The sequence below is a fragment of the Chelonia mydas genome, chromosome 5 (genome assembly GCF_015237465.2).
Source record: "Chelonia mydas isolate rCheMyd1 chromosome 5, rCheMyd1.pri.v2, whole genome shotgun sequence".
Lineage (NCBI taxonomy): Eukaryota > Metazoa > Chordata > Testudines > Cheloniidae > Chelonia > Chelonia mydas.
In genome coordinates this window covers 116,370,249-116,513,131 of record NC_051245.2, presented here as the reverse complement: position 1 = coordinate 116,513,131, position 142,883 = coordinate 116,370,249, and the positions used below count along the sequence as shown (strand labels likewise).

Below are 142,883 nucleotides of genomic sequence, written 5' to 3'. Positions count from 1 at the left end.
ACTACAGTTAGTAGTTCTGCAATTTCACATTTGAGTTCCTTCAGAACTCTTGGGTGAATACCATCTGATCCTGGTAACTTATTACTGTTTAGTTTATCAGTTTGTTCCAAAACCTCCTCATATGACACCTCAGTCTGGGACAGTTCCTCAGATATGCCACCTAAAAAGAATGGCTCAGGTTTGGGAAGTTCCCTCACATCCTCAGCCGTGAAGACTGACACAAAGAATTAAGGCCATTGTGGAGAAACTTAATTATCGTCCTTGAGTGCTCCTTTTAGCATCGTCCACTGTCCCCACTGCTTTTTTAGCAGGCTTCCAATTTCTGATGTACTTTAAAAAAATTGCTATTACTTTTTTACTCTTTGGCTAGCTGTTCTTCAAATTGTTTTTTGGTCTTCCTAATTATAGTTTTACACTTCTTTTGCCAGAGTTTATGCTCCTTTCTGTTTTCCTCACTAGGATTTAACTTCCACTTTTTAAAGGAAGCTTTTTTTGTCTCTCACTGCTTCTTTTACATTGTTGTTTAGCCAAGGTGGCACTTTTTGGTTCTCTTACTATGTTTTTAAATTTGAGGTATACATTTAAGTTGAGCCTCTATTATGGTTTCTTTAAAAAGTTTCCATGCAGCTTGCAGGGATTTCACTTTTGGCACTGTACCTTTTAATTTCTGTTTAACTAACTTCCTCATTTTTATGTAGTCCCCCTTTCTGAAATTAAATGCTACAGTGTTGGGCTGTTTTCCCCACCACATGGATGTTACATTGAATTATATGATCATAGAATATCAGGGTTGGAAGCGACCTCAGGAGGTCATCTAGTCTAAACCCCTACTGAAAGCAAGACAATCCCCAATTTTTGCCCCAGATCCCTAAATGGCCCCCTCAAGGATTGAACTCACAACCCTGCATTTAGCAGGCCAACGCTCAAACCACTGAGCTATCCCTCCCCCCTATTAGTGGTGGTCACTATTACCAAGCAGTCCAGGTATATTCACTTCTTGGACCAGATCCTGTGTTCCATTTAGGACTAAATCAAATATTGGCCATCTTACAATGGAACTGGTTTTGGATTTGTTAATTGAGCTGTAGTACCATCGTCTGTCCGAATTTTGGGCACATTATGGTACGTTGCTCTTGTATCTCCATCTGAAGATCATCTGGACATGACCTCTCTCTGAAGATCTCAAAGCATTCTGCAAACATTATAGAACTAAGCCTAACAAAACTGTGAAGAAGCCATTCTACACATGTGGACACTGAGGCAGAGAGATTAAATATTTTATCTAGGGATACAGTGAGTCTGGAGCAGAATCAGGAACTCTTTTCGTCGTGACTCTCAGACCTGTGCTAGACCATGCTGCTTCCCATAAGACACAGGATGCATCTTTTATGTTTTGTTATCAAATAAATTAGTCTTTCATAAACTGCTCATTTAGTAAGTAATCATATCCACTTTGCTTCCGAAGCCACTGCATCATACAATAGAAATAGTTGTACTACAGCTTTACATGTACAGTGGAACATTATTCACAGCATTATTTCACAGTGTTTCAGTATTTTTCCTTTAGCCAGTGTTAAATCCCAGTTTTATTAGTTCTGCAAATGCTAAAATGACTTCTCTATTTCCCAGTACCTTCTCCCTACAATAATGGGCTTGATTCTCCATCCTATTGTGGCAGCATTTCACACCCACTTGGTGCTCAGGTGTAAATGGACACACAAGGTGCAAGGTGATGGAGAATCAGGCTTTTTAAATGCTTTCCAGCTCATTTCCCTTTTTTTAGTTTCAGAAACATTTAAGAGCGAAAAAGCCCAATGAAGCCAAACTCTTAAGTTTAACTGGATGAAAAGGTGGGCTTCCTGAGCCTGCTGAAAGGACTGGAATGGGGGCCCACAGTGCTAAGTCTGCCATTACAGACTAGCGAACGTGGGACCATATGTCGTATTTGCCACTCATTCTGATGCAGGATGGTTATCTCAAGAAAAGGCTTTTGCTAAGAGAACATAGCTCATATCCTCTGTCAATATCAGCTTGCTCTAATTTCTGGAGACTTCCATATTGCTCTCACAATTGCATCACCCAGTGTCTTGTATCCGGTTCAGAAATGACATTAAAGATAGCACTGTAACAAACCGTGACTTTCCAGGGAAAAGGACACAACTGAGGCTCAAGTGATCACCATGGTAACTCTTCTAGGGCTTGTGAGAGAGAGCAGATTTTACATTCTGTGGCTAAGTACAACGCACTCTGCGCTGCAGGGTACGTACGACAAGAAAAGTGGGTGGGGCTATGTCAGCGAAAGTGATACAGGTTGCAAGAAATCTCACAAAATAATTATAAGTTCTTTGCGTCAGGAAGAAACTTTCTGGTGTTTGTACAGCTCCCAGCACAATGGAGTCCTGGTTTGTGAGCAGAGCTCCTAGGTGCTACAGTAATACAAATAATTAATTACATTGCTAATAGCAAAACCATCCCAGACCATTAGGACCTTCAATAACAGGAGACTGAACTTCCCCAAGAGCAGGGGGGAGTGTGTGCTGCATGGACAGAGCTAACATGGTCTCCCCCAGCACTGATTCCCATCAAATGTTTACAATGTAAATGCAGCTGATTGCCACCTAACTTCCAGCCTTCCTGTTGGTGGCATTCCATGGAAAGCGTGAGCATGAGGACTCAGGTATTTTTACCTTTGCCAGCTGGAGGTGGATCAATGTCCCCTAGACCTTCTGCTTCTTAAATCCAAGTCACGTCCCAGAGTGCTCCAAAGAAACCATTCTTATATTGCTGTCTTCCTGGAGGGAAGGAATCTGGATGAGACCTGAAAGGCTGTGAGTCCTTTGCATTTACAGACTGATTCCTCCCTGTTGCTGGAACTGTAACAGTTTGTGAATAGGCTTTTATCTGACACATTCTGAATTTGGAATTTTTCATGTTCAGAGATTCATCTAACCTATTCCCTGGATGTTTGGAACAGGGCTGGAATCAGATAGGGTTTCTTTGGGAGAGAGTGACCATTTTCGTAGCATTAGCCATACAGTTTACTGTTAATCATTATGGGATGCTGAAATCAAAGTGCTATATGGCTACTATTTGCCTTTGAATTTTACAGTCGCAATCATTAACAGTGATAGCAACCAAACAGTGTTTTATTCTGTGCATACCATCTTATATAAAGCCAGAGAGCCTCAGAGCTGTACCGTCTCTCCACTCCCCATAGCAGGGATTTCACCTCCTCTACTGGAGAAGTTGACTGTCTTCTTAATATCATAGTAACATGTACTTATAATGGGCGGTTTATACTAGTGAGAGACCTAAGCATGCTGGTGAAATCCCCAGGCTCCTGCCCCATTCTGTACTTGCATAAAAGAAGGTTCAGGCTAGAAGGGTTACCTGCATGGAGGCAGATATCTTGATTATCTTCAGCTGCTGCAGAAGCTTGGCTAGCCCTGACAGTGCCATTAGGAGGATCCTGGAGTCTTATGCCTCATACAGGCAGTTCACAAAGACCTCCAGGATCTTGTCTACATGCGCTTTGACCTGAAGCCAACAAGAGATGCAAAACTCCTCTGTTAGCTGGTCCCTGGGGACTTTTTGTGTGTAGGTAAGCATGGTTACAGTAATGAAAAGAAAGAGTAACAAACAAAATGGTTGTATTAGGATTGAAATTAGAGATTTTTTTCCACATTAGTGTCTAGAAATGGAAGTACAAAAGGGGAATTGGGGCATTTCCTACCTAGAGATCCATGGCTGAAGTCATATCCCTTTTCTCCCCACAGGAGGCTATAAAGAAAAAAAGACTGAGGGGGGACCTGATAACTCTTCAAGGTGTTAAGGGCTGTTATAAAGAGGAGTTGGTCAATTGTTCTCCCTGTCCACTGAAGGTAGGATAGGAAATACTGGGCTTAATCTGCAGCAAGAGAAATTTGGTTAGTTATTAGGAAAACTTTCTAACTATAAGGATGGTGAGGTTGTGGAATAAGCTGCAAAGGGAAGTTATGGAATCCTCTTCACTGGAGGTTTTAAAGAACAGGTTAGACAAACAGCTGTCAGGGATGGTCTATGTTTACTTGGTCCTGCCTCAGTACAGGGGGCTGGACTTGATGACCTCTCATGGTCCCTTCCAGCCCTCCATTTCTATGACTCTATGAAATAGTAACCTGTTGCATGACCTCAATGGAAAAGAGGAATATTGTCTAAGCATATTATAATGTCGTGTAAGGGCACAGAGACAGTATGACTATACATGTGGGACAGCCCTAGGCCAGACACAGATAAACTTTGCAGTGTGAGAGCATACTCTCCCCCGCAAATCGCAGTGATGCCTGCCTGGTCCCAACAGGAGTGGGCTTCCTGTCAGAATCCAGTCATCCACCACTTACTGCATGAACTTGCTAATTGTTCCTCATTAAATTGTTCCACAGAAAGCCAGGCTGGGGGGACCATCCAGTGTGAAAGGTGTCTGCTGGTGGAGTCTCTTAGGAAGCAGGTAGAAGAACTACAGGAGGAGGTGGCTAGGCTGAGGAGCATCCATGCACATTAGAAATTCATTGAGAGTATTCATATGAAGACCTCTAAGGCCGAGAAAGCTATCCAGCTAGAGAGGATTGCTGTCTCACCACCGGGAAAGGAGGATATGGTTCTGTCACAGGGAGGATGCTGGCTGCTGTTTACTTCTGGCAGCAGGCAGTGCTCCACCCCTGCTCCCAACCCACCGACCATCATGATAAAGAACAGTTATGCTGCTCTGTCAATCAGTGATGAGGAACTGTCCCTGAAGGTGGAGGAGGAGAAGCCATGTACCTCCAAGGCTGGGGGGATCGCAGCCACCACTCCCAGAAGGAAACATAGGTTAGTTGTGGTTGGTGACTCTCTTCTGACATCTGTCAGCCTGACATGGCATCCCAAGAGGTATGCTGCCTGCCAGGGGCCCATATCTGAGATGTTGCAGAGGGACTGTTGAGGATCATTCAAGCCTCTAACTACTACCCCAGGCTGCTCATCCATGTGGCACTAATGATACTGTGAGGTGTGAACCTGAGCAGATCAAAAGTGACTAAAGGCTCTGGGAATAAAGGTGAAGGAACTGGGGCCACAGGTGCTATTCTCTTTGATCCTTCCAGTCAAGGGTAAGGGACCAGGCAGAGTCAGATGCATCCTGGAGGTGAATGCCTGGCTGCAAGGATGGTGTTACCAGGAGGGCTTCAGCTTCCTTGACCATGGGATGCCGTTTCAGAAAGAAGGACTGCTCAGCAGAGATGGGGTCCGCCTATCAAGGAAGGGGAAGAGCATCTTTGGATATAGACTGGCTAACCTAGTGATCAGGGCTTTGATGTGGGAGAAGAGTCAGAATCTGGGGGGAGCATGGGCTGTTATAGCAGGGATAAGGGAGAGACAAGACAGAATATAGAGTGAAAATCAAGTCAATATCTTAGATGTCTGTATACTAATGTGCGAAGTTTGGGGAATAAGCAGGAAGAACTAGAAATGCTAGTTAATAAACACAACTATGACATAGTTGGCATAGCAGAAACTTGGTAGGATACTCACATGACTGCATTATTGGTATAGAAGGGCTCAGCTTGCTCAGGAAGGCCAGGCAGGGGAAAAAGGGAGGAGGTGTACACTCGGAATGAGGTTGAGATGGAAATAGCAGACAGACGCTGTGCCTCAGCTCCCCATGTATAAAGTGCTGATATCGCTTCACCTCGGTTGGGTGTTGTGAAAATAAACCCATTAATGCTTGTAACAAACTACATATTACAGTGACACCACCACAGAAAAATCTATGAGGAAAGTAATTCTGCATTTGTTGTGGGGTTTGGATGGGCAGTAAATAATGCCTGGGGCAACACAAGGAATAATGAGGATAAAAAGAAATACTGAATGACTCCCCAGTCAGTGAGCACCATCTATGGTGTACACTGGATGGGGCAAGGGTCCTGTGTCAAACATAGCATGTGATGGTGCAATTAAAACCTGTACCATGATGCCCAAGGTGGCTGAATGAAGGTTACAAAGGTTTAACTATAGAATTGCTACACTGGTGAGTGCTTGATTTTGCAACCTTAACGTCCTTTTTGTGTAGGTTTCTGGGTGTGATGTTACATGGAGCACACTGTGTCCTGCTGCTTTGGCTGTTTCTGTTAACAGTTCAGGGAGATGAACTCAGGCCTGTTTCTGCACCAGATGCTCTGGTCTGCCCCAGATTTGGGGAGAAGTGAACAAATTCCTGCGAAACGTTTAGATTCTGCATCTTCCAAAGGGAAATGTTCTGTCTGGCATTCCCAGTTCTCACCAGCTCCCCCCTCCAACTCCCTCTCCACACACCAGCTGTTACCACCCCCTCCCACAGCTTCCCCTCCATCCCCACCCCACGTGCCAGGCTTTAACTGCCCCCAGTGCCCCCTCCATCTCTGTCTAGGGTGACCAGACCTCCTGTTTTTAAAGGGACTGTCCCGTATTTAAGCCCTCCTGCAGATGTCCTGACTTTCTTAAAAACGGGCAAATTGTCCCATATTTTCTGTCTCCCCCCCTCCCTCCCCAATCAATACTGGTGGGTCCTGTGCCGGCCAGATCCCTGCTCACCAGCTGCCCACCCACCAGTGGTGAGTCGGCGGTCCAGTGGCTGACGATGGGGGTGGGTGTGCACGGCTGGTGCTGGGCTGAAGCTGCAGCGCGCGGGGCAGGCCGCTCCTGCTGGTCCGGGAGTGGCGTGGGACCACGACATGCAGGCAGCCTGCCTGAGCCCTGCTGGACTTTCAGCGGCCCAGAGATCGCGATCGACTGGCAGAGGCTCCAGGATCAACCCGTCGATCGCGATCCACGGGTTGGTACCCCTGAATTGTATTTAATTATGGATTTATTTTTGTGGGGCCCCCTTAGCCCGAGGCCCTGGGCTGCAGCCCCGAGAGCCCCTGCGCTAATCCGGCCCTGCCCGTCGGGTGCAAATGAGTGAGGGTGGGGGAGAGGAGTGATGGAGGGAGGGGGCGTGGCCTCAGAAAAGGGGCAGGGCAGAGGCAGGGCAAGGGTGTTCAGTTTTCCGCAAATAGAAAGTTGGCAACTCTACAGCACCAGTCTTTAGCCTCCTTTTCCCCCCACACCCTCAGCCCCACTAGACCAAGCCTGGCCCAGCCTGCGCTCTGCGATGGGCATGCGCACGCAATGGCTCCACAGGGCCTTTGCGGATTCGGCCTCCCAGGAGCAGGGGGCGAGCCAGGCAACAGGGGCCGCCACGCGCCTGTGCCTGAGCTCGGGCAGCAGATGTGGCCTCCCACCAGCAGGGGGCGGAATACAGTTTATCCCTTCCGGATAGCGTCTGTGATTGACAACACAAGATAGCGGAAGCACTGAGTCGCGGCTTCCGGCGACGGTGAAGCGCATAGACGGCTCGTCTCCCTGAGCAGTAGGGAGCGCGTGTGGTGACGCCACCCGGGCGCGCCGCTTGCGGGGTGTCCTGTCCTCGAGAAGGTCGCGTTTCCGGTGCTGGGCCGTCTCGGGGCTCGGGATGTCTGGCTACACCCCCGACGAGAAGCTGCGGCTGCAGCAGCTGCGCGTCCTGCGGCGCCGCTGGCTCAAGGACCAGGAGCTGAGTCCGCGCGAGCCCGTCCTGCCCCCGCCGAAACTCGGGCCGGTGGCCAGGTTCTGGGAGCGTTTCCTGCAGCCGGGCTCCTTCTGGCGGCTGCAGGTCAGCGAGGCCCGGCTCCCCTTCCCCAGAGGGGTCCTCCAACCCTGCTCTGCTGAGGGGTTCCCACCCTGGGGCAGCCTTGACCCAGAGGGGTCCCCTAGCCCCCATTCCGACCCTGTTGCTGGGTTCTCCTGTGAATAAATAAGCCCAGAGATAAAACCTGTCAAGCCAGCACTTTTGAATGCTAAATTCAATTAAAAATTACTAGACATTTAAAAACAAAGCTGGTATTAAAGGTTGAAGTGGGGGCTTATATATAGTAAAAATTAAGGGAAAATAACATGAAATCGCATTTACTTTGTTTCCAGACTTTCAAGGTGTACAAAGCTGGTGTATTTACTGTAAGTTGGATACTTATTCCTGCCTGGGTTGTTCACTACTATGTCAAATACCATGTAATGGTAAGTATAGAAACCTGCATGTTGTATTTCGATGCAGAAGGTATATGCTTGACCCTACAAATACCATTTACTTCCCTGCCCTGTAAACACTTCCACTTTTTCTCCTTAAAATCCCCCATACTTCAAAAAACACACCATCTGTGATCTACCATGAAGTCAAAAGTTAAGGGTGACTGCATCTGAGAATTATTTTGCTTTATTTTTGTCTGGGTACACTTTAGTGGTGTTGAAAAGGTTTCTCTTGCAGGACTATAAAACTATTCAGTGCTTCTGCTTTTCCACTTCAATAGACAAGTGTCCTTTGTTGGCACACTTGATCTTGAAGTATGCAAAGAAACAAATTTCTGTACTACTTGAGATGAACAAAACTGTTTTCTGTTTCTTGCTGCTTAGTAACTGTTGATAAGGCTTACATTTTTTCTTTAAAAAAACAAAACAACCTATTTCAGTCCATTCAGTTGCTTGTTTCTTGACACAGTTTTCATCTATAGGCCCACTGAGCAATTATATGCACTGGGATTAAGCATTAAACATTCTAATCCCCTGCCTGCAGTATTGATTCTACAGTTAGAAGAAGAAAAAACACCTCATGAAATAGGCTTGGATTAAAGAATTTTGGGGCCCTGTATACTTGGGGAAATTGCCCCCCCTCCACCTCCGGTAAATTAGTCAGTAAAGCGCCCCCATCCATACATATCCCACCCCACACAACTCCCTGAATGCTCCTCACATCCCACATACATGCCAGCCACCATCCCCGAGCCTCAACAGACATGCCAGTAGCTCTGACGTACATCCCGTTCACTGTAGCCCCACAAGCCACAGCCCACAACATCCCCCACTCAGCTGCAACATTCTGGCTCCCATCAGTTTATAACTTGATCTACTCTGTCAAATATCCAGTGGCAGCTGATTTCCCTGAGTACCTGTGCCTCCCTTTAGTCACCAATGATTCCATTCATTGTCTTTCCCTTTTGGCTTTTAGACAGTTCTGTAACGTATGTCCTCTTACGTATAATGAGAATATCAAGGTTATTCATTTCCCGTTTAACTTTTCTAGAATAGTTAGGCTTGATTTTCAGCCTTGGAAAGCTAATATTTTTAGTATCAGAAAACTGGGAAACTCTTATGTAAATATTTCAAAGTGACCATAGAGAATGGAAAAATCCTTTAAGTTGCATTTAGTTTATCCTGGGGGAAACCAGGTTTTTCACAACCCACGTACTGAGAGCTACATGTTGTAATGAATGTTTGCTGAGTAGCCCCCTTATGTTTGGATAATTTTATGTTGCTTCCTCTATATGTTTGGTAAGACAAGGTTAGTTCAAACTGCATAAGCCTTGATGATTAAGAGGTTGTTTTATGTTTTGTTTGTAGCTTACTTGTAACCCTGGTCTTGCTCACTCTTGCTTCCTTTACTAGTCACTGACAGAACAAAGCTCACTAATTTCCTGAAGAAGTAATAACACTATCACTGAGCCACGATTCAGTGAACACCCTTATTAGGCCATTGCCTGTGGCTCTTTACCCTGGGAGAGCCTTTTCATTTATAAAGTATTTTGAAGACTTGTCCTGTTTGAGGTGTTTGTTCTCTATACTTCTGGTTTTAAACTAAGAGTAACCTAGTGGGGAGAAGCGGGTCTGCTTAATATTAATTGTAATCAATGCTTCACCTTTTTGGCAATATGGAAAACAGCTTTTTCTAATCAGCCATCTTTAAAAAAGCTTATCCTGACTAATCTGTTTTTTATTGCAGAAAATGCCATATGGTGTTATTACAGTGAAGCCCAAAGTATTCCCAGTGAGTTACAAGAAAATATTTATTTTAATTAACATGTCAGCCTCATAGATAAAGAAAACAAATGGGAAGGGAGAGGGCAACAGTGGTACAGGGAATAAAATTAAAATAACTATTCAGTACTTTGGGCACTTGGTACAAAGAAATGTTAAATGCTGACTAAGAAAAACAATGTGATATAGACCTTTAGAAGCATCAATATTTTCTTCAGAATGGATAATATTCCCTTGAAAACTTGTTTCATCAACCAAAGATGATCCAATTAAAAGATATTGCCTCACTCAATTGGCGCTCTCATAAAAATAATAGTACTTTTATACACCTGCATATTATATATTTTAGACAGTAATGTGACCCATGACAAAATATTCACCATAATCTTTCTGATTTCATTAGGGTGACAGAATTCTAGAGACAGGAGAAATAATCCTACCAATCGAAGAAGAGCCTACTGGTCATCACTGAAGGTTATAAACTCTAGCTTTGTTCCTATAAAAATGTGTTAAATATCTCCAGATATGTATATAAAACAATAAAGTCACTTTCAAGAGACTCTCATGTTATCTTATTTCCTTCTAGGTATAGCAGGAATAGCAAACCCAATCTCCAGACCTTTCTTTAGTGCAGAGAATAAATGGCTAGTTAAGGAAGTTACTCTCATAGTAGCAAACTGTTCATGATTGACTGTATGAAATGGACTCTAGAAGTAGGCTTTCAGTCCAATGTACTAGTAGTAATACAATCTTTTTGTCTTAATAGGCAACACATTATCTGTATTTTATCCATCGTAGCAACCAATTATGTGTCTCTACTCATGTAATTGTATTTAACCAAACAGGAAGACACAGCAAAAAAACAAGTCAGCTCAGCAGGTAATGCACAAGTGCAGTAAAATTTAGAAAGGATTTTGGAAAGTAACTGTCCCACTTTTAAGTCAGATATTATTGAGAAATAATTTTATTAAGATTATTTTACATAGCCTCTTTGTTTCATTCATTGTGGAAGTCCTACCTGAACTATGAACACTCAAGCAATATTGTAACGTTTATAAACTACAAAATCTTACAGATCATGTTGCAAAAAAAAATTGTATGAGAAGGGTTTGGTAAAACATGATAGCTTTAATTGTATGAATCAACAGCAAAATAAGATGAGTAAACAGAAACGAACTGTGACAAATAGTGATTTGTACTCACATTTCTATGAATACTTGTTCCTGTCAGGAACTAACCCTATTTCAAATACTCAATCCACTTCATTGACTAGCTGTATTCCAAAATTCCTCAGCCACCCTGGACCTGACTATTCCTGAAGGTCAGCACACCATATCACTAGAAGATAGTATGAGTTATGTCACTGTAACGTATGTGACTAGCACTTTACTAGGCATAGCCAAGATGCCAGACACATCTGTGGACCTCTAAACACAACTCGGTTGAGGCTGCTACAGTTACGCGTGCTTAATCCATCAATGAAAAACTTTACGACAATCAATTTTAATAGGAAAGAGTTGCTATGGATAAGTTGTTACTGACAATGGCTGAATAAAACTATTTTGAGGGCCAAATACTACTAATATGAACTGAAGGAAAATGTTGAATCACCCTTAAATGTTACTTACTGCCATATTGCTGGACATAGACATGTGTACCATATTTTAAACATTACAAAATCTTTAGCAAAGACATTGTCTGTAAAAGAGAAGACATTCTGCAAATGAACTGAACATACACTTGGTGTACAGTTCTTCCTTGGCTGCTGCTTAGTCTGGTGCTCATTTTCTATATTTGTTAAGAAAACTCAGTGTCACACAACATGCATTGCCTGTATTTCTGTTGATCCTTTTAATTGTGCAGGAAGCTTGATTTTTTTTTTTCTTGAAGCCTTAAATTTTGTGGTCAGGTCATAACTTAAACTGTTAATCTGGAAATCTTTTCTGTCCTCAAATTTGGTTTTACATGTGTTCAGGTTTGAAAATCCAGCTGCAGTCAATCTGTAATGTTTCCTTTAAAAATTCAACATTTGATCGGGGTAGTCCTTCTCAAGTTGCCACCGAGCTGCTATTCTTGTTGCATAAATAACATATCCCCATGAAAGTAATACAATGGTGAGAAGAATCTGTTAGAAGAAAATATATAATGTTTGGAAAGGTAGGTATTGTGCATTACCAATATAAATGTTTACCTCTATTGAATATTGGTCTGATATTTAAACTATTTGCAAAATGGTCATCATTTACCATCCCTGGCCTAAAAGTTTGAGGTGTACAGCCAGACACTAATGAAATACTGATTATATAGGGTAATGGGGGGGACAGGATTGGTATAGTACCTGCCTGCATTAGCACGGTCTTTTCTGGCTCTGAGCCCTGGCATTCAGAGCTTCAAAGGAAGGCAGGATCTCTGGCTTCCTCGGCCCTGGAACGGACGGCTTGATGGAATTAGGTTCAGTGCACGGTGCAGAGGGTAACGGCGCCCCGGGGTTGTCCCGTAGGAGGCGGGCCCCCAAGGGCAGCTGGAAGGGCAGAACCGTCCGTGCGGTACCTGCTGCCCACGCGGGGCTGCGCCCCGTTCCCCCAGCCAGCGGCCAGGGACCGCACGGAGCCGAGAGCGGAGGCTTTGCGGCACTCTCCTAACAGAGCGGGCCGGGCTCGCTCCGCGCCGCGGAGGGGGTGGCGCCGGCGCGTCCCTCCCCGCAAGGTGGGGTCGGCCGGCTCCGTGCGCTGGGCCGGGGGGTGGCGCGGGCACCTACCAGCGAGTAAAGCCAGTCCCGGGCGCTGCGGCCCAGCGCCGCCATGGTGCGGGCTGGGAGCGGCGCGTGCGTGGGGCAGGGCAAGGGGAGATCACCATGGAGACAGAGCTAGACGGGCGCGCGCTCCGAGCCGCCATCTTTGGTTGGGCCTGGAAGCGCCAACCCTGCGCAAAGCGAGCTGCATGAGCGGGTTGTGAAGCATCTCCGGGCGAAGCCGCCCGCAGCCAAGATGGCGGCCCGGAGCGGTCACGTGGCCGGCGTTCCGCCCACTTGGAGGCTGCGTCGGGGGCATTGCTGTAAGCCGTGGAGTTCCGACCGAGTCTTTTCCGGTCCCAGCAGCCCTTGCGGGGTGTCTGTCTGGCCCGCGGCCCGGCCGTCTCGTTGTGTAGCGGGCGGCTGGTCGCTGGTCACTCTCCGGGCCCGGCCGCCGGTAGGCGGCTTTCATGGGTGACCCACTGAATTACCTCACAGAGCGGGGGCGCCGCCGCCGCCTTCGTCACGGGGGAGAAGAGCCGCGCGCGGGCCCCGGCCCGGGCCCCGCCCGCTGCCGCCGCCGCCAGAGACTCAAAGCGGCGGACGCGGGGCAGCCCCGCGGGGAGGGCGAAGCGCCGGCACCGGACGGCGGCGCCGCTGTGAGTGAGCGGGCCGGGCGGGAGGGAGGCTGGACGCGGGAGCGGGCCGCGCCCTTGCCGGGGAAGGTCCCCCTTCCTTCTGCTCGCGCCGGGGCTGGGCGGGAAATGGCGGAGTGGGGGGTTGGGACTGAGAGCAGCGGGTCCGTGGAGAGTCAGGGCCGGGCGGGCAGGTCTGTGAGGCGGGAGGGCGCCTGGGCAGAGGCGGTGTCGTGCCCAGCCCTGTCGGGAATCTGTTCTTTAGCCTGGTTCAGGAAATTCTCCGCTCCCTCTTCCACCCCCCCTCGCCCCATATGGGTCAGATTTTGTTACCTTCCTGCGAGGTGCAGGTAAAGAGCCGGTAACTGAGTGGTGGGTGCCTTGTGCTTCCGCAGGTGAGTTGTCAGTAGCCCCTCCCCCCAGCTCATGAGCGCCCCCCCTCGTTCCCTAAACTCTTGCAGGGACGAGAATTGGGGCAGGAGTTCGGATCAGCAGAAGCTAGGGAGACTGAGCAAAGAGTACTTTGGCAACCCTGTTCCGCACTCCTGGCCCAGCTGGATTCTGCCTGATTTGTGGTAGATCTGTGTGTAGAGAGAGAGTGAACTTACAGGCACTTTGCAGCCCCCTGCCACTCAGTGCCTTTCTTAATGTTAGGAGGCTGAGCCAGTATGCCAGGCGAGTTGAACTGTTCCCATTAGGGCTATATGGAGAGTTTGACGGTAATGTACAGGGTTAGTTACCAGCTGTCCTCAAGTAGGCTTCCTATGGAGAGCAACAGAGTGCCCATCGCTTTCTGTTTTCAAAACGGGTCAAATAACGGTTCTAAGTAGAAACACCAAGCCCAACTGTACATGACCACAGTGAGACTTATCAAGTCAGTTGCCCAGGATTTCATATTTCTCATTCGCTTAAAGCCTGAAAATTTAGCAGGCCACACTCTAGTCCTTAACGTAACAATGATAGTCAAAATAGAAATACTTTGAATTTGAAATTCTCAGGCTGGGAGAGATACTTCAGTATTCAGAAATGAAGTTGGTGCACACAGCTTTGTATACACTTTGATTCTCAGCTTGTCTTGTTAAAAAGAAAAGTATCAATTCTTAATGTTTTTATAGTACATCTGTTCACGTGTTTGCAACAGCTGAATTGTATACAAATTGCTGCACATAACATATTAAAGTTATGGTCAGAAAACCAACTATTACAATGGTATCTTCATACTTAACAGTTCTGCCAGGGCTTTGGAGTGGAGCCTGGAGCTGGAGTGGGGCCGGAGCACAGCTCCAAAGCCCTGAGTTCTGCTGCCTTGGTCCTGTAATCATATTTGCTGAATTAGTGACAGATGGACACTACAGTTTACTCCTCTGAGCATTGCTGAGTCTGTACAACTGTGGATAAATAATCTGGATTATATGTCGTCTCATGTATCAATTGAGTTGTTAACTGAGTTCTTGTCCAGTTATATTACAGGTGTAGCTGGTAGAACCATCTATAATTATGGGTGCCTGATACATCATTTTTTTTTATTTTTATTTTTTTTCCCCGCTTATCACATTGCCAAATGTCAATTATTTGGGCTGAAATAATTTCAGCAAATAATGGTTCAGCTGTTTCTGAGAACAAGATTAGGGAAGACTTATTTTGCCTACATTAATAAAAATCTTTCTATTTTGTTGAGAAGCTCTAGTGCCTCCATTCTTTGCAATTTGGCAAGGGGATTGCCCTGGTTTTAGGTGTGGACCTGTTTCTGGGGAGAGAATGGGAAGGCTCAAATATGGACAAGTTATAAGCCCTTGAAAAATCTCTGTTCACACATGATCAGTAGAGACTTATGAATTTGGCAACTAAATACTGAAGCTGAAGATTGTTTGGAATATGCATACTGCAGTCAGGGCCACAGAGGCTGAGTAGGACTTCACTTGCAATTGCTACTGCTGGCTGTTGCAGCACCAGGCACTGAGAGCTGGGAGACTGTATCTCCTGTGCTGTCAATGCTCCCCCTGCTTGTGTCTAGGAATTTGGAGGAAGAGCAGCTTGACTCAAATGTGATCGGTTTGAAGAACCAGACCTGAGTGGGCAGAGAGAAGTAGGGTTGCCAAGCCCCTCCCGGTTTGGCCAGGAGTCTGCTGGAATTGGGCTCGATCTCCTGGAGACCACTGAAGCCAATCCGGGAGATTTTAGATGGTTAAAAGTCCGGCAGTGCAGCGGGGCTAAGGCAGGCTCCCTACCTGCCCTGACTCCGCGCCAGTCCTGGAAGAGGGCAGCATGTTGCGGCTCTTAGGTGGAGGTGTGGCCAAGGGGTCTCCATGTGCTGCCCCCACCCCGAGCACCGACTCTGCACCTCCCATTGGCTGTGAACGGGGAACCATGGCAAATGGGAGCTGCGGGGGCGGTGCCTTCAGGCAGGGGCAGTGTGCAGAGCTGCCGCCAGACATGCCACTGCTTCCAGGAGCCAACCGAGGTAAGTGCCACCCGCCCGGAGCCCTCACCCTCTCCTGCACCCAAACCCCTGCCCCAGGCTTAGCCCAGAGCCCCCTCCCACGCTCCAAACCCCTTGGCCCTACCTCCCAGCCCAGAGCCTGCACCCCAACCTCCTGCCCCATCCTGGTGAAAGTGAATGAGGGTGGGGGAGGGAGAGGTACTGGAGTGAGGCCTTGGAGAAGAGGCGGGACAGGGGCATGGCCTTGGGAAAAGGTCAGGGGGTGTGGCAAAGCTGTTTGGGTTTGTGTGATTAGACAGATGGCAACCCTAGGGAGAAGGTGTAGATTGGGTTAAGGAGCTCGGCGTGTGGTGAGTGGGACTGTTTGGCACTGTTTGGGCAAGCAGACTGTTTGGGGAAGGGTGGCAACTGAGGTAGGGTATGCTGTTGAGGGCGGTGGGGTGGATGGGAACTGTCTGGGCAAGCAGCCAGGGTGTAGATTGAAACAGACTAGGTAAGGAAATTGGAACAAGGAGTTGGTGTGAGACAAGGCAATTTAGACTGAGATCAAATGAGGATCCAGAAGCTGGTTGGAGGGGATGGGGAATTTGGACTGGTAATTAAAGACTGTATCAAAATGCATGTGCAAAAAGGGGCTAAATTAATTCAGTCATTTCCTAACTTTTGAGTGCTTGACTTTGCCACCTTAAAATTATTTTAACACATTTTTTGAGTGTGTAGTATTAGCTACATAAATAATACACTTTCGTTAGATCACAATTACTGGTGGTAGTATAGAGACCAAAAATAATAGTAGAATTAATAGGATAATCAGCTTAATCAGACACTAAAGAATTAACCACTTTTTAAAAAATACAAAAAATACACCATTATATGAAGTCTAACAACTATGAAAAACATCTTGATCTTTTGTGGAACTAGCCAGCTGATTATACCTCCCTAGTATAGAAAAGATCAACAACTATAATTATTTACCCTTTGCACTAAAATGTTATAATAATAATTTTAAAAATAAAAGCCTGTACCCAAAACAGGAAGCTTGGGAGGGTGGCAGCATCTCAGAATTTCTAGAGCTTATGTATGAAATTGTCTGCTTGGCTGGTGATGTCAGAGTGTTGGCAAAGGTTGTTCTAGGATGCCTGCAACTCTTAAATGGGTCTTAAAAAAAAAAAAAAACCCCTCAAAAACACCAACACAGGGCTTTTTTAAAGGCAAGAGCTCTTAAGTTCTTTGTTACTTTAAACAAATTTGCTATGTGTACACTTAATAGTTGGTAAGTCACAGCTTTCGTGAGCTTATGCTCAAATAAATTTGTTAGTCTCTAAGGTGCCACAAGTACTCCTTTTTGCGAATACAGACTAATACAGCTGTTACTCTGAAACCTATTTAATGTACCTATTTAAAAGTAATTGCCAAAAATAAATATATGTTGATGTCAACAGAAGTAGTTATCTGCTGAATTGTGTCACATGATGTAAAAATCAAGTGCAGAAGTGTTGCTGAAACAGTGATCTCCCCTGGCTACCCGTAGAAGAATTTGAGGCATCTTAGAATGATTGGTGGCCAATCACAAACCTAAATGCGTCTCCATACTTTCCCACCACTTGTCCCATTCATTCAGATGCACCTTGGCCTGTGAACAATTGGCCAACAAAGTAGTGTTTGAGCAAAGCAATACTGGCTGTGAGTAAAACTGGTTAGGGGAGAATTCAATCCTAGTCAATTGCCCATAGCAGCATTATGCAAAAGAAAATTGATTTTGTCTGCATCAATCCCAGAAGTTGCTTTATAGGTGGAAGGACTGGAGAGGGAAACTGGCTGCTGGCCTTGCAGAGGCTCCTGGAAAAAATATGGAAAATAAAAAATAGACGCTTACAAGGTGGGAAGAACAAACACTAAAATGAGGACAGGAGAAGTTGAAAGTCAGAAAGAATGGGAGTAACTCGAACATCAGTGATTTACATTTTTTCCAGTTATTGGAAATTGTGGCTCATCAAAGCTTAGAGATGAATAACCAAAATGTATATTTTGGTAATCCACCTAACAGACTGAAGGATAGTAAACCAACTTTCTCTTGTGTATTGATCTAAAATGTTTTGGGACACAGATGGTGAGCTACGCTTAAAAATAAAGACTTTTGGGCAATTCTCTGCCTAATAGGTTAGATTCTCAGATGGTGTAAATCAGGGTAGTTCCACTTCAATGAAGAATCTCTGGTTTACGTAACATGAGCATCTGGTTCCATATATCTTTCCAGTTATTCCTTTGCTCTGTTTGCATTAGGATGTTATTTAACCACCAATATTTCCTAAATTTCTGGGGGGAGAAACTGCAGGGGGAGCTTAATAACTTAAGCAGTTACATGTCAATTTCTTCTGGCCTAATGGGTTAGCAGCGCTTGCTGCTGTTCATTCTTTATTTTCGACTCTCAGAAAAAACTGTTACAAGCTTAGTTGTTTGTTTGGTTCACTTTCATATCGCTTTTTTTGATCAGGAAAAGTTTAGTGAAGCTTTTATTGATATTTGCCTCATTTTTCTTTTGTAGAACATGACATCAACAACTGAGGAGTTTACGGTGGATAGCAGCTTTTCACCTAAAGCTGGCACAAGCAAGCTGCATCAGACAATGCCAACAGATACATCTCCAGACTCTAAATGTCCAATCTGCTTGGACAGATTTGACAATGTGGCCTACTTAGATCGTTGCTTGCATAGGTTCTGCTTTCGTTGTGTACAGGAATGGTCAAAAAACAAAGCTGAATGTCCACTCTGCAAACAGCCTTTCCATTCTATCTTCCATACAGTGAGAGCTGAAGATGATTTCAAGGAGTATGTACTCAGGCCTTTGCAAAATGGTTCTTTTGCTAGTCCTGATGGGCGGAGATTTCGTTACCGTACTACGTTAACAAGGGAACGTCATACATCAGCTTATCCTCGAAGGAGTTCCTCTTCTCGAAGAACACTGTCACCTCCAGATAATGGGATATTATTTGAAGGATTATCCGGTCAACCAGTGGGGCAAAGAGATGGAGGAATTCATCAGATGATTAGACGGCTTGCATCAAGGAGACAAGCTAGTGCAGAGGGTAGATCATTGCGGCAAATTCAAGAACAAGATATAATTAATTTCCGAAGAGCTCTGTATCGTTCTGGTGTACGTGTTAGAAATATTCAAGATGGTGGTCGTTATAGAGACATTTCAGCTGAGTTTTTCCGCATGAACCCCGCTTGTCTTCACAGATTAGTTCCGTGGCTGAAGCGTGAGCTAACAGTCCTGTTTGGTGCTCATGGGTCTCTAGTCAATATTGTACAGCATATCATCATGAGTAATGTGACTAGATATGATTTGGAGAGTCAGGCCTTTTCTGATGACTTAAAGCCTTTTTTGCTCCATCGTACTAACCACTTTTTACATGAATTCATCAGCTTTGCCCGATGTCCTTTTAACATAGAGGCATACGATCAGCATGCCAATTATGATTGTCCTGCTCCTTCATATGAAGAAGGAAGCCAGTCGGAATCATCAGTTATTACAATATCTCCAGATGAGACAGATTCCCAAGAACCAGATCATAATGCATCTACAACTAGTGTTGATCGGGCACCTTGGGATGATGAAACTCCAGGGCCATCGTATTCCAGCTCAGAGCCGGTTCATGTTGCCATGGCTTCTCCTTTGGATACTTCGGAAACTTCTGATGAAGAACCTAGTAGAAATGGAACTGAACTGCAAGGGCAGTTACAAGATAATGCAGCCCCAGATGGTGACACTGATACTTCTTCAGACAACTGCGTCATTGTTGGGTATGTTAAGCCATTAGCTGAAAGAACACCAGAACTTGTTGAGCTGTCCTCCGACTCTGAGGAGTCAGTTGATGATGGGAAAAGCGAGGATGTGAAGAAACCACAGCCTATCCAGTTTCACGTTTTTAGCGTCAGTGATGCTAGTGGGTGCTCATCGCCATGCTCTCCTATATCTAAGGATGGTAAATACAGCCATAAAAGCAGCACCTCACCCTCACAAAAGATGAAGTCAAAAAAGAATGAGAAAGATACAACTAAAATAAAAGATTTGTCTACAAAGGACTCATTACAAAGTTCCTCTACAAGAAGGGATAGGGTGTGCTCTCCATGCAGCCACAGATTATCCAGGAGGAGGAGATCAAGGAGTTCAGAATCATATTCACAGCACTCTCGCAACAGAGACAGCCATGGCCAGAGAACCAGGAGGAAACATCACAGCAAAGAAAGGTTAAAAAGTAGACTATCAAGAAGCAGAGATAGTAGCAGACATAGGACCAAAAGAGACAAAAGGAGGTCAAAACCTCGAGACATAAGTTTATCTAGAAAAAGCCAGACAGTGTCTCTAAGTAGTGAGAGCACTATATCTAGAGATGTAAGCCGGTCAAGATCCCGGAGTAATGATCATAGCAGAAGAAGATCGAGGAGCAGAGACAGTGATCATTATTATGTAAGAGATAATTACCAAAGTAGATACCAGTGGGAATACACTTTTTACAGTAGAAACATGGACAGAGATGGCTATGAATCCTCATACAGGAGGAGAACTCAGGCCAGAGCTCATTATTCAAGGCAGTCGGCTAGTCCAGAGTACAGAATACAGTCTTTTTCTGAAAGGACAAATACTCGAAATCAGAGAGGTCACAATGAAAGCCGATATTACTACTATGAAAGACGCAGATCAAGGAGTCGATCCAGTAATAGATCTCGGACTACTTCTGATAGAATGCGATGTGAAAAGCCTGGTGGAAAAAGGAAATACAAAACTCGCCACTTGGAGAATGCACACAAGGAGAATGCAACAAGCCCTTGTGAAGGGAAAGGAAGTGACGTCCAGAAGTCTTTGTCAAAATACAGTGGTTGCTACAAAAATCAGGACAGCCTTTTAGACAACCAATCAAACGTTGGGACTAGACATAAAAAGAGGAAAAAAAATACAAGAAGTCCAAGCGTAGAGATTATTTACGAAGGAAAAGCTAGTGACACAACCAGACATCAGAAAAAGAAAAAGAAAAAGCACAAGAAGAAACACAGGAGACATCATACAAGTAACTCATCACATTCTTCTCCAGTTGTGATTACAATTGACAGTGATAGTGACAAGGAGACTGGAATACAAGAAAATACAGAGTGTGACAGTAGTATCTCTTGGACAACCACAACCCAGTTTAATGAGAGAGAAAATGAGACTCCATCCCCTGTCCTGGGAACAAGTGATTGTAAGGATGAGTACACAGTAGATGGTGAAAGTGGACTGTTGGACAAGGATTCCAGTATTACTACCACTAGGGGAGACTTAGGTGATGACTCTGGAAAGGTAGATCGCCAATTTCAGGAAACATCAAATGAGCAGACTCTTGCAGTGGCAGATGATAGTAGTGCATCTGACATGGGAACTCTACTGAGAAATGTTGAAACTATACAAACTCAATCATCCAGTCAGTTGCCATCTTCCAGAGCATCATTTGTAGAGAATTCAGAGAGACCACCTTTGATATTAAGACTGCCAAAGAGACTTATTGACAGATCCTATTGGCTTGACTCCCCAGAAAAAAAGATGTAACAAGTTTTACACTGAACTGTTTTAAATGATGAAATCCTGAAAACAAAACACCTGGTGTGGTTTGTGTATGTAAGACTGTTTAAAAAAAAAAAAAAGTCTGAGAAATGTGTAAAGTCCTTGAATTTATGCACTTTTAAGTCCAAGAAAACAGAACATTGCTAATAGTTCAACTTAAAAATTTTCTTTCAGAAGTGTGTAAACCTATAGAAGTTATAATTTCATAGACCCATACTGTATTCACATTGTATAAAATATATCCATGGAATCTTTCAGTTTTAAAAAAAACAAAACAAAACAAAATACCCTGAAGTCAGAATCTATTTTCTGATGGTTGCTCTTTTTATTTTACAAAAGAAAAATTGTATAATTCACAAAACAAATTCATGTTTAATTCTGCCATCATTTTAATCTGCATAGTTTAGCGTGACCTCTTCCAAAAAGGTGTCAATGCCTCTGTACAAACATTGAACCAGACTGCCATTGAAATAAACATGAATTCTGTAAGAGTCCCAATAAAGCAATAAGACATTTTTAAATCAGATTTTTAACCCAATGTAATATTTATTTTCCAGGCATGTCATTTGTCTTTAAGTCTGGTATAACTTAAAACTGCACATGGAAAACCATTAGGAAGAAGTCTGGATCTGAGCTGTCCATGTAAACTGACAAGTTTAGCAGACCAGATGCCTGTGCATCACCATATTTTTCCCCACATACCATCTTCAGTCTTTTAGGGTATGAACTGCAAAGAAAAACACCCGGCACAGAGTCTCAGCTGACTTGGGCTCAGGCTGTGGGGCTAAAAATAGCAGTGTAGACATTAGGGCTCAGGTTGGCACCTGGGCTCGGAGATCTTCCCCCCTGCCTCAACAGGTTTCAGCACCCGGGCTCTAGCCCAAGCCTGAATACCTATGCTGCAGTTTTTAGACCTGCAGCCAGAGAACTGTGAGACCAAGTCAATTGACCTGGCCTCTGAGACCTGGTGCCCGCAGATCTTTTACTGCAGTGTAGGCACATACCCTAAGAGTAAGATCAAATCCAGTAATGTCTTCCTAGTTTTGTTTTGTTTTCTCCTGCTTCTTCTGTACCTAAACTGCAGAATGCTAGAGGGCTATAATTTAATTGTATCATCACCTTTCTAAGATGATCAAAAGACAGTCTGGGTAAATAATTGAAGACAGCTACTTGATGTCATGCTTACTCAGATTTTTTTTCTGTTAACCCCTGCCATTGTTTAAATGGGTTTCTGACATAACTGAGGTATAACAAGAAATAGAAGCCCCACTGTAGGCAGTTTAATTACTTAGAACAGTGGTTCTCAAATGTTTTGTGGTGACAGTCCTTTTCACGCAGCAAGCCTCTGAGTGTGACCCCCTTATCAGTTAAAAACATTTTTGTATTTAACACTATTTTAAATGCTGAATTTATAACACTCTAGTTTTAAATAAATTTACCTTTTCTCACTGCTTTTAAATTAAGACTAAAACACATTTTATCAAATTATTGTTATAACCAGAAAAGTTATTTTTTTAAATAGTTACTGTTTAATACTGGGGGGGGGGGCACAAAGAACTTTGTCAGTATCACTTTTCACAGCAGACTGAGGGCATGTCTATACTACAAAACAAAGTTGACTTAAGTTATGTTGACGTGCAGCCACTGCAGTAACTAAATCAGTTTTGTATGACCACACTAGCTCCTTCTGTCAGTGATGTGCGTCCTCACTAGGAGTGGTTGCACTGGCTGTCGGTGTCTGGCACATACCCAGAGCCCTACTGCCTGGGACTGAGAGCCTGGAGCCCCGCCATGCACGGGGGCTGACAGCTTGCAACCCCCTTGTAATAATCTCATGACCCCGTTTGAGAACCCCAGACTTAGAAATATATATGTATTTCAAATAGGAGGGATCTTTCCCTTTTTCAATGATAAATGTTGAAAGTCTAAAGCCCAGTAACTGTCACTGTGTCTGTGGAAGAACAATTGTTTTGTTTTTTAAAAGTCCATTATTCTGTCCTCACAAAAGAAGAAAAAACCGCTACTCTAAGCTGTAGCCTGGAAAAAAACAGTAAGGGAAGTAGACTTGTAAATTTATCTCTCTCCCAGCTGATGAGTTTCTAAATTCTGTTATCCAGAAATTGCCTTTCAGTGTCTGAAACAATCTGTGTATGAAAGTTCTCTGTAAATTCCCGTAGGTCAGACTTTATTTTTTTGTTTTGTGAAAAATGAGCCAATTTCATTGTAGTGAAATTGCTCCGTTCGTGAGGGGTTTTTTTAAAATTTTTAGCCTGTTTTTTCTGGTTATTGTATTTCTCCTTTGTTGCTTTGTGAAACACGCACATAAATGTGAGGGATTGACTGACTACACAAAGTGCCAGCAAATACACAAAGTAAACAGCGTTTTCTTTTAGTTATAGTAATTTAGGTGCTGCCTGTAACAAGGTACAAACATTTCAGATGTAAATGTGATTAACACTTAAAAAAAAAAGTCAAACTATAATGCAGTCTCACTATAAATTCAGATCCTGATTACCCTTTGGCAGCATTTTTTTTAAAAGTGACAGTAGTCTTAATGACTTTTAGATCTAAAGTGACAGAATAATTCACTCTGTTTTGTCAATACCTCTGATTAAAAATGGTTTTAACTGCTTGTGATGGTAGCAATGAAGGTTTTGAGCTAATAATTTGACCTCATCATGGCTCCTAGGTGCATTGTACACGCTAAGAAATTGAGTGCTGCTGACCTTCACCAGCTGTATTAAGCAGGTGAACTACTGCATTTTGCACTGACAGTGGTTCTGGTGATCTCATTAATCAATCAGTGACAAGTGTGTATTTTAACTTATGGAGAAAGTGCCCAGAGCTTAGGAGGGGTGTGCCTATATGTGTTTTATAAATCTGATGAAATTAAATGGTAGATTTATTTACTGCTGTAAGTTACATAGGGCTTTAATAGGGAGTAAGATGCATTCCTCAGACAGGTTTCAGAGTAACAGCCGTGTTAGTCTGTATTCGCAAAAAGAAAAGGAGTACTTGTGGCACTTCTAAATTGGTACTTAGAGACTAACCAATTTATTTGAGCATGAGCTTTCGTGAGCTACAGCTCACTTCATCGGATGCATACTGTGGAAACTGCAGAAGACATTATATACACAGAGACCATGAAACAATACCTCCTCCCACCCCACTCTCCTGCTGGTACTAGCTTATCTAAAGTGATCATCAAGTTGGGCCATTTCCAGCACAAATCCAGGTTTTCTCGCCCTCCGCCCCCCCCCACACAAACTCACTCTCCTGCTGGTAATAGACCATCCAAAGTGACCACTCTCTTTACAATGTGTATGATGATCAAGGTGGGCCATTTCCAGCACAAATCCAGGTTTTCTCACCCCCCTCCAAAAACCACACACACAAACTCACTCTCCTGCTGGTAATAGCTTATCCAAAGTGACCACTCTCCTCACAATGTGTATGAAAATCAAGGTGGGCCATTTCCAGCACAAATACAGGTTTTCTCACCCCCCCCCCCTTCCCAAAAAAAACACACACACACACAAACTCACTCTCCTGCTGGTAATAGCTTATCCAAAGTGACCACTCTCCCTACAATGTGCATGATAATCAAGGTGGGCCTTCTCACCCCCCCACCCCCATACACACACAAACTCACTCTCCTGCTGGTAATAGCTCATCCAAAGTGACCACTCTCCCTACAATGTGCATGATATGGCCCACCTTGATTATCATGCACATTGTAAAGAGAGTGGTCACTTTGGATGGGCTATTACCAGCAGGAGAGTGAGTTGGGGGGGGGGGGGGCGCGGAGGGGAGAAAACCTGGATTTGTGCTGGAAATGGCCCACCTTGATTATCATGCACATTGTAGGGAGAGTGGTCACTTTGGATGAGCTATTACCAGTAGGAGAGTGAGTTTGTGTGTGTATGAGGGTGGGGGGGTGAGAAGGCCCACCTTGATTATCATGCACATTGTAGGGAGAGTGGTCACTTTGGATAAGCTATTACCAGCAGGAGAGTGAGTTTGTGTGTGTGTGTGTTTTTTTTGGAAAGGGGGGGGTGAGAAAACCTGTATTTGTGCTGGAAATGGCCCACCTTGATTTTCATACACATTGTGAGGAGAGTGGTCACTTTGGATAAGCTATTACCAGCAGGAGAGTGAGTTTGTGTGTGTGGTTTTTGGAGGGGGGTGAGAAAACCTGGATTTGTGCTGGAAATGGCCCACCTTGATCATCATACACATTGTAAAGAGAGTGGTCACTTTGGATGGGCTATTACCAGCAGGAGAGTGAGTTTGTGTGTGTGTGTTTTTTTTGGGAAGGGGGGGGGTGAGAAAACCTGTATTTGTGCTGGAAATGGCCCACCTTGATTTTCATACACATTGTGAGGAGAGTGGTCACTTTGGATAAGCTATTACCAGCAGGAGAGTGAGTTTGTGTGTGTGGTTTTTGGAGGGGGGTGAGAAAACCTGGATTTGTGCTGGAAATGGCCCACCTTGATTATCATACGCATTGTAAAGAGAGTGGTCACTTTGGATGGTCTATTACCAGCAGGAGAGTGAGTTTGTGTGTGGGGGGGTGGAGGGCGAGAAAACCTGGATTTGTGCTGGAAATGGCCCAACTTGATGATCACTTTAGATAAGCTAGTACCAGCAGGAGAGTGGGGTGGGAGGAGGTATTGTTTCATGGTCTCTGTGTATATAATGTCTTCTGCAGTTTCCACAGTATGCATCCGATGAAGTGAGCTGTAGCTCACGAAAGCTCATGCTCAAATAAATTGGTTAGTCTCTAAGGTGCCACAAGTACTCCTTTTCTTATTCCTCAGACAGTGGAGCTTAGGACAGTAAAAAGCAAGACACAGCAGTAGTAAGGGAGGATTTTGAGAAGTTGGGTTATTTTTTTTTTTTTTTTTAAATGGTGAAGTTTCCTGGAAGAAGCACTGACAGGATGAGCCAAAGGAGTGTATGATAGAGAGCAAGAGCTAAACAATTCCAAGGATAAGGGCAGTAAACTCAGCCAAGAGTAGGAGAGTAAGGGAGGGGGAGCAAGAAATAAGTACAAAGATGTAGGTGAGGATGAAGGGCTGGAGTTGGATGCAGTAGGAGAAGGAGGCTAATGAAGAGGGCAAGAAGGAAGCAGGGGAAGGAATAAGATGTCCGCAGCAATGGCATTTCAGTAGAGGGTCGGACTCAGAAGCAGACGGAAACATCAGTGGGATTATCTCTCTTACAGAGTAACTGTCATCTGGTGCGCAAGTGCTGAGATGTAAGGGGAATGCTTATTTTCTAAGAGGAAGCTATTTAAACCCTGTCAATGCTATCATTAAGTTTTCAGTTTTATTGAGAGATCTTATGGACGGCTATCCATGTATGGAAAGCTAATCGAGTGCATAAACTGTAACATGTGAACCCTATTGATTTCTTTAATATCATTTGGCTGTGAAGGGCAAATGAATTGAAAATATCTTTGCTTATGAACTTTCTAAATGAACATAATTCAGATTTTTTTTTTTTTTAGTTAAGACTGAAATCTTGTATTTACAGCTCTGGAAATGCACACCCTCTTAGAAATGCATTTCTTGGGTTACCCGGTGGTATTATTACACAAGTGATCTTGTGGCTTACCTTGGTAATTATGTAAACAGAGACACAAAGTGGGTGAGGTAATATCTCTTACTGGACCAACTTCTATTGCTGAGAGAGACAAGCTAGTCATTCTGAATGATCAGGAACAAATTATGGATGCTCTATGGGATGTCACAAAAGCCATGCTTCAAGATGAATAAAAGCAAGGATAAGACAACTTTTCTTTTAACACATGGTATTTAAAAGACTACTTTCAGATAAGCTCCAAAATTCAGGTAGGGCATGTCTGTAAAGAAAATGGGAAAACAGTAGTAGAAACATTTTAATGGTTTTTCAAAGAAAAGCTCAGTGAGAACAGTTGTTTGGATTTAAATATTTCAGTTGCTTGTTTAGGTTTCAGATATTCCACCGTTTTGCCAGTGCTTGAGAACTAGAAAGTTACAGGTGACAAGTCTCGGTGCATTTTCAGTGGCCCCTTGAAAATTCAACCTAGGGTGTAATTTATAGAATGTTTAATTTTTTGCAAATTGATTCTTTGCAGCTCAATACTACCCTTGGTGTAGGTCATATTCCCCCCAAAAGACGGACTACCCCTTACTGAACTTCAGCATTTGTATCTTCAGTATGCCTTCAATCTCCTTAATAGTTTCCAATAGCAGTGTGTTTAGGAAAAGTGTAATTGTATAAGTAGTGTTGGTGATTCTTTAGGTGGCACTCTGCCCGGTGAATCAGTACTGAACCAATGCACCATCATTGTGATTAGAGGCAATGTGCTGCTGGAGAGAGTGCATCTCACATGAAACATCATCAAACTGAAGTCCTGACCACTAAAAACCCCGCAGTTCATTTGGCAAGAGTGGGTATTACTCAGGGTTGAATTCTGGCATAGTATTTACTTTCTCCCTAAGGAGATGTATAACAAATTCAAAGGTATCTGTAGACCCCTTCTCATGCCCACTCCCATGTCTGCAGACATGACAACTCACAAGCTGCATAGTTTGGAGCCACTACTTCAAGTAGGGAATGTCATCCCATCCTGTCTGTGGAACTTAAGTGATATCAAACACAAAGGAGTTCAGCAGAACACAGTCAAGGTAATAATCTTGGTCTACATTTTGGTGCCCTCCTTTGGTGCCTCATCTTCAGAGAACTCATCCCTTTCTGATAATCAGGCTGCATGAAGGAGTCTGCAGATGAGCACCTGAAGGTTTCAGCACCCAAAATTGTTGGTCGCATGTGAAAACTTAGGTCCCAATATCTGAAAATAATTATGTGTGTGTGTATGTATAAATAAATCCTTTCATTATAATTTGATCTAAGACCATGTAAACTGGCAGATGAAGACTGACTGGCTTGCTTACTTTGGTGATGAGACTGGAAAGAGACTTTCACTTGTAGGTTGATGGTTCAAATTTTTGGCTAGGTCTGTAGTCTTTGGCTCTGGGGCAGTCTCTCTCTTTTTGTGTTTGTATATCACCTAGCACGTTGGTACAAATAATTTGTAGTAGTTATAGGTTTATGAAAGACTGTTGGCTGCTGTGAGCCTATATATAATTAGCTTGCTGGTCTGTTTTGTTCCATGAATATTTGTCCATGTCAGGACCACCACAATTGGCCCCAAATAGAAGCCTTGCTGCACGTTCAACAAAGACCAAGGACAGAATGGCCCATAAAGACTGAAGTATCCTGTTGCCAGGCCTGGGCTGGGTCACGGGCCATCTGCCTGGTTAGCAGATCCCTTAATGGAGCAACAGGAGCAGTCTGTAGGTTCACAGTGGTAGTTTCGATCTGCATTTAGTTTGCTTTTTCTGCTCCAAAGAGGAAGATGGAATGAGAGAGTTCACATCTCCCTCAGACTCAAGGCCTGGAGAAGGGAGTGGGAGACTGACTCGTGGTGGCCCTCCTCAAGGCCTGGGGGAGGAGATGAAGACCTCACAAGGACTAGATGACCTCCTGAGGTCCTTTCCAACCCTGATATTCTATGTCCCTTGCAGACCTGGTGGTAGTCTGTTAGTGCACCAATGAGTGAGAGCGTTTGGGGGGTGGGAAGGTGGGGGATTGAGTGAGGAAAGAAACATAGCATGTAATTACATTACAGGAACAAGCTGTCTGAACGATAAGTGTGTGTGTGTTTATACACACATGCAAACACAACCTTTTTCAAGTGAAATTGAGACCTGAGCTTGCAGTACTACCCTGCATACCCCTCCCCACCTTTACAGATGGCCCTTCCATAGTAGGTGTGAGGCATGGTGATGGAGTGCTGTGTGGAAGCCATTGTCCGTGGATGAACAGAGGATGGCAGTCTCCAGAGTTGTCAGTCTGTCACAGTTTGGTGGGTAGATCCATATGACTGGATAAAAGAAACCAGACTGGTAAGTTTCCCTTTCTCATGCACAAGTACAATGGTGCAGTGGCGGGCTTCCGACGCAGCAGCACGATGTTTCACACACACCTTAAAATAAAGACAATATTTTAAATCATGAAAACGTGCTTTTCAAATTTGGATGAGTAAAACCATGGTTCCCCACCTCAAGCTTAAAGTTTGTACTTTAAAAGTACTTGCCAGTATCTGAGATTAAGCTGTAAACTACATATTTCAGAGTTCTGTAGTCTTAAGAAAATACCAATGTACTACATTCATTGCTTGTGATTCCCATGCTGAATGTAAATTAACTTAGGACACCAAGAGACTAATTGAATGTAATGGTTATTACTTTGTCATTGGTCTTCATCAGAGATTTACAGTTATTTCCCACAGTACTTCTCCTTACTACAGTAGCTGGTGTAACTCTCCTAAGGAGTATGTCAGCACCAACCAGAGCTGGAGATGCTATGGGAGAACAAATCATTTTATCTTCTATTGGTTTCTCTCTGGTATGTATTGTACCGTACTGTTTTTTAACTTTTAGAAATGTTTTCCTTCATTATTGCAAAATTCATTTTCAGTGCAACTTGAATTCCCCATCTATTCAGTAGCATCGGATGAGTAAGAACAAATCGGACTTTAATATTTTGTCATAAATAAAAATCAGAGTGTTTGTAATTGTCTAACTTATACCTGGGATATGACAATGTCACCTGCCTTTTATAATGCAGGTGGATTGTGCAGTTAAGTGACAATTCTGAAGAACTGTAGATGGTGTCACTTTCTTCTGATGTTGAACCACGAGCTTTAGTAGAGTAAGGAAAGCAGTGTTATCCCTAAAGCTTCTCTGTCTCTCCTTCGCTGTAAGGCTTCTCAGAACCTCTTCCATCCCACTCCTGCCTGGCTTCTTACTAGCTTTAAGGAAACAGTACATGCCTCCTTATACTTGTGGTTTGGGTCATAGTGGTCTGTAACGTAACTGGAAGGGGATACAGCACTTCAAATAATTTATTTAAGGCTTGTCTACACACAGTTTTTGTACTGCTTTGACTACAGTAGAACCTCAGAGTTACGAACACCTCAGGAACGGAGGTTGTTCATAACTCTGAACAAAACATTATGGTTTTTCTTTTGAAAGTTTACAACTGAACATTGACTTAATACAGCTTTGAAACTTTACTATGGAGAAGAAAAATGCTGCTTTCCCTTTATTTTTTAGTAGTTTAACAGAGTACTGTACTGTATTGGGGGAGGGATAGCTCAGTGGTTTGAGCATTGGCCCGCTAAACCCAGGGTTGTGAGTTCAATCCTTGAGGGGGCCATTTAGGGATCTGGAGCGAAAATTGGGGATTGGTCCTGCTTTGAGCAGGGGGTTGGACTAGATGACCTCCTGAGGTCCCTTCCAACCCTCATATTCTATGATTTGCTCTGTTGCTGCCCCATTGTGTACTTCTGGTTCCAAATGAGGTGTGTGGTTGACTGGTTAGTTCGTAACTCTGAGGTTCTACTGTATGAGAAACTTTAACTCATTCCCCTTGTGCATGTGCATTATGATAGTCTTTAATTACGTGACCGCATTATCTTTTCCAAAGAACCCCTGCCTTATTAGGGCACAGGGTGGGGAGAGCAGAATTAAAGTTGTGTGCGCAACCTGCCAAGTGCTTGATGGTGCTTGTGTATCCTTGTGTGCACTCTAGCCTCCAAAAGGCTTTTCTAGCATACTACAGCGAAGGCCTGACCACGTGCTTCTGGAAGAAGGATGGTATTGGAGTGAAGGACTGGAAGTTGGGACTCTTGGGTCCAGTTCCCACCTTTGCAGGTTCCTAGCTTCAGGGCTGCCTGATTAAATACAAAATTAGGAAAATATGCTCAGATTCTCTAATGCAGCGGTTCTCAAACTGTGGGTCAGGACCTCAAAGTGCAGGTTGTGACCCCATTTTAATTGGGTCGCTAGGGCTGATGTTAGACTCACCGGGGCCTGGGGCTGAGGTCGAAGCCTGAGCCCTGCTGGCCTGCATTGAAGCCAAAGCCTGTGGCCTTCAGCCTGTGGCGGTGGGGCTCAGAGTCCAGCCCCACTACCTGCCTTGGGAGGCGGGGCTCTGCCCCCATCCCCGCCCAGGGTCATGTAGCAATTTTTGTTGTCAGAGAAGGGGGTTCCGCTACAACGAAGTTTGAGAACCACTGCTCTAATGCTATGGAAATGCAAAGCAGTGTTTTGTGTGTGGGTGCATGCACATAATCCAATTGCTAGGGGGAGCTGCCTCTCCACCTTCCTTCCACAGCCTCAACTCTTCAGCAATGAGGTGTGTGTTTGTTCTTGTTTTTTGGTTTTTTTTTTTAAATCTTGCTTTACTAACCTCTAGTTAACAGGACCTACTGGGCTTCTGCTTTTAAGTGCTACACCCCCCTTTTGTAGCTGTTTGTCCTGGGTTTACCACACCACCTGATGTAAAACTGAGGAAAATGCTAAAACAGTTCAGGCGCATGATGTAAGGGAAATATACGCACTGAAAATGTGTTGGGGTTCCAGAAGTATGACCCAGGCCCATCTCCTTCAGTCCTGCATCTCAGGATATAAGAAACTCTAGACCAGCTAGAAGCTGTACAAAGGGAGACTGTCTCTGCAATGTAAAACAGGTGAAGTGGTCTAAGACACACTTGCTTTTCTTGGGCAAGACCTCATAAGATCAGAGGACATGTCCTTCAATTTTGCTCAGTTTTGCTGTGTAAAAGAATGAAAACTAGCACCTCCTAGAGTAGAAAACCTCCCAAACATTTTAGAAACTAATCAGCCACTATATTAAGTCACACATGCTGCCCTCCCCTCTGTTTATATACCAAACCAGAATACAAGCAGAATAGCTGGACTGTGCTGAGAGCAGGGTAGGTGCTGGGACATCTCTATGCCCCTTGGGCTCTGTTGTGCCTTTCTTTGCAACAGAATGGAGGGCTGCGGGTGTAGCCACTAGACAGGTCTGTGCTGCAGTAGGTGACAACCAATGTATGAGGTGTACAGGAACCCCATTTGTCTCTACCACTAGAGCACCAGTGCAGCTATTCCATACCAACCCAGCAGGCTAAGGGGCAAAATACTCCACCCAAAGACAGATTTCTGAGCTTTGTTGAGAGGTGGCACCATTTGGCCCCATGTGTTCTGTATTTCTTGCCTAATTTTCTTGCTATGGATAGTTGCATACCATAATCTTCCCTTTTCTGTGACCTCATAACTGGATCTGGAAGAAGCACACCTGATTTTTGGATCTGTTTTCGATTCTTAACTATGGAGCAAAACACAGAATCTGGCCCAACATGAGAACAATGGGCCAGATCCTTAGCTCATGGAAGCTGGCTCATGGATCCTTAGCTCATGGCTGGCTCAATATCATGAGAAGAATCCAGATAATATCATGAGAAGAAGTCAGTCACAGTGATTGGTATAAGAGAGCCAGAGTCTGACAATAAAAGTCATGTATATATGGAGAGAGAGATTAGCACTCAGTGATCATCCAGAGCTCTGAGATGATAATAGAGAGCCCCTGCCTAAGCCAGCCCTGATTACAGAATGGGCCCCACCTGAGAGAAATTAGGTGATTCCAGGTTTAACTGCTGAGTGGGCCCAGCTGAGGAAGGGCTGGAGGCAAGAAAATGTAGGGAGTCAGAAGGTGCCTGCAGGGTCTTGAGTGAGCAGGGAGGCACCCGAAATGACCTGGGGACAGATTGAGAGACCTATAAGGGAAGTAAAGAGGTGAGGAAGGAAATGGCGCAGGGAAAACTGCACTATGGGTAGAGGATTTGATGTAGGTGCGCAGTACAGGGCCCTGGGCTGTAACCCAGAATTGAGGTTGGGACTGGATTTCCCTACCAGCCCCAAGGAAGTGGTGTGCAAGGGTAGCTGAGCCCAGTGAGGGGGCTGCAGGCTGAATGTGACTCCACTGAAGAAGAGCTGTGGAGAGGGTGGAAGCTTTTCATGTCTGTTAAGGTAGTTTTGAACTTTAGTTTGGATAGCTGACCCTGGAAGGAATGGGCTGAAGACTGTGCCCTGGCTGGAGAGATGAGTTATCTGAAAGAAACCACCACAGCCCCAGAGTGACTAGTGACAAGGGCTGCTACCCCACAAGGATATTGTGATGCCATGCCTGGCCATGAGGAAGTGCACAGTGGTGAGTAAACCCTGTTACAATGCTTTTTCTTACATTACTTAAAACTGCAGCATGTCTGAAACAACTACACTTTTGTAAAAAGAAAAGGAGTACTTGTGGCACCTTAGAGACTAACAAATTGATTCGAACATAAGCCTTTATGAGCTACAGCTCACTTCATCGGATGCATGCAGTGGAAAATACAGTGGGGAGATTTATATACATAGAGAACATGAAACAATGGGTGTTACCATACACCCTGTAATAAGAGTGATCAGGTAAGGTGAGCTATTACCAGCAGGAGAGCGGGGAGGGGCAGGAAAAACCTTTTGTAGTGTTAATCAAGGTGGGCCATTTCCAGCAGTTTGATGATCACTACAAAAGGTTTTTTTCTCCTGCTGGTAATAGCTCACCTTACCTGATCACTCTTGTTACAGTGTGTATGGTAACACCCATTGTTTCATGTTCTCTGTGTATGTAAATCTCCCCACTGTATTTTTCCACTGCATGCATCCGATGAAGTGAGCTGTAGCTCACAAAAGCTTATGCTCAAATAAATTTGTTAGTCTCTAAGGTGCCACAAGAACTCTTTTTTTCTTTTTGTGGATACAGACTAACACAGCTGCTACTCTGAAACCTACATTTTTGTAGTTTTCTTTGTCCACTCTCTTTTCCGACACCTTGTGGCACTGTATCTTAGCCCTCGTCTACATCCAGCTTCTACTTCCTTCAAAAGCAGTCTCCCTGATGATAGCACCTTTGGCAAACAGTAAATGACTGACTGCCCTTGACAGGTTTCAGAGTAACAGCCGTGTTAGTCTGTATTCGCAAAAAGAAAAGGAGTACTTGTGGCACCTTAGAGACTAACCAATTTATTTGAGCATAAGCTTTCGTGAGTGAGCTATAGCTCACGAAAGCTTATGCTCAAATAAATTGGTTAGTCTCTAAGGTGCCACAAGTACTCCTTTTCTGACTGCCCTTGACCACTTTTATATTGTGTGAGTGAGCACATGTGCTGCCAGACCCCTATCTGAGGTAGGGATTCTTTCAGCAGCAAATTAACATGAAGTGATTTACTTTGTCCATATTGGATACAGGGTTAAAAGGATGGAGGGAATCACTCCAGATTGCACCTCTGGAAGAAATTTCATACAAAATGAAATCAAAGACTACCTACTTGAAACTTCTGTTTTGGATGGGATAAGTATTGCTGGTAAGTCATATAAATAAATGTGCTGCTAAGATTTGAATTTACTAAGGTAATGGCCTAGCCCAAATTTGGTTGTGTGTGGTGTGTGTGTTTAGTTTGTTTGTTTTTATTTTTTTATTCTAAATAAACTGTGCTGTAAAATATTATGTCTTCTCTATAAGGTTCCCTGGGGGAAAAATCCACCAGTCTACCAAGTACTGTGTGTTACAATGGTCAGAGTTACCCAAAGGCACCATTACCACAAGACAGTAAAATCAGATAAGGCACATTATGTGCTGGTCTATATAAACTCCTGACTTAAACATCCATGGAAGTCTTTGGAGGAAGGGGATGGGTGGGATGACCTGCTTTTGTTTTGAGTTTTCTTGCTGGGTTGATTATTCTGCCCTTTGAATATGTTAATAGACGGTTTCCATTTGGTAGGAGGAACATGAAGGTGCTTAAAGGAGCTTGTGGTCTTGCTGAATTTGGAGGATTTGTTGTGTCTCTAGTGGATTTAGAAACACAGGAAGGGTCATACTGGACCAGACCTGAAGTCCCGCTAGTTCAGTATCCTCTCACTAACAGATGCTTTAGATGCACACTTTGCAGTAGGCAGATGTGGGATAATCTGCCCCCCCCCCCCCCCCCGCCCCATTAGTTCCGATCCTAATCTCTTATAGTTTGAGACTGGTTTAAATCCCAAAGCATGAGGTTTAATATCCCTCCCAAAACTTGTTCAGGTTAGTTATAACAGCGCTGGCTATTCTTATCAGACACGTGTGGCAGGGTATGTGTGCCCCCTTTTTGAAGGGCAGGCACTTGTGGAAAGCAGTCTCCTTAGCTGCCATGCTGTGGCTTGCTGCATCTACTGCTGTCCTTCATCGATGGTTATCCTGGCAGCCTGATTGGCTGCATCTAGCTCCTTCCCTCTGCCTGTGCTTTTGGTCTAAGTTTCAGTTTCCTTTCTGCTGCTCTGCTTAGTTTCTTTTCTCCTCCTCCTCCCCGGTGGCTTGGACGTTTTTCCTCTTCCCTCTGAGTCAGCTGATTTTCAGTAAGTCTCCGTCAGTGGTGAGCTTGCGCTGAGGCTGTCCCCCTCCTCTTGGAAAGGTCAGGGGGAACTTGCCTTCCCTGACTTCAGCCTGCAGCTCAGAGCAGGGGGCACCACCATCCACCTGCTGCAGCAACAGGGCGCGTTGTGCCGAAGGGTTTTTCTCTCCTTGGCAGGCGTGAAGCCAGGGCAAAGGATGAAAAGGAAAGCTGGGAACTAGTTCTACAGGAGTTCAATTAGCTCAAAAACTGGAGCACAGATGACTGCGGAGCAGAAAGCAGGCCTGCGGTGCTACCGGCAGTACATCGAGAAGACACTGAATCCTGCCTATGTGCTGGGCAACATGAAGGAATGGCTCTCTGATGGTGAGATGCTGGGCTTGCTGTGGGTCGGGGCTCTGGGCATGCTTTGGCCAGGACGTCCCTGGCTCGCCGTCCCTGCCCCTCTCATGAATGCTTCTCTCCTGGAGAGCAAGTGGTGGGTGACAGTTTTGCCACTTAGTGGGGTTTTCTGTTCTCTTCTCCCCTCTCACCATTTCTGTTTGCCCATTCTGTCTCCTCTTTAATTACATCCTGTCTAATGAAGATATTTCTATTGAGTATTGGTTTTTCAAAATGTTTTTGGCCAAGTACAGCGAGAGTTGATGGTTTGTCCCTTTAATCTGTTAAGATAATTAACCTCCGCTGTACCCTGCAACTCTCTACTAATTAACCTCCGCTGTACCCTGCTCCTAAAATGCTTGAATTATGATATAGCTTTAGTTTTCCTCACTTAGCACCCACTACTGAAGTCATTAGGAGCTTTGCCATTGACCTGAATGGATGCAGGGTCAGGTCTTTAATTCTTTCTGTGCTGTATTGCCCATAGGTCTAGGATTCAAATGGGAGAAAGGAAGCAGGAGACAGAGAGAATACCTTTTCCCTTGTTAAATTGATGGTATATGCATATAGTGAGGGGATTGCAAGGAAGGGGAAGTTTCCGTTCTGAAATTTTTGAGCTTTGTATATGACATACTGTACTCTGGGCTGAGTCTTTATATTTAGGTGCTTGGTTGCTCTGTCTATACCTGGCACTGTGTATCTGGGGAAATGAACGTTCATTGCTGCCTGATGTACGAGTTTGAAGTGCCAGTTCCTGCTTTTGGGTAGGGACTACCTTGATGTTTTCTCTATAGCACCTAGCACAATGAGTCCATTACTGGTGCTCCAGCGTGCTTCCGCAATACAAATAGATGATGATGGTGATGATGGAACACCCATGCATTAAGGGATGCTGCCGCTTTTTGCTGGTGCACGTAGACTTTGGCAGATGACAGCGGCAAATGGGTTAATGTGGTGGTACTCCTCTCAAAACACAGCTTTGGGATTAACAGAAAAGTATTCGTCTAATGCCCCAAAATATGGTAGGTGCCTTACAAATCATATGAAATGCAAGGCGTGTGATTTTCAAAGCCAGTTAGCAGATTTAGCCACACCGCTCAGTGACCGACTCCTTGGCAACGGGTCCCCTGTTCTTTGCAAACAACTCTTGCCTCAGACCTGACAAACTCATTACACCAAATACGTGTATTTATCCATAAAGAGTAACAAGTAAGGTATCTACAGAAAGCTCTAACTTGCAAAATACATGGTCTTTGTGTATATATGGGTTGTATTTAAGGAATATTTATATTGAATATATGCTTTATGGACATGGAGTAGAAATTAGTCACCAGGGGATAATGTGTGTCAGTGGTGGCCCTTTCAGGCAAGAGGGGAAGTGTCACCCTGCACTGTTTTAGTGAGGCAATGCAAGGCTCAGTTTAGCCTTGTGCAATACTAAGGCCTGTTCTACACTAAAAAATTAGGTTGGCATAACTACATCATTGAGGAGTGTGAAAAGTTCACACCCCTGAGCAGCGTAGTTAAGTCAACCGAAATCCCTGTGTAGACAACTTTAGGTCAACGGAACAATTCTTCCGTCAATTTAGCTATGGCCTTTCAGGGAAGTGGATTACCTTCGTTGATGGGAGAACCCCATCGCATTGGCATAGGAGTGCCTACGCTGAAGGGCTACAGCGGTGTACCTTCTGCATTTGAAGTCTAGACAAGTCTGAAGACTTTGAATGGAAACTATCAGAGGCAAATGCAAACAATTGAAACCAGTTAAAGGTAAAAAGGGAACTTTACAACAAGATGGGTTCACTGTCTGTGAAAAGAAACATAAAGGTGTTATACTGATAACACAGGAGGGAGAAGCACTCTGCATCCATTCACTGAGGGGAGCGGAACCTTTGGAGCGCAGGGGTGCTTTCCTCAACATTTGATTCCTGGTTTTTAAGAAACCAGCCAGTTTTGCAAAAGATGGAACTTTGGAGGGTTGTGGGGGTGGGGCGGGGGGGGGACTTCCTTTGGTAGACTCAGGTTCGCATTTTATTACTTTTGTTTTCTATCATAATCATTTGTTGCCATCACTCTCAGGTCTATCAGATATCCGTGAAATCTTTACTGTTTCTTCAACCTACTTTTGTTTTATTATAAGTGCTCACAAGTGCTGTGTGGTTTGCAGAAGCAGCAGTTTAAGATAAAACTGGTAAATTGGGGTACTGTGTACATTTGAGGGCAGAGGATCTGGGATATCAGGGACTAGCCAGCATCGGGCTGGATATCACATGGAAATGATTCAAAGGACCTCAGGGATTAGGGTGCATCTATTAACCTACAAACTGAAGTTGGTTGGCATAGCCTAGAGGACAGGGCTTGGGTGGCTGAAAGGCTGGTGGTACCAGGGAGCTGACACCCAGCTACCCCAAGACAGACTCCCTCTTGCTGGAGGCAGGGAGTAGGCTGACCAGATGTCCCGATTTTATAGGGACAGTCTGGATTTTGGGGCCTTTTCCTTATATAGGCTCCTATTTAGGCCTCCCACCTCCTGTCCCGATTTTTCACATTTGCTGTCTGGTCACCCTAGCAGGGGTAAACAGTGCCTCGCAGGCTTGGATTCCCCAAGGCTTGCATTAATTTCAGTGAGACTTGTGTGACCAAATCCCCCTTGGCAGCTTTCTCAATTTCAGCCAAGACCTTGCAGTGTGAATTTGGGTTTAATTTGTGCATCTCCAGAGATTGTTTCCCACTCATAAAATGTATATGCTTCCTCGCCTCTGGAAGTGCAGTATAAAGCAGATACCCATCGTGTAAATATACCCAGGAAATATTTGAGCACCTGCAGCATTCTGCACCAGGTGCAGTCCCCACGGCTGTCCACACACCAGATCTACAATTTTGACTTATTCGTATCTGATTTCACGCTAGTTGCCAAAGAGAGAATTCAGACTGAAGAACAGAAGGAGGGGCTGACTGCTGCTGCGGCACTCTTCGTTGACTCTCTACTGCAGCTCGAATCAGAAGGATGGTTTCGGGGATTTCTAGATGCACTGAATGCAGCAGGTTTGTTTTCGTTGGTAGAGCTGACGGTTTTCATTTCCCCTGCTTTTTCATGTCGTGTGTGTGTGTGAATTTATTGCTTGTGAAAGGTGCTTGATTGACCACCCTGGAAAGTGAACACCTTTTTAGTTCCATAGGTCAAGTCGTAGCAGTACAAGCTTCTCCACCAATCCATCTTGTAGCTCGATGGGTCAGCTTGGAGGTTGAGAGCAGAGGTTAAATTGGGCTGGCTCATGGCAGCTTGGTGAGATAGGGCATGTGCATGTGCCTGTACCATTCTGTGTCCCAGAATCTTCGTTTTTTTTAACTCAAAAAAGCCAGCCAACAAAAACCCAAATATTAGATCTCTAGCCCTTAGGGTTGCAAAGAAAACCTGCAAAATGTGAACCATGTAACTGATGCAGTGACATCTGCAGACAGCCTGAGACAGTAACTCTGAGAGGTATGAGCTGCACCAGTTCCTCAAAAGCCTAATTAGGACAACTTAAAAGTCATTATTGTTCTCTGTGCTGATCAAAGCAAGAAGTTTATGTTACAAGGATCTGGGCAATCTGCTTTGAGTGGCATCTTAGGAGAATAGCTCTAGAAAGAATACATGATTTTCATATCCCAGACTGTTTGCAAATATTGTCAGTAGGAAAAAATCTTTTTACTTGTGAATTGAGGAAATTTGATCCATGAAACATAATAAATGGGGAACCCCAAAATTATTAGTCTTTTTTCAGAGTAAAGTCCACACTCAAATGGTCAGGCACAAAATAAATACATAGACGTTTCCCTTCTCCCTTTGATGGATTTACCTATAAAGAGTAATATTGTTTACAAAATCTAAAATGACAGTTTAAATGTAACACTCTTCTTTTAATTTGTCAGCATTGTATTTCATTTCCATAGCACTGAGGTGTATACAATGCTATATAAAGGATGAGTTTGTGCCAAATAAGGAACAGATCCCTGCCTTGAAGAACTTATTTTCAAATGATCTCTAAATGCTCTGATATAAACACCAGCTGTCGTGTGTAGGGGGAAGGACCAGAGGTTTGCTATAAGGTAGCATTTAAAACCCTCTGACCTGAGAGAGGAGAGCTCCTCTGATCTTAATATGATGTAACTCTTGATTAACTCATAAATATACAATGTACTTTAAGTTAGCTTGCATGCAACTGTCCTGTTTGATTTTTGGAGATCAGTAATTCCACCTAAAATGTAATTGTTAAGCTGGCATGAAGGTAATTTAATTGTTTGCACAGGCAACTAAGTGAACTGCCAAAAATATGTATGCTCTTTGCAACTTCTGTATAATCTATACAGAGAGCCCCACATTGCACTTTCAATTTTTGCTGGAGGACTTCCATAGAAGTTAGAGATTGAAAAGGCCCCACTGGGTTTTCCTAAAGCAGGATTGTTGCCTACTCTGTGTGTGTAAATATTCTGACTTAAGCAGTTTCAAGCAATGAGGCTTCTACCCTTTCCCCTGGAAGACTATTCCACAGCCCATCTGGGATTAAAAAATACCATTAAATCTACATTGCCACTGTATAAATCAGTATGTCTGTAAGTATAACAATGTGTTCAGATCTTGTCTGATATCTTCAGAAATAGAACGGGTTCAGAGATTGACAGTGAAAGTGATTTGAGGCCTGGGGAGACTCCATAAGAGGAGAGAGTGGAAAGACTGGGGATATTTAGATTCAAGAGAAGATGAACAAGAGGATGTAGCAAAGGTATGCAAAATAAAGGCATAAAGAGTTGAATTGGGCATTCATAATTCTCATAAGGCCTGATTTAAAACCCATTCATATCAATGGGAGTCTTCTGTTGACTTTAGTGGCCTTTTTGGCCAGACCCCTGGGCTGGGATTTTTGAAAGTGCCTAAGGGAGTTAGGCACCTAAATCCTATTGAATTTGGATGGGAGTTATGTGCATATGCCTCCTTTAAAAAAATCTCAGTCTTAATGCAAGAATATGGGGACATCTAGTGAAACTGGAAAGCTACAAGCATATAAATGATTAAAGGAAACACTTTTCACAGCATGTATAATTAACCTATGGAACCCATTGTCACGAGATCGCTTTGAAGCCAAGGGCCTAATAGGATTCAAAAAAGGATTAGTCATTTATGTGGATAGTGAGAATATCTACAGGTAATTAACATTTGGATAATATATGTATAAGGGGTGTGAAGCCTCATGCTTCAAAATGTAAGCCAGCTATTCATTGCCTAGGGATGGGAATAAAGTTCCCATATGGGCAGGTTATTAAATGATCCTCCATTATGGAGGTTTAGTGCCGCTTTCTCTGAAGCATCTGAGAGATTGCAATAATATAAGTATAGTACCTTCAGGGTGTGCCAGCTTTCTTCCACACTAATGGATTTTAACTCTTCCTCTCATTGGCACTCTTACTTACTAGGCTTCTTAACTTCTGAAAACTTACTTTCATGAAAGCTATTGCTGCATTCTTTGAACTCATTTTTTATTATGCAGTAGTGCAGTTCCTTGTCAATTGCTCCAAGCTTCCTTCTTCATACTTTTTTATAAATTTGTTATCAGTAAGAAGTGGATCCAGGGTAGCTTCTCCTTGGGCTACAATCTCTAATTTCTGAATCTTAAATCTGTGTTCCATATAACTTAAGAACATCTTTGTCCGCTTGGCGGTATCTGTGGCCCAGCTGATAGGAGGGTAGTTTAACCCTCCGCCCCCCAATGAGCGCTTTCAGATCTTCTATATTGCAGGATAAACATTGGCTCATGAGTTCATTCTCTCTGTTCCTGTGTTGGTCTGTAAAACATATTGATGGTTTTGAGTCTCGGACTAAAAAATGACCATTTAATTGAGAAGCTCTAGCTCCCCTATGCTTTGCAACAGGGACTTGACGTTTGGCAGGGTATCTGTCTGGTGTCCGCAATAGACCTTTGGCTGTTCCCAGGAAAAACTTCCCAAATTTGGACAAGTTTATAAACCTTTGAAAAATCTGTTTGCACATGCCCAGTAGAGGTTTGTTAGAATTTGGCAGTCCAAGTCTCTGAACATTCAGCCTGCGTGGAGCATGTTCTGTTTTCTCTCAGTTCCTATCTGCATGTAAGGGGATTGTTGCCTCCTTACTAACATTCAGTGGGGGTGTTTTGGTTGGCTAGCTCCCAGTACTAAAAGGGGAAGAGTCGATGGGGAATCAGGAGCCTGAGACTGATAGTCCCCAGGAACAATGCGGAGAGGCCAATGCTCCAGGTCAGCCTGATTGACAGGGCAGGCAGGCTAATCAGTGAGTCAGGAGGTCGGGGGGGGGGAGTCCCGTCCCGTCCCGTCCTCCATGTGAGCTGGAATTGCCAGGGTCAGACAGAGTGGGACTGAGCTAAGGAGAGAACAGGGGCCCGAGCAAAGCTGGGGAGCAGAGCTGTGCCAACCAGAGGGGCTAGAAAAGCAGCCCAGGAAGCAGGTCAGAGCTGGGAGCAGAGTTACAGAAGCAGCCCACAGAGCAGACCTGTCCAGGGTTGCAACCTGAGCCGGAGACACAGCCCAGGGAGAGAGCAGATCCCTGTGCTGGGAGCAGAGCTGCAGCCACAGAACCAGGTGTGGTGAGCAACTGGGGCCAGCCAAGGGGGCACTTGGGCAAAGGGACCAGCGCAGAAAGACACCCCCAGCCAAGGGTCCTGGCAGGCCAGACTGGGAGGGGGATCTTAACCCGACGGGGGGGCTGACGCTGGGAAGAAGGGTCCCACCACCCAAAGCCCAGAGGCGTGTGGCCACCACCATTGCAAGTGTCCAACCCGCAGCATCCCTGCAGCACAGCCAGGGCCTGAGAAGGAGGCCTGGGACCTACAAGGAACAGACTGTGAAGTGCCCTGATGTTCCAGAGACACTGTTTGTTTGTAATGTTCCCTGCCACAGAGCAGGGTGGTGATTTCTTTTTAACCTTTCCCATTTTTCCTTATTGATTTTTTTTTTTAAATTAATTGTTAATTAAACAACTTGCGTTTGCTTTAAATTGAATAAAATGATCAGTGGGTCCGGGAAGTGCCTAGTGCGGAGAGAGTACCCCAGAGTGGGGACACCCTGGCCCCTGTCCTAGGTGACCACAGCAGGGTTGGGGGTCGAGCCACCTAGGAATCCTGGGCCCAGCCTTGTCGGGGTTACAAGGACTCTCTCAGACAGGAGAGTGGAAAGGGAGCCCTCAAGGGCAGGGAGGCCTCTGGGTAAAGGAAGTGGGAGCGAGGACTCAGATCCTTTCGCTAGCCCACTTCACCGGGGTAGTGCAGAAGCCAGGAAAGTTCCCCACAATAGCAGGACTGTTCCCCCGCTTACATGCAGACTGGAATGTGCGTGGTCCCTCCTCACAGAGCAATTGAGCAGGCTTGTTCCCAGAGATACCTGGACTGAAGACTTTCCCCATAATTACTCTTCCTTGCCACCAGGATCAGTTGTGGCAGTGGGTACCAGCATTAAGAGCAGGGATGCTCTCTCCTGTGCTCTGAGGGGAAAGAGGAAGCCGCTTGATGTGAATGCAGAGGAGTGAGGAACGTATGGGGGGAGAGAGACGCAGGGAGGAAGGGCAGAAGATGGGGAAGAGGCTAGAAACAAGGAGAAGAGAGGGGCCCTAGCAGAAGTTGGATGGGAGAGGGGCATGAGCAGCGGTAGGAGCTGTGGTGATGGCAGAACATCCTGAGCGAGGCCCAGGTCCTGTGGGGGAAAATAAGACGGCATCAGACTGTATACATACCAGGGGGTTGAGTTAAGGTTGTACAGGCAGTATTAATTTTGGTATTTCCTAACTTTTCTTGCTTGATTTTGCAGTCCTAAAACTTCTTTAACATAGGGTGCCTTTTCTGGGGGGGGGGGAGGGGGTGTAGTGTTTTTTTTTTTTTTTTTTTAATGGAGCAGTAAGGGTAACCCAACCCCCTTTTCAAAATGTGTTTGCAGTTCACCCAGTAGCTCTTAGACAGTCCTGGGTCAAAATATCTGTTTTAATTAAAAGCGGTGTTTGCTGGTGTTGTTTGCCCCATCCCTTTTGTCTTGAAGGTTACACTGGTCTGAGAGAAGCCATTGAAAACTGGGATTTCCAAAAACTTGAAAGCCTGGAAGTACATCGACAGCTGCTGAAACGTATAGAAGCTACGATGAGAGAAATTGATGCAGAACAGATAATTCCTTTCTTAAACACTTGTCTCATAGACCGAGAATGTGAAGAGATTCTGCAGGTATCGTTTCAAAATCAAAATTGCAACTTGATTTGCAGAGTTTACAGTTCTATGATTGTGTAGCCCTGACTGTGGCTTCAGATATGTTTGTATAATATAGAAACTAGGGATGTCAAACGATTAAAAAAATTAAATGATTAATTGCAGTTTTAATCGCATTGTTAAACAATAATATAACTTTTTTATTATAAATATTTGTGGATGTTTTCTAAATTTTCAGATATATTGGTTTCAGTTACAACACAGAATATGAAGTGTACAGTGGTCACTTTATATTTTTATTACAAATGTTTGCACTGTAAAGATGAACAAAAGAAAGTGGTTTTTCAATTCACCTCATACAAGTACTGTAATGCAATCTCCTTATTGTGAAAGTACAACTTACAAATGTAGAATTTTATTTGTTTTTTATATAACTGCACTCAATGTAAAACTTGAGTCTACAAGTCCACTCAGTCCTCCTCCTTGTTCAGCCAATTGTTTACATTTACAGGAGAGAATACTGCCCACTTCTTATTTACAATGTCACCTGAATTTGGGAACAGGCGTTCTCATGGCACTACTGTAGCTGGCATTGCAAGGTATTTACGTGACTGACAGGCAAAACATTTGTATGCCTTATCCTGCTTTGACCACCATTTCACTGTAGGCTTTGTATTGTGTTGTAATTGAAATCAATATGTTTGAAAAAGTAGAAAAACATATAAATATTTTTGCATTTTTTTAATTTAAATTTGTATTCTATTGTTTAACTGTGCGATTAAAATTGCAATTAATCACACTTAATTTTTTTAATCAAGTTAATTTGTTTTGAGTTAATCGCTTTAGTTAACTGCGATTAATTGACAGCCCAGATAGAAACAGGAACATGTGGTTTCTATTTTCTTCTGATTAGAAAAATAGGCAGTGATGTGTCCATAGATATGACTGCAAGTGGGACCTGACTGTTGCATCAGGTCACAAAACATTTATCTATCTGCAGGATAACTGGCTGTAGCCAGTGCTATCAGTTGCCCACTTTTATCAGCACAAGATTGAATCATAGCATTTTAAATGAAAAATATATACTGTATGTAAAATAGGAAACCAATTTGCTATGCCTTTTTCTGTCAATCTAGACCACCTTAAGAGTTATGAAAATGGATCTTACAGGATTGTTCATGTTCCCATCAGTGGATAAAAGGGTTTGAAATGCAAGTTGTAATTTCTAATGTGTGGATTTTGGTTAATATTAAATGTGCTTGTTTCTAGATAAGGGCCCAGTCCTGCAAACACTTAAGCTTCTCTTCCCAAAGAGCTCTCGAGAACGGGGAGCCATTCTGTCACTCCTCTTCAGTGTGTGTGTGGGTGTATTAATGTGGCCAAAAGGATAGAGCAGAGAGTCACAAAGCTGATATAGACCTTTAGTGGGATACAGATGTGTTGTAGTAATGCTATTTAAGAGAGAAAAATGAAGCTCTTAAAGCAGATTAAGTTAGGGTATCACTTTGCTAGACAATTCAAAATTACAGCTTCAATTGGGCCTGCTATGGTAATTACTATCCCCTCTTTACAGACTGTGGAACTGAGGAACAGAAAGCTGTCCTAGACCTCCATCCTGCAAACACCTAAGCACATACGTAACTATACAGTTGCAAGTAGTCCAGTGGAGTGCGGTGGGGCTGCTTGTGCGTGTAAAGCTAGGCACGCGCTTAGGAGTTTACAGGATCAGAACCGTGGTGTGCTCTACAGTTATATAGCTGCTCAACAGAACTTTAAAGAGCTTTCCCCTGTAAAGGCTCAACAATGGTTTTCTTTTGAATGGCACACTTTTTGATATTTTGGAAGCAGTCACAAACTTTGCTTGTGCATTACGCAGGTCAGAGAACTGAAAGGCAGAATGGCTGGTGCAGTAAAGCTCATTGAATGCCTTTCTAGGTCAGACAAGGAAAACTGGCCCAAAACCTTTCATCTAGCTCTAGAACGAGCAGGATATGACCCAACGAGCAAACTGTGGAATATGAAAGAAGGTAATATGCAAATTATTTTTACCATATTCTGTGCTTAAGGTTCTGCTGTTGTACCTGACATGAATCGTCTTCAGGAAGATGAGATTACCTTAAAGGGACACTGAGCTTGATTCCTTTCTTTTCTTTTTTTTTAATTGACTCGGTTAAAAAATCTGTTCTGGTAAACAACCCTGTAATTTTTTTTTTTTTTTGGTTACAGCTAAATTAATGATAGTTCTATGAGAAAACTGCTCCAAAACGCAAAATATAGGGGGAGCAAGGAATATTTAGCATATGCCCTCAAACTAGTCAGAAATAATTGTGGACTGGTACAAGGAGGTAGAGGAGGTTGAATAGGCTGCACTTTTATGAGTGTGTGGCACTTCTAAAATCATGGGTCCCCACATAGTCATTTGTCCACCTTGAGCCCAGTCTGGACAAGGCATTTTATTTTTACCTCGTAGACATTAAGGCCAGAAGGGACCATCATGATCATCTAGTCTGACCTCCTCCACTGCCAGTAAACAACTTTCTTTCCCAATAAGATTCAGCATTGTGGGAGAACCACTTTCCTGACCTGTCAAACGTATGACATTTAAAGTGGAAAAGATGGCTAAGAGCTTGCCTTGCTGTTGTTCAGATAATGATAAAGAGATGGATGCTGAGATGGAGGACCAGAATGGGAACAGTAGTGCCTTGGACATAAATATACAGTATTCCGAAGAAGCAGAAGTTCACAATTTCAGTGAAAGTCCGTGTTCTCCTTCAGGTAATATTCAGCAGCTTAACACTCTTCTAAACATTAGAACTGTGCAATCTTTTGCACTTTTAAAATCTGTGTGTGGTGTCCTTAAAATGGCTCAAAAGAAGATAATTGTAGAAAATAGAGCCTTCTGCATTGAGTTTCCTACTTCCTGGTTTAATTGTTTAACTTCACTGTTTGCTGCTAAAAATGCCCAATGCCTTGGGCATGACATGCATCATATGCTGCCCCATGTTTACCATATACACTTACTGGAAATCTGGTGTTTCAGAGGAGCACCCTTATGAAGGGGTTAAAATAGTGGAACTCAATCCAGGGCTCTCCTCTGATTTGAGTAAGTCACCACATGGCTTAACTGGTAATTTAGATAAACATTAGCATATCGATCTGTGCCCTGACTGGAACAAAGCTAAGGGAGCCCTAAAATACTGCTTGTTTTCTTAACTGTTTTGACAAATGTTGATTTGTGTTATCGCTAGCTGTTGGTCACAAAGCAATAACTAGTAACTCTGACAGAGCAGCTCTTCAGTTTTTAAAGGCTGGGAGCCCCTGGATTAAAGAGAACATTGAAAGGTGTAGGAGTCGATAGACCAGAAAGAGATTAAAAGAAGACCTATTCCAACTGTACGTTGTGTTCATACAATCTGTTTTGGGGAGACACGGTCAGACATTTTTTTTATCAGGTGCTATGCTTCCTGGCGTGAAAAGGTGGGTCAAGATAAGATCAGTGTTGACTCTGCCAGCAAAGAGTTTGAAATGAGTTCATCTGAGGGAGAACAAACAGGCTTTACAAAATGCCAGCTTGTAACACACAAACCACTTAAAGTTCCAGTCTGGTACATGGTCGGTTATAAAATCTTTTCCCTCAAGGGTGCTACTCATGTAATTTTAGATAATAACCATATATAGGAGATAATGTATTCTAACCAAAGCATTAGTGTATCCATGTTATATAATGGATCATGCTCTTCACCACAGCATATATTGAGCTTTGCTTATTTATGTTCTAGAAGTTTCTCAACAACCTACTTATGGACCAAAGAAGCCTAGAAGTTATCAGATTGAGCTTGCCCAGCCTGCTGTCAGTGGGAAAAATACAATCATATGTGCTCCTACTGGTAAGAACACGTCTATACCCAGTGTTGATGTTTTTGTGTTGAGAAGTGCTCTCTTTATTTTGCTGTGTGGTCTGAGAGGGGATGGCTAAGTCAGGGGGAGGGGTGAAGAAAGTCTGGAGGATGGGGAATGGACACCACAACTTTGTCTGTTTAGGACAAAGATTTGTCACATTCTCCCATCAATCTTTTATTTAAAAGCAAACTACCCATTAAGTTTTTAATCCACAGTGATTATACAGGAGCCCTGAGGACTCACTAGTTATGGTCATGCAGAGACAGTGGGTGAGGTTCTGTGGCCTGCAACATGCAGGACGTCAAAATAGATGCTCATGATGGTCCCTTCTGACCTTAAAGTCTATGGCATTTACAGCAGAACTAAAATCCCTCTTTTGCACTTTGATGTTTGAATGTTCCCTCTGAAATTTCCAAACTAGCCCTTCATGGGCCGATTACATTTTCCATAATGTTTGTATGGTGCAACATTTGCTAACTTTCACAGAGAAAAGGTTTAAAATTGAGACCTTAGAAATGTATCTCAAGACTCTACTGGAGATTTTCTGTCTAAAGAGCTGCAGTCTCTACAAACTCCGGACCTCAGGGACATTTTCATGTCAGCTCAGGAACAGGTCAATGTTAAACTTTAACCATAAAACAGCTATTCCCCTTCTGCAAAGAGTAGCTGACTGGGCAGTCAACTTTCACTGGCTACTTCCCTGAGACGCTGCCAGCCTGAATCACCAACTTCATTCTTCACAGAGGCTTTGGCTGGAAGAGGGGCTGTGGAGGGAGAAACTAAGGTGTATGGGAAGGGTGAGCAGGACTGTGTGGGGAGACTTGCAGATGAAGATACCGTTGCAGCCGATATGCGGCAGTGACCTGATCCAAAGCTGATTGAAGTCAATGGAAAGACTCACATTGACAAGCCCAGATCAGGTTCTCTCTGTTGTGAACCTCCTATAATCTAGCACAAGTCTGGCTGAGGGACTGGACCCCCCACCTCATACACCCACAATCCTGAAGAATCATGATGTCCCTCCCACGTATCTCTGCTCATGTAACTGTTTTAAAAAAGAATGCAGTGGGGGGTGGGGGGAAAGCTGTGGGAAGACAAAGGAGGACCCTGGAGCAAGCCAGACTGTGCACTGGGAGTGGTGTAAGCGTGAGTGAGTGAGGGTCATATGGGAGGAGTGCAGCAATACATGGCTTAAGGAGAAGAAGTGGGCTTCAAGGGAGGGGAGGGGGGAATAGAGAACATTGGATCTGTGTGGGGCACATAAGAGTTAATGCAGCATGGATAGGGTAGCATAGAGGCCCTTGTGTCAGGAAGTATTTGTGTGGTCTTTGTGCACTAATTCCCATATATAGTGACACTTTTTGTATTCCTAAAATAAACTGTGTATGCAGCAGTACACAAAGTAGTTACAAAAAGGTTGATATTCTGGCTTAAAGGAAAAGTTGGGAAAACAACAAGCAAAATTTAATGGACCTGAAACAGCTGTAATCTGATGAGGAAAATCTCTGGATTTTACTTTTTTTTTTCTCCCTTCTCTCTCCTTTTTAAATTTTATTTTAAAGTTTTTTGTTTTGACACAAGCACTGCTCTAGAGAAACAAGCTTTTCATGCATTGGGGAGTTAACTCAAAACACAGTTGTGGGAAGTAATTCTTAAGAAGGTATCCATAACATTATTTAGAATGCTTCCTTGTTTATCAGTAGCAATCATAGCAAAGCCATAAGAAACTGAAGTGAAATGAAACAATCAGGGTTTGTGAAACAGAAGAGCACAAAACTGGTAGGGAATTTGCATCCCTTTAAACAAATAAAGCCAGTACCCTCTGAATGAGAGTTATCATTCTCCCCTTAATCCATTGCTTTTTGTCAAAGGACTGTCATCATATATGGTAGATAAGTAGTCTTCTGTACTACTGAATCTGTTTCAGTACCAAGATCACGAAATAGAGAGTGATGCTAAGTATCTTGGATTCCCAACTCCATTCTAATCTCCATTCCTGCAGTGAGCTTAATGTAAGAACATGGGTTTGCCCACAAGGAGCCTTAAATTGTTAAATTGCTGCACTTGTGGGGAGGGAATATTCCAGCTTTTTGTTACTAATTCTTTGTTTTCGTGCTTGATGTTTAAAAGGATCTGGGAAAACCTTTGTGGCACTTCTGATTTGTGACAATCATTTCCAAAACATGCCCAAGGAACAGAAAGGGAAGATTGTCTTTCTAGCAACTAAAGTTCCAGTATATGAACAACAGAAAAAAGTCTTCACGCAACACTTTGAAAGAACCAGGTAGGTACAAGTCCACACATGTAGTCTTCAGGTTTCTTCACTTCAGAGTTCCAAACCATAGAAACCATAGGTTCCTCTACATCCTCAAGATCCTAAATTTTTTGTTACACCATTTCAGGACTGTGTCTCTCAATACAGTTCTGGTAAAAAGTGTGGCCCAAACTCAGAAGATGAAAATACATCCAATCAAAAAGTGACCAAACTGACTTTGAGGTGTAATTGAAGCCTGCCTCTGAAAAGCAGCTACTTAAGTGCATCAGTATAGAGCCCTTGTATGGACGTATAACTTTCATTTAGGTTTAAAGGAGCTAATTGACATGCATCAGCAGGTAAGCTTCTCAGTGCTAAGTTCAGGAAGTGTTTTCTCTTTCTTTTCTTATAGCCTAGATCTTTGGCTTTCAGATACATAGAGGTTGGGATAGGTTTTCTGAATACAGTCCACTTCATGAGCAAAGAATGGTGGTTGAATGGATGATGCTGATTAAAAAATCCACTGTCCTAAACCAAACATGTTTCAGTTGGGGGAGTTGCAGGTGCTCAGGACCTCTGAAAATGTGGTCACCTATTTAGAGGCCTGACCCAAAGCCCATAGGAATCAATAGACTCTAATTGACCTTAATGGGCTTTCAGACCCTGGGTATCTAACTTAAGGCACTCACAATTGAAGATTTTGGGCCTGAGTGCATCTGTCTTATCAAATATCACTACCTTGCTTGATCCCCTAGGAGATCTTGCCCTATCTTCTGGCTTTTCCTGCTCTATAGGTGTATGAATGTGAACATACTTTGTATTAACAACAAGGAGTCCAGTGGCACCTTAAAGACTAAGATTTATTTGAGCATAAGCTTTCGTGGGTAAAAACCCCACTTCAGATGCATGGAGTGAAAATTACAGTTGCAGACATAAATATACTGACACGAGAAGGGAGTTACCGATAACAGAGTTGAAAGTAGCTATACTTGAACAAAAAAACTTCAGAAACAGACTTCAAAGAGAAACAGCAGAACTAAAATTCATTTGCAAATTTAACACCATTAATTTGGGCTTGAATAGGGACTGGGAGTGGCTGGCTCATTACAAAAGCAGCTTTGCCTCTTGAATTGACACCTCCTCATCTATTATTGGGAGTGGACTACATCTACCGTAATCGAATTGGCCCTGTCAGCACTGGTTCTCCACTTTGAGGTAATTCCCTTCTCTTCATGTGTCATATATTTGTCTGCATCTGTAATTTTCACTCCATGCATCTGAAGAAGTGGGGCTTTTACCCACGAAATCTTATGCTCAAATAAATCTGTTAGTCTTTAAGGTGCCACCGGACTCCTTGTTTTTGTGGATACAGACTAACACAGCTACCCCCTGATACTTGTCACCATACTCTGTATTAATGTCACAACACATGTCTTTTCTCTCCCAGGTACAAAGTTGCAGGGATTTCTGGGGAAACGGCTGGGGATGTCTCTTCAGCAAGCATTATTGAAGGGAATGATATCATTGTCTTGACACCTCAGATCCTTGTGAATAGCCTCAAAGACGGAACCGTTTCTTCCCTTGCCATTTTCACTTTGATTATATTTGATGAGTGCCACAACACCATTGGGAATCACCCCTATAATGTGTTAATGACCAGCTACTTGAACCTTAAATTTGACTCCGCTGCGAAACAGCTGCCTCAGGTAAGGCCCAACGTAGGGGTGGGAGCATTTGAAAAACATGATACAGTTGAACCAGGACTGCCAGCTGAGGTTATGTTAGCTATGCTTTTGATCTTTATCCATTTTTCCTACAAACCCCACCTTGCTTCAAATGTTAACCCTGTGTTTCATTCGGAGGCTTCTGGCTCAGCCACTTTCCCAACGGCTGTCTCCTTTTAGTTAGCAAGATGAGACCTAATGTTTTTAACTCCAGACTGTATTCTGATGAAGGGCTCATGGGAGGAAAGCCCATATTACAAAATATAATCCTTGATTTCCTCCTCCAGGACAGAAGCACAGGATATGGGCCACAATGATTCAATTGTGACTTAATATTTTATAGCCTCTAAAAGTACATTAGGCTCTGTGTTGTCTTTAGAAGCAAAATTGACTATGAATGAGCCAGAATTGAAGTTTCTCCTAGCACTAGTTCAAGACTGGCAAGAACCTCTGGATCTTGAGAAGAATGCTGGGGATGGAGGAGAACAGAATGTAGTGGATCTTGCTAGCTTTTTATTCAGAATATCAATGCCAGTGTTCTTGATTTCTCCCACCTCTGCCTTCTCTTTACTAACGAGGAAGATCAGTCAGGGGACTGTCATGTTACTGGCTGCTTCTTTTTAATGACATGCATGTAACTAATTTTGTATGTGAATGTGCTCAGATTGTTGGCTTAACAGCCTCTGTCGGCGTGGGCAGTGCCAAGACCCTTGAGGAGACGAAAGAATACATCTGTACCCTCTGCGCCTGCCTCGACATACAAGTCCTATCTACCATCAGAGAGAACACACAGGAACTGGAGGAGATTGTATACAGGCCCAAAAAATGTAAATGTTTCAGTAGGAGTGTATCACTGCTAAGGTCCTGGGTTAGTCTAGTGTCTGAGAACAAACTTAACTGCATCCCCATTCAGGACAGCACTTCAATCAAATGCTCCAAATTAAGCAGCGTGTGCTTGAGTCCTGTTAACTTCAATGTAACTAAGCCCACACTTTAAAAAAACAAACAAACCAAAAAAAAAGTGTTAACCAATATTGCCTGGGATGGCTCATTTGTACGGAAGCATGACTGTTAAATTCTAAGACACAATCCTGCCTGCCTCCTGGGTGGTCGCTAAGAGCGGGCAGAGGGAGAGCACAAAAGGAGCTGTCCCCAGTGTACATGGCCTGAGGGAGGGCTAGATAGAATGGCAGTCCGTGTGCTCCTCCGAGTGCTAGGGCAGAGAAGTCTTACTCCCCAAACGTGGCTGGACTGTGGATCCGTGTCCCTCATAGACCTGACCCATGGATGTGACCAGCTGCATGCCAGGGAGTGATCTGTATGCCATGGGTGCTTTGCCTCTGCATGGCCAAGCCTTTTAGGAAGTGGTGTGCTTTCCTGAGACCAAATGTCTCCCAATGCTCCCTGTAGGGCCGTGTGACTGCACTGTGCTCCCAAGAAGCTCCTAGTCGAGCCCCTAGGAAATGCTGCTGTGTGACTGTGTGGTAACCAAGCCTTTACTGAGAGTTGCATGAAAGGAAATGAAGGAAGAGGAATGGACTGAAACACGTTAGCTGGATGTTAGATGGGAATTTCCTAGAGCTGACGGGCTCTGTTTTCCCCCATCATTTCCTAGGTTTGCTTTTTGCAGGTAGTATTTGCAGTGTAGTATCGGTCAAGTAACATAATAGTACATTATGAATAGTAAACCTGAAATGACGAAAGTCCATTCTTTCTGCACTGATCTTGCCCATAGAATTTTGCCTGTGTAGACCTAGGGATTCTCTTTCTGTGCACGTATAACTCTGACAATAAAGGCATATCTAGGTCAGACTTGGCCCTTCCAAGGATCAAAGACACAACCAGAACAGATGTTAGCAAAGAACGGCCATGCCCAGTGTTCTTCGGTCCAGGCTCCACGTAACAGTTTCTCATGTTTGATCGAGGGCCTGGAAATGTTTTAGTTAATCAGCTTTGGTTTGTGATCTATTGCTAATCACTTCATGGTTCCTTCTCGTGACTCTAGTTTTCAGACTAGTCGGGAAGCGCCCCCAAAACCACTTTATGGACATTATCTCCGTCCTGATGTCTGAGACTGAGGCCCTGGCAAGCAAGGTTTACCCAATAGGTAAGATTACACAGAATGCAGAGCAGTGGGAGAGAACTGGGGATTCATTCTTAGACTATATCAATAATGAACTCCTCTTACTTATTGCAGCAGCATTCATTCCTTCAAAGCTTCCTTTCCCCTTTTTTATTTTAGATTTTTTTTCCTTCCATTTTCTCTTTTCTACTATCTCTTAGATGAAATAGGTTACACATGGAAAACAAGCTTTTTGCTTATCCTTCAAGTTGTCTTAATTTGTAATGTCACCAATCATTTGACATGCCGTGAAACCAGATTGCTTAGTCTGTCAAATAATTTGAAGTAAAAATACCAGAGCTGCCTTTAAAATGCAGTGGGGTGGTTTTTTTGTTTTTCCTACAGAAAATGTCCTGGTATACGGTGTTTCTCCAGATGTTTCACATAAAACGAGACTATGCTAAAGGATCACATAATGAGGCCTTAGGCATATTTCATCTTGACTATTGCAGCATCTTCTTTTCCTATCTCTGTGCTTCTCCCCTCCCCCCAACCTCTCCAGCCTCTCTCAAACTGCAGCTGAAACTTATCCTCCTCTCCAGCTACTCTGACATACACATGGTCTCTTCTGCTCCTTGAGTTCGGTCACTGGCTTCCTGTGTGAATTAAGTTCAGCCTCTTTGTCCTTTGAGGTGTCATATGGCACTGTCCTTCCTACATTTTACCTCATGTGCTGCTTCTCCCTACTGTTACCTTGGACTTCTCTTCCTAATTACCTATCTTAAATGTTTCTGTCCCCCACTTACCGTCACATACGAGCACCGCATAATCTTCAGGGTATCGTGATGACCCTTGTGAAGATAAATTTTACAGAGGGGGAACCACGACACAGAGAGACTGTCAGAGAATGAGCCAGGGTGGGGTAGCGACGGAGGCTGCTGTCTGTAGGACCCCAGACTCATTTGTTGCAGAATTTGGAAGGTGTGTGGTGAATGCGGCAGGGGATGGCAGGACTAGAGGGTGGATTCATAGCTGAGAGAGTTGAATGCCACGCTAGAGAATTGGATTCTGTGCCTGCCTCTGCCAGAGTTCCTGTTTGATGCTGGGCAAATAACTTAAATTAAACTTTTCACACGTGGCCTTGAATTGTGTGTTCCTGGGTGCCCGGCTTGAGTCATCAGGGTTTGATTTACAGAAGTGCTGAGTGCTCACCGCTGCAAATGACGTCAGGGAGAGCTCTGTTCTGAATAGACAGTGCTACAAAATGCGAAGTATTCTGAAAAATCAGGTCCTAGGAGTCTTGGGCCATGTCTACACTGCGCACCTTACAGAGGGGGTGTGTGGCTGTGTCGCTGCAGCCATGCCATTGTAAGGTGTAGCTGCTCTTTATTGCCGGGAGAGAGCTCTCCCAGTGCCAAAGCCACTCCCAGCAAGGGTGGCAGCTTGTTCAGCAGGACCTCGCTCCCGCGCCAAGGAAGCACTGTCCACACCAGTGCTTTTCATGGTTAACACTTTCGTCGTCCAGGGGTTGAACCCCTGAGCAACGCAAGTTTTAAAGATGAAAGCACCAGTGTAGACATAGCCTTGAATTGAGTAACCAAAAGATGTGGCTATGTGTGTCCTTAATCTCTGACTCAGTTCCCCACGTGTAAAATGGGGATACCGTCCCCACACCTCACAGGAGAGTTGTGAAGTTAAACTAAGTGTTTGCAAAGCACTTGGATACTATACTGATGAGCTCAATAGAAAAACCCAGGAGGAAATTAAGGCTCTGACTAATTTAGCAACTTCTATCGGTATAACTGCATTGCTCAGGGGGTTGGAAAATCCACCTTATGACTCAGACCACACATTGAGCATTGAGGATAACATTAAATACTGACTAGCTCCTCCATCAGTGAACACTATCCATCCTGTGCACTGAATGAGGCAAGGGTCCTATGGAGAAAATAGGATGTGGTGATGTAATTAAAGCCTGTGACATAATGCGCATACACAAAGGGGCTGAACTAATGTTGCAAAGGTTTAAATTCTGGCATTTCCTAACTTTTGAGTGCTTGACTATGTAACCTCTATGTTCTTTTAAATATTTATGTAGAGTGCCCTGTATCTTGTTTGGGCTGCTTTAGTTAGCTGCTAAATAAGATGTGTTGATGCCTGTTTCTGCACCAGATACATTGTCCCACATTAAGAGTAAACGTTTCGGAACGCAATGCTATGAACAGTGGATCGTTGACACTCAGAAGAAGTGCAGAATGTTGCAACTGCCGGATAAGAAGGAAGAGAGCAAGATTTGTAGAGCTCTTTTTATTTACACTGAACACTTACGGGTAAGTGAGTGCCCTCTCCTGTTGCATGTAGAGAGAGATCAGTCCTGTTCACAGCAGTGCAGGTGCCTCCAATTAGAAGTAGAATAGGACCCTACACCGTTCCCAGATTTCTGGGTGCTCTTATCTTTGTAGTAATTATGGGATGATGCAATGGGCCAGATTCTCAGCAGTACAGATTGGCAGAGCTCCACGGGCTTTCCTGCAGAAGGCATGCAAAAGACCTTGAGCCAGATCCTCAGCAGTGTAAATTGGAATAGCTCCACTAAAGCCAAAGAGCTATATCAATTTACACCAGCTATGGATCTGATTCAAGGTCTTGATTGAATTCTTTGCTCCAGGGTAACGTGTGAAGGACTGGAGCACGCTGGGGAAACCTGCAGCCTGTGGCTAATTGCCTGTTGCACCTGGGAACTGGGAATTGTCATCTTCCTTATAAAATTTTACTTTTATTTTGTATATTGTCTTTCATACAAAACAGTTTGCAAAGTTATATTAAGATCTATGGGTCGAATGGGTGGAATACATTCTAAGAAATGTAATGTGGAATGATCAAATAGTTTAAGGGCTTTAGAATACTGCAGAAATTGAACATTGGGGGATAGAACTTCAAACATTTTGAAAATAAACCTCCCTCAAGGCGTAAGAATATAAATTACAGGGTGATTACTAACAGTGGCATTTGTCTCACAAAGGCTTATGTCCCTGCTGGACTTTAAGCAGCTCAATAACTACACTGAACTCAACCCTGAAACGCGTGTAAACCCTGTATGATCAGGGCCAGTATTTGTGACTATATCAGGGCCCCAGTTCCTATCTGGCTTACATTCAAACAGAGGTTTGAGTAATCAGTTTGAGATTGGAATCAGGCTTCAGCAATTCAAATTGGAAAATAAATTAGTGGATTTTTCTCAGTCTATTTTAGCGGAGAGTGTAAACTTATACTTGTTTGAAAGGAGCAAACACATTTTTAGCGCCTCACATCTGAGCTGTGGCCTGGATGTTTGCTAAAAACTGAACTGTTCAGAGGATACTGCTTGCAGTCACTGTTTTTTCGTGTGCTACTGTAGAAGTAACTTAGCCCTGGTCTACACTGGGGTGGGGGGAATCGATCCAAGTTACGCAACTTCAGGTATGTGAATAACGTAGCTGAAGTCGACGTACCTTAGATCGACTTACCCTGGTGTCTTCACTGCGGTGAGTCGACTGCTGCCGCTCCCCCGTCAACTCCACCTGTGCCTCTTGCAGTGCTGGAGTACAGGAGTCGACAGGAGAGCGCTTGGGGGTCGATTTATCGCGCCTAGACTAGATGCAATAAATCTATCCCTGCTGGATCAATCGCTGCCTGCCGATCTGGCGGGTAGTGTAGATGTACCCTTAGTAAAATTCACTGGTGGGTTTTCTTTGTTTTGTTTTTTCTCTCCCCCTTACTGATAAGCATTTGGCCTGAAAAATGAGTGTGTTAAACATATATTCTCTCTAAACAGAAATACAATGACGCCCTCATCATCAACGAAGATGCACGGACTCAGGATGCGTTAGCCTACTTGACTGAATTTTTCAATGACATTAGAAGTGGAGGGTTTGATGAGATAGATCGACAGTTAACAGTGAACTTTGAAGGTACTTCATGCAGCCTCTCTGAAAGGTGCAAGTACCAAGCTGGGGGGGGAGGAATTATTTAAGGTGGTCCAACTTGCTGCTTTTACTTGTATCCATGTTTAGAGGCTGTAACAGTTGGGGTCCAGACCTTCCAAGCCAGTTGTTTGCATGAAACCAGCTTTGGGTACCCATCTGTTGTCCAGCCCAGGAAAAGACCTTTAAAGTTAATGGAAAGTCATTGAGACTTTCCCTGTGCTCCCAGTGTACAAATGTCCTGGCTCATCAGTGGGGACTGAACTTGGGACCTTCAGTGCTAAAACCATGAGCTTCTACCCCGTGAGCTAAAGAAGTAATAACCTTAGCTGTCAGCTGTTGTAGACTCTTATTCTCTTATGTGGGTCAGTCGCTATCAGATAAAGACTCTCTCTCCTGTGTGTTACACACAAGTGGGAGCCGGGGGGTAAGGGGGGATCAGGAGTGCTAGCAACTTCAGAGGGAGGAGCAAGGGTAGGACACAGCTGAGGAAGGGGCACATGCTGTGCTCTGTGCTACTTGGGCTCATGCTACCCCAGCACTCCTGCAAGTATTACAGCAGTGCCTCTCGGGGGCTGCAGTGCTAACCCCCTTCATGAGCTGTGGTTTAATGCCACAGTATAGCCCTGAATTTGGAGAACAGCTGATTAAGAAATCAAGTGTACTAAATTAGGCTCTGATCCTGCAACTGATTGTGCAGACTAATTCCCATTGGGGATTCACATGGATGCAGGGTCTGCCTGTACAGAGCCAATTGAAGAATCATGACTCTGGGGCTTGTCTACATGGCTAGCTAGGGCACTGTAGAGTCACAGCCTGGCTGGCCGCTCGCTAAGCCCTCAAGTCAATCAAGAGCCAGCAGAATCAATATTTGTCTTTAACATAGCTTTTTTTTTTTTTTTTTTTTTTTTTTTAAAAAAAAGCAATTTTCTGATTTAGGTGCCTGCTCAGGGGGTATGCTGCTGTGGTTTCTGCTTTAAAATGCAAATGATTCAAAAATATCTCCATATAAAACTTTTGTTTCTTTGTTTTTTAAGAAACCAGTTGAGAATTTTTAAAGAAGTTAGTCCAGGGAAAGTCACTTGACATTTGGCTGCTAGATGTGGGTCAGAATGCTATTTGCTGGAATGGATGATGCCAACTGCAATCTGAGGAGGTCAACGTTTTCTTCCAGCTAAACAACAGGAACTGAAAGAGGCCTCAGAAGATGAACTGAATGAGAATCCCAAACTGGAGGAGCTCACCTTCATCCTGAATGAAGAATACCGCCTAAAGCCAGAGACCCGCACCCTTCTCTTTGTTACCACAAGAGCTCTAGTGTCTGTAAGACCTTCTCTCTGCAACACTACTAAAAAGGGGCAACTAGAAAATAAATATAGGGTAGCATGCTTAGCAGCCTGCCTGGGCTGCGCTTATTGCATATGCCAGGGCTCCTTGCATCCTTTTCTGTGACCAAGAGTTTGGAAAGGATTACTAATGGGTGTTTTACTTTACAGGCTTTGAAGAAATGGATTTATGAAAATCCTACACTCAGCTACCTAAAACCAGATACGTTGATGGGGCGTAGCAAAAGAAACCAGCAAACAGGTATGGGAGTTTGCACTGAGGAAGTAAGTTATGTCATGTGTTCCCAGACCACTTAAATTATTGCATCATCTCTGTAGTCAATCTCCATGTTCCAGGACAAGCCAACAAGCAAATGCCCGAACCACTACTACAATTCCTTCATCAATATTAGGGAGGGATATGAAATATACAGGAGATCTTACCACATCTAGACAGACTCCTGCTTTTCCTGCTAGAACCTCTGGTTAAAACGCTAGGTGCATTAGCAACCATGCTCTGCTATGCAGTGCTGCTAGATAATTTTAAAAAATCTCTCGTCCTCTCTACTCAGAGCAACGCAGTGGGTGTTCCCTGCCTCATTTGTGGCTCACTCAGTTTCCCTGTGTTCGGAGGTACATACGTTTTAAAAACTTGACTGCACCAAACAGAGTAAATCTGACTTATTTTGCAAATATCTTAGTTTTTTTAAATAGCCAGGGAACAGGCTCTCATTAAAACAAACCATTTTTTAAAAGGACAACTTCAAACACTTGGAAGTGTAAAATGTTGCTTGCCAAAGTGATTCAGTGTGACACCTTACATGAGTCCCTCTTTGTTAGATATTGTGCAGCTTTCTAGTCCTCAGTCAGCTGTGTATCCTGATTTGAGGCATTTCTTTCAGTCTGCAGAGCAAACAGACTGACTTTCGGTACTGACTGCACGGATAAGATGTGTATTATTTGATTTAGGAACTTTTCAGCATCTGACTGTGCATTGTATTCTGACTTTATATTGTAGGTATGACACTCTCAAATCAAAAGGGCGTACTGGACTCGTTCAAAACCAACAGCGACAGTAAGATACTAATAACTACAGCTGTTGCTGATGAAGGGATTGATATTGCTCAGTGCAACCTGGTTCTCCTCTATGAATACTCTGGCAATGTCACCAAAATGATCCAAGTCCGAGGTATGGATCACTGGAGCTTAAGAAACTATTATCATGTGACCATGGTATAGGTCTAGAAAACACCCCAGTCAGCCCCTCTGACTGGCTGTTCTGTTTACTTTAGGCTTCGTGTGTGTATCTTACTCTTATTGTCTCTGCCTCTGAGTGCTTTCAGATGAATGAAGGGTCAGGACAAGTCTTTATCTATTTGTCATAGGACGGAAGAGCCATTGATTAGATTCGTGTGTGTGAGTAGATTATACACATCACACAATGGTGCTACACTTTCAAGGAACATCTCTTAAGCATGCATTTGTGCAAGCAAGTAAATAGAAATATGCACAGAAGAAGAATTTAACTGCAAGTGCAGTTGAAATTCTGCAAAACGCCCCCGTGGAGAATTCAGAAGAAACTCCATTAACGGTGTCTCGCATAGTTGCTTGGCCCTTCTACACAGTTGTTTGCATATGGGCGCAATCTGTCCTTAAACTTGTGTAACACAGTGCCCTCAGGTGGATTATGGGAAGTGTGGCCTGAACCTGGGACTCCTGCATTTAAAAACAAGTGTCTACTCATAAACCACTATGTAGCCCAGCCACTGGAGGGGGATAGAGGGCCCTACTCTAAATGGGGGTTACACTTTCACCTACAAAGGGAAAAAGGTCATAAAATTACCTAGCCCTTCTAAAAATTCCTCTGCAATATTTAATTCTGTGAGCTGAGCATGTAGTCAGGCTATGAAATTCAATATTGGTGTGAAATGGTTATTTTACTCATTTGAAATTGACCTTTCATTGAGTGAGCCCCTGGCTTTTGGGATTTATAATCACACTCAATGTCATGGTTTTATTGTTACTTATTTTTGTATTAAATTACCTCAAAATTAGACTTAAAGTGGTGAAGGAAAAAGATCTCTCTTGCTACAAGTGCAGTTGTAAATACCTGAAAAAAGTTGGGCAGATTAACTCTACTTAAAATCATTTTTGGAACTCAAACTAAATGTGAGTAATGGTTGGTTCTAACAAAACCTCCTTTTTAAAAGCATAGGATAACATGGGAATCCTATGAATTATTATTATTATTAGTTTGTATCATGGTAGAGCCAGACTCCAGTTGAGATCAGGGCTGCATTATGCTAGGCATTGAAAAAATACATAGTGAAGAGACCATCCTTCCCCTAATGGTATTTCCTACCGTCAACTATGAGTTTTCATTTTGGTGGTAATCCAACAACGGGACAGATAACTAATGGATGTTCATCTCAGTCTTGTTCTTCAACTAGCCATATGGATTTTTCTAAAAGAAACCACTGAGACAATATACAGTGGTGCTGGCCACAAAATATCTGAGCTAATCACCCCTGAAGGCCTCATGTGCCAATGTGTAACACAGTACAGATAGAGAACACATACAACATAGGGTGGGGTCTTTGTAACTTCAAAACTTCATAGAATGTGTGTGTCTTTGGATGCTTGCTCGGATTAAGAGGGTCTGAGCCCAGTGAATTTTAATTGGGAGGCTTTTCTAAGCATATGTAGTTGCTGCAGCTTGGGAGTGGGTAAGGGACACATGAGGAACCATGCAGAAGCATGATGTTTCCAATGTCTCCATGCCTGCATTGAGACCCAGGCTTTGTGGCACTGTTTTGCTCTGGTCTCTATAGACAGTTATAAAAGGGCTTCCTGTCACCTCCCAGGTCGTGGAAGGGCAAAAGACAGCAAGTGCATCCTTGTGACAAGCAAAAGCGAAGTGGCTGAGAATGAGAGAAACAATATCTATAAGGAGGAGATGATGAACAAAGCCATTGAGCAGCTGCAGGAGTGGGATGAGGAAAAGTTCGCAAGGAAGGTGAGTCCACTCGCTGCCATTCTGCATGTTCCAGATCAGAGACAGACCCTAAACTGGCCACCGTCACAGGGCTCTCTCAGCTGCACCGAGTATTCACTCGGGGTGGAATTCACCCTGTGCACAGTCAAAGCACGAGGCCTGTGCACCACTCGAGGCCTTTGCTGAACCTGTGAACTGGGAGCCAGTGGGAGGGATAAATTTCCCCCTGTGTGTGCTAATCCATTGTGTTGCTGTGTGCTGTTTCACCCCAATGGTAGCTGTGGAGCATTGGTGGTCAAATGGGTGTTATAGCGACCTATTTGCATAGCAATATATGAACACTTGTTTTGCAGTTCAGTACAGTAAATTATCATATCTGCATGAGGCTGTGGGTAGGCTCATTAGCATTGAAGAAATTTCTGAGGGCTTGGCTACACTTGCAAGTTAGAGCGCATTAAAGCAGCCCCAGGTGCCCTAACTCCCGAGCTGTCCACACTGGCAAGGCATGCGGAGTGCCTGGATGCTGCAGCTGGAGTGTTCCTGGTAATACGCTTCTCGTGGAGGTGGAACGTTTGCTGTGCCCCGGCTGAAATGCCCTGATGTCAGTGCGAACGAGGTGTTGCATTACTGCGCTCTGATAAGTCTCCGGAAACATCCCATAATCCTCTTAAATCAAGTGGCAACTCGCTGTAGGAGTGCAGATATCCCCTTGCAAAGCTCCGCTTCTGACAGCCAGCTGCTTATCTGCTCCAGGACAAAGCAACCATTAGTGTGGAATGGAGGTGGGTGGGTGGATGGGTGGGTGTGTGTATGTGTGTGAGAGAGAGCAAGGTGAGGACTGGGGGGTCTGCTGCTGTCTGAACTTACAAGATCGCATGCTGACATGCTCTCAGCCCCCCAAAAATCCATACACAAAACACACTCCCTGTCACACTCCTCCCTTCCCCGCACCCTTTTGAAAAGCATGTTACTGCCACTTGAATGCTGGGACAGCTACCACAATGCTCTGCGCTCTCTGGCATTGCAAGAGTTGCTAATGTGGCCATGCCAGTGCACTTGAATCTGACAGTGTGAACACACTGCAGTGCCTTCCCTGCTGTGGTCTCTGAAGGCTGGTTTAACTCCCAGGGCTCTACATCTGCAAGTGTAGCCATGCCCTGAGTTGATGACAGAAACCAGTTGAAGCCCAAGTAGTTCATTGTGTCCACACTGGGTATTCTGATTCATGTTCTGAACCATTCCAGATTTGCTCTGGGTCTATACTAGCAATGTCTTGTTTGTAGCCTTTGGCTACTGATTTCACAGCTCCCTGAAGCCGTGGATTCTGGAAGATTTCAAAGGACCACTGGTGAGCAGGTGGGGAGTGTAGGAGGATGGCCCTTTGAATGGTGTTTAGGCTGCTGGCAGCCTAGTCCAGACAATATTTGTCACGCACATACTCCCAGCATATTTGTAAAGCCCGTGGTTTATCTCCTACATCTTAGAACTGAAAAAGTCTCCCGTGTGGAGGAGGTCAGAGAGATGCTCTCCTTCGTGCATACTGTCCCAGTAGTGTGTCTGACTCCAGCAAAGAGTCTGGCCCAATCAGCAAAGCTCTATCCACTTCAATGCCAAAATTAACTTTGACCACTGTTTAACTGCAGTGACTGCAGAGATGAAAAGCAGTCGGTATCTAACATTGGCCACGATCTGGGCCTAGGAGAGAGTATTGCATTGTAGTGAGCACCCTGAGGCTCTGACATAACTAATATGCCCTGAGCGTGCTCAGAACTGAGTGGTGGCGTGTGGGTTTTTTCCTTCTTCCCCTGATGCTCTTCACTCTTCAGCCATCTGACCATCTCCGACAGGTGCTGGCTTCATATTTCTACTAAAAAGGGACTTTGTTCAAGAACTGGATGTCAGGCTGCCCATCATAGATATATTTTCCACTTCTACCGCAATTCTTATGCCTGGGGATAACTGGAGTTGGCAATTCTGAAAATAGGTGTGGTGCCCTTTGGGGAGTGAGGGAGAGACTGAGTCACATTTTAATAGGAAATAGTAGAAAGGAGCTTGAATTCCACCAAGACCACCATTTTCAGGACCAGGTCTACAGCTGGTGTAAATCAGCATAGCTCCATTGACTTCACTGGAGCTACATGGATCGACATCAGCTGAGCATCTGGCCCTCAGTGTTTCTCTGAAGATCATAATATCCATTTGTTTCTAATGCTTTGGTTTTTAGATAAATGACCTGCAAAACAAGGAAAAGACCATGCGAGATTCCAGAAAGAGAGGGAGAACACAAAAGCCCCTGGGGGGCAATAGAAAATTGCTCTGTGGGAAGTGCAAAGCAGATGCCTGTAATACAGAAGACATCAGGGTTATAGAGGTAAGCGTATAGCTTAGGAATCTGTGAATGTTATGCTGTGCAAATAGTTTACCAGCTGAGTCTTACCAGTCCAATTTCAGTGTTACATTTGGTGTGGAAGTTTAAAATGACCAGTTTGATGCAGAATGGGACATAAGAACTTTAGTAACAAATCACACCTGTGATCCATCCTGTGGACAGTACCAAATATTTCAATGAAAGGTGTGAGAATCAGTGTAGTGTACAATCATGGAACAACAGCCTGTAGGAGAAATTTCTTCCTAAGCCCAGGCTGTTACCATTTAACTTTCACTCATAAACAGTGATTTAGATTTTTTTTTTATCCTACATAATGTATCCATTGGTTGGTAAATGTATACAAACAGGAAATATCCATACCTAAACAAACCACCCATCTTTATAACCACACATGTTCATATTATACAGCTACAATATACATGGTACCTGGATACTTAATGTAACTGGCTGTTCACTTTCCACCCACAGGTTGGTTACTTCTTAATCTTTTTTGCTGCAGGTTAGCACGGAGTTAATTTCCAGTGGTTGGTTTATGTGTGGTGTGGGGGGAGAAATCAGTTAGCTGCATTACCTTTCAGTTTCATTAGCTGCCCCCCTTGTTCTTATATCATAACAGAGGCTGTATAGGAGTGTGCTATTTACTTTCTCTATGCCATCCAATATTTTATATAGCCCTCTCATGGTGCTTTCATATTCATCTCACTAAAACAGTTGTGATCTTCTCAATCACTCCTCCTATGGAAGTCTCTCTAGCCTTCAAACAACTTTCATTACCCAGAGCTGAACCCTTTCTTGCTGCCCTGCATCTCTGGAGATGAAGGGAGCAGGGCCGAGCATTCCAGGGGAAGGCGTATCCTTGCTTTACGGAGCAGCACTATCCTTTTAGGGTTGTTTTTCCTTCTCATTTCTTAGGTGGTGCAATGTTTTGCTTTTTTTAGAACTGCTGATGTGCATTATTCACATGTTCTCATTGGGCTGTCTAGGGTGACCCAAGGGTCTTAGTCATGCTCTGCTCCCACCCACTGATGGTGGGAAAGTCAGCTGCGCAGCTCTGCAATCGGAGAGCCTTTTCCTTGAGCCAGGAAATCTAAGCATTGATGCTGGGGTTTCCCATGCCTGGGGTATTTCATGTGCTGCAAACAGGTGGTTTCCAAGCAGTGGAGACTCTGGCAGAGCACAGCTAGGTGACCTCCTGCTCCCTGTTTTAAACAAACTCCCTACAACTGAATTGACCTCTCTGGAGTTTCCATCCAGCTCCCCAGTGAGACAGTAACCGACCTTAGGGACTATGGAACACAGTCCTCTTAAAATCATTTACACTTGTAAGGACAGCTGTGAAGTGGCATGCACTGTTATACCACACAAGGGGAGGTGGTAATAGGAGATTTATAAAAGACTCGATAAATTTTCACCGACTCAGCAGAGACTTCACCAATCCTTGCAAATTACATTTGGTTTTACAATTTCGTGTGAGAAGGGGAATGAGTGACAGATCATCTCTATTACTTTTTTTGTAAGTGAATTTCCTTTTTCATAATTGCTAGTGCAACTCAAGCTATTTCTTATAGAAGAATAAGGCCTTGCGGCTTATGGTTTAAACCACATGACAGAGGCAGAATTCCCTTGGCAGTAGTGTAAGATCGGTGGGAGCTACAGGTACTCAAGCCATGAAAAGGTCCCAATTCAGGCACCCAAAATTAGTTGGCCCTTTTCAAAAGTGCCCATCCTACTAGCTCCTGGGTCAGAATTAGAATACTTGACCCAACTCTGCCAAGTAGGCTATGAGGGTAAAATGCTATGGGATTCTCTAATGAAAGGCACTCATGTATGAAGGCCAACAAATGGAAATTTAGGAATTATGGTAAATTTCTGGTATTAAGCTACATCTAATACTTTTACTGTCATTTTTAGGAGTCTCACCACACAGTCTTAGGTGCCCTGTTTAAGGAACGTTTTCTAACAAAGCCTCACAAAAAACCAAGCTGCTATGACAACTTTGAGAAGAAATGTAAAATGTACTGCCGGGACTCCAAGTGCCAGCATGACTGGGGAATCACAGTGAGGTACAAGACATTCGATGACCTCCCAGTGATCAAAATTGAAAGCTTTGTGGTGAAGGATGTCACAACTGGGAAACTCTCAGTTTTCCGGAAATGGAGGGATGTGGATTTTGCGATGAGGGAATTTGACATTAATGAAATGTCCAGTACAGAGTGAGTAACAACTGGTTCATCACCACCCTACTGTGTGAGCTATTTCATACACAAATGCACATTCCTAAATACATGCAGAATGGGCAAATGGCAGCACTTGCTTAAAGGGGGCTCTGCAGTCTTTCATTCGTAATTCTATTATGAAGGTTACGCTATTTTGTACTCAGTTCTAAGTGGATGGATGTAGACTAATAATGCTCTAAGAACTATTGTATTTCATGCCATGGCTGATAGACTTTTTGCCCATTTTATCTCAATAGTCTGGCATTCTTTTATGTACACTCCCTCTTCATTGTTTGTCACCTCCAACAGACTAGTAAGAACACTTCCTAATTTGTATTCTGACTGTATGCTTAGTTAAGTCTTCACCTCTGCAAAATAGTTTGTGTGGGGGGAAAAAACCAAATTGAATGCCTAATCAAACTTATTAGCTAAAACATCTAGATAGTTAGGTGCAATTCTATAAGTGAACAGTTGAAGTTGCATGATTTGCATTGATGTATCTGTTTTGTTGCTATTTGTTCATGTTGCACTTTATGCAGACCATGTAGCCTGAACTCATTAAATCTTAAATTCAATTCACCTCCAGATGTCATTTATGCTAGGATGTAGAGTTGTTTACAGGCAAAATAAAAGGCAGGTTGGTTCCTTCACAGTAAGGAACTGAAGTCAGATTTAAAACATTCAACTTTCTGGATTTAGAACTTCTCTTGGTCCCTAATTTAGTGTGCTGTGAGGAGGACTGGATAATTTTTGGCTTTCAACTAAACATACGCTTTTAGATTTAAAAAAATCCTGTTCAGAAATGTTAGGCCACTTAATCTCCTAGTGGGAGGCAGGTCTAGCCAGAACTGATTTAAAGTCAAACCAAGAGCTCCCATTATACCTGCAAGAGGTTCGCTTCATCCCTCCCATTAGACAAATGAAATCCACTGTTAGGATACAGCCAAACAGACAAGTTTAAACAGTTCCTTTGTTTTCAATGCAAGCAATTTACTTTTAGGTGGAAAACTTTCTCCATAGTGGTGAGTGGCAGCTGTTTAACAATTGTGCACTGCTAACTAATAAGTAGCACAATAAGTTTAAGTAGCCACTTATCAGTATTGCTCTGTTAATTCCTCATGAAAATGGATGCATTTAAATAAAACTTTAATGGAAGTGTGATTAGTAATCCATAATTAAGTAGTCTTTCTACAAACTGGTTGCTTCCTGCAGCAAAATTGAAGTGTTAGAAGATTGAACTTGAGCATTTGACTATTTCCATTGTTACACCATTACTTTCCTGCTTTAGGAGTTCAGAAAATTCCCATTCATAAAGCCAGTGTGTTTCTTATCCTTCTGACAATCTTTGTTACTGCAAAGTTAGTGTGCTTTAATGTAGTACAATTTGTACCAGGGTTGATGCAGATAAACTAGTGCATGTTACCCCCACTGTGAAGACAAGCCCAAGGATGTTCTAGGCTTGATGCAGGTGGTCACAAGTCCCTCATTACAGCTTTGAAAATGTCCTCCCCCCCACCCCCCTGTAGTTAAATGGTAGCACCTAGTATGTTCCATGTTTTGGAAGCCCCTACCACCAGTGTGTATGCAGCAGACACTTATTTAAAACCAAATGTGGAGTCTTCAAAGAGCCACAAACATTATTATTGTTGCAGTAGTTGCATCTTACCTGTAATTTTTTGTAGGTTGGATGTGTATCCCTGAAGGACCACATTATCAAACTGTACTTCTCAAACATACTATCATCCTCTTGCTAAAGTTAAGTCCGTATGCAAAGAAAGTCCAATGCTATAGTGAAATTTTCGAAAATAGATTTTAATCTTAGAAATTTGTTGCCCAAAAGGTCCACTGTCCCAACAAAACCTAGTGCTTAGAGAAGATGTTCTTAAAGGAAGATAATTCACATTTTGTAGTTAAGAGTAAGCTAAGCAATTTACTAATTTCAGCATTAGCCACTCAAGGAGGGATTCTGATCAAATGCTGTTTAAATAGGAAGAAGGGGAAGGAGCCAACCTCAATCTAGAATCCAGGGAAGGGGGCTAAAAAAAATCCCAGTGTACCCTGTCAGTTTCTGGGAAATTGAAATGAGCATAGGACTGTATGTGACTGACAGGTGCCATCAAACAAAATGCACCATGTACAAATCACCAATTGTTACAGAACAGGCTTTGGCAGTGGTTACAGATCCACTTTCTGCATCACCCCATACTAGAATAGTCAATCTAGCCATCATACAAAAAATAAATGATTGTGTCAGGAAACTGACCACATTCTACCTTTTTGTAAACAAGGCCCTGGGTAATACAGTCCACAAGGAGACAACTGATTTCATGGTTTAGACTTCTAAGTTCTGTGCTTATTGGGCATTCTCGTGTGGCCATCAAAGGCAGGCTTCTAACTGGACAGTTGCTTGCTGTTGCTTTAATTAGGACGCCATTTTACGGATCATGTAGTTCAGGATGCCACCATTGCGGAAATAAGTGAGCTCCACATCAGTGTCAAACCTCATGATGGCTTGGAAGGTTTTCCCTGTATCCAGCTGTGGGGATTAGAGAGAGAGAACATTAACAGAGTACATCCTGCTGTCTAAGTTCTGCCAGTGTGCCAAGTGCAACAGGATCTGCTAGTGAAAGGAGGATTATTTCTCACATACAGCTGGAAGCCATGCTTTAGCAATAACAAACATTAAGCAACCAGTAATGTGCAGAAGTGCCAGAGTCAGATCCAGATACAAAACCCCAGTAACTTATCTCCAGAATCTAGTAATGGTTTACTTATGTCGTGGAGCATTAAAGTTTGTATCCCTTAAAGTGGTTAACTTTGTTTTTAATAACTAAATACAACTATTTAATGTTTCTAAATTCTTGGCTTCAGTAATGTGGCAAAAATATTAATTCTACTAACGTTTCTGCAGCCTCATTTTCTGTGGTGTTGGCACAGAGGATAGGGAACCAGGAAAAAAAATCAGTTATAAAAAGGTTAATCACTTTATACTAAAAACTGTACAAGCTCAGCATTTCCCTGAGGTGTGCACATCTTGTGGATTGAGATACTATATTTTAGTTTCAAATGCATGAAGTGATGCACTGGGATCTGTAGTTCTTCCCTTGTGGGGGGTGTGTGTGTGTATATATATATATATTTTTTAATTAAGCAGTCTCCTACCCACAGCTGGGTACTTTAGACTTTTATATTGGACTACTTTGAACTCTACACTATAGCAAAAGTGGTAAAGCCCTCAAATGTTGGAAATCTCATCTAAAAATGTGCTCATCATTTGTTTGGACCTAGTGTATTTAATGCTTACAGTTTAGCTGTATGTCATTACATGGCACTGACTGTTATGCAAAGTGTGCAATTTATATGGGTGGAGGAAGTCAAAGATAAGATTCAGTGGACTGCATCAGTATTGTGTAGTTGCATGAAGTACACTTTATGGATTTCATTGTATGCCACAGTGTTTCTGTATGAAGGTGTCACTCACACAACAAGCTTTGCACCATAGCAGCAGCTGGACCAAGAATACTGGAAGGTGAGAGAGTGAGTTTGAGGGACTTGCTCACTCAAAGGTGCTTCTGAAAATCCAACCCACAATTCTGATTACCTTGATCTGGACATTCATCCTTGGTGCAAGTTCTTCAGGAATGACAATTGTGTAACGTTCCCGTCCTGTGAGACCTAGACTCTCAGCATCCTCTCCGGGCAGATACTGCAGGGGAATCACTCCCATTCCTACCAGGTTACTGCGGTGGATGCGCTCATAGCTCTCAGCAAGGATGGCTTTGATTCCCTGGGAAATGCAAACATTCAGCTGTGTTTACTGTCGTCTCTCTATAGAGGAGGTTGGGAGAATTCTCCTTATTACCAAACAGAGTTATAGGCAGAGATTTGCAAAAGTGATTGTGTTCCAAGCACCCCAAAGGGGCCTCATTTTCAGAGGGCGTGCTCAGCCTGGATTTTTCAGAAAGTGCTCCTTTAAAGGTATTGTATATTGGGGCCTGGGAAATAAAGACTCACAGCACACACACAGGCAGCCTGAGTAAGCTTGTGCTCTGGGCCACGTGACCTCTGTTCTGTGGATAGATGTCGGTTTATATTGTGCTGTCTAAGTGCTGCACTGTTTGTATGTTTTTAAATAGTCACACCATTGATCACATGTAGTACAGCAATCCCTTAAACAACTCCCAGGTTCAACAGAAACTTGCACTTTTTCTAAGGTTTGGTTTGAATGAAAGTGTAGAAAACAAACCAAATCCCCATTGAAGCTAAGGACAAGACTCCATGGGGTAGTTTAACAGCACATAGGAGCCCCTCTCACCGACTGCATCCTGTCCGTGTTTGGTATCGTACAACCCCAGAACAAAGAGAGTCATTGCCCCCCAGAGCTCTAAGTCCAGGTAAGTAAGTAATGGTTACAAGTTCCACCCCTTCTTGGTTGGAGTGTCATGCACAAACCTACCATAGTTAAACTTGGGGGAATGATTTGCCAACAGCCTGTAGCAATCTCTTGCTTTTGGTGGGTGGTTATTTGTAGAGTGGTGTTGGTCCTCTCAGTTGTATGCTGTTGTTTCTGCAATAGGGAGTCCTGTTTGTGTGTGAAACTTTCCTGTTTACTGGGTAGGTATGAATTTCCTTAGGAGGGATAACTGGTTGCTATAGGGTAGAGCTCTTGTTGTGGGCTACAAAACTGCTGGGTATCGCAAAGGCTCCGCTGTGCATGTAGTGCTTTGCTTTGTTCTCAAAGTCAAATCAGTTTTCCCAGTAGGAGCCCCTTCTTAACCAGCATAGACAATAATCTGAACTCTCCTCTCATTTGGTCTCAGTGATTGATGATAGCATTCTACTTGGAGTGAGAGAGACACAGACACACCTTGGAATATTCCTTCTGAATTTACACTCTTCACCTTCGAGGGGGAGTTTGGGCACAGGACGCTCGCAAGCATCTAGGAAAAGTGAATAACGAAGAGTGGTTCTAACTTCTCCACTTGCATTTATTACAGAGTCACTCACCAGTAGAAAAGGGCCCTTTGCTGCCCAGTCCCTGGAGCTTCCTGAGCCATACTCCTTGCCGGTCAGCACAATCAGGGGATGGCCTGCCTGCTTGTACCTCTCCGCAGCATCATACACATCCAGCTGGAAGGAACACCAGATCCATTAGACGCCTCGTAGGGACATAGCTGTGCACGCACTAAAGAGCACTGCTGCTTCCAAGTCTACCCGAAGGGTGCTCTAAGAAGGCCAAACATGTGCGAAATACCACCCACCGTTCAGCATAGAGCTAGCCTACAACCCCAGGCAAGTGTGCTTTGCTCAGAATGTGAGGGGCTACGGCTGGAGTACTAGGACATCATGTAAAATAGCTCCATCAGGTCAGTTAATACATAGGGCTTGTCTACACTATGGCGCTTTTAGCAACAAGGCTGTCTCGACACAGCCTCGTCACTAACCGTCAGCAAGCGTACACGCACTTTTGCTGACAAAATACTTCCAGCCCCATGAGCGGCATAAGCTCTGTCAGCAGGAGAGTGCTCCTGCCGATGCTGCTGCTTGCGTCGGCAAAACTTTTGTCTTTTGCTGGGGGGGCTTTTTAAGTACCCGCGAAAGACAAAAAAGTTTTGGTGACAACTGCGCAGTGTAGAGATACCCATAGTGCCCAGTCCCAACACTGATCTCTCTTCCTATAGTATTAGCCAGTTACAGCCCTGCCGGTATTACACTATGTATTCTCTCTTCACAGGTGCCCAGAAGAGCACGGGTGCTATTGGCAGAGCTGCAAATAGCCAAGAATAGTGGAGGATGTCTTTTTATGTTGGGATGGGAGCTGGCAAAGACTGCATGTCTACACACCCATGCTGTTAGATTTCTGTCTCTCTAGAGAGAGACCTCTAGAAATATACATCTAGCTCGCTATATAAATATATAGAGAGAGGTTACATATAGATCTGTAGAGCCTCAGAATTATGAACTGACCTGTGAACTGCACATCTCATTTGGAAGCAGAAGTATGCAATCAGGCAGCAGCAGAGATTAAAAAAAACTAAATACAGTACAGTGTTAAACATAAAACAGTAAAGGGAAATTTTAAAGATTTGACAAGCTGAGAACAGGTTGTGTGCTTGTTTCACTTAAAGTAGGATGGCTAAAAGCAGCATTTTCCTTCTGCATAGTAAAGTTTCAAAGCTGTATTAAGTCAATCTTTTGTTCAGAATTATGAACTTCTATTCCTAAAGTGTTTGTAACACTGAGGGTTCTATGGCATAGATATTGCTACACACAGAATATACAGAATGATAAAGATGTATTCCCTAGAGAGAGATCTCATAGTTTAAAGAGACAGATTCTCAGTAAGTCAGCAGAGTTCCCCTGAAGTCATTGGCCCTACATCAGCTGACACTCCCACTATTCTCTACTCTAGATGAGGATCTGACCCAAAAAACTAGGAAATAAACCCAAAAGTAACTATTGCAGGCAAACTAGTTAGGTGCCCCAAGGTAGGCAGCCCTAGTGTGGACCAAGCAGTGTACTCACTGTTTCTCCAGAAGGGAAGTGGATGGTCTGGGGTGCCTGCTTATTGATGAATTTGTTTGACAAGCGAATGTTTGCAAATGTTCCTCTGACCATGACAGCATCATTACCTCTGCGGGAGCCATAAGAGTTGAACTCTCTAGGAGTCAAGCTATTAGGAAAGAGAGACACTGGTGTTTATTTTTAAACTGAAGTGGCTGCATGAATTAACAGATGTGAAGAGGCATCTCTGAAGCTAGATCCAGCTATCTTTTGATGGTTTGAAAGTTCTCTCTTAGCACTCACATGGTTCCCAGCAGCGTAGTATGGGACCAGCTGCCAGTTTATTATTTCTATTTCAACATCTTTGTTACCAATCCACTGTAGCACATGCATGTAACCTAGACCTAGCCAGAGAGGCTGCCAAAGAATTGTTACCCCAAGCAACATACACGAGTGGTGCTATGATAATAGGAACCAGGCTGCGTTTAGCCACAAGAACCAATAACAATCTCTTCTGATTAGCTGCTACTTAATCTCCACCACCGCTTACCTCTGTTGCTAGAGCACCTATGGGCCCCAGCCAGAGCCCCATTGTGCAAGGCATTGTTCGAATCAGTAGAATTTGAGCTCTTTGGGGCAGGCTAACAGATACAGAGGGGAAAAGGTAATACTAAGAGTGGGTGTACATGGCAATATTAATTTATACAGAGAGCATAAGACTTATATATGACCCCCAAACAAACACACACAGGTCTCCTAACTGAGCCAGTAACAGACAGACAAAGCATAGAGCAGGGCTGTTTGTACTGGGATCCATCCAAAGTGTTACTTTAACATGCTACATTTGTTTTGCAACTTGTGTATGGGACTTTAGACTTTCAACCCCATTGACATCAGTGGGACTTGCACCCATGAAGCAAGAGTAATTTGCATTCAGTAACCTCTGGTACATTAGCACATTGCATTTAAAAACCTGTTGAAAGGCTTTTGTTACAAAAGCAATGATTTAAAAAAAAATATTTTCAGAAACAAAATTTGTGCCACTCAGAGAGACGGACGAGGGATTAGACACACAACACCGTGCATGAAACAGAACAGGGAGTCAGGCCTGAGAGAAGATTCCAACATTAGCCCAAAGCCTGGTAGACAAAACCCCAGACCTCCCATAGAACAGTAAAGCAAGAGCGCAATCTTCTCAAGCCTGTGCCAGCAGCTGCACTGACCCCAGAAGAACATCTGAACTCAAGAGTTTCTGTAGCTCAGGAAGTTCTGGTTTGACCAGTGAAGGAGTCCTATATTCTAGAGGAAAGGTGTTTAGGGTCAAAGCTTGGTGCCACTGAAATCTATGAAAGTTTTGCTGTTTACTTCAATGGAACCAAGATTTGGCTGGATTATCTGGAAGGGAAATGGCTCCCTATTATCTCTGCCCTGGCTGACCCAGCTCATACTGTAGCATGAAGCAAAAGGAGTCAAGGGAAGACGTGAGGTGAGAGGTGTTCGCTTGCCATGTGGTCCTAGGAAGGCAGCTGCTCTGGACAGTAGAAGGAGCAGCTCTGACAGGTGCAAGGAAGTGAAAACAGCAGGGTGGGAAGGCACGTGAATTTCAACCCTCTGACTTGCACAGTACAATCACTGAACCACAGAGCGAGAGGGGGAAGGAGCAAAAAGGATGTGTATGAGAAGGAAAATATAAAGCATTTAACTTGACTTACCTTCTGCTGGTTAAATAACGAGCAGCAGGGCTGTTCCTTGCTATATTCCCAGCTGGAGATATGTGGTCAGTTGTTACAGAATCTCCCAAATTTAAGAGCACGTAGGCATCAACTATGGATTTAGGGGGCTGAAGCTCCAAAGTCTACCAAGCAAACAAATGCAACAAATATATATATATTTATAAAATTAGAATGAAAGTGACCCAGAATTTGTTGAGTTGGTTGAAAAGGGTGGGAGGTACACTAAAAGGCAGCTAAACTAACTAGTCAAAAAAAAATCCACCCATTCTTCAAACAAATCCTCACCCTCCGAATATTCATTAGTTGTGTTGGAGTGTTTTTTCCCCCTTTGGATCTAAGCTATTTTTGAGTGTGAAAAGATCACCCTGAGGGACTCAGAGCAGAATTTGGCCCAGTTACACAGGTGGAGGTCTGGAATAGGTTATCACATCAGTGGATTACTCCAACTATACACCATTTTAATAGGAGAGTTTGGCCCTGAATATAGTGTAACTGCCCTGGAAGTGAACAGAAAATCCTTTGGAAAGGAGAGAAAAAAAAAATGTACCTACCAGGTTCTCAAAGAAAGGGGGTGATTTAATGTATGTAGATTTGGGATTCCAAGTATATAGTTTATCTGATGGAGTATCTAAGGCATTCCAGGATTCATTTACTGTCTGAAAAACAGAAACTAACATTACATTTTCTAGAAGTATTTAAGTGACTTGGAAGCCTAAGTGACTTTTAAAAATAGGACTTCGGCACTTTTGCAAATGTTCTCTCTCTTAGTGCTTTCTTCAATGCCTGATGGAAAAGCTTATTACAACAATATGCGATTGTGTGCTTCTGTGCCATCATCTAGAGTACTGAAACAAATAAACTTCACACCTTCTCTTCATTACAAATCAAAAAATTGCTCATCCAGCTGACTATTGTCTATAATACATTGTACACAGCCTGAGACTACTTTGCTGTTCTACCGTGCTTTCCGTAAGAGAATCTCAAAGCACATTCAAAGAATTAGTGAATTATGCCTCAATACCCCCATGAAGGCAGGAAAGTACAGCTAATACACATTTTCTTGTTTTGCTATTAACATTCAATTAAGCCACTTGTACTCCAGCCAGAAATACCTACTGAGACTGAACATCTCACTTTCTAACAGAGTCCTGGGGCAAGAGAGACAGCAATACCATCTACAGGATTACATTAAGCAAAGCACCGTGGAACAGTGACAACCATTTAATCTATTGGAATTAGCCAGTTACACATCATTCTAATTTTAAAATGACTGCTTTTAACAGCAGCAGCAGGGTAAGTGGGAAAAATATACATAAGAACGACCATACTGGGTCAGACCAAAGGTCCATCTAGCTCAGTATCCTGTTTTCTGACAGCGGCCAATGTCAGGTGCCCCAGAGGGAATGAACAGAAGAGGTAATCATCAAGTGATCCAACCCCTATTGTCCATTCCCAGCTTCTGGCAAACAGAAGCTAGGGTCACCATTCCTGCCCCTCCTGGATAATAGCCATTGATGGACTTATCCTCCAGGAATTTATCTAGTTCTTTTTGAACGCTGTTATAGGCTTGGCCTTCAAAACATCCTCTGGCAAGGAGTTCCGCAGGTTGACAGTGCACTGTGTGAAAAAATACTTCCTTTTGTTTGTTTTAAACTTACTGCCTACTGATTTCATTTGGTGACCGCTAGTTCTTGTGTTATGAGAAGGAGTAAAATAATGCTTCCTTATTTACTTTCTCCACACCAGTCATGACTTAGTTGGGGATTGGTCCTGCTTTGAGCAGGGGGTTGGACTAGATGACCTCCTGAGGTCCCTTCCAACCCTGATATTCTATGATTTTATAGACCTCTATTATATCCCCCCTTAAGCATCTCTTTTCCAAGCTGAAAAGTCCCAGCCTTATTAATCTCTCCTCATATGGAAGCCGTTCCATACCCCTAATCATTTTTGTTGCCCTTTTCTGAACCTTTTCCAATTCCAATATAACTTTTTTGAGATGGGGCGATCACATCTGCACGCAGTATTCAAGATGTGGCGTTCCATGGATTTACATAGAGGCAATATGATATTTTCTGTCTTATCTGTCCCTTTCTTAATGATTCCCAACGTTCTGTTTGCTTTTTTGACTGCCACTGCACATTCAGTGGATGTCTTCAGAGAACTGTCCACAATGACTCCAAGATCTCTTTCTTGAGTGGTAACGGCTAATTCAGACCCCATCATTTTATATGTATAGTTGGGATTATATTTTCCAGTGTGCATTACTTTGCATTTATCAACACTGAATTTCATCAGCCATTTTGTTGCCCTGCCACCCAGTTTTGAGACATCCTTTTGTAGTTCTGCATAGTCTGCCTGGGACTTAACTATCTTAAGAAGTTTTGTATCATCTGCAGATTTTGCCACCTCACTGTTTACTCCTTTTTCCAGATCATTTATGAATATGTTGAATAGGACTGGTCCCAGTATAGACCCTTGGGGGACACCACTATTTACCTCTCTCCATTCTGAAAACTGACCATTTATTCCTACCCTTTGTTTCCTGTCTTTTAAACAGTTACCAATCCATGAAAGGAACTTCCCTCTTATCCCATGACAGCTTACTTTGTTTCATTACTTCATTATCAGGAAGACCTTACTAAACAGCTGCAGAAGCTCTTCTTGCTGAAGTACAAAAGTCAGTTAGATTCATTGATATTAAGGTCAGAAGGGCCCATTATGATCTAGTCCGACCTCCTGCACAATGAAGGCCACAGAATTTCACCCACCTACTCCTGTGAAAAACCTCTCACCTATGTCTGAGCTATTGAAGTCCTCAAATCATGGTTTAAAGACTTCAAGGAGCAGAGAATCCTCCAGCAAGTGACCCGTGCCCCATGCTACAGAGGAAGGCGAAAAACCTCCAGGGCCTCTTCCAATCTGCCTTGGAGGAAAATTTCTTCCTGACCCCAAATATGGTGATCAGCTGAACCCTGAGCATATGGGCAAGATTCACCAGCCAGATACCCAGGAAAGAATTCTCTGTAGTAACTCAGATCCCACCTCATCTAACATCCCATCACAGGCCATTGGGCCTATTTACCATGAATATTTAAAGATCGATTAATTGCCAAAATCATGTTATCCCATCATACCATCTCCTCCATAAACTTATCGAGTCTAATCTTAAAGCCAGATAGATCTTTTGCCCCGACTGCTTCCCTTGGAAGGCTATTCCAAAACTTCACTCCTCGGAGGGTTAGAAACCTTCGTCTAATTTCAAGTCTAAACTTCCCAGTTAACGCATTACACTAGGTAACCGATTCACCTCTATTTTCTGGTAGACTTCTTTAAACATCCCTGGAATGACGTACTGATGTTCAACGGCCTGGATCTCGTCTCTTGTTGGCCAGAGGTCTTTTAGGAAAATCTCCTTCCCTTCTGCATTTACTCCTATAAGAAACCACACACCCTTAAAAGTTCATGTACAAACATTCCACTCGCAAAAGTGATCCAATTTCTATGTGCTGTTCACTCCCACTATTCTCTACTCTACTCCAACACTCAGGGACCCTGCTGCCTTAGCTTTCTAGCCTGGCTTTGACCCGGTGGACTGGGATCTCGTGGAAGTTGATGACGACATTGTCAGGGTGAACTCCCGTTGGTATTTTCTGGTAGGGCTGCCAGGAGATGGTGTGCAAAGCAGGCGTCCTTCAGGTCTGCCTCACCCCCACCCTGCCCCACACACCCCCCTGAGCCTGCAGAGACACAGCACCCAATATTCCCATGAAGGAGCTTCCCTAGGTTCAGGCGATGGGTGCTATTAACACGCTTCTCCCCCACGTGCGCTTAGTGGCCACTATTGACCCAACTCTTGCTTGTCTTGCATCTCATACGCACCTCATTGGGCTCCTCACCAACCAATACATAAGAGATGCTTCCTCTGGACTCTTCACTTAATATCAGTTGAATGTAGTGAAAAATAGTTGGGGGGTAGGGGAGAAAACCCCACAGTTTCTTACCTAAAGGCTCCTTCTCAAAGTCAATCCTTACGGTCCCTGCGATAGCATAGGCTATTACCAGTGGCGGGGAGGCAAGGTAGTTGGCACGAGTATTGGGATGGATGCGACCCTCAAAATTCCTGTTTCCGGACAACACGCCCACAGCTATGAGGTCCCCCTGCAAGACAGCAGTAGAGACAAGTGAACACAAGCAGCGGAAAGTCAAGGGCCTTCTGGTTCAAATGCATTCGGAATGGCTATACGGCTAGGGGCAGAGGAAAGCACGACGGGAAGGAAAGCGTTCTGTGATTGTACATGAGTAAGGCTACACTTTAGTCACAGGTATTTTTAGTAAAAGTCATGGACAGGTCACGGGACTGGGGGGACAGGGCAGCTAGCAAACAGCACAATACAGCTTAGAACAGCATGTAACAGAGCAGGTTACGTAATTAAACGGCAGGAGCATGGCTGAATGGTGGCACATGGTCTGGGTCGCCGGGGAGCACTCCTGCCAGAGGGATCGGCACTGACCAGAAGTCATCAGGACCTACATTTTGTGGCTATCCCAAAAGGCAGTACTGCCACCAGCACAAGGCCCCTAAGGCCCTGAGGAAATGGCTCAGCACCACCTGCTGAATTACCAGCACAACATTTTGTCGGTCCTGTGTTACCCTGAAGGTCAGACTAAAGGCAGAGACCATCTGTTTGTTCTGTGTTTGTACAGGACTTGGGAGCCCCAGCCCTGGACCGGGTCCCCTTTGTGCTAAGTGCTACTGCAATCCAAATCATCATCAAAATGGTCCTTTCTGGCGTCGCTATCTAGGACTGTTCCTGAAGCACTGAAATGTTCCTTGGAGGTCTTCCATCCATCCTGAGCCAACCCGACACACTAATATTAGCCTGAAAGAGGTCTGGCTACAAACCATCTCAATAGCCTCACAGACAGCCACTGAATGAATTAATATCATTACAGTTTTCAGAGTAACAGCCGTGTTAGTCTGTATTTGCAATAAGAAAAGGAGGACTTGTGGCACCTTAGAGACTAACCAATTTATCTGAGCATAAGCTTTCGTGAGCTACAGCTACATCTGATGAAAGCTTATGCTCAAATACATTGGTTAGTCTCTAAGGTTCATTCAGCGATACTGTAATGATGAGATTCAAAGACTGGGCCACCTACAAAGCTCTACTGTCTTTTATTAAAAGACCTACAAATATATTCATACAGGGGGCTTGACATGGTTTGTCACAGCAGGGAATAAACAGAGGCTTATTCTGAGAGGGAAAAAAATGTTTCACACACAGAAATCCTCCCATAAGCTTCTTAAACATGCAAGTCAAAGCCATCACAACCACAAACAAAGAAGCTCATCACCACACAGTTGTGAAACTGGTTAACATTAAAGACTGCAAAACCTGGCTAAGAGATGACCTCTGAATCCCAGGGCAAGGCTACACTGTGAACAGGAAAACACAATAAAATAGAATCTTGCTATGTAGCCCTCAGCTATTCTGAAGGACCTCTGTTCCCACAGGGCGAGCAGCAAACCCTCTCTGCCTCTCCAAAACACAGGCTTCACTTTGGTTTTTTCCCTGCTAATGCCCTTGGGTTACTAGAAAATGCATGTAGGAAACATCAGTTTTGACCGTGCTAACAAATTCTTAGCTTTGGCTGAGAAGAGACTGCCAGTCAAGTGAAGATGCCTGGTTCTGGCACGGAAACATTCCTATGAGGAGACAATTTTAGAGACCCAGCCCCTTTTCACCTGTGATCTATTCAAGATCTTAAGCTAGAGGCCAGATTCAGTCCTGGTATAGACTGAATGGAACAACCCTGAAGCTGATGGATTTGCACCCTCTTACAATGGGGTTATATTTGGTCTGAAGTCTCTCGCTGTCAAAGGGGGCAGAAGTGCTTCCAGGCTCCCTTGAGATGACTGCAGACTCAGTTTTCAAAGATGGGTAGTGATTTTGGGGGCTCTACTTCAAAGGGCCTGCTTTTCTGAGGACAGGTGCTCAGCACTCCTAAAAGTGAAACCAGGCCCCTTTTAAAAAGGTATCTCAAGTTGACCACCCAGAAACTGAAGCACCCAAAACCACTAGTCACGTTTGAAAACGTAGGCCTCTATCTCCACAAATCCAGCCATATACACCCATTTATAAACACAATCGGAGTCATTTGGATGGGGGATATTATTCCAGAGGGCTACATTTGTTCCATTTCCGGACACCCATTCACTCTTTAATTAGACAGAAAGCTACTCTTCATTAAAACAAGGACATCCCAACTAACGAGCATTTTCCCTTTTATAAAGCTGGCTTCTACAGCATCTCCATTCACACTCAGGGACTGGTTGCCTCGCAAGCAGACAGAACTCCACATTCCCCACTGCCGAACGGGGAGCTTCTTGTGGGGATCACAGTCCCAAGGCTTTCTACGGCTGCAAGACAGGATGATTTAAGTCGGCTTGCCTGCTCTTGTTGCAGCTTGCCATTTTGTTTACAGGGAGGGAGTTCTCATCTGAGTTTAAGAATCACAGCCCTCTCCTGCATGGATCCTGTGGCAACAAACCCTTGAGATGTATCTCAATCTCTTGACCAAGTGAAATAAATACGTGATTTTGTCTCTGAAAGACCATGCAGTATGCCATGCTGCAGAAGATTTAACAGCAGTCGAGTACCTGAGTGATGGCTTCTGCAACAGGCTCCGGTAGAGGTCCACTGTTCCCAATGCAGGTCATACACCCGTAACCCACCACATCAAACCTACAGACAGTATTAAATATATTAGCGATCACAAGATAGGTATTAATTACTTTTTGATAAAGCAAACGATCAGGCAATGAAGCTGTGTCCATGAGGAAATGTGTTACAGCACAAACTATTCAGTATCGTTTTCTGCTCAGAAAATGGTCTGTGATGGTCATTTGCATTCTTTTGCTGCTCTAAAAAAAAAGTGTATATAGATAGGTGCACAAATTTATGCACCTAATTTGCACACACAATTGTCATGGGTACAATGTTTTGCATGCAAACAGTCATTAGTGCATGTGATTGCAACACTGCATAATGGAGACCATATGTTTATCATCAGCCAAGACCTACAAGTCTTAAGTGAGATACTATTTTAGAACAATTAAATTTAAGAAATGAACCGTCCCCTTGCCTAACAAGAAGTAGTCTTTAGTGAAATAAAAGGTTCCAATAGGCCAGCTTCTCAGCTGGTATAAGAGTGAGCTGAGTAAATGGTGCTGCCTGGCTTACACACATGAGTATCTACCCCTAAGGGCTCAGCTATGCCTTTCAGACTGTGGACACCCATCATTGTCTTACGTGACATCACTTGCTGCAAATGCTTTGCTTGTACAGTCATTACGTTTGCCAAGGATTATGGGAAATAGGCATCAACGAGCCTTGAGACAGTAAAATGAAAACCCCTCTCACCCTAGCTGAGCAAGGTAAGGCATAACTCCACTCTCCCTCAGATAGTAAGTGACAACCCCACTGCCTGGGGACAAGCTGGTTTTAATGTATGGCTTCACAGTCAGACCGGCATCAACAGCTTTCTTAGCAAGCAATCCTGCAAAACACAAAGGGCACCTGTGATTGTTCTTGGCAATGGCACAGTCCACCTGAAAAAAACAAAACCAAAAAATCGTCTGACAGCTCCCTTGACTAGCTTGAAACAGAAGAGATTCCATTTCCGGTATTTGATTATTTTGAATCAGCAACCCATGTGCTTAAGTTCCATTGACTCCAAGTGCTTTGATGAACTGTGGTACTGGTTTCTTTCATTTCTAGTGGAAAGCTGTGTGCAGCTACATTCAAAGGCACACACACACTCACATACTTGGGCAGAATACCAGTATAAGATCAGGCGCTTGATTAGTTTAGTAGCTATTTCTATGCATTAAATAAGGAAAGCGGAGCCATAAAACATTCCATGTAAGAATCTGGTGAGCCAGGCCTGAACTTTCTATTGGCATAAGTTCACCTGGCCCCTTGATGTAAGCAAATAGTCTCACAATGTGTAGCCTGTTTTAGCAGCATTATCTAATTACCTTCTGAGTGTGAACCTTGTTAACAAGAATATATTTACCCGGAGCCTGAATTCTTCTCTTGGATATTTTATTCCTTCAAAACTGTTTGTCTGTGGACAGGCGAATTCAGTGCTCGTGGTACAAAGTTGACAGCTTTGGAGACTGAAGCCTTCCATTTATTCATAGCAGCCCTGCAAGCCGTATCACAGCGCCCACCTCTGTGTCGCTGGGGCAAGAGGACAGCTCAGCATCTCTGAAACCTGTGACCTCCCTGATGAGGGAGCTAACCAAAGGTGGCTTGTTTTTGCCAGCTGCTGGGGTCAGTTTGGATGATGCAAACAGACCCCCAGCTCATTTCAGAGAACACTAATGGATGAAATTAAGGGCCTGACACCTAAATAAAAAATGGCCCAACTTTCAGAGGTGCTGAGCACTCACAGCGTCCAGAGACATCAGTGGGAGCTGCAGTGCTCAGTAACGGAAAATTGGGCTGCACTGAAGGGCTCAGATAAAACTACGGCCCAGATTTTTTTAAAGCCATTTAGGCTTTGCAATGCCGAGCACAGCAATGCCTAACTGATGTAGGAGTCGAAATCGTATTTGCAAAAGGGATTGAGGCATGAGTCTAAATGTACTCCCTAAAGCTTAAATCCCTTTGGAAAATGAGATTTAGGCTCCTAAATCAGTTAGACATTGTGACGCTGAGCACAGCATCACCTAAATATCTTTAAAAATCTGGGCCTAAGAGCCTAACATTAGACACCCAGTTTGAAAGTGGCATACATTTAAACACACAAAACTGTTAAAAGAACATTATTAAGGTTGCAAGTCAAACAAACACTCAAAAGTTAGGCAAAAAGAAGAGGTGTACTTGTGGCACCTTAGAAGCTAACAAATTTATTTGAGAATTAAGGTTGCTTGTGCAAATCTTAATTTGGCTCCCGTGCACGCGTGTATTATGATACAATCTTTATAATTGCACGATCACGTACTATTTTTCCCATATGACCCTTGCCTCATTCAGCGCACGGGATGGATGGTGCTCCCTGAACGAGCAGCTACTCAATATTTTGTTTTCTACTTATTGCGTAACCGCCCCAAGCTTTATTTACTGCACATTGAAAACAATTATTCATTTCCTCATGGGCTTCTCTATGCGCTCATCACTATAATGTCTGAGCTCTCCATAAATATTAGTGAATTTATCTTCAAAACACCCCTGTTAGGTGCGGGAGAGGTATTATCGCCGTTGTAAAGATGGGGAGCTAAGGCAGAGAGAGATTTAGGTCAAACTCATCCACCAATTTTGGGTGCCCAATTTGAGATGCCTAGGACCTGATTTTCCAGCACACTTATCATTACATAGCACTTTATATGTGCAAAGCACAGCTCCCATTGATTCAGTTGCAACTGTGAGTGCTTAGTACCCACAACCAGGTCCTGGAGCAACTACACAAATTACACCCACTTGCCTGCTCCACCCCCGCAAGGTTCTGACCTTGAATCTCTTTCCACAACTCCAATCACAGAGGAACTACAGAGCCACCTCTGTGTGCCTTTGGAGGGGAGCCAGAACTGGGGCAAAGTGAGGCCATTCCCCCACCCCTCCACTGGCCTGCAGGTTTTCTGGCACACGCACAAACCTGGCTGCCAGCCAAAATTCGGCACAAAGATGAAAAAAAAAAAAAAAGAGAAGAGAAGGAAGCAAGAAACTGAAACCAGGAACATGAGTGAGAAGTTCTTCCCTTTTCCTCCAGGGCATGTATGGGAAGGTGAGTGTCAGACAGAAGCATCCAATGACTACCAAAGAGTTTAATCATTGCTATCAGAGTACTAGATCTAGAACAAGGAACCTCGGGGACTGAGCAATTCCAATTGAAGATAATGCTGTTCTTGGGATGGCGTGCCATGCAAATTCCAACACGTACACGGGCCCTAGACTCCAGCTAAAATCCATTACAAAATCACCACTGACTTGAATGGCAGAAGGACTGAAACATACATTATGTAGGCCAGCGGTTCTCAACCAGGGGTCTGGGGCCCCCAAACTGGTTTCAGGGGTCCGCCAAGCAGGGCCAATGCTAGACTTGCTGGGCCCCAGGGCAGAAAGCCGAAGGGCCGCTGTGCAGGGCTGAAGCCCAGGGCTTTGAACCCTGCCACCTGGGGCTGAATCCAAAGCCTGAGCGACTTAGCTTTGCAGGACCCCCTGTGGCATGGGGCCCCAGGCAATTGCCCTGCTTGCTACTCTCTAACGCCGGCCCTGACTTTTATATGCAGAACAACAGTTGTTGGGGCACTGGTGGGCTCTGGAATTTTTATAGCATCTTGGGGGGAGTTAAGAAAAACAAAGGTTAATCCCCCCTGATCTAGGCTACTGTACAGCCAAAGCTAATTGACACCACCCTTGCTTCGCACCGCGTCAAAAGCCTCACTGAGAGGTCAGAGGTAGGTGATAATTAGTGCACAATGATACTTACCTCACTTATAGACTTGTCAATGCAAGGGGAAAAAAAAACATGTGATTAACAGCCAGAGTTTCCAGGTCTCAGCCCAAATATTGGTACCTGGATTCCTCCTGCTCACTCAAGGGGCTAAATTCAGCTCTGGCATAAAGGGATGGGATTCCTTCGATGTCAATGGGGTTTGCTTTTATGAGGTTGTACCCAGACCTAAAACTACATTTGCCTGCAGCGGTTTCTCTGACCAGACACACTTACCGGCTCCTAACATGACCGAGGGGTTGCTGGTATTAGTACAGCTGGTGATGGCCGCAATCACCACCGAACCATGGGTGAGCTCAAAGTCAGAGCCGTTATGAACAAACTTCACGCGATCGCTGTGACGGTCTGGGGCAATACTGAAACCTTTGAACCCTTGCTATAAAGAGGGACAATAAAAACAAAGGGAGAAGATGGTTAGTGTGAGAACTGGGAAAGGGAGACAGAATGGTACCAGAAAACAGCTGTACTTTAAAAAGGGGAAGGAAGAGCGTTTGGTGACACAGCGTACGTTATAGGCTCCCCCTTGTGCCCAAGCCAGAGAAGATGAGTGTGTAACAGCTTCAGCACAAGATATAGCAGCTCTTGCTTTTAGCTCTGGAGGTCCCGGCTTCAGTCTCCAGCATGTTAGCCAACATGGCGGCTGTCACATTTGCTTAATTGGGGCCAACCCTACCCGCTCATCCCTTGGTGACAAGGTGGCAGCTGCCTCTTGCAGTGGCACACAGCTGGTCTTTTGCACAGGAAGACAACAGAACTCTTTTAGCCTGCACAGAGGCGCCTGTGTGTCTTGGATCCCAGATGAGACTGTACATCAGCGCACAGCATCAGGATCTAGGAAGCCACCCCACTCCCCCAGCCGAGTCACTCAGGTCAGGCCTGGGATTGTGGCCAGAATGCCCAAGAGTTCATACAATTAGCACTGACTGGTCTGAAGTCTGTGTGAAGATCTAGCTGAATGGACGAAAGAATGAGTCTTAAAAAAAAGGGGAGAGAACTAGCATATCAATACTACGGACTGGGATAGAAAATCTGAATGGCATAGCAAATCTGGAGGGTTTAGCTGGATTTGAAAACCAGAGCATTCTTCATAAGTATTGGCTTTGATAGGGAATGAGCCCGAACTGTAAAGTTTAGATCTGGATTCAGGTCTGAGATTCCCCAGAACTTAGGGGTGTTTAGACTTGGGTCCTAATCAAAATCCTAGACGCAGATCTATTAATTGCTGTTTTTAACCGGATGGACTGCAAGAGGCAGTTAGGGTGGTTGTTGTTTTAAGTTTAGTTGGGCAAAAAGCACTTCTGGAAACCTGCAGTGAGTCTCAGACTGGTATGCCATTATCAGATTGAGTGACTACTTCAATACTGCAAATGCTTCACTAATGGGTCAAGAGCAGATCCACGGACCACCCATGTTCCAGGACCCATAATTTGAGAACCACCACTCTAGAATACTTATTCCTTAGCATTGTCTTCTAGGCTACAGTTGAAAATAACCAGGAAACAACATTCCTGCAAGGTCACACAAAGTGTCCTGAATTGATTGACGCAAACCTGTGTCTCTAGTGACTAAGCCCTACAGATAGCTTCTAGAAGACAAACATATTTCCGTTTGCAATGCCATGTGCCCTTACCTTGGCTCCCAGGCAGGTCTCAAAGTCCTTCTTCATTTCTGACACAGCTACTTTGTCCTGAGGTCTTTTGGGCCCGCTACAGCAAGGCACGACGGTATGCAGATCCAGCTCCACAACCTGTTGAACAGGAGGAACAGTGCGGCTCAATAAGCTACTGCCAAGGATCGAGCCAAATAATGCAGGATACATCGCTCCCAAGGGCACTGGGGTCCCAATGCAGCAATACTCACCACAAGGAGCACCATTGACTACTTATGCGCTTAAGAACCTTACTGAATCAGTGCCTTAAACGCTCTTCCGACAGCATGAGGCCTAACGCATTTAAGGGCAAAATTCCTCAAAGCCATTTGTAGCGAGGTACAAGCTCAGATACTGTTAGCTCCCAAGGAAAAAATTTCACAGCCACCTCAAGTCCCCATTTTCAAAAGTGACTTAGGCACATAGGAGCCTAAGTCTCATTGACTTTCAAAATAAAGCCAATACGATACATGTCTAAGTCACTTTTGAAAACAAACAGATCTGAGGTGGTTTGAAAATTTTACCCCCACCCTCACCATCAAGACAAATCCTAGCATCAGGAAGCATTCTGGGAAATCCTAGCAAAGGGGTAGCGCACAAGCCCATACAAGCAGCCTCTTGCTCACCATTTTGATAGTTGGTTTATAGGTGAAGTTGTGCATTTAGGGAAAATTTACAAGATTTCAGAGAGGATCAAATCCCTTTAATCTTGCCCTGTTTGCTAACTATTAAGAGATACTTGGGGGTAAGTTCTGTCCTCATTTAAATCCATGCCACCCTATTGTAAATCAACTGGGTTGAGATTGCTGGACACAGTGAGACCCTGCATTTCCCTCAGGTGTTCTGTGTGGTCTAATGCCATTACATGAGGCTGCCTCAAATTCTGGCTTACACAGTCACGGAATGGACCAGGGCATGCTTTGGGAAAGGGATTAAAAAATCAGAGTCATGTTAATTTTTTCCTTGCTGTGTGAAAATTCCTCTTTAAAAAAGATGAAACAGAGAACAACAAAAATAAATAAAATGAAAGAGGAGAGCGACGGGGTGTACGTGTAGGAGAGAAATAAAGGAAGGAAGGTACAAGATTAAATGATGATCAGGACTCTACCTGGGTAAAATCTGGATCCTGAGCGGAGTTATTGAAATCTCTAAACATCCCCACAGCCAGAAGATAATTCTTTATGTGCTTAATTTTTTCTTCATCACGACCTAAAATGAAATCCAGACATAGCTAAATAAGAACAGTCAAGACAAAGAAATTGGGGCATTTTAAGAATGCAGAACAGGGCCTTGAATGGGATAGATTGTATTACATCAGCTTCATGTTTAACTAGAAAAGCAGGAAGAGAAAAGTCACTGGATCTTTAATGATCTCAGTCCCAGTTAACTGGGACTGTTAGTTGCATTCCAAGGTTGGAGTTGAACTCTTGACGTTTTCTAAGCAGAAAGTTTCATACGCTGGAGTTCATAAGGGCTCAACCCTGAGAAACACAGTAGCTCATATATATTATGTAAAATGGATCCTTTGCAGAGCCCAAGGTTAAGGTTTAGGAAGGTGCTAGGACCAAATGCATGGCACCATGAGTCTCACTCTGATCTCTCTCATACCAGCGAGATTCTGAAGTAATTCCATTCTGGTCAATGGAGTTACACCAGAATCAGGCCCTGTACCATGAGCTGTCAGAGCCCAGGTTTATAATCTGGATCTTCAAGTTCTGGCCTCTTTTTGCACTTACCCGTTTGGATCAGGTACCTGATGCTGACTTCATCAACTGGGAAGAAGGCTGCAGTTGCTCCATATTCGGGGCACATATTGGCAATGGTGGCTCGATCAGCAATTGACAGCTGGGCTACGCCAGGCCCAAAGAATTCCACGAACTGACCCACCACCCCAACCTGGCGAAGATGCTGTAACACAAGAACCAACAGAGGTACTCAAAGGCCATTTCTAATCTTCGGAACGCTGACTGTATAAGCCTTACGCACTGGAGACAGTTCAGGCCTGTGCGGTTCAGCTCCAGTCAAGAAGCCATGCTTCCTCAGAGTTCTGGTTCATTTGGGACCAGGGTTTTGTTCAGTGTGTAACAGGAGCTTCAAAACTCAATGCTAAACATGCCAGACGTACACGGTTCTGCTACCGCTGCAGGCAATGGCAAAACTTTCCTATTAGCATCAATGGGAGTCTCAAAACCTGACCACGACAACCACAAGGATCGTAGGAGCCCTGGGAGTTCCAGTTCTTCCTGTCCCATCCAACCAGATCATAGAGTATTAAGGTTGGAAGAGACCTCACCTAGTCCAACCCCCTGCTCAAAGCAGGACCAACCCCAACTAAATCGTGCCAGCCAGGGCTTTGTCAAGCCGGGCCTTAAAAACCTCTAAGAATGGAGATGCCACCACCTCCCTAGGTAACCCATTCCAGTGCTTCACCACCCTCCTTGTGAAATAGGCGGGGGGAGGGGAGGGAGCAGGATTGGCTGCAGATTCCACCCCATCTGGGGTGCAGCTGATCAGCAGGCAAGAGGGAAGGAGCTGCAGAGCTAGCTGCAGCCCAAGCTGCAGCCCAGGCCCAGCATAGTTGGGTCTCAGAGGATGAAATCAAGATGACAGCCCCAGAGACGGGACTCCTAAGGCTGCTGTATGCAGCTACTCTAAGATCACACCATGCACACATGTGCCACACTGTGGCCCATTGTAAGAAATCCCCCATGGCACAGATGTCAGTTACCTTGGTAACGGTGAGCACTATGTCTGTGGATGTTACCAGGGGATGAGGATTTCCCATCAGCTTGTAACCAATCACTTTAGGAAGCACCATGCTGATTGGCTGGCCCAGCATCACCGCTTCTGCTTCAATGCCACCAACGCCTGAATCCAATTGGCAAGACAAAAGCAGAATTTTTTTTTTTTAGATGAGGCAATGCAGGCTGAAAGTTAACGAACCAGTGAAATAATGTTACTGCAAATAACGGAAAAGAAGTCACCACACAGCAGGGCTTGGATTGAGCTGCTCCGAGGGGACATTTCTTAGATGTTCTTATGCTGTTCTAAGATTTTGTTTAAAAAAGAAAGTTTCTAGCCCTCGGGGGCTCACTTTCATTTGGAAATTGAATCATGTTTAAAGCCAGTCAAGTTTGCGGACATGAGGCTGACTCGTCAGTGCAGAGAAGCACATAGAATCATAGATCAGGGTTGGAAAGGATCTCAGGAGGTCATCTAGTCCAACCCCCTGCTCAAAGCAGGGCCAATCCCCATTTTTTCCCCCAGATCCCTAAATGGCCCCCTCAAGGATTGAACTCACAACCCTGGGTTTAGCAGGTCAATGCTTAAACCCCGGAGCTATCCCTCCACTCAACACTGGGATAGCGAGTCCTGAGTAAATGCTGGTTGAGAAGAGTTGGTCCATGCCTGCTGAGCACAACTGAGCCTTTTCTGCACTGACCAGTCAGCATTTTATTATTTTAGTTCCTTCCCCCTAGCACCCGAGTCATGGACCAGGACCCATTGTGCTAGGTACTGTACAAACACAGAACAAAAAGATGGCCCATGCCTCAAAGAGCTTCCAATATAAGTGCAAGCCAAGAGTCAACAGATGGATACAGGCAGATGGGGGAGTACCAGGAAACAGCGAGACAATATTGGTGACAGGCACTGGTCACAGCCCACCAGCAGCCTGACCACTGTCAAGCTGTCAACTAGTTTGACTGTTTTTCAACTCTATTTGTAACAGTTTCCTTGTGAAGATGAGGCCATGGTTATAAATAGATTCTTTATTATTTGTATTTAACTAGCACTAGAAACCCCAGTCACGGACCAGGACCCTAAAAACACAGAACAAAAAGACGGTCCCCATGCCCCAAAGAACTTACAATCCAAGTAACGTGAGCGGATGCAGTGCTGTATTACCAAGGCTGCAGATACAGAAATTTCTTATATACAGATTTTAATCTGTAGCACTATGTAAAATAGATACAAATATTATGACTTACACTGTGTGTGACTGAAAACTTTATGAGAGTCTTTGTAAGCAATCAGCATTTTTGTAAGCTCTTTGAGACCAGGACACTTTGTTCTGTGTTTGTACAGAGCCTAGTATGCTGGTTGATGGAATCCTGGTTAACGGAGGGACTCGTAGGTGCTTTCACAATACACATGAAGTATCACTGCAGTATTCCCCGGGTATTCTTTATACTAGGTATAGGGATGACTACAAAATACTTCGGTTAGACTATCTACTTATGCAGATAAAATTTCAAAGCTTCTATTGTCTACTGTTGGCTAGGAACATATTTCTGTTTGTTATTCTGGCAAGCACTGTCCCGTTATTGTCCAAGCAAAGAACATCTGGTACTAGAATACTGGCAAAGACTGATCAAACCTTGTTTTGATGCACCTCATCCCCTCTCATCAGTACTGTCTTTGAATCAGAGTCTTTGATCCAAAACTGCTTTTATAGTTACTGTCACTAGGTAAACATTTTCAAAAGCATCTAAGTGATTTTAGACTCATGGGTCCCAGTGAAACTTTCAATGGGACTTAGGCTCCCAAATCATTTAGATGCTCTTGAAAATTTTACATCCCTCTCCCCCACCACTACCCAGGGACATTTTAAACCCACAATAAAAGAATATTTATTTAAAAATAAAAGCACACACAAATCCCCTACAACCTGACACATGACTGAAATGTGATTTGTTGTTTATTACTCTTACAATCATTGGGTATGGAATAGGAAATCAGGTTACAAAATCCTGATTTATAGGGTCATTTGAACTGGACACAGAAAAGGGAGTTTGTTGTACTTAGTCATTTTATTTTATATGTGATTTGATAGGAACACAAGCCATAACATAACCGAACAGTTCATAAAACTTCAGTGCACTTACCCCAGCCCAGCACTCCCAGACCATCAATCATTGTAGTGTGTGAATCAGTGCCTACCAAGCTGTCTGGATAATAGTACCCATTCTGATCAAACACCACTCTTGCCAAGTATTCTAAATTCACTTGGTGGACAATTCCCGAGCCGGGAGGAATAATCTTCATGTTGTGGAAAGCTTGGGAGCCCCACTGAAACACAATGAATAAGAGCCCCAAATATTAAATACACAGGAACAGTGAAAGAGTGTTGATTCATCCCATCTTGCAACATGTAAAGAGGAGAAATTCTTCCCATACCTTTAAGAATTCAAATCTTTCTTTGTTCCTTTCAAACTCCAGCTCCTGATTCTTCTGCAAACTGTCTGACCTGCCGGTGAAATAAATGAACAACAAAGCTACAAGTCTCCAACTGAATTTAGTGTGTGGTCTGGTGTGTGCGTATAGTGAAAGAGAAAACAGAAGAGCACTTGTAGTTCATAATGCCTATCAGTTTTATATGTTTCAAGCAATTGCAGCTGTGAGCTAAAGGCAAATGATCAAAGGGGCTTAACAAGTCTCAACAGGAATACCTATCATCTGGCTCAAACATTAATCCCATACAGAATGTAGGCATCACGTCTGCAATTTGATAAAGTCTAGCTTACATCTTAAAGCAATGGAAAGTTTTCCAAACCTAAATGATATGCAAGCTGCATAGCAGTAAAGGAAGCTGATGTCAGTAATTGTGATTGAACATATGCGGATACTGATCTGGAACGTACACCACAGTTCAAGCCTGTACTCCTAAAAAAATATATGAAACAACTGTACGTAAACATAAAATCCCTAAGAAGTGATTATTTTTGGAGCAGGGACACTTCTATACTCTCGGAGCCATGCAGCACACTGTGGTCACTGTGAAAGAACTAAACAGCAATGATAGCTGGTCAGCAAATTAATTTATTTATTTATTTTGAGAAATTTGTCCATCTAAAATGGGATTTCATCAAAAATTATTTTTTGTGAAACCCTATTTTTCACTGAAAATACCGTGCTTTTGTAAAAAACGAGAACCATGTATATTTCTGTTTTTCAATGACATTGACAAAGAATTCTCACAGGGAAGTATATTTCCCCCGACCCCAACCAGCTCTCATAAGAAAACAGAGATTCAAATGAAATGGAGGAAGAGCATGTTTAAACAGATCAGTACCAACATGTACATATACTCCAGAGACATCTAATTCCAAACTGAAATCCATTCCTGACCTTTTCTCAGGCATATTTTAAGACTGCGGTTTAAAAGTTAACGAGGAGCAGATCTCAGACAAATGATCCAACTCAAGATCTAGGGGGGAAAAAATTGGACAAACTGCTGAGCTTTTTAGTTAGCTGGTTCACTGCCAATGGAGGTTTGCATCCATGTGGCTTTTGAGGTTTAAAATAACCTGCTTTTCTAAGAATCACATGGAGGGAATTTTTTTTAATAAATAAATAAATAAATCAATCAATCCATCAAGAGGCTTATTTCCACAAATAGGATCAAAATCTTTATTTAAAAACAAAACAAAAAATAATCTGAGATGGGACACTAGATGGGGAGGGCACGGAGTTACTACAGAGAATTCTTAACCAGGTATCTGCCGGGCAAGTCCTGACCACATGTTCAGGATCTAAGATCTAACTGACTGACATATTTGGGGTCAGGAAGGACTCTTCCCCCAAGTCAGACTGGCAGAGATCCCGGGGAGGGGGTTACCTTCTCTGCAGCAGGGAGCATGGGTCACTTGCACGTTTAAACTAGTGTAAATGGTGAATTCTCTGTAACTTGAAGTCTTTAAAACCATGATTTGAGGACTTCAGTAACTCAGCCAGAGGTTTGGGGTCTATTTCAGGAGTGGGTGGGTGAGCTTCTGCGGCCTGCAACATGCAGGAGGTCAGACTAGATGATCACAATGGTCCCTTCTGACCTTCAAGTCTGAGACTGCTCTTAGATGCTAAGATTTCCTCCCCTTTTTGTATTGTTTTCATTTAAGTGAGCAGTTGTAATATTATTTCCTAATGAGAGTAACAAATATGGAATAAGTTACTGGGTAAGGCAACTGGAGTACAATGAATTTAAGGAGTTTGGAAAACAGAAGAGAACTAAGGGATGACATGAGAAAGCAGGACGGTATCACGAGGTTCAGCTAGGACATGCAGGATGGTAGGTAGGTTTCTAAGATCCCGATGCTGCAATGAGCTCTGTGCAGATGGACCCCTCCGACTGTTCAGAGTCCCACTGATTTCAGTGAGGCTCTGTACAGGTGCAAAGGCGCTCACTACAGGATTGGAGATTAAGTATTCTAGAGTTTCCAGTTCGCTGTTCCTTCCTTCCCCACTACATAAAAACACTGCTGTGTGCTTCTTCACCAAGGCAGCGATGAGCTAACAACCCCATTCTCAGAACTGAGCCAACACAGCCCAGTGTAGTAAATGGTCTCATTTAATCAGTCTTTAGCTTCTACAATGCTAGGGGACAAATCCTGTTTGCATAACGCAGTGTAGCTCCACTGTGGACCTATGCTAATTAACACCAGCTGCCCCTGGCTTCCTAGCAAGCATGGAAAATAAGATCTGCTTTATTTCCTTACCTCCTGTTAAAATCCACCTGGATGGAATGATCAATTACTAGATCAGCAGGACAGATGGGATTAATTTTTTCAGGGTCTCCACCCAGTTTCTTCACAGCATCACGCATTGCTGCAAAGTCAACCACTGCAGGTACGCCACTGAAATGAGAGAATTAAGCAAACTGAGGGGACAGAGCCCAGATCCTCAGGCATAGCCAGCCAATGCCACACTGCCACCAGATTCTGTCTCGAAAGCCAACACTGGAATCATCGCTCCATTGCAGCGGGACACAGAACCGGGGTGGGAGAAAGAACAAAGCCACATTTGGCTTCATCAGTGCAGAACACTTGGGTGGAAACGCATAAGGTGACAAAGGGAGGTGGTTGTGCAGCTTGGGCACTGGACAGGGAGACATGAGATCTGGATACAATCTCTGATCTTGGGCAAGTTACTCTTCCTTGCTCTGTGCCTCTGCTTCCCGTCTGTAAAATGGGGATAATACTACCACTTTTCTCCTACTAGCTGTGTGTACAGTGCCTAGCCCAATGGGGCTCTGATCATGGTTAGGCCTTCTAGGAACTAATGGATTATAGATCATGTTAGTATGAGTCGGTAGGAACATCATCAGCTTTTGACTTGCAAGCTGAACAAAGGTGACCCAGAATCCATGAGAGTGAGTGTGACTATGGAACCCTGTGGGAGTGAACAGGCTGGCTTTCTGGAGTAGAACTGCACTGACTGGCAATCAGGAAAGCACTGAAGGGAAGAATAACAAAGCCCCCCACTCAACTGTGACACCAAGTTCTTGAACTTGACTTAACAAATGCCCCCAAACCAACCACCCACATGCTTCACACTCCGTAAGTATCTCTGTTAGGCTGTTAGCCAGCAGTCACATTTTCACCTCTGGTAACAAGACTTTGTAGCAGTCCTATAAGCCTGGTTGCTCCAAGAACTGACATGACAACAAACAACAGACCTTCCTCTAGGTTTACAGTAGTGTCTCATCAGAGCATCTGGCAGTCAGTGTCATGTTCTAACCATGAGACCATAAGTTTCCATGTTTGCTTTTGCAGAGCGGATGGAAAGCTGGTGGTCCTTCACAGATGGTACATTTTGGCATTTCCAAGGTTACCCTAGCCACCACTGCCCACCAGGGGCATTTTCTGTAGCACTCAGCACTTCACTTTTAGACTGCTACTTTCTGGGAAACATCCTCACATAACAAAACATCTAATTCTGCAGGGAGTCAAGTGTACATAGTGTCCAGTGATGTGGTCATGGGCATTCAGGACCATTTAGGATTAGACTCCGAGTGTACTTCCTGAAATAGCAGCCCAGGAGAGAGAGACCATTTTAGAGTTCAAAGTGCAACAAGCGAAGATGTTCTTTGCTGCAAAGGACTAAAAATAATCAGCCTATAATGTTATAGAAGACTTGTGTGTAAGAAAAACAGCGCAGATTATTAAATACAACAGGGTCAACACAGGGAATAGGGTAAGGACTTGGTTGGAGTTTTGTCTGTAAACATTTAGGATTGCAAAGAAGAAAAGCCAACACAGCTCAGGTTTATATTCTGGCAGTCACTCTGATCTACGAAAATATGCATCTGAACGTAGTGAGTGTGATGTACAGTGTGTGCATGTCAACTTCCCCAGACTATATGTACAGCAAAGAAAGCAACTGATATTATGAGCTAACTGCATTATTGGTTGATACAGAAGAGGAGAAATAGGGCAGTTATTTGCAACACTATGGGGGATTGAGGGAGTGACACCAGAACACATGCATTTATGTATCCAGAGGCATTCAAGGTGAATTATGCACAGGGCTGAAAATCAAGAACCCTCAAAATTCTAATCCTGAACTAGCAATTTACTCACTATGGGGCCTTGTGCCAAGAGCCAGATTTTCAGTACAGCTCACTCCCATTTAGGCACCGATACAAGGGCTAATCTTTTCAAGAAAGCTCAGCACTCAGCAGCTCCCACCGTGACACTTGTGGACAGATTTTAGAAGAGATCAGCAGCGACCCTGGACGTTTATTTAGGTGTCTAAATGGGAACTGAGCTCTTTAGAAAGTATAGCTCAACCTCTCTGCGCTTCACTGTCTCCACCTGTAAAGCGGTCAGCATGCCTATCACCTCTCGGGACGTGAGCTAGTTAGGACCCCAATGCTGTTCCCAACAGAGGCAATGACAATTTTGCCACGGACTTCAAAAGCGGAACATGATTGAGCCCTCAGTTCCTGTGATGCATTTTGGAGAATGCCAGGCAATACATTATTTGCTAGGGTGAGAAATGGAATGAATCTGTTGTCCAGTAACGTGGAGAACGCCAAGGTTGTGCCACATTCCCTCTTATCACCTGGGTCCGAGGTTCAAAGGACAGTGGACTTTTGATGGAGTACTTTTAAAATGACCACGGTTTGCTTAAAGGAGCTCTGCCAACTTGACATCCAGTATGTTTAGAATAACGTGGCACCGCATCCACCCTCCACTCCCCTCTGCTTTGCCCACTGCGAATGGTTGTGGTTTTTACAAGCCCATTTTCCTAGCTTTAGGAAGCATTTGACTCACGTTAAATCCTGCAGAATAACTCGTGCAGGATTAAATGGCACTTCAACATTCTTGCTCTGCATCACATGCCAGTCGAGAATATTCTCGACATCTTCCTTCTTCACTAGGAACTCATCACAGTTGCGGATGGCTGCCTCCAGGAGGACCCTGATAGAAAATGGCAAACGTCCTGGGGGAAGAGACAGAAAGCAGATTGGTTTACACCTTTGAGATGAAGTTTCCAGATATATCTGGGCATGGCTGTGTCCTTTCCCCTTTTGGGTAGCAAAGTTCTGGCTCCCCTGAAGTCAATGGGAGTCTTGATATTGACTAGAATGGGGCCAGGATTTCACATATCATCTTTATTTGTGGCATACATCTTGCAATCACACACTCCTATCAAGTCCATCACATTATCAAGGCAGCATGGATGAAACTTGTCTTCCACTGATCTGGCTAGACCTTCATGCCCTGCCCGGAGGATACCCCTCAGTTGTAGGAAGCACTCAACTACCACATAAAAGGACCAATGTGCAGTCCAAGTTTAGAAAAAAAAGATCATCATCATAGCAGGAAATTAAATAAGCCTAGATGCTAGTACCCAAAAAACATTAGAAATTGATCTTCAAGGAATAGCTTTTGAATTTGTACCCATGTTTCCGTGCCCGCAAATCAAGTATCATCTAGAACTGCAGAGCCTTCCCACAGTCATTTTCAATGCCCACTGCAGCCTGAGTACACACGTCTCAGGCAGTTCCTTCTGAATGCTGCCAACATACCGTATCTCGCATCTCCCAATTTGTTCAGATTGAAGAACTTCTTTGCAGGCTGGTTGGAGTCTAGCGGCTCTGCAATCCATGCAAAAGGGTTGCTCATGATTAAAGCCCCTGTGTGTCACTGAAAGCACAAAAGAAAATCATGTCAGCTGCCCCAGAGGTAAATTCTGTATCAGCTGGAGCATATACTTCACAATATACATTAAACACACACACAATTCTCTTGTGACTCCTCTGCAGTCATTATTATAGGAGTCTTGTGAAGATTATGAACAAACCCAGCTGATTTCCACAGGGCTCAAACGCCTACATTTAAAGCACTGTGGGTGTTACAATGTTTACATGGTGACTATCTCCAGACAGACTTTGTGCCTTTCTGCTTTGCTAATCACACAGAGACTGCAGAGCCATTTCTTCAGTGAAAACTGCCAAGTCTGAACTAACAGGTGCCCCTCTCTTGCACACAAACAAAACATCTACACTGAGACAGACAGAACCTACTAAAAACGACTGATCCCCTGAAAATATTTTCAGAGGTACAAAGCACCCACACCTCTTATTTACTTTACTGGGAGCTGTGGGTACTTTCCACCTCTGGAGGGCAGAGAATCAACAATCTGGCCTCAGGGTAAAGAATTTTTCAGTTTAACACTCACCAGAAGTGGGGATTTTTGTCCATTATATAGCGGCCTGACAGACAGAGCACTTGACTGGGACTCAGAAGACTTGGATTCTATTCCCAGGTCTGCCACTGGCCTGCTGTGTGACCTTAAGCAAGTTACTTTACTGCCACATACCTCAGTTTCCCCATCTATAAAATCAGGATAATGATACCCACCTCCCTTGTAAAGCACAAGAGACAGGTACTATTAATATTAACAATAATAATAATAATAATAATACAGGGCCATGTTGTGCACACCCCAATCACAGTAGTGAGATTACTATCCAAATAGTTCAGTTGATTTCACTGACTCTACCTGGCTCAGTAATGAGTTCACAATCTGTCCCGCAGCGTTTTCAGACTATTCAGACATCAGTCACACCTCACTCAGTTTTAATGCTTATAATTAAAGCTAAGTGTGTGGGTGGAGAGGAGAGGCGCAGAGGGATTTTAGTTTGGTTAGTGAAGCGGGAAAGGCTTGTAGAAGTCTATGATTTATGTTTATGCGGAACTGCAAATAAGATACAACTGCACGAGACAGGCTCACGAGCAGGCAAAGGTGCCAAGCGGAGAGAATGCACTGTTTACTTAAGGTAACAATGCATTTTGCATTGGCTGATTTATGCAGAAAAGAGAAAACAAAAACAAACCACAACTCACTCCATGCCACACATTCACCTCTGGGAACGCACACAAGAGCCTGTCTTATTTAGGAGAATGAATGACGCATTGGCACTTCACTTTGCACCCACAAAAATATCAAATATTAAATATAAAAATACCAAGTTCACATTATTTGCAATTGCTGCATAAATTGAGTTATCATCCCTACATTTTCATAACAACAGAGCAGGAACCACTTCAGTTCTTGTCTACACAGACATCTCTAAATTCCCTTAAGACACTAATTGAGGTTTTGAACTTGGATTCTTCAAGTGAATGGGCTCATATCACACACACACACAAACACACACCCCCTCTCCCTCTCATTTGGATCTTTTACTTGTTACTTTACAAAGTGACTGTTCTTCCCAGTCTTGCAGTTATGAACCACTCACACAGCAATTTATTGACAGCAGCATTCCCTGAGGTTTTGTTCTTTGAACTTCTTTTTGTCTCCCTCTTCCTCTCTCCATTTCTTAGAGCCTCCTGGATAGTGCATGACCACAAGAGAACTCATCTGCTTCCTTCCTGCTATTCTAGCCAGTCATTCTCCTGGATGAATTTTATACCATCTTCGAAACTCAGCCCTTTGTTTCATGCATGCTTAATTTTTACAAGATCATTTAGTACCGCAGAAGATACAAAACACTAAGATGTTTCCTCACAGATAAAGCAAGTGACCATGGCTTTGCAGGGGCCATAAAACCTGTTTTCACTGTATCCATTTGCCACATTCTCATCTAGCTTTACAGTTTCAGCTATAACAGCCAGTCATATGTCAGTGTCAATCATGCCGGTCGTTACCGATGAATATGGGCTATAAACCAAGTGATGCCGGCACATAGTTCAAGCCAACCATCCATCTAGAAGCTGCAGGGGGAATGAGACTAGCCAAAAGCCCACGATTCTGCACAGATTTGTAAGTAATCACATGCTTTGGATACAGATTAACTTTCTATCACAGTGGAGCGTTTATTATTATTTTGCCTGCCTTGAAATGGGAACACACAACGGTCGGCATGCCATGGAGCTGGTATCGATGGCCTTCCAGGCTCTGTACAGTATGGAAGGTCGCAAGCATTTCATTGCTGGGTCATGTCCACAGCCAGCAGTGCTCCTGACATTTTCAATGAACAGAGACTCACAGCTGATCACACACTAAATAAATCATTTGTGCTTTCATCCTACAATCTCAAAGTGATTTCCAAAATTAAAATGAGATTATATCCCAGATAGCGGCTTTTAAAAAAATAAAATAAAAAACATGGGATTCTATGCTTATCAGCTGCCAGGAACTCCAGATCAAGTTGCTCAGTTTACACATAAAGATGTTTTCTAGCTGCCAAACCTGTAAACAGAATCCAGCTGAAGTCTTTCTGGTTTATGCATCACCGCCGCCAGCAAGATTCTGTGGGTTAAATTCTACGTGGAGTTACCCCTGGACCAGTCTTGTTTAGCTCAACTATAGAAGCCCATACTTTGGCGCTGAAGGTCCCAGGTTATAGTCCCTGTGGATAAAACCATTTCACACAGGTGTAACTGACCAAAACCTGGTAAACAATTCTGTGGGGGATGCACAGGAAGGAGTAGAATCCAGCTCGCTCACTCTGCAGAGCTAACAGCAGTAAAAATTTATTTTTACCTAGAATGTCAACAGATAGCACTCAAAATGCAAATAGAGAGCAGATCTGATGATTAAGAAAGTGCAGGAGGTTCACATTTTATAGGGGTCATACCAAAACTGGATCCAGGCCATGTGATCAAAAACGGAGGAGGAAAAAAGAACACTGAAAAGGCCGTAAGTTATTCTTGCTCCATCTCACCCAGCACTCTCCCCCCCCCCGCCAAAAAACACCCCACACTCCATTGTATTCAGTGCCCGAACAACCAAATAATGTTTGCCAGACTCCTGATCTCTGAAGTTCACGTGCATAAGGAATCAGATCAAGATTTCACCTGCTAGCCAGCACATGAAATGAGTGGGAGAGCAAGTTAGAAACACCACCCCATCAGCATAGTGGGATGGAGAAAAGTAGGGCCCAAACTGAATGAGAGGTGAATGCTGGGGGAGGGCGGGGGAACAGCACAGGAGGCCACAAAGAACATACCACTAAACATGTGGTTAAAAAAGAAAAAAAAAATCTGTGGTCAGATTCCTAGTTTTCCCATCCCATGAAGCACTCCCTGTTTAGCTGCATTTCACCAGATCAGTGCTCTCTCTTCCCTTCCTTGCATGACTTCTTCAGAATCCAGCCCTCTGCTAAGAAACCCTTGTTCATTAACTGAAACACATGCTTAAAGGCCACTCACACTACATGAAGCTACTGCATGTTTTGAACAGAGCATCCATGAACAAAATGGCCGAATTAATTCCACGGTGGTAAGTGAACAGTGATGCACACTGGAAAACATGATCCCAACTACACATACAAAGCGATGGGGTCTAAATTAGCTGTTACCACTCACGAAAGAGACCTGGGGTTGTGGATAGCTCCCTGAAAACATCTGCTCAGTGTGCAGCGGCAGCCAAAAAAGCGAACAGAATGTTAGGAGTCATTAGGAAAGGGATAGATAATAAGACAGAAAATCTGAATGCCACTACATGAATCCACACTTCGAATGCTATGTGCAGTTTGGTTGCCCTATCTCAAAAACGATATATTAGAATTATAAAGGGTGCAGAGAACAGTAACAAAAGTGACTGGGGGATGGAACAGCTTCCAATAGGAGAAGAGATTTAAAAGACTGGGATTTTTCAATTTAGAAGAGAGACAATTAAGGGGGGAGGTAGATATGAATGAAATCTATAAAATCAGGAATGGTGTGGAGAAAGTGATCAGGAAAGTGTTATTTACCCCTCTACATAACACAAGAACTGGGGGGGGGGGTCACCCAATAAAATTAATAGGCAGCAAGTTTAAAAGAAACAGAAGGAAGTACTTTTTCACAGAACACACAGTTACTCTGTGGAACTCCTTGCCGGGGGATGTTGTGAAGGCCGAAAGTATAACTGTTCAAAAAGAATTAGATACATTCATAGAGGATAGGTCCATCTGCCAAGATGGTCAGGAATGCAACCCCATGCTCTTGGTGTCCTAAGAATATGTCTACACTGCAATAAAAAACCCACAGCACTGATTCTCAGAGCCCAAGTCTGGATGTCTACATCGCAATTTTTAGCCCAGTAGGCTGTCAGCTGACCCGGGCCAGCTGTGGCCACGGTGCAGGTCTTCTATTGCACTGTAGACGTACCCTAAACCTCCAACTGCCAGAAGTTGGGACTGGATGACAGAGGATGGATCACTCAATAATTGCCCTGTTTTGTTCATTCTCTCTGAAGCACCTGGCACGGGCCACTGTCAGAGACAGGATAGCAGGCTAGATGGATCTCGGGTGACCAGACAGCAAGTGTGAAAAATTGGGATGGGGGTGGAGGGTAATAGGAGCCTATATAAGAAAAAGACCCCAAAATTGGGACTGTCCCTATAGAATCGAGACATCTGGTCACCCTAGATGGATCATTTCTGATCCAGTATGGCCATTCTCATGAACTGCAGTGCACAAGGCAAAGCTATTTAAAAACCCCATCAAACAGAAATATGACAGGTACGTATTAATCCCTATCTTTATAGATACAAGAAGATTGTTTTCCATACACATAACGTTCGAACGTTAGAGCAAAGAAAGAATCCTTATGAATGTTATTAAAGAGAAAAGGTGGACCAACTTCTGTTTGTGAGAGAAACAAGCTTTCAAGCTTACACAAAGCTCTTCTTGAGGTCCTTAGGAATCCAGTTCTGTTTGTACTCTATTCCTCCTATACCATGTAGCTTACCAGGCTAGCCTGCTTGCTTGCATGTATATCTTTTCTTATGAGTTTAATCATTTGTTACATTATAGGTTTGTTATTATAATAGGTTTATCAATTTGTATTAGAGTATTTTATCTGTAATGCAAGGAACCTACAGGCAACATATCCTGTATGTTAAGCTAAGGCAAGTTATCATACATCTGTTTGAGACCTTTACCCTAGATAGGTAGTGATGAGCTAAAGCATATAGTATAGATGTTTGTGACCTTTCACATACATAAGTGGGCAAGTTAAAGTAAGCTGGTAGGTAAGGCCACCCAAGTTCATGGCCTTTTTCAGACTTAACAGGTATACCTCGAAGAACATGTAAATAACCGGTTAGGACAGAAATAACAGAAGTGAGGATGAGCTAATGGTCTCTAATAGTTACAAACATGTCATTAATATGCACAAACATGCCAGCCCAAGTGTACCCTAATGTTTTTGTGGGTGAGGAAGTTAAGTTTGGAAGTATTGGCCCTAAAGGAAGGAGGGCACATGGAAGGAGGGCACTTAGGCTCTAAGCTCAGGCCCTATACTAGGGGAAACCCACCCTGCTGAGGGGGTTCAGCTTGTTTTTTGTTAGTTTGTCATTGTTCATTTTAAGTAAACTCTAAGTTAGAAGCAGCTAGAGCTAAAAGCTATAGAAGCTAAGCTCTGCACCTCTCACTCAAGACTTGAGGAACCTGAACCATGCAACTCTCTTGGCGTGCCAGAGGCAAGGCTGATCACCAGGTTCTCAAGGAAGGGTGCGAGTACATTACTCGAGAAACGTTTCTAGTATATAATACCACATATACTTCTAGAACAATGTTGCTGCTTTCGTAATTGGCTGATTTGATTAATATTCCATTACTGTTCCAATTATCTCAATAAAAGGCTTAAAGCTGCCTTTTGTTCTCAGTGTGAGTTTCCTTGTCAGACATCCCAAGGGTCCCTGCAAATTCTGTGTAGCCTGATTCTGGGACCTTATTATGTTCTGATCAGATTAACTTGTGATCCTATAACCCATATTTATTTAAACAATATTATTAATCTCCCACAAAATCAGGCAACCCCCAAGTGGGAGGAGTGTGAGTTTCTCCAGCAACAAAGGGGTTATATTCACATCTCTCATGAAGTTACTACTAATGGGTTACTCGCATGCTTTGAGACAACATACCTAAGTGACTAACACCACAACTATTCGGTTTTTTTTTAATTATTATTAAAGGGGGAAAAAGTCAGCAGCATTCCTAGATCTTACTGCATCAAGAGACTCGTTAAATTCAATAAAGCTATGCTCTCCCGGACTGAGTTGTGTTTGCAGCATGTTTAGACATACAACAGCTAGATTACCAACAGCAGTGAAGCCATGACAGCACAGGCTAGGTGACTGAGTAGTTTGAAGAAAGAAAAGGAGGACTTGTGGCACCTTAGAGACTAACCAATTTATCTGAGCATAAGCTTTCGTGAGCTACAGCTCACTTCATCGGATGCAGTGGGCTTATATAGACAGTACTGAAGTCCACGCGGCCACAGCTTCACTGGGTATCTGAGCTAGCTCGATCAAAGCTAGCTTGGGTCTGTCTCAATGTACTGCAGTTACACCTCCAACTGCAGTGTAGACATACCCCGAGTGACTTCACAGGACCTTAGACCAGTGCTGAAAGGTGGGAAGGGGGGCTAGCAGATCTTTTCCCATACAGTTTTATTTCAATACCACACAAGACATATGTTTTACAAGCCAGCTGGTGCTCTCTGGTGATTTTGGCACCTAGATTCCCCTCTCACATTCACCAGTGCGAGTTAGGAAGAGTAACTCCACTGAAGTCAATGGAATTGAATCAGTGAGAGACAGAGCATCAAGCCCACTATGTCTGGTGTGTTCTTGGAGTTGCGAGTTTGCTGGATTTGGTGGAAGTATCTTAAGCAAATGATGGGTGAGGGGGACAGGAAAGGATATGCCGTTTTACTCTCTGCTACATATGGTGGAGTAACCCACGAGGCACCCCTCGGCATCCGTTCAATGCATTACACTACACCACATATTGCTGAAGCCAGAACATCCTAACAGTGAAAATCAACACGGCAAAGCAGAACCGTAACGGGTTCTCTCAAGGATTTATCTGCTGCCTCTTCTAATCCCTTCCAGTAGCAACTTTGCGTTAATGGCAACAAAATTATTTGGTTTTTAAAGGACCACACAGAAGCCCACTCAACTGCTTTGCTCTGTAGAAAAAGTATTATTGCCTAGAATATTTTACTTCCAAGATCCACGTGCATGGGAAACTGGTGGGGTGGGGGAATTGTGCTGGTGAAAGATTCCAGGTTATTATTGATCACGTTTTTTACGATAGTGACAAAGGACCAACCAAGAAGAGGGCCCCACTGTGCTGTACAAAGCAGAGAGCAGTAGACAGTCCCAGACCTGAAAAGCTCAATCTAAATAGCAGGTGTGGAGACAAAAACTCCCTATCAATCTACAGAGCAGGTACAGAACAGGCAGAAGCAGCACAAGCTTCATGGCACTGTCCCATCAATGCAATTTAATGCTAACTGATGTGAAAGGATCAACTTTAGGGCCAATAGGATACTCAAGTCTCCATGTCTATCCAGTCCCTGGCCTCATTAATGACTTGGATAATGGAGTAGAGTGTATGCTCATAAAATTTGCAGATAACACCAAGCTGGGGGGGGGGGGAGTCCGCAAGCAATTTGGGGGACAGGTTTAAAATTCAAAATGTTGACAAATTGGAGAATTGGTCTGAATGCAACAAGATGAACGTCAATAAACACAAGTGCAAAGTATTTCACTTCAGAAGGAAAAATCAACGGCACAATGAGGAATAACTGTCTCGGTGGTAGTACTACTGAACAGGATCTGGGGGCTATAGTGGATCACAAACTGAATGAGAGTCGTCAGTGTGATGCAGCTGCAAAAAAGGCTAATATGATTCTGGGGTCTATTAACAGGAGTGGCATATGCAAGATACAGGAGGTAACTGTCCCACTCTACTCAGCACTGGTGAGGCCCCAGCTGAAGTACTGTGTCCGGTTCTGGGCACCACAATTTAGGAGAGATATGGGCAAATTGGAAAGAGTCCAGAGAAAAGCAACAAAAACGATAAAAGATTCAGAAAAACCTGACTGATGAGGGAAGGTTAAAAAAGCTGGGCATATTTAGTCCTGAGAAAGGAAGATTGAGGGGGGACCTGATAACAGTTTTGCAATCTATTCAGGGCGGTTATAAAGTGGACAGTGATTAACTGATCTCCATATCCACTGAAGGTAGGACAAGTAGTAATGGGCTTAATCTGCAGGAAGGGAGATTTAGGTTAGTTATTAGGAAAAACTTTGTAACTAAGGCTAGTTAAACTCTGGAATAGACTTCCAAGGGAGTTTGTGGAGTCCCTATTATTGGAAGCTTTTAAAAACAAGTTGGACAAACACCTGCAGGGAGGGTCTAGGTTTACTTGGTTCTGCCTCAGTACAGGGGACTGGACTTGATTTCTCGACGTCCCTTCCAGCCCTATATTTCTATGATTCTCTCTGCAAAGGTGTCTTATATTTTGTTGTGTTTTAAATGACTTCAAGGTTACCTCAAACATTTGGACGGGAGCCATTTTTTGAGCATCTCTCCACACGTCTAAATAACTGCCAGCTTGTCTCACAGGAGCCACCAGAACAGGCTTCAGAGAGTAAAAAAAACAAAAACAAAAAACAAAAAAAACTCTCTGTCACTAACGCTCCATGCTGGATTCAAACCATCCCTTCAAGGCAGAAGGTTTTGAATCACATTACCAACTCCCCAAGCTGCCTATTACCCCTCATTTTAACTATTAAAATTGTCAAAAAACATTACAGCACACACACTCAAAACCTTTACTCATCTGCGTTGCGGGCTGCTGCTCCTCTGCATTTAATCCAAAAGGCACTGGAGCAAAATGCCAGACTACTAAATTAAAGCTCTCTCAGGACAATATTGGGCACAAATCCCACTGATATAAATAACCAGCATGTACAACTCAAGGGCACGACCTGGCCATTAATTTGTCTAATGCATACAGCTCCCCTTCCAAAGGAAAGGCAGAGAGGATGGGGAAATAGATGAGACTAAAATCTACAGGAAACCTCTAAAAGCAGTCTCTTTTCCATCTCTCACATTCTGATTAGATATGGGCCTGAGAGGACATATGCAAAGCTGGTTCCAATCTTCACCAAAGTTCAAAGAGATTTAAGATCAGGTGGTTTGGCACAGGCACCATCTCTAGCCCTGTTAACCCTGGAAATCAAAAGATACACGAGCGAGGGATTTCCTGTCCAGCTCCAATTTTAGCATGATTTGAGCACTTAACTTCTCCCTTTGTTCCCTTGAGAATACCTCCTGTCTTAATGCACCATCCATGGGTTCATCCAAACTATGGATTAGCCAAAGGAAGACAGAAGCTGTCTCTAGCCAATCATAAAAATATATCAATAGATAAATATTTTACTTACTAAAGAGTCCATGTATAGTATGGAATCACTGACATGAAAACAGCTTTATTATTTTGAAAAAGGACAATGCATGGTGGACAAATATTTTAGATTTACGTTTAACTACGTTAATTACGTTTAATCATCCAAACAGGACAGTTCCAGCCCCTGCAATATACACTACATGGAATCAAAGCTAAAGATATCTGGGTAAAGTTCAGTGCCTGTGACATATTTAGGGCCAGGACAAGCCTTGTTTTACAATGTATTTTCTACCTTTCCATTCCCGTATACCTAGAGGAGTGTATAAGCAAAGGCACTATTGTAGTAAAGACATTGATTCTGTTTAGAGAAAGAAAACCCCTTTCTAGTTACCATTTGCTCTATTTATTTCACATAAACCCACTATATAAGAAACAGACAGGCTTGTGGTATCGCTGTAAATGAGTCCATTTAGTACAGTGGTTTCAGTGCAATGCATTACAGAAGCCTGGAAAAACAGAGCAGCTTTAAGAACGTACATACTGGAGAAGGAGACAAAGAAGAGGCCACTGACAATTTGGCAACTGAACAAACATTTTGCTGGCATAAAGCAACGGCACAGCTGGGACCACCTGCACTTGCAATAAAATGCAGCAAAGCGTAAAGGGACTTGATAGCACTACATGTGTGAAAACTTAAGGGATCCATTTTCAATATTAGTGCTTTAAATCAGTGGTTTTCAAACTTTTTTCTGCAGACCCAGTTGAAGAAAATTGTTGATGCCTGTGACCCAGTGGAGCTGGGGATGAGGAGTTTGGTGTGTGGGAGGGGCTCAGGGCTCAGGCAGAGGGTTGCAGTGCGGGGGTGAGGGCTGCGGGGTGGGGCCAGGAATGAGGGGTTCAGGGTGTGGGAGGGGGCTTTGGGCTGGGACAGGGCTCTGGGCTGGGGGTGCAGGCTCTGGGGTGGGGCCAGGGATTAGGGGTCTGGGGTGCAGGAAGGGGCTCTGGGTTTGGGGGGCTCAGGGCTGGGGCAGGGGGCTAGGGCGCAGGTTTACCTCAGGCGGCTCCCCGTCAGCAGCACAGCGGGAGTGTTAAGGCAGGCTTCCTGCCTGTCCTGGCACCACGGATCACACCACGCCCCGGAAGCGACCAGCAACAAGCCTGGCTCCTAGGCGGAGGCGCGCAAGCGGCTCTGCACGGCTCTTGCCTGCGGGCACCACCCCCATCCCAGCTCCCATTGGCCAGTTCCCAACCAATGGGAGTGTGGAGCCGGTACTTGGGGCAGGGTGCGGAGACCCGTGGCCCCCCCGCCTAGGAGCCGGACCTGCTGCTGGCTGCTTCCGGGACACAGCACGATGTCAGAACAGGTAGGGACTAGCCTCCCTCAGCCGGGGAGCACCGCCGACGGGACTTTTAACGGCCTGGTCAGCAGTGCTGACCAGAGCCGCCGAGACCCAGTGCCTTACATTCCGCAATCCAGTACTGGGTCGCGACCCGCAGTTTGAAAATCACTGCTTTAAATAACAGTGCACCACAACAAGAAGAATTGGGCTCCTGGCTCCCGATCGGAATGTACATAGATCATTTGCTCTAGAGAGAATTTGTCTTTTTTAATTGATAACATGTCTGACCTAAAACCTTGGATGGCCCCTCTTACATCAATGGAATAATATAAATACAATACAGAGCCACTCTGGACTACATTTTCAGTGCACTGTGCAAGCAATTAGGTGGCTATTTCTTATTGTTTTAGTTTGTACACCTCATCATCTCATCTTATCACTTAAAATATGCAGGGGGATTATTTTACCCCCCATCCAATCGCAGTTCACATTTGTGGGTTTCTTGTGCAAATTCTGCAGTTGAAAGTATGAGCAATCAATTCAAGGTAGTCTCAGAAAATTCCAGCCACAGGAGCTTAGATGAGTTGCCAGACAATGGTATAACTTTCTGCTCGAAAGGAAGCTCAAATCAGGTGAATCCAGTCTTTGATGAGGACAGGTGTGTGCCTCCGGCTTGACAGCGGTTGTCAAGTGTTACGTGTTATTATGAAGTTCACTCAACTTGTTATCCAACATGATCAGAGCTAGCAAAGTGACACAAAGTCCCGTGGTGGATGAATCTGAACATCTGCTTTCCACTCCATCAAGTCACTCCCCTCCCAGATGCACACTTCCCCACACTAATTCACTCACCATCCTTCCTTGCACCGCACACACAAATTGATACTATACAAGTGATAGCCCAAAAAGCTTTCGTGGCTTAGCTTTTGTTTTGATTGATAATTCAGAGATGCAAGACACACACACACCATCTATGGTCTTTTCAAAGAAAGCCCTTCGAACAGAAGTTGGTTTTACAGGAGTTAATGAAATCCCCAAACGAAATGCCTACAAGGCATAAAAGTTAAAGAAACACTGTAACTTTGCTTATGCAGCAAGTGTCCTTGTTAAAAATAAAGACATTCTGTAACTACCTTTTTTGTTACAGGGAAGTAACATTAAACACCCCTGCATTTCTGGGGTAAATATTCTTAGAGAGTTGAAAGAACGGCAACACTGAAAATTAAAGCCATGCCTTTTACCCAGATGGCAGCAGCAGCTCTGACCTTTGCCCTAAATCCAATCACTATATCCGCTTGCTACAGGTCCCTTTCTAATGAACAGGCACAAGGCAGCTGATTGTTTAATATGGAGTGTGGACTAGTTTTAACCAAGCTCCCCTCTTTCTATAAAGTAGAAATCCAGCTGTGTGGTTTTCTGCATATCAGTGCTAATGGGAGGAGCTGTGTGTTTGCAGCATGAGGAGCGCACACTTCTCTCTGCAGGAGTCGAAGACAAGTGCAGCAGCTAGCAAATTTTTGATCTATTTCAGAAAAGGGATGAGGCCTCAAGACAGGACAGAATAATGCATTGGGGGAGGGAGGAAGACTGATCAGAAGAAAATTTAAATCCTTCAGTCTTTTACTTCTCTCCCATTCCATGGGACAGACCCACAATTGGGCTGCTTTATCCACACACCTGCAAGGCCTCTGTCATTACCTGCCATCTGAGCCACTCGGGTGCGATCCAAAGGGATACGCAGGCATGTAGGTGGAGGCAGAGTCAGAACATCTTGGGAGTCCGGCGCCTAGGAAGCTGGGACTCCCTTTCTGTTTGTGTAAGCAGAAGGCAAGTGCTTAGATGAGAGATTCTGATCCAAACAGTGCCTTGAGGCCAAACCGGAGGGCGGGACCCTGAAAATGTCCCTCCAGCAGAGGCAGACGGAGCAGAGGGGTCTGAAGATTCCTTCCCAGCCTTCTGCTGCCTCAGGCAGTGGAGTGAAGAGAGTTAGTCCCCACGTTGCCCCTCCTTAATGACCTTAAGTGGGATTGCTACCCTTTGGCCCCCAAAAGCCACCACAACCACCCACAGCAGTCATTTAGTGAAATCCCACAGCAGGTTTCTGCATTAGCAGCTGTTTGACAAAGGTCTCTGTGCTGCTTTTACATAAACACTGTTTTCTCTTGAGCTTTTATGTAGTTATTTTGAATGTCTCAGCCTTTTACCCCTACCACAAACCTTATTAAAATATAAGGGAGGAATGGATTGCTCAGGGGAAAGGTCGACGGGGGAGGGGCGAGAGAATGACAGAGAGGCCAGAGGGCTAACTAGGACTAGTAGCCAAAACTAAAAGCTTTCATAATCTTTGGCTTGGGAGGGAGTTGGCATTATCCTGCCTGGGGCGGCTCATTGCAAAGCAAACCTTTCCCTTGGTGAGAGAGTAGCGAGTAGAGGCACATTGTCACCTGAAGGAGCCCCGCTGCTGTGCAGAGTAGGGAGCTAAACACATACAGGGGTTTTGCAGATCTCCTCGAACCCATATTGTGATTAAGGACCCAAAAGTTGAGGGAGGCAGAACCCCAGCTAGTTCACTGATCTGGGGGTGTTTCCCATCCTCCCCTATAACAAATGCTTAATTCTCTCTTGACAATATTAGAAGCTCAGCACTCCTGGGCAATTCCACAGGAGCAAACTCATGAGCGAATTCAGTTGTTTTCAGCCAAAGAAAGAGGAGAGAGAAATGTTCAAGTGGTGCAATTACGCTAAACAGTGGAGGCCATCCTTCACTTGAACACTGTAGAAGAGAACGGGGCCCTTTTCATCAGGGAGGGGTCTGGCCCAGAGACCCTGATGTACTAATTCAAATCACATTGACTTATTAGCATTGTAAGCCCTTCGAAACAAGGACTCTTCATTGTGCGTCTTGCACCGCTCTGAGCTCCTCGCTGGTACTTAACTAATACCACCGTCAGAGTCTCCCTCCCCTTTCCTCCTGTGATCCGTGCACCAGCTTTAAGCTGTTAGCACAGAGACCGAGGTCTCAGAGTACAACTGCCACTCCACTGATAGCTTCATGCTTCTCTCTCAGATCTAACATGAATCATAGCCTCATGCAACAGCCAAAACCTGGATGGAGACGGGGACTCTCTCCTGACAGTATGCATCCAATGAAGTGAGCTGTAGCTCACGAGAGCTTATGCTCAAATAAATTGGTTACTCTCTAAGGTGCCACAAGTACTCCTTTTCTTTTTTCTCTCCTAGATGTAACTCCTCCAGACTCAGGATCCGGGCATATTGTCTCCACTAGGAAAATTCCAGGCAGGATTAGCCGACAAGGTGGTAAGAGTGTCTGTTCTGCGTCTACACTACAGCCTTGACCATCAGTAGTAAAGCAGCAAGCAGTGCACTGTTTTATGGCAGCAAGGCACTGATGCAGCTGCACCAATGCCAAGGATACGGCTTTACCACCATTTTGTGAAACCTGCTAGAACTAGTTACTCTAAACATGGAAACTAATGTTTCTAATGCAAAAGCAGCACGATCCAGTCACTGGACAAGGCACTGGGCTGGGACTCAGGAGATACAGGCTCTATTCTTGGCTCTGCCACTGACCAGCTGGGTCGCTTCTCTATGCCTCCGTTTCCCTCTCACCCTGTGTCTTGGCTCTTTAGACTGTAAGCTTTTTGTCAGACAGACACACTCCTACTATGTGAACGTATAGCACATAACACAAGAAAGCCTTGATCTCATTTGGAACCTCTTGCACTACCTTAATACAAACACAGAGTAATAAGAGACAAGGCTGAATCGCTTAGAATGAACAATAAAGAATTAAAAGTTACATTTAAAGGGGTACTCAGCACACTCTTTCTTTTCCCTGATTTTATTAAGCGTTAATTGTTTCTTTTCCCGTCCCCTACATGGAACCTTGAACTCACCATAGCAGTTTTGTTTGCTTGCATGTCACCATCAGGGATATCAGCAAAGCTCTTTCTGCTACTGCAAACACGCGGTCTTTGGCCATGATTCTGCAAGCTGATCCATGCAGGCAGGCCCCTGCACAGCCTCACTGACTTCAGTGGGGCCGCATAGGAGCGGAAGGGTCCATCTGTGTGGAGCTGGGCTGAGGTCACAGAGACTCCATATGGATGCAGAGGTCTGCCTGCATGGATCAGTGTGCAAGACTAGGCCTTTGTGTAGATATATTGCATGGGTAAGATATAATTTGACTTCAATTAAAACAGGGAGCTTTTCAAATATACGTATATACAGTGGCTTTTAATATTTAATAATATATATAAAATTTAGCACCCAGAGTTAAATTCTCAATATTTTTAAAGTTACAATATTTTATATTTGTGTTGTACACTGAAAAGGTGGCAGGATCACCCACTAATAACTAGAAGTCCTGCTAATTTGGAGATCTGTTTCACTTGGAATAGGAAGAGCGAACTATGCAGTCATCCCAGAAACACCAAAGAAGTCAATGGAGTTACTCTGGATTTACACCAGCGTGACAGCAGATAATTGGGGCCTGTGTGATTACAGCCAGTTAAATTAAAATCCCGGCCACTCCTATTTTATGGATGTGAAGTATCACCTGTTTTTTTCCTGGGGGAAGGAGGCAGCAAGCAAGAGAAGGCCACAGACCTTTGCCTCTATTTCTGGGAGACACCCCTCCATGGCAGCAATTTGACTTAAAAACACTGATCTCTGCCAGAGCTGGAGACCAGAGCTCATGTGACCAGCCTTCCCTCAAAGGGGCCTAAGAGTTTTGTCCTCCCTTCTCAGGGGGGCATTACAAGAAAATTCACGAGACTGAAACTCACACAAGGGGCGGGGGTGAGAAAGACGGAAGAACTCAGCAAGACCAACGCTGCACGCCCCCGGTTATAAAAGCAAAAGGAAACGCTGCTCAGGCTGACAAACAGGGTAGTGGGGGGGGGGGGGGGGGAACCCCAGGAAGGGAGGAGGAAGGATACAAATTTGCAAAGACTGTCCAGCCAGGGACACCCGCTGCCTGGATCGCCGGGAGAGGAGAGGCCTGTGCAAAACACAAGGGTTCATTTTAACCAGCACATTTCTCTCACCCCCGGCCCTGCGGCGCAAGCAGGAGGCGACCCCCCGGGCCCCAGCCAGCAGGTCCGGCCCCCTCCCTGCGGGAGCCCCCAGAACTGCAGATGAAAGGGGGGGGCAGGGAGAGCCCCGCTGGATCCAATTTAAGCCCGTTTCGGGCAGGAGCCAGCACGGGTCAGCTGGGGACCCCCAAGGAGCGGATCCTGCGGCCCCCGGGGCAGGCCGGGGGCCGGTTCCGCGAGCGGCCGCGCCCGGACTCACCCGTGCAGCGCGCTGCGGGCCGGCCCGCGGGGACGGGACGGAGAGACGCCCGGCCGGCCGGGGGGAACCTGGGGCAGTAGCCGCCGCCGCCTGCCTCGCTCGCTCGCTGCGGCCAGGCTCCTCCCCCGCTGCGAGGGCGGAGGTGTGGGAACCAGCGTCAGCTGCTTGCCCTTGCCAAGGGCTCCCTTCTCCCGCCCGCCGCCAGCTCCTGAGCGGCGACAGGGGCCAGACCCCAAGCGTCACCCCTCCCAGCGCCTGGGGGGCACCGGCCGGCGGCTTCAAGGTCAGCTCATCTGCCCTGCCTTTCAGGGGGTGTCGGGTCCCGTCCGCCCCTCCCCCTATTGACATTTACTCTGCAAAGACAAAAGAGGTAGCCCTGGCAAGGAGCAGCCCAGATGATGGTTGGTGTGTGTTGAGAGGCTGAGAGAGTGCAGACGGGTAAGGGAGTGGGGCAGAGACATCTTACTTTACTGTAATACAAAATTTCAGTGCCCCCTAATCTCCACCCCCCCACACACACTGTATTGTGTGACACCCCCACTCACACCCAGCAGGTAAGAAACACTCCCCTGATCTCCCCAGTGACTTGTGTAACACAGGCCATAGGGCTGCACTAGGATTCCTCAGTGGGGACAATCCCAGAAACGCATGCAACTAAACAAAAGCAATTCAGGGTGCACTTCTGCACTAACCAAAAGGGGTTCCAGATGCATGGTCTCTCAGCTCTTACACCTCACACAAACGCTGTTTACAAAGGGAAATGGCTTAAGCTTCTACCTACCAGCTCAGCCAACTCACCCAGAATTTGAAGGCACTAGTGCTCGGACAGCAGGTGTTGCTGATTTGAAGAGGGGCCTTGCACAGGTGTCACTGGAAGCCCAATTTGGCCTTCAGAACCTTTCTTTTGAGTGACCACACGTGAGAAAGATAGCCACCCCGCACACGCACACACAGCTTAACTCAGAGCCCAGGGTGAGTTTGCAAGGCTGGCTCTTGGAAAACACATCTTGTTACCTACAAGCTGGTCAAATTTAATGTCACAATGCCATTACCATAGAGTCACTTTCTAGAACACAGCCCCCTGATCACACAGAATGTGCTATGAGTGGGGCCAACTTCAGGTTGCTCTGGGAACCTTAACCTTCAGTTTTCTGACTTTATAAGTTGGTTGTTTGCCACTTGGCCCCTATGCTGGCAAACTCCGGTGCTCATGTCCTGTCCTGTCAAGCTCTGTGTGTGGGGTGCAGTGGGCCTCTAGCACATAAACAGCTAAAGGATCAGGGTCTTATTCTCCATTTTGAAAAATAGCCCCTCACCCCATTAACTTTTCTTTCTGTCTTAAACTTGTGGATCAAATTCTGCAGTCCTTACTCACACAAATCTCCCACTGATTTCCATGGAAGCTTTGCCTGAGGAGGTACAGTACAGCCAGTCCCTATGTTTACTAAAATCATTTCTTTACTTGAACATTGCTATGATACCGATGGTGTTTTACCCCCTTCAGACTATGCAATGTATGTTGGGGCCTGATTTTCCAGACTCTCACACTTGTGAGTGACATTATGTATGAGCGGAGTCCCACTGAACTTGATAGAACTACCCACAAGAATAGATTTTCTCACATATGGAAGTGTTTGCAGAATCAGGCTAACAGTGTGTGTGGTTAGTTCATGAGGAATTTTACACACAGCAAGTGTATATTTTGTTTTCATAGCTAAACAGATGGCAATATTTCTGAGACCCATTTTTGGTTCTATTTTTACAAATTTATCCAGCGTCCACACAGGCTTTAAGCACGTGACTGCTGACTGTTTACAGTTAGCATAGAGTTACAATTTATGGGTCTGGTTTTGCAAACCCTCATGCAAAGGAACAGTCCTGTTGATTTCAGTGAGATCATTCATATGAATAAGGACCATCCACATGATTAAGCTTTTCAGGATCTAGCCCTGCTTCTGTTCTGTAGATGAGGGTAAGAAGTAATGCCTTAATAAACACTGCAAAATGGCTCCCGTGCTGGTGACAGGAGAAGCTGGAGAATTCCCCAGACCCTTTAGAACTTTTCTCAAAATCCCAGGTGCTTCATGTATCATCAAGAGCATTTTAGTTGTTCATGGATTTTGTTGATTTTGCCAGTAATAAAACATCCATAACTTCATAATAAGATAATCATTCCAATATGTGCATCACACAGTGATTATTTAGTTAATATTAAGATCAACAGTGCTGTGAAATAAATAACTTTGGAACACCCTTTTTTCTAGAAAACATGGTGCCCCCCCACTCCTTCAGTCCTGCCAGAATACAAATTCCATACAAGTCAATAAGCCTATAGAATTCTAGAGCCAATAAATAATAATCCTTAACTCACACATAAGGCTTCCTCTATAGGTCTCAAAGTACTTTACAAAAGAAGGTAAGCACTGTTAGCATTAAAGAGGAGACAGAAGCAGAGAGAGGTGAAGTGATTTTCCTAGGGACAAACAGAAGTCAGTGGCAGAGGTGGGAATGGAATCCATATGTGCAGACTCGTGGTCCAATGCTCTATCCCTTAGACCCCACTACCAACCTCCTTTTGCCATTAGACATCTCCAAAGCACTTTGTCACTTTGTTAGGCTAGAAATATGGCCAGTGCTTGCCAGTGATTCCATCTGCAAAGCCTTATTTTCACAAGTTTCAGAGTAACAGCCGTGTTAGTCTGTATTCGCAAAAAGAAAAGGAGGACTTGTGGCACCTTAGAGACTAACCAATTTATTTGAGCATAAGCTTTCGTGAGCTACAGCTCATATGCATCCGATGAAGTGAGCTGTAGCTCACGAAAGCTTATGCTCAAATAAATTGGTTAGTCTCTAAGGTGCCACAAGTACTCCTTTTATTTTCACAAGTCTTTCTCTGAAAAAAGAAGAAATTCCTAACTTTCTACCATATGATACATTAACAAAGGGGTGCCCGAGCAGTTGTATTTGTGTTATATATACTATATGTATCGTATATATTTTTAGTCTCATGGAAAACCACTTGTCTTGGTTTTATATGTTCAGCAGCAGGACAAAAACGGTTTTGGAAGGATGGGGTCAAAAGATAAGGTTTATCCGGAGGACCACTGTTAAGGGTGTGTGTCTGCAGTGCTGTTGTAGCCATGTGGTCCCAGCATATTAGAGAGACAAGGTGTGTGGGGGAATATCTTTTATTGGACTAACTTCTGTTGGTGAGAGACACAAGCTTTCGAGCTTACACAGAGCTCTTCTTCAGGTGTGTGTGTGTGTGGTAATTTTGGTCTATCAGACTTGACTGTTCTTTCAATGGGTCTAATTTATGGGATTTGGATTCTCCCATTTCAAGTGGTGGTGGTTTGAGTCTCATGGATATCCCCCGCCTCCCTGGTACAAAGCGGATGGTGGGAGGTTGCCTCTGTGATGCTGCAGAATCCACTGTCCCCCCATGCACGGGAAGGGGATAGGGTTGGAACCAGGGCATGCACATTCCTCCGTCAAGTGCCACAGACACGCCCCACTAATGCTATTACAGCCCCAGCCCAGGTGGTGCTTGCAGCAGAGAGGTCAAGTATTAACTGGGCATGGAGAATAATGCAGCCCTCACCCCTCATTCACAGTAGCAGGGTCAAGTTTGTACTAATGCAGCTCGCTGTCTGTTGCACAGGTAGGTACAAGGTGTGATTTGGCAACGGTGCTAATCCCTCACCTTTCATCAGCAGAAGAGTCACCCGGTGTCTGGAAGTAAGGGTTGCATTGAAATGGTGCCTGGCTTTAGCGTTCGGTCATGGGGACCACCAGCCATTAACCTGGGAAGTGCTGAGGCAAGTCACATGTTGTGCTGACACAGGGACACAGGCCATAGTTCTGCTAGCCAGAACAGATACAAAAAGAGTAGGGTGACTTTCTCCTTGCCATCATGGGACCCCAGAGCATGTAATTTCCGGTTTTCTGTTTTTGTTTTTAATAACACTTCACAAAAGATAAAATCCAATGAAATCCATGTCAAGCCTTCCTCCTCTCCTCAGTGTTTGGAAATTCACTAGCAAGTGCTATTGACAAAGCCCCTGCTCTGCACTCAAGTCCAGTAGAGAATGCCCTGTCAGGCTACTCATCACCTGATATCCTGAAAGCCTATTGGATTGTGTCACTGTATCTACCCACTTCCTATCCTCCCCATACCCAATGTGACTTGTGATTTTGCACAATCATTTCTGTGATTAAAGGTTCAATCCTGTACACACTTAGTCATGTGACTTGTCCTTACCCAACCAAGTAGTTCTCTTGTATGCAAGTTCACGCCGTAAATCACTGCCCTCGATATGAGAGAACGTTCAGATCGGAAGTTTAACTGGCAGCTCACAAATGAACTCATGTTTAAGCCTTAGTTTCAGAGTAACAGCCGTGTTAGTCTGTATTCGCAAAAAGAAAAGGAGGACTTGTGGCACCTTAGATTAGTTAGTCTCTAAGGTGCCACAAGTCCTCCTTTTCTTTAAGCCTTAGTGTTCCTCATCTGCTTCCTGCCCCGTGTTGCATCCGGTTTGGAAATGTTGCCATGCAACTGCTATCCAAGTCTTAAAGCAAAGAGCATCTGACAAAAAGGTAGTTAGAAATATAAAAGTGGGCAAAAGTTATTATAATATTTAATGTTTGCTGCTTTTCTGACTGAAAGATCTTTTATTAAACTGATCGTACATCCCTTAAAATAAACTATTGGGGGTGGCAGAGTTTGGGGAAAGAGACTGTCATTTCTCTCTGATTTAAGCATTCATTTTTGTTTTTCTTCCTTTGAGCAAACCTGGGTCTCACTTAATCCGTTTAAATGACTTGCTTTTAAAAACAAACAAAAGCAAAGTAAGGAATCATTTACATCTTTATGGGTATAGTTATACACAATTAGCAATGATGTTGAAAGAAACAATTGAGTTTTGCCCTCTGGTGGTCAAATTGGTATAGTACAACAGGCAGTGAAGGCTCAATGCAGGAGAAAGGGCATCTTACTATTTATTTGTATTGTGGTGGCACCTAAGAGCCCCAGTCATGGACCAGGGCCCCACTGTGCTTTATAATATAACATTTTGTATGTCTATAGCACCCTGCATCCATAGATCTCAAAGCCTTTTAGAAACATGAATAGCTTTTAGGCTTACAAACCCCTGTGAAACAGGAATGACAGTTCTTATTTTACAAACTAGGGAGGCAAAGCAAGGTGCACAAGACAAAGTAACAAGTCTGTGGCAGAGCCAGGAAGAGATACCAGGCATCCTGGCTGTCAGGCCTGTGCTTTAACTGAAGGCCATCCTGTCTTGCACTTACTGCTCTTACAGAATTTTCTGGATAAGGAAGAAGACGGTCCTTAAAGCCTCCCATCTCTGAGTGGCTCATAACCTCCATGTTTAAGGAAGCAGGAGAGATCTAAAATCTGCAAAGGGAAGGTAGCCTGTTCCTACTGAGATCAATGGGACAAGTCGTGTAATGACAAGGGAATGATGGGGGGAGAGATAGCTCAGTGGTTTGAGCATTGGCCTGCTAAACTCAGGGTTGTGAGTTCAATCCTTGAGGGGGCCATTTAGGGATTTCGGGATTGGTCCTGCTTTGAGCAGGGGGTTGGACTAGATGACCTCCTGAAGTCCCTTCCAACCCTGATATTCTATGAATTCCCACCTGCCCTCTGAAGTCAGTTTCATTCCCCTTTACATTGCTGGTGTGGTGTAAAAGGGACTTAATCTGGACTAAAAAATGGTGTATGGTATTTATAAAAAGAGACACATTAGAAAAGCATTAGCTGTTTGAACTGTTAGTTTGTAAACAACATGTAATGTTGTACTAGCCTGTACATGTGAACAACTGCCTTCTGCTGGACCAGTACTGTTATTATACGGTGCCTAGAGCAGGGATCTCAAACTCAAATCACCACGAGGACTAGTACATTGTCCCAAGGGCCACATCACTGAAACCTTTTCATACAACAATACAAAAGTATAGTAAAAAATGAAGAGTAATATAGTATGGTATTAAAGTCAATGTATTAATTTTTTTAAAACTCCTGAATCTTTTTTAAAAATCCTGAATCTCAGGATTTGCTATATGGTCAGTATTTAAAAAAACAAAACAAAACATAATAAAACAACAGCTGGAAGACCTTTATAGCCTATAGGATTTCTATTTAAGTATGTACAATAGAGTACCTGAATTTGAACGTATCTTATTGAAGACGCTGAAGACAAGCGGTTAATTTATGCCAATGCATAAATTTAAGTTCAGTTAATAAAAATCTTAGTCTGTTTGCAGACAATTCACAAACAGGAAGAAGGCTATAATGACCGAATAGTTCACCCAACTCTGCTGTCAAACAAGCACCTTCTCCTGTTATAATGAGAGTATAAAGGTCCCTCCCTCTGCCCCCGGCCGCGCCCCCACTCCACCTCTTCCATGAGGCCCCACCCCTGCCCTGCCTCTTCCCACCTCCCATTCCAACCCCTTCCCCAAAGGCCCCGCCCCAACTCCACCCCTTCCCTGCCCCCATTCCAACCCCTTCCCCAAATCCCCGCTCTCCAGAATTTGGTTTACATACCCTATTATTTGAAAAAAAAATTCTAACCGAGCTTCTCTTCAGCTGTAAAGCCATGAATTTGGAAGCAGAAAGTCAGGAGTTTTATCCCTCAGACACTCAGGGTGTAGCTCAAGTAGTGTCTGTGCATGCATGCCACCCCAGGATCGTTCCAAAGACACAGTTAGGACGAAGCTACTCCATCCTCATATGCTTCGAAAACCTGCATATGGAAGCTCTGATGAGAACTAAAAAGATTCCAATAATCTTAATGGTACTTTGTTCAACGTTGCTATTTGATCAGTTAACCCCTTTTCGAAAGAGACTGCTTTTAACAAATGTCACATTTTTATACACTTGATCTTTCCTTTTTCTAACTTTGCATTTTTATAATAATAATTGGTATTATTATTATGATACCCTGGTATGAGCTCCAAATAGGTCTGCCTGAACAGAGCTCAATGCAGCATCGGGAGCTAAGGCTCTCATCCTGCAAAGTATAAGGCTCCCGTCCCACAAATGTGTATGCATGTGCTTAAGTGTTTATAGCGTTGGTGCTTTATTCACAGGCTTAACTTTACATACTGAATGGTCCTTTAACTAAATGTAAGCACATGAGCAAGTCTTTGCAGGATCGGGACCTACCTCTGCAAACTTCTGACTTTAAAATGCTGTGCATTGAGTCAGACTGATTTATGCAATATTAATGTTTCCCTTTTCCATCAAAAGGGGTGGATAAATTATATACCCCATGTTTGGGAGAGTGGAGTTTGTAAGACTTTGAAACAAGACTCTTGCAACACCTGTGCCTTTGAAAAACTGTTGCAATATAATGTCCACAATAGCATTTCAAAACAAATGAAAAGGAATTATATTCTGTCCAAGTGAGTTACTAACTTGAGTGGATGGAAAGCAGCTGACTTTACAGAGGGATAAGTAGGCTTTGGGGTTTCTGGAGTCCTCCCACTTGCAATCAGTTTTACAAGAACAAAAGGCTATACACATCAGTCAATACTATTAAGTCGGACTAGATAGATCCGGGTCTGGTGAGTCTCAACCCTGTTCTATTAAATTCTGTCACTTCCAGTTAAACATTTCTGATTTTATTCTGGTTTAAACCACAAATTGCTTCACTTAAAGAAATAAATAAAAGGGAAGGATAGGGAAAAGCTTCTTACATATATAGAAAGGAGATAGAATAGTACCCTCAATTTAATGTATAGTATTTACACAGCTTGCTTACAGCTTACTACATTTGGGATCACACACACATACACCCCTCCGGGTCTCTATTGATGAAAATCAGCACCATAAGGACCTGACCCTCACAGGTATTTAGGCACTTAACTCCTATTGATTTCAATGGAAATTAGGTGCCTAAATGCATCTGAGGATCTGGGCCTAAAAGATCAGAATATTTCTTCAATCTAAGCATAAGTAGATGAGGTTGTGCATGTACAAGAGGAGAAATAAACATACCAGTTTCCAAATTCCTGGTGCCCTTTCTTATGAAACAAACTTTCAGACGTCAGAGTTACTCCCTAAATTAAGAGGGCAAAAACAAACTTTATATCTATCTTATCTAATTATGTACACTTGAAACCTCCCTATTGTTAGGCCTTGATTCAGAAAAGTGCCCAAGTCCCTTCAACTATATATCTTAAGCATGTGCTTAAAGTTAAGCAAGTGCCTAAGTGATTTACTTATTTGGAGTATGAAAAGGAAAGCTAGTTGGCCCTGCCAATTCTCTGAGCACGGAACTCCAACTGACTTCCATGTGAATGTCTTGCAGGTTGAGTCTCTGGGACAGATTCTCAGCTGATGTAAATTGTTATGGCTTCACTGAAGTCTAGGGAATTATGACCATTTATGCCAGCTGAGAATTTGTCCCTGTATTTCAAAATAATCTTCCCCTGCAGAAAAAGTATTAAAGCAAAATATAAATCCAATGAATAAACGAAACATCATTGTTGTAGGGACCAGAAGCAACTGTGATAGATGTTTAAGTCTCTCACTTATGGGACTTATTGTAGAAAAGCTGTAGGACATTAAAACTGATTAAATTATAGTGGACACAAGGATGATTTAAAAATAATTGTGGACATATTTAGGTAAAATGAAGGTCAGTTTGCAAGCAGTTTAAATAAGATTACTTTAAAAACAAATGTGATTTTATACCACAAATGAGTAGCTTGAAAATAGCCATCATGAGAAATGTATTGGGAATAAAACTAGGTTGGAAATAATCGGGAATTGGGGGTAAAAACCAAGTTGTATTGAAAGGGAAGATGGGAATTATGAGTAAGTAAGATGAACAGAAAACTGTATAAAAGCAATCAGAGTTGAATCACTTTATCAATAGTGAAAAAAAAACAACTGCGGGCAGAATCTGCTTGAAAATTCATTGAATACATCACCTGCCAGAAATATTGGAAAACTTGCTGAATAATCATCAAATGTTAAGTTGTCTTTTAGTTGACAACTAAGGATGCACAGAAAGACATGACCAGATTCTCCACAGATGTCAGTGAAGCTATGCTGATTTACATCAGCTGAGGATCATGTCTAGGAAGTTTCACTGGTTTATTGGTCGACTCTTCCACTTCCTGTCTGATACACTGGTGTGACATCCCTCATGCCCTGGTGCGGGAAACTTCTTGCAAGAGGGGCTTACCAATACTGTAGCAGCTGAACTGCAGCTGTTCCTAAGTTTGGCGCCAGAGGGCAGTCAGGAGCACCCCTTTCTTCACTCCTTGCATTGAGTTTGGAGGCAATGAAAACGTGAGGGGCTCGCACTGACTTTAGAGGGGGCTGGACTGGGCCCACAGCGAGGGTTATGCAAGAAACATTCCTTCTGAGTTATTCTGAGTGTCCCTATGTCATTTGAATACAGCGGTTAAGATCCTACTCTAACAGCTAATAAAGGTTACTGAAACAGCAAAAGAAAACGTTTCACTTAGAGGGCTACCAGCTAAAGGTAGCTTTAACCCATCTGTCTGTGTGAATTTATGTGCCTATTTAAGCCTTGATGGTAAATTACCATTTTTCCCCTGAGGCAACTCCAAAATTTACAAAAGGGCAGGGTAGAAATTGGCAAATGCAAAGGCAGTTCAAGAGCCAGGAGTTCTCATCCTCTCTCTTTCTTTTTCCTTCCTACTCTCATCACATTTATGTGAGAAATTGTTTTTATCCAGAAGGAAATCCCCCTAATTTCCCCAAAGTGTGAGAGTGACGGAACAATACATTCCCATCCTGAAATCAATCATTTTACACCTATCCCAAAACCAAACAAGTATTTTTAATTGGCAGCTTTAAAGAACAGCTGGCACATTCTGGAAAACAATGAAAATCATTCCCCTTGGAAAGAGTTCTGCATTTTATATGCCTATACACAAAGAACATTGAGGTTGCAAAGCTAAGTACTGACAATACCACTGCTAGCACAACTTTAACTCTGCTTCTTGCATGTGTGCACTATGATACAGTCTTTAATTCCCTGGAATGATAGGTCAAACATTTCCCATCAAATCTGTATATCCGTGGAAAACTAGATTTTCAATTAGATTCATTTTTTCACAGAGTCTGCTTTTTGCGGAAAATTTTGACATTTCCAAAACACATACTCCGCCCCCCACCCCCAAACAAAACGAAACCCTGGACATGTGAAAACTGAAATAGTTCATGCAGAAACATAAATAACTTGATTCAAAATAGCACTACAGCGTCCCACAGCAGATGTAGTTCAGGAACCTTATGCCTCCATTCTCCTATGTGGGATGGGCTGTCTGGCTGGACTACATCTCCCATGACACACTGTGGTCAGGGTCTCCTATGACATACCCCCTCCCCTCACAAAAGGGGAGAAAGTGGTGCATTATGGGGGAGATGTTGCTCTAATGATCACACAGTACAGTATTCACAAGACCTCACCTCACTGGCCACACAGGCTGGAAGGTGCACAGAGAATGAGGTTCATTTTTTTAAAATCCTCACTGTTTCTTTCACATCTTCCAACGCAAGGACTGATTCTATCATCCTTACTCACGCTGAGTAGTTGCATACCCCGTGGTTAGTCCCAGTAACATTGCTCTCCAGGGGTCAAGGTGGTAATGCCATTATAAACCCCTGTTTTGGTCCCCTAACAACCATCCCTCATTCACCTTCAAACCTACACACTGAATGAGGAAGTGTCCTTCAGAAAAATTGTGTGTGATCATGTGATTATTGCACTGTGATGGATATATACCAGGAGGCTAAGTGAGCAATCTGAACGTTGACATTTCCAGATACCAAAGAACTCCAAATCTGGAAATGTCGAAGTTTAAGTTGCCAGCTCAGCCCCCTTGTATATAAGAAAAATACTAAAGCAAATACATTCCCCCATGCAGCTCTAACTGCTAGACCACATCAGAACACTTGGACCTGTATAACAAGCAGACTCAGTGAAGTCAGAACTCCTTAACAGCCATGCCTCATTGCACGCCAATTTTATATGCTGCCTGGAATGAGGCAGGGCTCAACATGAGCATTTTAGGGATGTGAATTTCAAAAGTGCCCAGCTTTGGCCTAATGTTGCTCCCTTTGACCTTAATGAGAGTTTTACCATTGACTTTCATGGAAGCAGAGCTAGGCTTATGATGAGCTCTCTAGAAAATCCCACCCTAGGAATCTAAACTCTAAACCCAAACATAACATTAACCCACTGAAGATGATTACGTTGTTTCATCATTGAATTATGAGTAAACTGCGAAGCCTTAAAAACTGAGCAGTCGTTCTTTGATCTTTAGAAAACTTGTTAATGAACCGTCTCAAAGGTGCATTCAAATATTTGCTGGCAATCTGAATTTCTCAAACCTTCAGTGATTTGTGTTTGAAAGGGCTTCGAATAAACAGGCGAGAGAGCAGAAGTGTGTTGGGGAGAGTAAACAGAACTTTTTATAACCTAAAGAAAGTTATTTTAGTTTGTTTTAGTGACTAGACAGAGTCACTTTAGAAAGTATCCGCTAGAACAGCTGGACCATGAAGAAGAGGTTAAACAGAAAACCAGCGGACCCTTAAAAATAGAAGTTTTGCACTTTAATAAGGACATTTTTTCCTAATAGCTAATCCTAGATATTTATGCTGTCCTGTACTTGAGTTGATGTAATGAAATACACAGAGCTAGATTCTGCCATGCTTACAGTGAGTAGTACCTTACTCTTTGATTAGTCCCAATGGCATTACTTAGGGAGTAAGGCATTACTAAGCTTGAATAAGGGCATCAGAATTCAGCCCATAGAGAACATTAAAGTTAATTGGCTCAATCATCAGTGGTGGCAAACTCACAAGCATGCAGCCGAGAAAGGGGAAGAGGTAAAGGTGACTGGCTCCAAGACAGTTTCCTACGTCTGGTGATCCTGGGGCCTGGCACAAATTAGATCTAATGGCAGCTGGAGGGTTCTCCTTAGGTGCCATTCCACTGGCCCAATGTCACTACAGCACAGTGTGTTTCAGCCACTCTCCCTGCCATCCCTCTCCAATGCCAGAACATCCCTACATGGGAGAGTGAGGGAGGAATGGGTAGCATGAAAAGTTGGCTACAGCTGCAATATAACACCAAGGGATTCCCTTATGACAGGAGACTCTTTAGCTTCCCCTTTAAGGCAGATTCGAAACCCCTTAGCATTGTGATACAATGGCCTGGGGATCTGCCCCAATGGGACTATCTAGGATGTTAGAAAGAATCATGTTTATAAGGTACATTCTGATGGCCAGGATCACTGCGCTGTCTGCAAAGTGATGGGCAGAAACCTATCCAACTGCTCTGATTCTTGTGATACTGGCACAAAACCTTTGAATTACTGCTTCAAAGAATTCATTTCTTTTTACAGGCATGCTTGAGGGGGCTTAGAGAACTGCCTTTGGGCCAAGCCATGGGGATATTTTATTGTCTAGTATAAAGGGAATATTCCATGTGCAGCTGTTGAATATTCCATTTGTCAGGAGTGAGGTAGCACAAGTCACCTGTGCCACCTTCTCTTCACAGTCATTTGCTCTGTGCACGTGGGGTAGCGTTTACTTCTATTGATCTATATTGATGGCTTTATGCTGCAGCTGTAGCGTGTCCTGGTTCTACTTCCAGGCTTATTGCCTGATGCCTGGCGCCTTGTACGCTTATTTACATCTCAGCAAAGTGGGTGTGAAATGGGACTGCTCTGATCTGGCAGCATCCGCCCTGCATTCACTTTGTGTGACCTGTGTGACTCTGTGACCTGTGCGAATTGAGCTGGTGATCTCAGTTTATCCCTAGCAGACGGGCATTCACAACGCAAACATCTCTTTCCTGAATAGCATGAATCTGCCATTGATAGGAGTCTCAGGCCAAAGACCGAATGGGTGGAGAGAATGAATTATCCCCTTCTCCGGAGCAGGACTGCGGCCCAGTTGCCTGCGCAATGGGAGGAAACTTGCAGTGCCACACGTGTAAATACAAAGAGGGCTGTAATGAAATAAAAAGAGCAGCGTCCAGAAGACACCTGTTCATGGTCCAGTGCGACTGTATCACTCCCCTCAACACAGATTTGTAAGTTACCTTTTGACATAATGCACAAGGCTTCGATTATGGTAAGCGGTAGAATATACCAGCAGTAAGTATCGCGTAAGCTAAAATTCTGCAGGTGCTTTCAGCCTATGGGAAATGACAAGCTAATGTTTTACAGGCTGCAAGACAGCCATTACGATACCCATTCTACTTCCAGGGTCGTGCCCTGCTCGTAGTCTGCACAGGACTCTAGCTTTGCTGGAGAACAGAGAACAAGAGTAAGAGTCCCCACGCTCGGCACACAGCACAGCCCTCATCTGGCTCTTGCACCCCTGCCAATTTCCGGTGACCAAGTAAGGCCAGATTAAATACTATCGTCCTTTGCCTAGGGCCACAGCTCCTGAACTAATGGGATCAGCTTTAGAATCTCCGTTTTAAAACAAATGATGTTTGCAGCCCTTATGCTTGCAGAGAGAACTTGGGAAGAGTAAGAGAAATGTAACAATTTCAGTGATGGTGGTCAGCAACTGGGACGTGGGCAGTCTGACCTATGGGGTAGCACCAGAGTTTGGCCCAGTAGTGAGAGCCAAGGCCAGGAGTCAAAGCCAAGGGTCAGAGCTGGAGTTAGAAGCTGGGTGAGAGAGCAGGGGTGGAGCAAGGCTGGGAACAAGGTCGGCACAGGAGTAGTTGCAGCTACACAACAGCCAGTGACTTGTTGGTGCTTCTGTTGGGCTTACGTCCATGCCTACTGGTTCTCTTCATCCAGTCATGGGGTTCTGCTCCATCTCATCTCTGTTCATGAGTCTGCTTGCAGACTGAACAAGCTAGTCCCAGGCTCAGCTGCAGGCCCTCGTTCTTGACAATGTCTGCCTGAGTCTGCAGCCAGCCTGAAACAATTTCTCCGAGAGGTGTGAACTGCCCCATTCATTCCAATCAAGTGTTAACTCTGAAGCCCACTGATCCCAGTGAGGAGACCCTCACTGCTGCCACCCCTCATGGCTCTGCTGCCTGGTAGTGGAAGGGCTCCCTCCCCACAGAATCCTCTGCTCATGTGGGAGGGAGTGGAATCCTCCTTTATAAGTGATGAACACCTGCTGTCTGAAAAAAGGCCCCCTGAGCACCCAAAATCACTGCACATTTTAAAAAACAATTAGACCTTGATGCTTAGTCAAGATATTATGAAAATCAGCATTGAGCCAGGCTCTATAGCTTTTAAAAACAAATTTGAATAATTTGGTCATTCCAAAATATTTGTTTTTCAAAATACCTGGATTCCATGGTGTTGGTCAGTGTTTCTGTCCAGTTTCCTTCACTCACAATTGCCTTTGTTTCAGACTAAATTGGATCCCCAATTCTGGGATACCTCAAGATACTCTAGGAATTATTTTGGGGACGTTCTATGGCTTGAGTTATACAGGAGGTCAAACAAGATGATCACAATGATTCCTTCTGACTTTGGAATCAACAAATCTCAGATTTCTCAACAGACTTGAAACCAGAGGACTTACTGGATTTTGGAGGTAGAGCAAAAGCCATAATACATAACTGAAGGAAACAGAAGCATAGACCACAAATTCACAGCACTTTGCAGATTTTATACCTAGTCAGCCATACCCACACTCATTCAAAATTCTGTGTGCGCTATAGGGAAACTCTGGATATTCTCACCCCTAGGGCTAGCCTGGAGCCATGCAATCCATGTTTAGGACCAAAGGCACGGTTCTTATTTAAAATAAGCTTTTCCATGCAGCTTAGTGGTTTGGGGTATACCTACATACTGCAATGTGGACACTTACTGCTGCGATGGGTGGGATTCTTCTGGTGCTGCAGTAAATCCATGTCTCTAAGAGGCGGTAGCTGGGTCAATGGAAGAATTCTTCTGTCAACATAATGGTGTCTACACTGGGGCTTAGGTCATCTTAATTTCATAGCACAGGGTGTGACATTTTCCACAGCCCTGAGCGATGTAGTTTGGCCAACCGAACTTTGTAGTATAGGCCAGCCCTTACACGACAAGTTTTGCCCAAAGCAGATTAAGATGCTCGAGACCTTGAAACCTGACCCTGTCCAAATAATTCCTGGTTTATTATTGAAATCCTGACAGACCTTCACTTACAGCAGTGGTAGCTGTGCGTGCCTGTAGAATACTCAAGTGGGAATCAAAAGTAAAGAGCCCATCCATCTGATATTTCATGGATTTATTCTTCCTTTCTTTATGCGTGTGTTGGCTTCTGTTGGCGTAAATCTTAAGATCTTTCTTGTACAGGTGGCTAGTTTAATTATGTAAAGTAAATCTATTGAAATCAGCTCAATAAACGTTAACAAGAAACCTGTACTTCTGCAGTGGGCTTCTGGGAACTTTTCTGCCGAGAAGTGCAACATTACATTAGACCATTAGGTGGAGCTATTGTTTCACTCATTATAAAAGAAGGTGCCCTTGCCAGTAGGGAAAACATGGCAAAATACAGCTTCACCATAAACGTGGAAATAGATTTACCTAATAATAGAAGCATGGAAACTGAGTTACTTAGAGGCTTTAACAAAGAAAATGAGCTGAGGATAGGAGCATAATTTAATTCCATCCTTCCTTCCCATCCCTCTCTTCTGACACAGATGGGCATGTATATTTTGTACATTGACTGTAGGTAAATGTAACATGTTTGTCATAAAGCAGAAACCTAACATCCTAATTTGTGGACATAAGAAATATATTTTATTAATAGGGTTACTTTGCTAGCACATATTTAGGGTCAATCTGATTTTGATAATGTCTGGATGTTTTTCAGGACACAGTTGAAAGTGTGCTACTGCTCTCTTAACAGCTCTCTCAAGTAAGTTATCAGCATGGATTTGAAAGCAGGAATCTGCTTCTTTTCACAGGTATTCCTTCCTGAGAGCTTCCAGGCATTATGATGCTTCTGCATTGCAAATGTACTGAGTCCTTGAAAATTTATTCATTTTCAGTGACTTCCACTGTATGAAGATTCTTTTCACCCCATTCAGTTTTAGGAAATTTATGTTAAGAGGATTTTACAGTCCACTTCTCTTGCAGCTGGTGTCATGTTTGCATAGAAACCCTCCCCCCACCCCCAACTGCTTCTTACTCCACAATCTCTCCAGTACTACCTCGCCTCTGGTAGTCCTTTTCCCTTTTAGCCTGTACACTCAGCATTAAATGGGATATTTCTATCCCGGCATATTTTGCATGTTCCCGTCCTCATGCAGAAAATCATGCAAATGAGTGTCAAGCAGTATGTGAACGTCCAGCATGCATCAGAGTCACACTACCCTGAAGTCAGAGCCTGGGCTCTAAGCATAGACATCAAAGCTATTCTGAGCCAGTTTGTTCAAATGTTATCCTCTGTGTGATGTCCACATCACTGACAGGTAGAAAAAAAGCAGCCCAGCTGGACTGTCAGAAGAGGAGCCAGTGGCTGAGATTATATTTGAAAGGAAACCCAGAAGGTAGCCATGGGCTCGTAATCAATGGTTTGTCCATTAATCTCCTGCTAACCCTCCCACCACGGACAGACAACATGTTCAGACCAATGCAGCCAACCTCACAGCAGTCTTCAATCCACTGGATTTTATTGCCAACTACTGGGAGCTACTGTGTAAGGCTCCCCCCCTTCTTTCCCCCACATCTTCCTCACACCTGAAACGCAAAATACAGAGGGGGAGGGGGACACAAAGGAAGGGTCTAAAGATGGCTGCTTGTGATTGGCAGTTGGCCAAATTCACCCCCAGATTGACTCCATTAAATCTGTCGGGCCAGATCTTCAGCTGACATAAATCAGCAGAGCTCCAGTGTCTCCATTGCCGTATATGGCAGTGGAGGATCTGGGCCAGGAGCGTTACACCACGGAAGAGTCTGTCCTCCTCTTTTTTCTTTGCTCTTCTAAGTCATAGGTGTTTATTTTTCTGAAACCTTCCACCCCCCCTTTTGCCCTGTTCTCCCCTCTTTCCCTACAGTTAGCACTACAAAACCAATATAGCTAAGGAAAAATGAGCTGAATTCTGCCTCATGCATCATCAGCAAAATTGCCTGTTAAATTCTAACTTCAGAATCTTTATTGTTGCTAATGATGTTCAAAGTGGAAAGAACGGCGCTTAATTTTCAATAGGAGGGTGAGATACATTGCTGGCAGTCAGAAATATCTTCTCTTTTGTCAGTAAACTAAGCAGATATGACTCCAGATGATACCTTTAGGATATATTGTAATCTTTCTCCACACATTACTTGTATTTGCATTTACAGACTGTAATTTGCTATGATGTGAAGTGCTTTGCGAGACATTCGTATGAAAGATTTCTACAAAGCAAGCAAACACATGTATAGCCGAGTTATAAAACTGAACAAATGTGATCTGGAACTCATTGGGGGAGAATAAATGTGGAATACTCAGATGTCACTTTCTCAATACTTTTTCTAGTTCTAGCTGCACAAAATGTTATGAAATAAAAATATACAGATGAGCTACAGGCTGAGGAAGGGAGAGAGGCAGATTTAATCAAATTCTCAGCTAGTGCAAATTCATACTATAGCTTCGTGGAAGAAAACAGCACAATGTTGCTTTACACCAATGTGACATTCCCCTGGTGTTAACTGGACCGGTGATCTACTAGGTCACTCCAACCCTTGACTCTGGGAGCCAGCCTTACCCTGCTCTGCTGTGAGAACCCCCACTCCTGGGCTGTTCAAGCACAGCCTCTGGCATGTAAACTGCTTAGATTGTGCAACCGAATGACACTAGCCAATATCTCCGGTCCCGGATACAACCCTAGGAACCTCCGTCTTGCAGCGTCCAGTTATGCCTGCTGGATGCTGCAAGCTTGCAAGTTCAATTTAACAAAGAAATTTATATGCACCAGGCTTGTTATCCCAAGGGGAGTCTCTGACATGCTTCAAACCAAATGCACTGCTTCAGGTAGAACGAACACATGCATTTGTTAACTACAAAGATAGATTTTAAGTGATTATAAGTCAAATCACAACAAGTCGGATTTGGTCAAATGAAATAAAAGCAAAACACATTCTAAGCTGATCTTAACACTTTCAGTACCCTTAGAAACGTAGATGGTTCTCACCACAGGCTGGCTGGTTGCCCTTCAGCCAGGCTCTCCCCTTCGATCAGCGCTTCAGTCGCTTGGTGGTGATGTCTGTAGATGGAGGTGGAAGAGAGAGAGGAAGAGAAGGGCAAACGTCTCTCCCATTTATCATGTTTTCTTCCCTCTTGACTTTGCCCCCCCCTTCAGGGTCAGGTGAGCATTACCTCATCACAGTCCCAAACTGACCCAAGGAAGGGGGGTGACTCACTCGAGAATCCAACAGATTCTTTGTTGCTGTCTAGGCCAATAAATGAGTTTGTTTGTTCCTATGAGGCTGGGCTGGGTTTGTCCCATACATGCCCTGAGAAGGTGTGAACTGCCTCTCTGTTCCTGGAGAGTTTTGCCTGGGCTTGTTTTAAGCCATGAGGACACATTTTCAGCCTCATAACTATGTACATGAAATTACAACCTATAACATTACTATAACAACAATGCTCAGTGCATCATGAGCCTTCCGAAGACATCCGGCATGACATTGGATCCTACACAATCATTTTATAAGGATGAAGATGGGTGTAGGGTGTTCCCACGAGGTACAGGACCACAACCAGCTACGTATCTGGGCCACTATCTTTATTTATTGTTCCTCGTGTCACTTGAGTTAGCAGAGTGGGAATTAATGAGCTACAATTACTGTGTTCCTCCCCAGACTGGTTAGCACTTGTGGCAATTCAAACAGAGTGTAGGATTAGCACCCCTCCTACACTTTAATGGAAGTGCCTTACTTTTGTTCTTATTGTCCTCCAGCAGTTCAGTATTGGGCGTAGGTTGTTCTGTCTGTTCATGCAAAGGATACCAATGCTCTTCAACAAGTGGATGATTTTTGTACACTCTGATTTTATATCAAAACATAAGACTGGCCATACTGGGTCAGATCAGTGGTCCATCTAGCCCAGTAACCTGTCTGACAGGGGTCAGTGCCAGATGCTTCAGAGGGAATGAACAGAACAGGTCAATACTGAGGGCATGTCTACACTACAGACTTAAGTTGACCTTTGTTAGGTCGACTTACAACCACCACAGTAATTACTGCAATGGCTGATGTCCACACTACCCGCCTTGATCAGCAGTGCACGTCCTCACCAGAAGCCTTTCCACCAACTGAAGAGGGGCAGTGTAGGGACTGAGAGCCAGGGCTCTCCGCTCTGTGCAGCTCCACACCCCCAGAAGGCCAGCGAGTCCTCTAGCTTCTCACTTTCCCACCCCCAGCTGGGAGCAGGGCCCGGGCCAGCGCAGCTGGGTTCTAGCTGCCCAGCTATCTTGTCAATTTCAGGGCTCCAGCCCTGACTGATCCATCCCGTGTCATCAGGTCCCAGCTTCTGGCAGAGCGTAGAGCATACCGACTTTGCAATCACAGAGTGTGATTGCTTCTCCTGCAGACATATCCTAGCTAGCTTTAGTCGAGTGAACTCAGTTACCGGTAGAAGTGAAGCTGTGCCTAGTCACCCAAGTGATTCCCCAGGGCTCTGGGTAGGCTTGTGCAGCCTCCGCTGACGCATGTGCTGCCGTGGTTCTACTGTATCTGAGCTCGCTAGATCAGAGCCAGCCTGTGTACGTCTATGCAAGCTGTAAGTCGCACCCTGTCGCTGCGGCGCATACAGACGCACACTATAATGATGGGGAACTCTTCCTTAAAAATGAGATTCTGTCCAGTGGTTTTCATACAGATGTCTCTCATTTCCCTGAAATGCAGGTGTGTACAGAATTTAAGAAGGGGGAGCCCAAAAAAACAAACTAACAAAACCTCACCCTTTACCTTTCCCCTTTAGGAAGGCCTCCAAACTAACCTTGGCTGGCAGAATGCCTTGATGTCTAGGAGGCAGGCAGACTTTCTCCCTTTCACTAGGTCAGGAATGAAGCTGCTTAACCAGGCTTTTACTTCAGAGCCTTGATTCAGAGTTAGCAAACAGAAGACAAAGTCTCTGTGGTGCAACTCAGATCTGCCCCCCACAGCAGCCAGCATGTCTTCTAGACCCTTCTTTCTTGCCCAGCCTCCTCTTCCGGTTTATATTCAGCCCCAGTCACAATGCCCCCAAGGTATTTTGGCCATAAACTCCCGATTGCCCCTCAAAAAGGTGCTCCACCCTGCCATAAGGTGGTAGCCTTAAGTGAGGTTGTTCTACACAAGAAATAAAGAGAGCACAAGCACGGGGGGCAAGAGGTAAGATCATGTAAGCTCTGTCTGGAAGCTGAAGCCAGATGGATTCAACTTACAAATAAGCAAGTTAGAAAACAAAAGAAAACCCAAACCAGTGAGGGTGATTTACCATTGGAACAAACTACTAAGGAGTGATGAGTTGAAGAATACAAGACTGGATGGCTTTCTGTAGACATGCTTTAGGTAGACACAAGTTATTGGGCTGAATGCAGGGGTAAATGGGTGAAATTTTCTGGCCTGTGTTATATAGGAGGTCAGACTAGATGTTCTAATAGTCCCTTTGGCCTTAAAATCTGTGAATCAAGATAAGAACAAAAGGAGTAAAAGGAGGATTGTTAAAGATGAAGCAACTGAGGGGAAGGGAACACAAAGAGGATAAACTGAAGAGAAACATAAAAAAGAAGAAAAAAAAACAAACATTAAGGAGGGGGAGATTAAAGAAGAGAAAAAATAAATAAGAAAATTAGAGCGACTCAAAGCCCTCTGAAGTCAGTTGAAAGACTCCCATTGATTTCAAAGGGCTTTGGATCTGGCCCTTAAACAATCAGAATTGAGACCTTTTTGAGATATTAGAATTTTTTAAAGCATTTAGAAAGGTAGTTTGCAAAATTTTTAAACTGGAGTGCCTACAATTAATGGCAGTTGTGGGTGCTCAGCGCCTCTGGAAATTCAGCTACTTAGTTAGGTGAAAACTGTGGTCACTGTCTCAGCATTTGAGGTCTACCTAAAAATTAAAATCAAGGAGCAACTGTAACACAGACAAACCCCGGTCATCGGCGGGCAGGATTGAACCTGGGAGCCTCTGGAGCTAAACGCATGAGCCTCCACTGCATGAGCTAAAAGCCACATGCCTCTTAGGTAAGGCTGTAGCAGACTTATTAATCTCTAAGTGGTCTTGGGGCCACTAGAGGGGACAGAACACCACACTGCTTAGACTGATGCAGGGTGCCCCTCTCCATGCTATAGCTGAACCAGATCACGGGCTCTGGAACACGCAAAGCATTGAATGTAACACGGAGCCAACATGTTTCCTCAGGAAGGGTGTTAGCACTACTACACTCACTCCACATCTGTCGACCCAGAATGGTAGTGTCATTTGGGTTGGCACAAGAGAGAGTATCTTGTCTGACCTGCCAGAGGAAGGGGAGGTGACACCTCAGAGCAGCAAAGCTGGAGACAACTTTGACAGAGCTTGATTTTCTTGGCAGCCATAGAATTAGGAGGAAAAAAGGGAATTATTTTTAGCGTAATCATCCTTCATACAGCATGTGTAGAGTTCTGGGCTAGGAAGAATGTCCATCATCTATATCAGTATCACGAGCTGGCTCAGTGGAGCAGCTGCTGTGGTCTTGACGATGTGGGTTACAAGCTGCCTGTGCATATGAACCACCTGGGGATAACTGGAAATGCCCACCGTTATCTGCCGTAAGCAGGGATTTGAGAGAGGCACAGTGTCTTGCGACGGATCATCAATGGAAGGTGTGCCGTAACCGTGTTTTACTGCGTCTCCTTTGACATGTCATCAAGTTGGAGAGTGGGGATTGAATTTGGAAAGGTGCTGCAGGGATAGAAGCAAGGAAATGGTTATGGCTCGCTGTGCCTGTGAACTGGTGTGCAGCTCGGATGTTCACTCCAATTGTGTTCTTCAGTTCTGGGGGGGTTTCTGGTTCGAGCACGAGTTAAGTATCCTCCATGCAGCCATAATAGAAGCATCCTGGGTAGGAGGCCTGCTCCCCAAATAGCACTGAGACCCACTGGCAGTAGTGCAATAAGCATTTTCATTGCTTAGATAGGAGCCTGTGTACATGGCTATTACAAGATCTTTTTGTACTTTGCCCTTCCAAAAGGACCTGGAAGGTTTCCCCTCTCCTTCTTCAGTGGTGCCTCACTCCCTGGCAGCTTGGGTCCTAACTCCCCATGTCCTTACCTCACCCCTGTCCTCAAGGGAGTTTCCCCAGCACAGAGGGGGATGTGGAAAACTTAAATACAGTGATTTAAGTGTTCACTGCCTTTTCCGCTGACGTTAAGGGCAAATGATGCATGTTTGGCTCCTCCTTCCCTGCTCCCCTCTGCAGCTATGGATACCTGACCCCATGGAGACACATTACCACAGAGATATGGCTGTCCAGATCTACTCAGGACAGGGGGTAAATGTGTGTAGGGGACCATCTGTGCAGATAATCCTGGCGGAATGAAAGAGCCCTGTTTTATTATCACCCATTATACACACACACTTGTAGATTGTAAGCTCCTTAAGGCAGGAGTTTTGATCTTTGTGGACACACTCTATTAATTGTAAAGCACGCTGCATGCCAACAGCACTACATATCTACCCTATGCATTCATATACACACAGAGCCATCTACAATCAGATTCCTTGCCTTAAGGAGCTGGCGCTCAAAAGGCATCAGTACAATATGGAGAGCTACCAGTAGGATATGATCTGATCATGGCATTGGCACGCTTTACAGAAAAAAGGTGGAGTTTTATGAAGGAGGAAGCGGAAGGGCTCAGCAAAGCTAATTGAGAGACTGTTCCATATGTAGTGGGAGGCGTGTACAAAAGCACATAAGACAAAGGGCTCAATCATGGAAGATGTGCGTGAACAGGGACTAGCAGTTGCCATTATTTCAGGGAAGAAGGGCAGAGCCTGGGTCTGGTCTTGCTGCCACTGAAGTCAATGGGAGTCTTTTGATCAACATCAATGGAAGGGACAGCAGGTCGGGTGTGAGGATGTACACGGCTTTCTGTAGCCAGAAGTCGGAGAGCAGTTCGCCAGGGAAGGTTCCAGGCAGACGTTAATACTCCGTCTCTCTGCTTCACAGCAGAACATTATTAGACTCAGGAAAACAAAGCTTTTCGTTCAGTGTTAAAAGCAAGCAACTGATTATTATTATTTTTTTAAACTGTGGCCACAGGACATTGTGTCTGAAGTGAAGTCATTATGAACCTGCGTGAATAGGAGGAAAAGAAAATGCTGAAGTTCAACCTTCCACAAGCCTCTCAGTGTGATAAGGCCGAATGACCTGACTGGAAGAAGCACTTCACCGGATTGCAAGCCCCATTCAAGCTTCAACGCAGAGCACAGGAGTGAGGGTCAGCTTATTCATTCATGCAGTGGAGGAGTGAAGCTGAACATATTCATGAATCATTTGCCTTTGCTGAGGAAGGAGAGAAAAATATATGACGTGTATTACATTCCTTTTCAGCACAAAATACTCAAATATTTAAAAGAACAAACGGACACTGTGTCACCAAATGGTGAAAAAGCACAGAGAAAACATGGAGCCTCTGATGAGCCAGCAGAGCCCGGTGACTTTAGCATCAAACAAGAACACAAAAGAGATAATCTCGATGTTGGGATTTTAATCAAGAACTTGCAGAAAAAATATTATGATTTCAGAGCTACTGCTAGAACGGGTGGCACAGCTAGGATAGCAGTGTGAGCTAGTGAAAATGTACTTCACTCAGCAGGAAGATGGTATATGTGTGGTACAAAGAACCCCCCGCCCCCCGATTCCTAGGTGAAGAGAGAGAGAGAGATCATAAAAAAATCCTTTGAAGAACACAGAGTTCCCTGGCAGCAATGTATACAGAATGCAGGGGGCGGGGAAGAAGGGAGGCACAATATAGATGAGACTTACCCAGCCATTGGAAGCATGTGCAGGAAATGTATGAAAAGAGGACATGTGTCTCAAAGTGTAGGAATGAAGGAGATAACCCAAGTAAGGGTGATTGATGCCTGTTCCTGGGATCTGTGTCAAGGGACAACATTTGTGAATGTGCTTGGACTGTCAAACTCAAGGTTTGCAACTACAGCTCTTAAATTTAAAACCAGTTCTCTAAAACTAGTGACTGTGATGTGTAAAGAGACTTAGACTATAAGCCCCAGCCCTAAGTTAGGACAGCTCAGGCCAGTGCTCAGTAGTACAGAAGTACAGATCAGTCACCCAAGCCAATTCAAAGCCTGCAGTAGCTGTAAAGCATATGGGATAAAGTATGTGGTATTTAATATGCTTATCTTTGGAAGGTTAATTACATTCTTCTCAGTGAAATCTGAACAGAGAAATGTTGAGAACCAAAACATTAAGAGCAGCTGAAGACCGTAACCAATGTAAAAAGAAAAGCAACCCTCACACAGCCAAAGGGAGGGAGGATTCGGAGGGATTCTAGGGACAAGTGATACATCTCCTGGGAGTTCTGTTTCCTCCGGCTCTGGGCATAGGCAGGGGTGGAGTGCTGTGGGAATCACTGGGTGGGAACAGGTAAGAATGAACCTGTCTCTCAGGAGACCGATGTTCCATTCCTTGCGCTGCCATGGGCTTCCTGTGTGATTTTGGGCAAGTCACTTAGTTTGTCTGTGCCTCAGATCCCCATCTGTAAAATGGGGATAAAGCACTGTCCTGCCTCACAGGAGCAAAATCCATTAAAGATTGAAAGGTGGTCAAATACTATAGTGGGGATGAGGGGGGGCAGGCAGGCGGGGAACAGACGGACATGTAATTAGCCAAGACAGATATTTAAGGGCATATCTTCACGACAAATAAAGGTATGTTCCTAACCTGGGTTAAGTCACTCAGGTTAAAGTGGCAGTGAAGACATGACAGGTTTCAGAGTAACAGCCGTGTTAGTCTGTATTCGCAAAAAGAAAAGGAGGACTTGTGGCACCTTAGAGACTAACCAATTTATTTGAGCATAAGCTTTCGTGAGCTACATCCGATGAAGTGAGCTGTAGCTCACGAAAGCTTATGCTCAAATAAATTGGTTAGTCTCTAAGGTGCCACAAGTACTCCTTTTCTTTTTAGTGAAGACATGGCAACTCAGGTCAGCAGCTCAAATTCAACTCCAGGCTTCCTCCTAGGCTTTAACTCAAGCTGCTTACTTGAGTCAAAAGCTGAATTGCCTCTTATTTTAACCCAGGTTAGCTAATGCAGGTTAACCCAAGTTAAGAATGCACCTTTTTTGGCAGTGAAGACATACCCTTGGATAGGAGACAGACCAGTTACTGTCGCCGTTGTCTTGTATTGTGGCATTGTGTTGAGGAGCTGGTACCTGCTGCACATCTGGAAAGGTCAGTGGAAAGACAAACTGCACGATTAGCTCCTTAGTTTTTCCTGAGGAGCTCCTGTTGCCAAATTTCCTTCCCATTGCAGACAGTCTGTCATCATTTCTCTGCCCACCTCACTCAATTCCCCTTGGCATTTAAAAAATAAATTGGCTTAGGTTTACCTTCCTCACTTTTTTGTTTCTTGAACTCCAAGTCCTATGTTTTATCACTGTCTCTTTCGGAAAGTGTTCATCTCTTGTTCTCTGCCTTGTGGCATGAGGAATGGCTAAAGGTTTTGTCCCTGTTGCTGGATGCCTGGATACTCTCCTGATGTGTGTCGGGCCAACATTTTGGCCCAGCTGTGGTGTCAAACATGAGAAAGGCAGAGGTGGCTTGCAGGCACATTAACACACTGGACAGCCTTGGAATACCAAGGTAGGAGATTAGAGTGACGTTCCCGGTTCTCTTTCAAATTCCAAAGCCTTTTTAACAGAGCACTCCGTTATGGGATTCAGGGTTGGTAAAAGACCCAAAGATGGCCCTAATATTTAATTTCCTTTTGTTCCCTGGATGGTATTTTGAGCTGTGGGAGCACTAGGGTAGGCTAGACACTTGTTTTCCATGCTGTCTAGACGGGCTCTGGCCAAGATTGGGGAGCTGGTCTACTCTTGACCGTTTTCTCTATTGAGCAGCAGCATCTTTCTCTCTCTTCTACTTAGCTAGAGCAAAGACTGAATGCAACACGTAGCAGTTCGCCGATTAACTGCTGCATTCCAAGGGAATTACAATGGAAAATGACGACAGTGGAGACCACTTTGAGGAGCACGGACATTTGCCATTGAGCTATAACATGTAAGAAACAAAAACCAAGGATTTCAAACTGAAATTATATTGTACTGTGTCTGGAAATATTTCAGTCTGATATCTATCTGGAGCTGTGATGAGTAATAACACAAGACTACCATACTCAGACTCATGGGCCAACACGTGCATAAGACTACACAGTTACTTTTACATGGTGCTCATTGCAACAGCCAGCCATCCGAAGTCGCAATTGAATACTTCAACACTGCTCAGTTCGCTCAGCGTAGAACACTATTGCACTAAACATTGGGGGCACCACCGATCAGCTGTGGCTGGTGTGTGCTGAGCCTCCGCTATTTTATTTCCCGGGGGTGCTCCAGCCCCAGAGCCCTCACGGAGTCAGTGCCTAAGCACATACTCGGTACAGCTAAGCCATGTCTTTACTGCCGCTACTCATGTTACTGCAGCTGCCCTGCTATTTATAGTCTCATTACCTCTCATGGAGGTAGGGGAAAAATCACACCCCAAGCTTGCAGCGTAGCCATATCCTAAGTTATGTGTAGTAGAACAATAGTGCACCAAGCTTAGCTGTTTTCTTACCTGCATACCACATCTGAAATGGTTCAACTTGTAAAGTTCTTACTCAGGAAAAATTCCCATTAATCTTAAAGAAAGAAAAGCAACAGGAAAAGCAGTTGCCGTTCAGGAGTGCCTTGGGAAAGGTGTCTACATGTTTCAACAACAGATGAACTCAATATATTGCTTTAGAAATTTGTAGCTAGTGGCCTCATTCATCATAGTGACATCAATACTGACAGCGATCTGTAGTGACTCATCAGAGAAACGATTGACTAGCAATGAGGGCTGGCTAGCAGGGAGCTGAGAAGATGCTCAAAAAAAAAATCTGAACATTTCAACATTTGCATTGCCTCTGTCATTTTTTTTCCCCACCACGTTTAATGGGACAGAACCAGGTTTTGTATTTACTGAAGATTTTTGAGCTGAACTTTGTGGGTCTTAGAGTCTGACCATTGATGATTTGCACATTCCTGCAAGGAGTTTTGATTTTAAACAAAGTGTCTTAGCTGACACTGTAGCTGGAGAAAGAGGAGGGGAAAAATTCTCGGTAGGCCTTGCATTTTAAAGCCTGCTTTGACTGCAAATGCAGAATAGTTGGTTAGGATGGAAGAGGAAGCCAGGATTTGTGCAATTTGCTTTTGGAAACAAAATTGGCCTAGGTATACATGACCAGAAGTGATTTTAAAGCTATAAATCAATCTGCTGCATGTAGAAAGGCAAATTAATGGTGACAAATCTAACGACTTGTGTGGTTGAAAGAGCAATAGACGTTAGAAAGCCATGACAACGGATGTATTAGTAGGTGATATGAAATCGTCTTTTACATTTGGAAAAGATGGGTTGAAAAAAAAAAAACGCATAGGACATGGGAGAAATGCTCCCTGACAGCACCATGCTATAACGGTCTGTGTCAGCACTTCAGTTATAAATCCTGTTTTCCCAAGAGTTTATAGTTCTACAATAAAAAATTCACTCTGGCCTGAAAGTTGCTGCACAAGGTATCAGCCCAGGAGCATAATAAAAAAAAAAAGTGTAAGAGCCTGATCCAAAGCCTACTGCAGTCAACAGAAAGATTCCCATTTACGTCAGGCCTTAAGTGACTTTATTAGTTATAAGAAAAGGAGGACTTGTGGCACCTTAGAGACTAACCAATTTATTTGAGCATAAGCTTTCATGAGCTACAGCTCACTTCATCGGATGCATTCAGTGGAAAATACAGTTGGGAGATTTATATACACAGAGAACATGAAACAATGGGTGTTACCATACACACTATAACGAGAGTGATCACTTAAGATGAGCTATTACCAGCAGGAGAGCGGGCGGGGGGGGGAGGGGGGAAGAAAACCTTTTGTAGTGATAATCAAGGTGGGCTATTTCCAGCAGTTGACAAGAACGTCTGAGGAACAGTGGCGGGGCGGGGGAATAACATGGGGAAATAGTTTTACTTTGTGTAATAACCCATCTACTCCCAGTCTTTATTCAAGCCTAAGTTAATTGTATCCAGTTTGCAAATTAATTCCAATTCAGCAGTCTCTCGTTGGAGTCTGTTTTTGAAGTTTTTTTGTTGAAGAATTGCCACTTTTAGGTCTGTAATTGA

General features: G+C 43.9%; 5 protein-coding genes across 17 annotated transcripts; 3 read left to right on the top strand and 2 right to left on the bottom strand.

Moving 5' to 3' along the window:
• The first annotated feature begins 7,072 nt into the window (after window positions 1-7,072).
• NDUFB6 (NADH:ubiquinone oxidoreductase subunit B6) lies at window positions 7,073-10,435 on the top strand. The gene is made up of 4 exons (XM_027827541.3): window positions 7,073-7,684; window positions 7,993-8,085; window positions 9,842-9,886; window positions 10,280-10,435. Exons 1-4 carry the CDS (start codon window positions 7,505-7,507, stop codon window positions 10,346-10,348), a joined length of 387 nt encoding a protein of 128 aa, XP_027683342.2. The 5' UTR covers window positions 7,073-7,504; the 3' UTR covers window positions 10,349-10,435.
• A 549-nt stretch (window positions 10,436-10,984) lies between these two features.
• On the bottom strand, window positions 10,985-12,863 carry SMIM27 (small integral membrane protein 27). Of its 2 annotated transcripts, none has more exons than XM_037902110.2 (2): window positions 12,635-12,863; window positions 10,985-12,001 (listed from the first exon to the last, which is right to left on the bottom strand). In XM_037902110.2, the coding sequence occupies exons 1-2, from the start codon at window positions 12,677-12,679 to the stop codon at window positions 11,891-11,893; spliced, it is 156 nt and encodes a 51-aa protein (XP_037758038.1). In that variant the 5' UTR covers window positions 12,680-12,863; the 3' UTR covers window positions 10,985-11,890. The 2 variants fall into 2 exon arrangements, 1 of the variants encoding a protein (XP_037758038.1); XR_005225835.2 differs by lacking the exon at window positions 12,635-12,863 and adding an exon at window positions 12,215-12,625 and having other exon boundaries at window positions 11,861-12,001.
• Window positions 12,864-12,945: 82 nt separating this feature from the next.
• On the top strand, window positions 12,946-21,807 carry TOPORS (TOP1 binding arginine/serine rich protein, E3 ubiquitin ligase). Its single transcript, XM_037902109.2, has 2 exons — window positions 12,946-13,266; window positions 18,228-21,807. The coding sequence occupies exons 1-2, from the start codon at window positions 13,078-13,080 to the stop codon at window positions 21,264-21,266; spliced, it is 3,228 nt and encodes a 1,075-aa protein (XP_037758037.1). The 5' UTR covers window positions 12,946-13,077; the 3' UTR covers window positions 21,267-21,807.
• Window positions 21,808-32,353: 10,546 nt separating this feature from the next.
• DDX58 (DExD/H-box helicase 58) lies at window positions 32,354-67,609 on the top strand. Of its 5 annotated transcripts, none has more exons than XM_043547766.1 (19): window positions 32,905-32,974; window positions 33,226-33,389; window positions 38,899-39,033; window positions 44,047-44,225; window positions 46,084-46,234; window positions 46,854-46,982; window positions 47,987-48,094; window positions 50,238-50,391; window positions 51,809-52,067; window positions 52,750-52,912; window positions 54,091-54,192; window positions 56,320-56,477; window positions 57,962-58,097; window positions 59,284-59,432; window positions 59,606-59,696; window positions 60,453-60,623; window positions 62,299-62,450; window positions 64,654-64,800; window positions 66,730-67,609. In XM_043547766.1, the coding sequence occupies exons 2-19, from the start codon at window positions 33,362-33,364 to the stop codon at window positions 67,033-67,035; spliced, it is 2,718 nt and encodes a 905-aa protein (XP_043403701.1). In that variant the 5' UTR covers window positions 32,905-32,974; window positions 33,226-33,361; the 3' UTR covers window positions 67,036-67,609. The 5 variants fall into 5 exon arrangements, with proteins under 5 accessions (XP_043403700.1, XP_043403701.1, XP_043403699.1 ...); XM_043547764.1 differs by lacking the exon at window positions 32,905-32,974 and adding an exon at window positions 34,466-34,581 and having other exon boundaries at window positions 33,375-33,389; window positions 52,750-52,918; XM_043547765.1 differs by having other exon boundaries at window positions 32,354-33,389; window positions 52,750-52,918.
• A 1,216-nt stretch (window positions 67,610-68,825) lies between these two features.
• On the bottom strand, window positions 68,826-115,396 carry ACO1 (aconitase 1). 8 transcript variants are annotated; one of them, XM_043547769.1, is made up of 23 exons: window positions 114,523-114,627; window positions 114,015-114,229; window positions 113,124-113,347; window positions 98,251-98,368; window positions 97,493-97,661; window positions 94,934-95,071; window positions 92,619-92,688; window positions 92,327-92,510; window positions 90,169-90,308; window positions 89,177-89,348; window positions 88,549-88,649; window positions 87,423-87,539; window positions 86,009-86,168; window positions 82,696-82,831; window positions 81,933-82,017; window positions 79,273-79,429; window positions 78,579-78,703; window positions 75,823-75,927; window positions 75,251-75,393; window positions 73,560-73,707; window positions 72,042-72,164; window positions 70,636-70,821; window positions 68,826-69,570 (listed from the first exon to the last, which is right to left on the bottom strand). In XM_043547769.1, exons 4-23 carry the CDS (start codon window positions 98,345-98,347, stop codon window positions 69,457-69,459), a joined length of 2,670 nt encoding a protein of 889 aa, XP_043403704.1. In that variant the 5' UTR covers window positions 98,348-98,368; window positions 113,124-113,347; window positions 114,015-114,229; window positions 114,523-114,627; the 3' UTR covers window positions 68,826-69,456. The 8 variants fall into 8 exon arrangements, with proteins under 8 accessions (XP_043403704.1, XP_043403702.1, XP_043403703.1 ...); XM_043547767.1 differs by lacking the exon at window positions 113,124-113,347 and having other exon boundaries at window positions 114,523-114,643; XM_043547768.1 differs by having other exon boundaries at window positions 113,124-114,229.
• Between the last annotated feature and the right edge of the window lie 27,487 nt (window positions 115,397-142,883).

Bases quoted from the DNA above. Each gene is read 5' to 3' on its own strand.
- NDUFB6 (XM_027827541.3), top strand. From the start codon at position 7,505: ATGTCTGGCTACACCCCCGACGAGAAGCTGCGGCTGCAGCAGCTGCGC. The intron at 7,685-7,992 runs GTCAGCGAGGCC...CTTTGTTTCCAG, and splicing joins GCTCCTTCTGGCGGCTGCAG to ACTTTCAAGGTGTACAAAGC. The intron at 8,086-9,841 runs GTAAGTATAGAA...TTTTTATTGCAG, and splicing joins ATGTCAAATACCATGTAATG to AAAATGCCATATGGTGTTAT.
- SMIM27 (XM_037902110.2), bottom strand. From the start codon at position 12,679: ATGGCGGCGCTGGGCCGCAGCGCCCGGGACTGGCTTTACTCGCTG. The intron at 12,002-12,634 runs GTAGGTGCCCGC...TTCTTCTAACAG, and splicing joins GGGACTGGCTTTACTCGCTG to ATTCTTCTCACCATTGTATT.
- TOPORS (XM_037902109.2), top strand. From the start codon at position 13,078: ATGGGTGACCCACTGAATTACCTCACAGAGCGGGGGCGCCGCCGCCGC. The intron at 13,267-18,227 runs GTGAGTGAGCGG...TTTCTTTTGTAG, and splicing joins CACCGGACGGCGGCGCCGCT to AACATGACATCAACAACTGA.
- DDX58 (XM_043547764.1), top strand. From the start codon at position 34,476: ATGGAGGGAATCACTCCAGATTGCACCTCTGGAAGAAATTTCATACAA. The intron at 52,068-52,749 runs GTAAGGCCCAAC...GAATGTGCTCAG, and splicing joins CTGCGAAACAGCTGCCTCAG to ATTGTTGGCTTAACAGCCTC. The intron at 62,451-64,653 runs GTGAGTCCACTC...TTTGGTTTTTAG, and splicing joins AGGAAAAGTTCGCAAGGAAG to ATAAATGACCTGCAAAACAA.
- ACO1 (XM_043547770.1), bottom strand. From the start codon at position 98,347: ATGAGCAACCCTTTTGCATGGATTGCAGAGCCGCTAGACTCCAACCAG. The intron at 87,540-88,548 runs GTAGAGTCCTGA...CCTGTTCAACAG, and splicing joins AGGATCCAGATTTTACCCAG to GTTGTGGAGCTGGATCTGCA. The intron at 70,822-72,041 runs GTGAGTGACTCT...TGCATTTCCCAG, and splicing joins CAAAGGGCCCTTTTCTACTG to GGAATCAAAGCCATCCTTGC.